Raw genomic sequence first — 111,690 nt, 5'->3', positions numbered from 1 at the left:
GTATAACTAATAAATTATTATTGTTGTTGTTGTTGATGTTGTTGTCATTATTACTAACCTGCTGGATCAGGCCGGGGGGGGGGCCCTATCCTGCCCTCGCCTGGCCAATGCCCATGACGGGGCACCCACAAACCTGCCTAGAAGAGCAAAACTCTCCTTTCCTGTGGCTTCCAGAAACTGGATTTTGGGTGGACGAGGGAGGATGGAGAGAGAGAGATCAGAGGCTCTTGCTCCCTGCCAGGCTGATGCAATTGCCCTGGAGGGATCGGGGCCCTCTTGTCTGCCCTGCCTGGCTTGGCCTGTCTCTGTCTTTTCTGCAGTACCAGGCGCCCTCGGCTTCCACAATTTCCACACCCTCCCTGCTATAGAGGGAGCTGCTGCTGCTGCTGCTGACATCATTGAGGATGACAGAGCTGTTCAGAAAGCGAGGGGGGAGCAGCAGCAGCAGCCTGGTCCAGCCTCCCTCTCCCCCCTCCCCACCTCTGAGCTGGATTCTCCCAGGTCCCCCCCCTCCCTCTACGGCGCAGGCTCCATCCCACCTCATCCTCCCTCCAGCCTGCAGAGCGCATCAGAAGCGCCTGGTCCCTTCTCCGCATCTCTCTCCATCTCTCTCCATCCAGCCGCCTTGCCTGTCAACTCTAAACAACCCCCCCCTCAAGACCACTTCACGCCCCCCCAAACCCCGCTGGATGCCACACCATGCCCGGAGAAGCCCTCAAGAGCCAGGAGGCCACGCGGGCCAAGGACCCAGGCGTCCTGAGGACACCTGAGACAGGTGAGTGCTGAGGTTTCTCTTCCCTTCTCCATCTCCAAAGGCGCACTGCTGAGTTGGCCAAAGGCGGCGGCGTGGGGCGGGGGAGGAGGGAAGGAGGGTTTTTGTGTGGGGGGGGCAATGTAAGCAAGGCACAAAGAGGGGGGCGGGGGTGGGGAAATGGAAGCAGGAATGGCAGGTTGGGAAACGTAGGGCAGTTTTGGGGGGCGGGAGGGGCGGAGAATGTCTTCTCTGATCGGATGGTGGCTGGTTAGGCTGCCTGGATGTGGGGCAGAGCAGTTTTTTTTGGGGGGGCAGGTTTGATGAGGGGCAGAGCATGGAGAACGCCTGGGTTATTTCTCGGAAGGTGTGTGCGGCTGGATGTAGAGAAAGCAAGGAGACTCTCCCCCTCCCATTCTTAACGCGCCCCCTCCCTCACTCAAGGCCCCTCTCCCTTATCCCCAAGCCCCAAAAGATATGGGGTTTAGAAGGGTCTCCCAAGGACCTGGCTATCTGAGGAAACCCCCCTTCCCTAAGGCTGACCTCTCTTTTCTTTGGGGGGGGGCAAAGCAAAGGACTTTCCCCCCATGCACAGATTGTGGGTCGCTCTGAAAAGTTTTCCCCTTCTTTGTTTTGGGCGACCTAGTGATAGCTCCATGGGGGCAGAGACCCTTGGGCGGGGACTTGATCTGTGTTTGCATTTTGGGGGGGCATAGTAACTTTCCCAAGCTCGGCTGAGAGGTAGGGAAGCGAGGCAGCCGCCCTGTCCATCTCTCTCTGGGTGGGTGGGAAGGAGACCCTGCTGCTCTACCCACTGCGCATCACTGCCCTGCCTAATCCTAAGCGGCCCCGCAGTCAGACATCACATCCCTTACGCTGCCCCACAGAGTAGCTGTTAAAAGCCCTTCATGGCAATGATATTCTCTGGGTGGCATCCTTGTTTGCACAGACGAACCCCCCCAAAAGAAGGGGAGGTAATTCCCAGGTGTGCCAGCACCTTTTCGACACCCCTGGGTGCCATTTAGGGGGGGCAAGAGACCCCACCCCCCTGCTCAGGCTGCTGCTAATCCATCCCTTTGGAGCCACGAGTATTTTCAGCCGACTCACTCGTTCCGCCCATCGGGGCTTATTGTTCCGAACTGTAAAATGGGCCCATGAAGTCGACGTGCAGGTCGAAAGCGCAAATCTTTCTACGGGTGGTTGGCTAGCTTGACCCGTGTCGGTTATGTGGGGCAGAACCTGCGGGTTGCCTGCTGGATGCGGGAGAAAAAACGAACCACAACAAATGCTTTTTTTAAAATGCAGAGCTTTGTTACTTGCAATATAATGTGTGATGCGTCCGAGGAAGGGCTTTCGCAGCTTGTCAGCCTCTGCCCCCAAATCTACTCCCCCCCTTAAAAAAAACCCCATGCAATGATGCCTCTGCTAAACTTAAATATATATATTTTAATCCATGCAAATTAAGGGCGATTGGTTTTCTCTTTCCCCTAACCTCTGGGATGATTGGCAGAGTCGCCTAAGGGTTATGGCGCCCCTTCGTCCCCATAACCCAGAATCTGGATAAGAGTTTAAGGGCTGCAGGGATTGTGGGGGGGAATATCAGGTTAGGCCAGACACAGAGGACATTGCCTCTTTTTCTGCTGCGTAATACTATGACTTGCCCCAAGACCTCGCCATACGGCGGGACATTGTCCTTCTAAATAACTCGGTGTAACAAGAGCAAAGGCAAGACACTGACCCCCCCCCCAATCGTCTCTGCATCCTTACTCAGCAATAAATCCCACTTTAATACGATAGAACTGGAGAAGCTATGAAGGGGATAGAAAGCTTATGCGATAAGCAGGTTTCTATGCAAGTAAGTCTTTCTGGGTTCATCTGCGCTGGGTCACACCTGCAGGAAAACGCCGGTTTTAGCAACTTTAATGTGAATGAGCTGCACTTTTTTTTAACCATCTCCTCCCACCCGCCTCTGATCTTCCTCCTTGCAATGTTTCTGTATGCAGAGATAGGAACATTCATTGGCAGCGGCCATAAACTGAGTCAGAATCGCCGGTTGATCTAGCTCAGAATTGTCAACACTGTCCGGCAGAGTTTGGTGCAGGGGAAATTTCCCATATCTACCCAGAGATGCCACTGGAGGTTGAACAAATGGATTTTATTATTACGGTCACAGACCAGTTCCGGGTCACTTACAATATCGGGAAAATCAGAAAACACAACAGGAATACATTGAATTGCAACTGGGTATAACAGAGACAATTCAGGTATAGGTAAAGGTAAAGGGACCCCTGACCATTAGGTCCAGTTGCGGCTGACTCTGGGGTTGTGGCGCTCATCTCGCTTTATTGGCCGAGGGAGCCGGCGTACAGCTTCCGGGTCATGTGGCCAGCATGACTAAGCCGCTTCTGGTGAACCAGAGCAGCGCACAGAAACGCCGTTTACCTTCCCGCCGGAGCAATACCTATTTATCTACTTGCACTAGTGTGCTTTCGAACTGCTAGGTTGGCAGGAGCAGGGACCGAGCAACGGGAGCTCACCCCATCGCGGGGATTCGAACCGCCGACCTTCTGATCGGCAAGTCCTAGGCTCTGTGGTTTAACCCACAGCGCCACCCGCGTCACATACAATACAGATATAGTGGCAGTTAAATCTGGATCACTAAAATATAACCTAAAATTATCATTTAAAACCTGAATCATTTTGATAGCACAGCTTGTTCCCTAAGTTTTATGGCAGCTGCACAGAACTGGAGGCTGAACTTTCCGTGTTCAAAAGAGACGCTGTGCCCCATTTTGTTGCAGCCCTTCCCTGAGTCAAATAACTGGGATTCAGATAACCACGTTCGGTCGTCTTCCTGGTACCGAGCTCTCTCAGGAAGTGGATGAGTGGATCCTGAAATGTGTGCCTACAGGAAAAAGAAAGGGGTGTGGCTATGCGGCCAGAAACTTGCTAAATTCTTGGGGGCTCGTCTTTACAATTTTTTCGGGCAGCAGGCAGGAGGAGAAACAGAAGTGTGTATTTGGGTTTGGCACATTTTTACTTAAAAAGCATCTTCGCCTGGTCTGAGTGATGCTTCCTGTATTCGTTTGTAACTGTGTACCTGGCTTGCGGAAGGAAGTGCCTCTATCCCTGCCCACAGCTCCTTAAAGCTGTCCCCCATCATTCTGCCCGGACGCTGAGGTCCAGCGCTGAAGGCCTTCTGGCAGTTCCCTCATTGTGAGAAGCAAAGCTACAGGGAACCAGGCAGAGGGCCTTCTTGGTGGTGGTGCCCGCCCTGTGGAATGCCCTCCCACCAGATGTCAAAGTGATAAACAACTACCTGACATTCAGAAGACATCTTAAGGCAGCCCTGTTCAGGGAAGTTTTTAATGGGTGACATTTTAGTGTATTTTTGGTCTCTGTGGAAGCCGCCCAGAGTGGCTGGGGAAACCCAGCCAGATGGGCAGGGTACAAATAAATTATTATTATTATTATTATTATTATTATTATTAGTATCCACGGCCGGCAAAGTTTGGGCAGGGACCGGAGGCTTTGCATTGGGAATGTCAGGGTTCTGGTTCCTGGTCTCTCCAAATCAAAGCATTTCAGGTACCAGGTGATGACGATGACGACGACAACAACAACAACAACAATTTATTATTTATACCCTGCCCATCTGGCTGAGTCTCCCCAGCCATTCTGGGCGGCTCCCAATCGAGTGTTAAAGACAATACAGCATTAAATATTAAAAACTTCCCTAAACAGGGCTGTCTTCAGATGTCTTTTAAAGAGAAGATAGCTACTTATTTCCTTCACATCTGAAGGGAGGGTGTTCCACAGGGTGGGGGCCACCACTGAGAAGGCCCTCTGTCTGGTTCCCTATAACCTCACTTCTCGCAATGAGGGAACCGCCAGAAGGCCCTCGCAGCTGGACCTCAGTGTCTGGGCTGAACGATGAGGGTGGAGACGTTCCTTCAGGTCTACTGGGCCTTTGAGGCCATTTAGGGCTTGAAAGGTCAGCACCAACACTTTGAATTGTGCTCGGAAACGTACTGGGAGCCAATGCAGATCTCTCAGGACCGATGTTATGTGGTCCTGGCGGCCGCCCCCAGTCACCAGCCAGCTGCCACATTCTGGATTAATTGCAGTTTCTGGGTCACCTTCAAAGGTAGCCCCACATAGAGAGCATTGCAGTAGTCCAAGCGGGAGATAACCAGAGCATGCACCACTCTGGAGAGACAGTCCGCAGGTAGGGAGGGTCTCATCCTGTGTACCAGATGGAGCTGGTAGACAGCTGCCCTGGACACAGAATTGGCCTGCGCCTCCATGGATAGCTGTGAGTCCAGAATGACTCCCAGGCTGTGCACTTAGTCCTTCAGGGGCACAGTCACCCCATTCAGGACCAGGGAGTCCTCCACACCTGCCCGCCTCCTGTCACCCCAAAACAGTACTTCTGTCTTGTCAGGATTCAACCTCAATGTGTTGGCCGCCATCCATCCTCCAACTGTCTCCAGGCACTCACACAGGACCTTCACTGATGGGAAAGTCCTCTCTCTGGGGAGCCCCTGGTGGCCTCTGGGACTACTCAGGACTGGGACCCAAACATGACTCTTCAGGCCCCTTTTACTGACCCTTGGGGCTCCCCCACACACCACCAGCCCCTCTCCCCAGGCCACGCCTCTCACCTGCCCTGCTCTGTGCCCTCCTTGAACAATTTTACCTGTCTGGAATGGGTTCTTGAAATCTGAGAATTCCTCTTGCCTTCCTGTGTGGAGAGATGTCAGAGGGGTGCGCATGTGGGTGTCGAAACCTCTGATTTCTGTATGGCTGAAATAAACAAAGGATAGCTCAGTTGGTTAGGGCTTGGTGCTGATAAGGCCAAGGTTGCAGGTTCGATTCCTGGATGGGACAGTTGCATATTCCTGCATTGCAAGAAGTTGGATTAGACCAGGGGTCAGCAAGCTTTTTCAGCCATGGGCTGGTACACCGTCCCTCAGACCTTGTGGGGGGGCCGGACTATATTTTTTTGGGGGGGAATGAACGAATTCCTATGCCCTACAAATAACCCAGAGATGCGTTTTTTTTTTAAAAAGGACACATTCTACTCATGTAAAAACATGCTGATTCCTGGAGGCCAGATTGAGAAGGCGATTGGGCTGCATCCGGCCCACTGGCCTTGGGTTGCCACCCCTGGATTAGACGATCCGTAGGGTCCCTTCCAATTCTGAAATTCTATGATTTTATGAAATGCAACACCCATTGCTTTGCCTACTTTTGTTTCAGGACACACCCACTTCTGCCACTGACCCCACCCACTTTTCGTCTCTGTACACACCCACGTCTGCCTCTGGACACACCCACGTCTGCCTCTGGACACACCCACTTCTGCCACTGGACAGACTCACTCCTGCCACTGACCACACCCACATTTTGTCTCTGGACACACCCACTTCTGCCTCTGGACACACCCACTTCTGCCGCTGACCACACCCACTTTTGCCACTGTCCACGCCCACTTTTGCCACTGTCCACACCCACTTCTGCCACTGTCCACGCCCACTTTTGCCTCTGGACACACCCACTTCTGCCACTGACCACACCCACTTTCCCTCTCTGGACACACCCACTTCTGCCGCTGACCACACCCACTTTTTGCCTCTGGACACACCCACTTCTGCCACTGACCACACCCACTTTTGCCTCTGGACACACCCACTTCTGCCACTGACCACACCCACTTCTGCCTCTGGACACACCCACCACAGGCAAGTCTGAGTTCTCGTTTTAAATCTCAAGGGAGACCTGGGAAAGACTCCCCCTTGGGGAGCTGCTGCGGACAATATTGAGCTCGATGTTGTGTAAGGCAGCCCCCTTGGCATGGCAAAAGGCCATAGGTCAGCGATAGGACATCTGTTTTGCATGGTAAAGGTAAAGGGACCCCTGACCATTAGGACCAGTCGTGGCTGACTCTGGGGTTGCGGCGCTCATCTCGCTTTATTGGCTGAGGGATCCGGCGTACAGCTTCAGGGTCATGTGGCCAGCAGGACTAAGCCGCTTCTGGCGAACCAGATCAGCTCACAGAAACGCCGTTTACCTTCCCACCGGAGCGGTACCTATTTATCTACTTGCACTTTGATGTGCTTTTGAACTGCTAGGTTGGCAGGAGCAGAGACCGAGCAACGGGAGCTCACCCTGTCGTGGGGATTTGAACCGCTGACCTTCTGATTGGCAAATCCTAGGCTCTACTGTTTAACCCACAGCGCCACCCACGTCCCTGTTTTGCATGGAGAAGGTACAGTCTCTGGCATTTCAATTGAGGGCTGCCTGAAACCCTGCAGAGAGGCTGCCGGCCTGTGCATGGACTTCACTGAGCTAGCTGAACCAATAGTCCGAGTCTGCATAAGGCAGCGTCCGACATTCGTATGAAACCGTTCTTTTCTGCCAGGCTGGTTTTTCTCTTTCAGAGATAAAGCTTCTCTTTCTCCCCAAATCTTCACCGATGTCCAAGGAGGGTTGCCAACATTATCAATTTTTTTCCTGGCAAGGCTCCTATGCTTTATGAGAAGTACATAGAAGGTGTCTAGACATCTAACAGCAGGTCATTTTCCTGGCTTGGAGATGCAGTGCAGTCTTCACAGACTAAAAATTCTACCTGTTTTGGGGGGGAGGGGGAGAAGATGGAGAAGCAGAAGCTCTCCTCTTACACACACAAACACATACGTTGGCAACTTTACTCCTGAGCCGCTACAGCTGAACCTCTGCTCCCCCTATTTCGGCGTTCTGTATCTCCCTCCTTTCCCTCAGTTCTTATGGGGGTTACCAGACAATGTTGTTGTTTAGTTGTTTAGTCGTGTCCGACTCTTCGTGACCCCCTGGACCAGAGCACGCCAGGCCCTCCTGTCTTCCACTGCCTCCCGCAGTTTGGTCAAACTCATGCTGGTAGCTTCGAGAACACTGTCCAACCATCTTGTCCTCCGTCGTCCCCTTCTCCTTGTGCCCTCCATCTTTCCCAACATCAGGGTCTTTTCCGGGGAGTTTTCTCTTCTCGTGAGGTGGCCAAAGTCTTGGAGCCTCAGCTTCAGGATCTGTCCTTCCAGTGAGCACTCAGGGCTGATTTCCCTAAGAATGGAGAGGTTGGATCTTCTTGCAGTCCATGGGACTCTCAAGAGTCTCCTCCAGCACCAGAATTCAAAAGCATCCATTCTTCGCCAAACAGCCTTCTTTATGGTCCAGCTCTCACTTCCAAAATAACTGACCAAAATAACACCATCCCATCAGGCCATTGCAAAGGGCTGTCTGAAAAGATCCGCAACACCTGAAAAAACAGCCAGGTATTGCTTCTCTCTTGATCAACGCTCCTGCTTCCTTTTTCTCTTCTTATTTCCGCTGTGTTGAGCTTTTTAGATTGTAAGGTCCTCGGGGCAGGGACCTTATCCTCTGGGCAGATCCACAGCACGACCAACGCGCATTTACAGCACTTTGCTTCCCCCCCAGAGAACTGTAGTTTGTTAGCGGTACAGTCATACCTCGGATTGAAGTAGCTTCGGGATAAGTATTTTCGGGTTGCGCGCTGCGGCGACCCAGAAGTAACGGAGCGCGTTACTTCTGGGTTTCTCCGCTCGCACATGTGCAGATGGTCAAAATGACGTCACGCGCATGTGCAGAAGCGGCAAATCGCGACCCGCGCAGACACACGGACGCGGGTTGCGTTCGCTTCTGGATGCGAACAGGGCTCTCGTTCGCATCCAGAGGTACCACTGTACTGCAAAGTGTAGCTCTGTGAGTGGGAAACTACAATTCCCAGGATTCCTTGGGGGGGGCAAGCCAAGGGGTTTAAAAGTATGTTTAGATGTGTTTTAGGTGCACAGTGTGGGTCACCCATTTGCAAGCATGAGGATGGTGCTAGCTGCAGAGACATAATAATAATAATAATATAATAACAATAATATATCTGAAGGAGCGTCTCCACCCCCATCGTTCTGCCCAGACACTGAGGTCCATCTCCGAGGGCCTTTTGATGGTTCCCTCCCTACGAGAAGCCAAGTTACAGGGAAGCAGGCAGAGGGCCTTCTCGGTGGTGGCACCCTCCCTGTGGAACGCCCTCCCACCAGATGTCAAAGAGAACAACAACTACCAAACTTTTAGAAGACATCTGAAGGCAGCCCTGTTTAGGGAAGCTTTTAATGTTTGATGTATTACAGTATTTTAATATTTTTTGGAAGCCACCCAGAGTGGCTGGGGAAGCCCAGCCAGATGGGCGGGGTATAAATAAATTATTATTATTATTATTATTATTATTATTATTATTATTATTATTGATAAATAAAAAAGGGGTGGAACGTCTCATTCAGGAAACTAACAGTGCGAACCCAAAAGCATCTACTCTGAAATAAGTCCCATTCAGTTCAAAGGGTGGGGGGTCACTTCCAGGTAAATGAATATCTTAAGGGTACATAGAGCAATAACTTTAACAATAAAATACACCCCATAATTTTCTCCCCACCCTTCCTCCTTTCAGGGCTCCACCCTCCCAGATCTCCCTCCACCCCTTTTGCAATGATCTTGACATCAGCAAAACCGAAAGCAGACTGAGTCATTCTATTGTTCGCCTCCCCTCCCTGCCATGTGTCAAACGAGCTGTCTGCCTCAAAACGTCTTTTGCAAAATTAAATTAAACTCCACTTGGAAGTTAGATTTAATTTAATGTCTGCTGGGTGCCTCGTTTGAAACGCACGGCAAAAAAAACACACAAATGTGCTCCCGGAATGGAGGGGAAAGGGAGGGAGTCCGTGATGTCACAGGACCTGGCCAATTAGTGCTGTGCACAGTTGGCGTCTGCCTTGGGCATACAAAACCTCGGCTGAATCCTGCAGGGACGATTGTTAGATATGAATGAAATGCAAGAAGGTGGAGGTCGTCAGTGTTACCTGCCTCTTGTCTATTCATGGAAACAGTGCGGCGCTGTGCCGGATTTACGTATAAGCTAAACAAGCTATAGCAGCGCACGGAAACGCCATTTACCTTCCCGCCAGAGCGGTACCTATTTATCTACTTGCACTTTGACGTGCTTTTGAACTGCTAGATGGGCAGGAGCAGGGACCGAGCAACGGGAGCACAGTGCCAGTCCCTGTCAATTACTTAGTAAAGGTAAAGGGACCCCTGACCATTAGGTCCAGTTGTGGCCGACTCTGGGGTTGTGGCGCTCATCTCGCTTTATTGGCCAAGGGAGCCGGCATGCAGCTTCTGGGTCATGTGGCCAGCATGACTAAGCCGCTTCTGGCGAACCAGAGCAGCACACGGAAATGCCGTTTACCTTCCCGCCGGAGCGGTACCTATTTATCTACTTGCACTGATGTGCTTTTGAACTGCTAAGTGGGCAGGAGCAGGTGGGCAGGAGCATCTCGCTTTATTGGCCGAGGGAGCTGGTGTACAGCTTCCGGCTCATGTGGCCAGCATGACTAAGCCGCTTCTGGTGAACCAGAGCAGCGCACGGAAACACCGTTTACCTTCCCGCTGGAGTGGTACCTATTTATCTACTTGCACTGATGTGCTTTCGAACTGCTAGGTGGGCAGGAGCAGGGACCGAGCAACGGGAGCTCACCCCATCGCAGGGATTCGAACCGCCGACCTTCTGATCGGCAAGTCCTAGCTTATGTCCCATAAGCTATAGCTTAGCCCCCCCCAAAAAAAAAATTAAAGGGGAAAAAAAGGGATGTACATTTCCAAAATAAAAAGATAAAAAACAAATAAAATAAAACCTATAAACAGAAACTGGGTTTTGTGTTCTGTAGGCTCCTGTGATGTAAGTCATGGGCCCCGCCTGCTAGCCTGCTCCCTAAAATATCACGGGTTTGCTCCTTTCTATATATAGGGTGCCTAAATTCTGCATGGACTGATTGCAAGGCAACACGTGCAAATGGCTTGAGATACCTATGAGGTCCGTAAATTACCATATAGCATTTATTCAACACAAAAAACAGTGACAATTTGTTGTTGACAAAGGACAGCCGGACATCGAAAGGGCCCCATTACATTCAGTAGCTAATGGCCTCATCAAACCTAAATCCGGCCCTGAGTGTGGGGTTAGAGTGGTTAGAGTGTTGGACTAGGACTAGGACCTGGGAGACCTGTACCACTGTATATATTTGAAGAAGATGAATAAACGAGTAAATTAAATGAATTTGGATATGCAGAAGATATTAAAAATTAATTTAAGGAACCGCAGGAAGAGGGGGAAGGAAGTCAAGTTTTGAAACATTAAAATGGCTGCAAAATTATTGAAATGTATAAACCTGAAAAGCATAAATAATTTTTTTAAAACAAAAAACAAAAGTGCTCTCGGCACCCTTAACGAACTACATTCCTGCACTGCAGGGGGTTGGTCTGGATGACCCCCAGGGTCCCATTCCAGCTCTTCAATCCCATGATTCTTTGGGGGAAGTGTGGCTGTTTAAAGTGGCGTAAGAAAATGCACGTTACAGATGTGGCCTTGGCCTGCTTTTGTTTTTCACCTGGGCAAAAGGGCACATTGCCAAGCAGCCGAGGCCTTGTCCGCCCAGCCGCCTCCCCTCCTTGCATTAAATCCTTTGCCAAGAAGCAGCCTCTGAATAATGAACGAAACGCTCTCCAAGCAGAGAGGCTTCAGCCTTGCACTCATGCGCCGCACGCATGTGCAGCCCCCGGCCTTGGAGTCGGGAGAGACCGAAATAACCAAAGTCGCAAGCGTCAGGAGCTGGCGGTGGGGAGAGGAGAGGAGCGCTCACCCCTTGCGGAGGTTCAAGGCCCTTTTGCTGAACGCTAAGCTCGTGGCGCCGAGATGAAATGAAATAAAAGCCTGCCGCTGTTTCCTTCACAGAGCTGCGATGCAGAACTTGCTGTCTCCCAGCCAATTAGCAAAATGCTAGTACTGTAATATCCAAAAGGCAACACGATGGCCAAGTACAACAAAGCGATGTCAATATAAACTCTTTATATAATCTGCACGGAACATTGAACAATATGAAATAGGTGTATGAAATATGCACTCTCTGCAAAATCAAATAAACAGAAATCTTCTAAATCTCTGAAAGTCACAAAATGTGCACTATTGATGGATTCTCTTGAAAACATAGAACCAAATAAACGTAAGTCTTATAGGTCTCTGAAAGTCTTTGTAGACTATGCAAGTCTCTGAAAGAAGCAATGGGTCAGATTCTTATCTGGTGAAAATAAGCCGTAAAGCTTTGTTTTATGACGTCCAGCGCTGCCGAAGTGGTCCGCAAACAGACGTGGTGAACAGCGATTCCGGATATACCCACTGTTTCGTGGAATTCTTCTTCAGCACAGCAGAAGGATACAGAAATGCGTCAAAAACCCATCTACATGGTGAATGGAATTGTATGAACTACAATTGCTAAGGAAGTGGTTCAATGTTCTGTATAGATTATATAAAGAGTTTATATTGACATCGCATTGTTGTACTTGGTCGTTGTGTTGCCTTTGGGATATTACTGACACAGGGGTTTAATTGTTTAATTAGGAAAACACGGCTGCGCCTGCACACATTTCACTTGCATGATTCCACTTACACGTGGTTCGTAGAATCATGGGAAAGAGTCCATCAACAGTGTCTCCGAAAATTTTTACACATCACTTGGGAAGACGGGCAAACTCTAGTACCAGTGTACTGGAAGAAGCAAAGATCACCGGTGTCAAAGCGATGATTCTTCAACATCAATTTCGTTGAACTGGTCATGTTGTGTGGATGCCTGATGATCGTCTTCCAAAGCAACTGCTCTATTCCCAACTTAAAAATGGAAAGCGTAATGCTGGTGGTCAACAAAAGAGGTTTAAAGACTGTCTCAAGGCCAATCTAAAAAAATGTAGTATAAACACCAACAATTGGGAAACACTGGCCTGTGAGCGCTCCAGTTGGAGAACAGCCTTTGCCAAAGGTGTCATGAGTTTTGAAGACACTCGAACTCAGGACGCAAGGGAGAAACGTGCTAAGAGGAAGGCACGCTTGGCAAATGCACACCGTGATCAACTCCCGCCCAGAAACCAATGTCCCCACTGTGGAAGGACGTGTGGAACCAGAATTGGCCTCCACAGTCACTTACGGACTCATTGTTAAAACCGTGTTTATGGAAGACCATCTTACTCGGCTACGAGGGATTGCCGAAGAAGAATTGTAGGTTTGGAAGGAACCCCAAGGTCATCAAGTCCAACCCACTGCAATTCAGGAACTTCAACTGGAGCATCCATGGCAAATGAACATCGAACTTCAGCCTGCGTCTCTCCGCTCTGCTTTCATGTATGTGAATGCGGCAATATTTTTAAAGTCCCCAACTTTGAATGCGGCTTTGAAAGAGGACTGGAGAAGTCTGCCTGCATAGCTCAGCTGGTTAGAGCATGGTGCTGAAAATGCCAAGGTTGCAGGTTCGATCCCCGCTGGGACAACTGCATATTCCTGCGTTAATAGGGGGTTGGACTAGATGACCCCAACTTTACCTTTCTATGATTCTGGAGTTCCTGGAGGAGAGACAGCTATCAATGACTACCAGGCGGAGGGCCTTCTCGGTGGTGGCACCTGCCCTGTGGAACGCCCTCCCACCAGATGTCAAGGAAAATACAGGTGACTTTTAGAAGACATCTGAAGGCAGCCCTGTATAGAGAAGTTTTAGAATGTGGCTTTTTTGGGGGGGGTTATTGGGTTATTGCTTTTGATTTGATTTTATATAATAAAGAATAATTTTTTATTTATACCCCACCCTTCCCGGTTCAGAAAACTGGGCTCAGGGCAACTAACAACAAATTTAAAACAATTGATGCAATAAAAAACAGCATAAAATACAGTATAAAATGTTAATAACTGCCCCTAAGCTGCCCCTTAGGGTAGGAGAGAAGGGGAGGACAGAGGACGAGATGGTGGGACAGTGTTCTCGAAGCTACAAACATGAGTCTGACCAAACTGCGGGAGGTAGTGGAGGACAGAGGTGCCTGGCGTGCTCTGGTCCAGGGGGTCACGAAGAGGAGGACACGACTAAACGATTAAGCAACAAAAAGCTGCCCCTATTTTCATCAGAGAAATGTTGGAGGGTGTGGAGTTATGCGACCCCTGAGCCAAGGAGATAAATACCTATACAATCTTAGAAGACACCTGAAGGCAGCCCTGTGTAGGCAAGCTGTTTAATGTTTTATTATGCTTTTATATATGTTGGAAGCTGCTCAGAGTAGCTGGGGCAACCCAGTCAGACGAGTGGGGTATAAATAATATTATTATTATTATTGAATGTTGTTGTTGTTTAGTCATTTAGTCGTGTCCGACTCTTCGTGACCCTCTGGACCAGAGCAGGCCAGGCCCTCCTGCCTTCCACTGCCTCCTGCAGTTTGGTCAAACTCATGCTGGTAGCTTCCAGAACACTGTCCCACCATCTCGTCCTCTGTCGTCCCCTTCTCCTTGTGCCCTCCATCTTTCCCAACATCAGGGTCTTTTCCAAGGAGTTTTCTCTTCTCACGAGGTGGCCAAAGTCTTGGAGCCTCAGCTTCAGGATCTGTCCTTCCAGTGAGCACTCAGGGCTGATTTCCTTCAGAATGGAGAGGTTTGATCTTCTTGCAGTCCATGGGACTCTCCAGAGTCTCCTCCAGCACCAGAATTCAAAAGCATCTATTCTTCGGCGATCAGCCTTCTTTATGGTCCAGCTCTCACTTCCATACATCACTACTGGGAAAACCATAGCCTTAACTATGTGGACCTTTGTCGGCAAGGTAATGTCTCTGCTTTTTAAGATGCTGTCTAGGTTTGTCATTGCTTTTCCCCCAAGAAGCAGGCATCTTTTAATTTCGTGGCTGCTGTCACCATTAGCAGGGATCATGGAGCCCAGGAAAGTATTGAATAGGACGTCCCTATTTTCATCGGAGAAATGTTTTTGGAGGGTATGTGATTATTTTATCCAGTAGCTGGAAGGGATCGGGTATCTCTGCGCATTGCATCCTAAACACAACAACGACGCGCCCAATGTTCAGATATTCACGTTCATTCGCTGGCTGAATGCTTTTAAAACAATATGCCAGAGCCCCTTTGTCGAAGGCTCGGCGGGTGTGTGGGGTGGGAATAATGGGAGGCATCACTTTTGTAATGCCCTCTCTAGCTAAAGCCTCGCAGAGCCAGGCTATGTGCCCCCCCAGCGCCAGCCAGGCTGCCAAAGGTCGAAGTCAGCAAGTCTCCGTTTGTGCAGGGACAGGAGGGAACCGGAGGACCAGGAGAACTTGCTGGGGTTGCAGTTCCCGGGCAGAAGGTACGGGAAGGTCTGCCTGCCAAAGCCCCCACAACATCCCTGCTCAGTCCAAAGTCAGAAATGGAACCAGAGTTTCCAAAGAGTTATGTGGAAACAAGCTGTATTTTGTGGGTGGGATTTGACCATCATCTGGCACATTTAGGGTAAGGTTCATGGGACGCAGGTGGTGCTGTGGGATAAACTGCAGAGCCTAGGGCTTGCCGATCAGAAGGTCGGCGGTTCGAATCCCCGCGACGGGGTGAGCTGCCGTTGCTCAGTCCCTGCTCCTGCCAACCTAGCAGCTCGAAACCACGTCAAAGTGCAAGTAGATAAATAGGTACCGCTCCGGCGGGAAGGTAAACGGCATTTCCGTGCGCTGCTCTGGTTCGCCAGAAGTGGCTTAGTCATGCTGGCCACATGACCCGGAAGCTGTACGCCGGCTCCCTCGGCCAATAAAGCGAGATGAGTGCCGCAACCCCAGAGTCGGCCACGACTGGACCTAATGGTCAGGGGTCCCTTTTGTTGTTTTTTAGTCGTTTAGTCGTGTCTGACTCTTCGCGACCCCCTGGACCAGAGCACACCAGGCACTTCTGTCTTCCACTGCCTCCCACAGTTTGGTCAAACTCATGCTGGTAGCTTCGAAGACACTATCCAACCATCTCGTCCTCTGTCGTCCCCTTCTCCTTGCGTCCTCCATCTTTCCCAACATCAAGGTCTTTTCCAGGGAGTCTTCTCTTCTCACGAGGTGGCCAAAGTATTGGAGCCTCAGCTTCACGATCTGTCCTTCCAGTGAGCACTCAGGGCTGATTTCCTTCAGAATGGAGAGGTTTGATCTTCTTGCAGTCCATGGGACTCTCAAGAGTCTCCTCCAGCACCATAATTCAAAAGCATCCATTCTCCGGCGATCAGCCTTCTTTATGGTCCAGCTCTCACTTCCATACATCACTACAGTGGTACTTCGGGTTAAGTACTTACTTTGTTCCGGAGGTCCGTACTTAACCTGAAACTGTTCTTAACCTGAAGCACCACTTTAGCTAATGGGGCCTCCTGCTGCTGCTGCGCCGCCGGAGCACGATTTCTGTTCTCATCCTGAAGCAAAGTTCTTAACCTGAAGCACTATTTCTGGGTTAGCAGAGTATGTAACCTGAAGCGTATGTAACCCGAGGTACCACTGTACTCGGAAAACCATAGCTTTAACTATACGGACCTTTGTTGGCAAGGTGATGTCTCTGCTTTTTAAGATGCTGTCTAGGTTTGACCTTGGAGCAATAAATGTATCTTGCTGGGGGCATAAGTAAATATTCAACGGATCATAGCATTGTACCTCTAACAGGGCTGCTGGAAGTTGTAGTCCGGAACATCTAGGCTAGCATTCAAGGCTGCTTTAATAATTTTTTAAAATTATTATTTCTCGTTCCTTAATTGGGTGCTTTTGAGGTTTGGTGACCCTGGTTAACATAACTTTAGCCTTCATTATCTCTGTTCTTTCATTCCCATTCAGCCCGAAATCACTGCGATGAGTTTTCTGCGCTTTGCTCTGATATGTGAGATTTCGGCTCTGGGAGCCAGACACAAAGCGATCTCTTTTTCCAAACCAAATTGCGATGTCATGGATGCTGACTTAAGAGTCGTGAACAAAGATCTTTTGAAGTGAAAAAGACCTGCTATGGTCCCAGGCGCCGGGCTTGAAAGCCTTATAGTTTTTAATTTGCATTTTTATGACAGCGATATCTCCCCCCTCGTTTGTTTTGCTTTCCATTATAAAAATAAATGCACACATGCACAAAGATAAACACACAAAAAGAATATATCTATAACAACTACTAACATGCGCACGTACATTTTCTCCCGCCCTCATAACATTAAAAGTTGTGGGTGTCCGATGAAACTGAAGGTTGGAAAATTTCAGGACAGAAAGTCCATAGCGGCTGCTTTCATAGTTGTTAATATTATTACCGTATTTTTCGCCCTATAGGGCGCACTTCCCCCCTCCAAAAATGAAGGGGAAATGTGTGTGCGTCCTATGGGGTGAATGCAGGCTTTCGCTGAAGCCTGGAGAGCGAGAGGGGTCGCTGCGCACCGACGCCTCTCGCTCTCCAGGCTTCAGGAAGCTATCCGCAAGCCATGGGAGCTCAGCACGAAGTCACGCAGCTCTCCCACGGCTTGCAGAGAGCTGCCTGCATCCCTAAGCCTGGGGTGCGCTGAGCCGTGGGAGAGCTGTGCGACTTCAGGCAGATATCCGCAAGCCTGGGGAGACCGGCGTGACTTCCCACTGGGCTCCCTAGGCTTGCGCATAGCAGCCTGTTGTGTGGGCTGGGGTCGGGGGAAGCTTATTCCCCCCCCCCCAAATCTAGGTGCGCCCTATGGGGCGAAAAATACGGTATATATTTATTTACTTATACCCTGTGTTTCCCCCCAACGAGACTCAAGAAACAACCACAGTCTTTCTTTTTTTTTAAATCATTTTTATTTGAGTCTACAAATAAAAATTTATAACCATCCAAATACATATCCATATGTAGAGATTACTCAAAATCTCGATACTTCCCATCATCCTCTCCAGTGGTCAACCTTTACAACTGCATATTATTCCATATTCTGTATTTTATATCCTTCCATCTTATCCTTAGTATTTGTTACATTACAAGTGAGTTTAAAATCCTGCTAATGTTTTCATCTGCTTGCAGTGGTCTCATAAATCAATTATGAATTGTCCCCATTCTTTTTTAAAGTTTTTGTCCTCTTGGTTCCTGAGCTTTCCAGTCACTTTTGCCATTTCGGCGTAGTCCATCGGCTTAGGGACTATTTCTTATTTCCATCTCGGGGCTGGTAGCATCTCTGCTGCGGTTGTCGCCAACATAAAGAGTCTTTTCTGTTCCTTTGGAGTGTCGGTACCTACAATTCCTAATAAAAAAGCTCCTGGTTCTTTTTAAACAAAAGTTATTCTAAACATTTTCTTCATTTAATTAGATATCATCTCCCAGAATGCTTTTATTACCTTACGCGGCCACTACATATGATAAAAGGTACCTTCTTTTTCTTTACATTTCCAGCAGGTATTTGTACTTGTTCTACACATTTTGGCTAACGTAAAGGTAAAGGGACCCCTGACCATTAGGTCCAGTCGTGGACGACTCTGGGGTTGCGGCGCTCATCTCGCTTTATTGGCCGAGGGAGCTGGCATACAGCTTCCAGGTCATGTGGCCAGCATGACTAAGCCGCTTCTGGTGAACCAGAGCAGCGCACGGAAACGCCGTTTACCTTCCCGCCAGAGTGGTACCTATTTATCTACTTGCACTTTTGACATGCTTTCGAACTGCTAGGTTGGCAGGAGCAGGGACCGAGCAACGGGAGCTCACCCCGTCGCAGGGATTCGAATCACCGACCTTCTGATTGGCAAGCCCTAGGCTCTGTGGTTTAACACACAGCACCACCTGCGTCCCTTACCTTCAAAGGTAGCCCCACATAAAACTATTTGAGAACCAAGGTACTACTGTATCTGATTCAGTCTTACAAATCTTAGCATGCCTACTCGGAGTCAAGTACCACCTGTCAATCATCGTTCTACCCGGACACTGAGGTCCAGCAGCGAGGGCCTTCTGGCGGTTCCCTCACTGCGAGAAGCCAAGTTACAGGGAACCAGGCAGAGGGCCTTCTCGGTGGTGGCGCCCGCCCTGTGGAACACCCTCACACCAGATATCAAAGAGAACAACAACTATCAGACTTTTAGAAGACATCTGAAGGCAGCCCTGTTTAGGGAAGCTTTTAATGTTTGATGTATTACAGTATTTTAATATTTTTTTGGAAGCCGCCCAGAGTGGCTGGGGAAGCCCAGCCAGATGGTCGGGGTATAAATAATAAATTGTTGTTGTTGTTGTTGTTGTTGTTGTTGTTGTTGAAGGAATAACATGCTGTAAACTTCCGATCACGTCATTGCCTATATTTCGTAGGTAGCCCACTACTGTCATACCTGGGGTTACAGACGCTTCGGGTTGCACGATTTCGGGTTGCGCACTGCGCTGAACCCAGAAGTGCCGGAACAGGTTACTTCTGGGCTTCGGCGCTTGCGCATGCACAGAAGCGCTGAATCGCAACCCATACATGCACAGAAGCACTAAATTGCACTTTGCGCGTGCGCAGAAGCGCTGAATCGCAACCGCGCAGGCGCAGGCGCGGCGCTGCGGGTTGCGGACGCTGCGGGTTGCGAACGTGCTTCCCACATGGATCACGTTCGCAACCCGGGCGTCCACTGTAATGCATTTTGCCCTGGCCAGCTGAATTATCCATGTCATCCGACCCAAAGGGAGGTCCGGACCCATTGCTGCTGGGATGAGCTGGGATGAAGAGTTCAGTAGGTGACACACCTTCTCCTTAATCCTGCGTAATGCGCACAGCCGCGATTTCCCCATTCTGATCCGAGGCTCCTGGGGTGTGTTCAGAATACGTCGCTATTTTTAGAGTCCGTGGGACAAATCTTCTGGCAGGCCTGCATTTGGCTGGCATAACATCAGCAGCGTTGGAGAAACGGCTCCTGCAACTTTTCCCGGCAGCTTGCGGTAAATCCAGAACGGTTTAGTAGTGCTTGGATAAGGAAATGAGTAAGGCAGCCCAGCTCAAACGGAGACAAAGGATGGGTGTGGGCGTCAGATCACATATTGTTATAGATTCAGGGTAAACCCTAGAAACCACCGTATTTTTTGCTCCGTAAGATGCACCTGACCATAAGACGCACCTAGCTTTTGGAGGAGGATCTGATGGTGAATTTGGGGTGACCCAATGCAAAAACGCGGGTGGCGCTGTGGGTAAAAGCCTCAGCGCCTAGGGCTTGCCGATCGAAAGGTCGGCGGTTCGAATCCCTGCGGCGGGGTGCGCTCCCGTTGCTCGGTCCCAGCGCCTGCCAACCTAGCAGTTCGAAAGCACTCCCGGGTGCAAGTAGATAAATAGGGACCGCTTACTAGCGGGAAGGTAAACGGCGTTTCCGTGTGCGGCTCTGGCTCGCCAGAGCAGCGATGTCACGCTGGCCACGTGACCCGGAAGTGTCTCCGGACAGCGCTGGCCCCCGGCCTCTAGAGTGAGATGGGCGCACAACCCTAGAGTCTGTCAAGACTGGCCCGTACGGGCAGGGGTACCTTTACCTTTTACCTTTAATGCAAAAATCCTGAGGAACCATGTGGATCCATGCTTTGTAACCACATTTTTGCACCATTGCAGCCCCAGGAAACAGTGGGTGCATGATTTTTTTGGTGCAGGCTGCAGCCATGGACATGCTATGTGATCTGATGGTGAATTTGGGGTGACCCAGTGTAAAAATCCTGCGGATCCATGTGCTTTTACCTCCCCCTCCCAGGCAGCCTCCTTTATCTCTAGCATCCCTTATCTCTCTCCCGATCCCACCGATCAGCTGCTTCCTTTCCACACTCCCTTCCCTCTTATTTGCCTCAGTGTCTTTTCCTTAGCTGGAGCAGTTTTTTGCTCCTCCTTTTCTTCTAATTTCTCTCCTTATTGCTTTAGTCCTCCTGTTTCCCTCCCTTTGCAAGTTTGCTGTCTTTGCCTCCCCACTCCAGGCAGCCTCCTTTAGCACTAGAGTCCCTTATCTCCTTCCAATCACTTGCTGATCAGCGGCTCAGCGGCTTTGTTTCAACATCCCCTTCCCTCTTTCAAAAATAAAAAAGAGCATGATCTGCTTTTTGCCCCTGGGCAATTCGGCTCCAGGGACCATGCACTCACTCCATAAGACGCACAGACATTTCCCCTTACTTTTTAGGAAGAAAAAAGTGCGACTTACAGAGCGAAAAATACGGTAATAAATGCTTGTGTTTGGGTGATTTTTGATATGAAAGGAGAATGCAAGCGGCAAAGGAATTCGTGTGGCTGAGCTACGGCCATCAAGGAATAATAGAAGGACATTAACAATACAAGGGAACTTCTTTTTTCAAAAAAAAAATAATAATTGTAATTTTCATTTATATACATTACAACAATTATTCAAACATAACTCTAACATTTGATACTTTGACTCCCCGCTCTTTCTGCAGTTTCTTTTACATTTATTTCCATCCTTTCCTGCATACTCCAAATTATCTTAATTTATTTTTTTATTCGTCTATTCTCATATATATCTCATACAGCGGGACCCTCTAACCAGTGCACGGCCACTGGCTCTCAGTGCAGAATACGGTCTCAGACTTTTGTTCCGATTCTTCCTTCCTTGTTTGCAACTGTCCGACCTATTCCATGGGCTTTCCCCGCCCCCCGATTTGGCACTGGGGGGCATGTTGACTTTTGCACTGCATCCTGGGGAACAGAACACATTCCACCCACAGAGTGCGCACGAGAGGGAGACTGAATTCTCTCGCCAAAAAAGCGATGGAGACCCAAACTGACAAGAGTGGAATCGTGCAAAGGCCTCCGAGACAGAAACTGGCCGAGTGGAATTTAGCAACGCTTTATTTGCAAAGAGTGGGTTGAGAGAGAGGCGGTTGTGTTCCCCAGCGGCACTTTTTTGGGGGTGACGTCTGACGGATCTCTAACTGGTTCTGACTGCTTCGTTTCTCAAATGTTATGCGGGCTTGAGAGCCGGCAGCAAATCTTCAGCAGGAGTGGGGAAACCCAGCAAGACGTATATTGCAGTAGGAACCTTCCCGAAACCCAATTAAAAAAAAAAAATCAAACAGGACACAGTTGGGTCGACTCTTATGGAAGCTGCTTGACGCAGAATCAGACCATTAGGCCCTCTGACCCAACATTGCCTAGTGAGTGTTAGAATCACGTTGTTGTTGTTTAGTCGTTTAGTCGTGTCAGCCTCTTCGTGACCCCCTGGACCAGAGCACGCCAGGCACTCCTGTCTTCCACTGCCCCCCGCAGTTTGGTCAAACTCATGCTGGTAGCTTCGAGAACACTGTCCAACCATCTCGTCCTCTGTCGTCCCCTTCTCCTTGTGCCCTCCATCTTTCCCAACATCAGGGTATTTTCCAGGGAGTCTTCTCTTCTCATGAGGTGGCCAAAGTCTTGGAGCCTCAGCTTCACGATCTGTCCTTCCAGTGAGCACTCAGGGCTGATTTCCTTCAGAATGGAGAGGTTTGATCTTCTTGCAGTCCATGGGACTCTCTAGAGTCTCCTCCAGCACCAGAATTCAAAAGCATCCATTCTTCGGCGATCAGCCTTCTTTATGGTCAAACTCATATTGGTCATTTCGAGAACACTGTCCAACCATCTCGTCCTCTGTCGTCCCCTTCTCCTTGTGCCCTCCATCTTTCCCAACATCAGGGTCTTTTCCAGGGAGTCTTCTCTTCTCATGAGGTGGCCAAAGTCTTCGAGCCTCAGCTTCACGATCTGTCCTTCCAGTGAGCACTCTTTAAGAATGGATAGGTTTGTTCTTCTTGCAGTCCATGGGACTCTCAAGAGTCTCCTCCAGCACCAGAATTCAAAAGCATCCCTTCTTCAGCGATCAGCCTTCTTTATGTTCCAGCTCTCACTTCCATACATCATTACTGGGAAAACCAGAGCTTGAACTATATGGACCTTTGTTGGCACTGCTTAAAAACCTCCAAGGAAGGAGAGTTCCACTGTCAAATGGCTCTCACGGTCATAAAGTTCTTCCTGATGTTTAGTCCCTTTCTTGTAACTTGAACCCTCCAGAGCAAGAGAAAGCAAGCTTGCTCCATCTTCCAAGTGACAGCCCTTTAACTTCAACTTGGGGGCGCCAGATGTTCCTGGTTTATTATAGCCAGCATTAGGACAGATAAAATAAAGTCCCTCTCCATGCAGCACATGTTTAAACTGTGGAACTCACTGCCACTGGAGGCAGGGATGGGCCTCAAATTAGATTGTTTTAGAATACGGTCAGACAAATTAATGCAGGAGAGGGCTATCGGTGGCTGCTAGCCAGGATGTCTAGATAAATTATAAACAGATAAAAACATTGGCAGGATTATTGTAACAACCTGCTGTTTCATAAGGGTATATACCGTATTTAAAGAAGATGAATAAATGAGCACATGAAGTTAATCTGGATATGCAGAAGATATTAAAGACAAACCTAAGGAACCGCAGAAAGAGAGGGGGAAGGAAGTCAAGTTTTGAAATGTCAAAATGATTGTAAAACTGGTGAAATGTATAAACTTGAAAAGTATAAATAAATAAATGAACTACACTGCCAACTTGGGTTGCCATACGTCCAGATTTCCCTGGACATTTCCTCTCAGACACTGCTTCCGACTCCAGTATTCTGGGTATGCCCAGAAAATTCCTTTTTTATTTTAAAATGCTTTATTGAAATTAATTATATACAAAAGAAAACAACATGTAATGAAATATATAATAAAGAAAAAAGGAATTTTTAAAATACTTATTACATTGTATCATATTTTTCTCAAGGATCCAACGACTTCCGGTCAACCCCTCATGCTTCTAAACATTTTTTATCCTATCGCACATTTTATTTCAGTCTTGTTATTCATTATATTCGTATATATTCTCTTTCCTGGCACTCATCCAATGTATCACGGAAGTTATTCTAGAGCTGCCACAGATTTCATACTGTTAGAATAGTCCTTAAGATAGTTTTTATACATACTCCATTTTTTTAATTTAAAAGTTTGTTCCGTGCGGTGCCGTCTTTCAATCTTTCTGTTAGTTTAGCCAGTTCTGCATACCCCAACAATTTATTTTGCCAATCCAATTTTGTCGGTACTTTGTCTCCCTTCCAGTTCGTAGCTATCAATATTCTTGCGGTCGCAGTAGCGTACAAAAACAATTCCCTCATATTTTTTTGAATGCCGTGACCTAAATTAAAAGACGTCTGCTTCTTGGGAGAAAAGCAATGACAAACCTAGACAGCATCTTAAAAAGCAGAGACATCAACTTGCCGAAAAAGCTCCGTATAGTTAAAGCTCTGGTTTTCCCAGTAGTGATGTATGGAAGTGAGAGCTGGACCACAAAGAAGGCTGATCGCCAAAGAATTGATGCTTTTGAATTCTGGTGCTGGAGGAGACTCTTGAGAGTCCCATGCACTGCAAGAAGATCAAACCTCTCCATTCTTAAGGAAATCAGCCCTGAGTGCTCACTGGAAGGACAGATCCTGAAGCTGAGGCTTCAAGACTTTGGCCACCTCATGAGAAGAGAAGACTCCCTGGAAAAGACCCTGATGTTGGGAAAGATGGAGGGCACAAGGAGAAGGGGGCGACAGAGGACGAGATGGTTGGACAGTGTCCTCGAATCTACCAGCATGAGTTTGACCAAACTGCGGGAGGCAGCGGAAGACAGGAGTGCCTGGTGTGCTCTGGTCCAGGGGGTCATGAAGGGTCGGACACGACTAAACAACAACAACAATATCCAGAAAATCCCTGATGTATGGCAACCCTGGAACAGGGATGGAAGGATGGGGGAGCCCATAGTATAAGGTTACCAGATGTTCCCGTTTCCTGGGGACAGTCCCTGGATTTACACATCAGTCCCCTGACAAAATCCTATCATTTGTATTGAAGTTGAAAAGTGTCCCCGGATTCCTTGAAACAAGGCGTGTCCAACAGGTAGATCACTGGATGTTTGGGGTAGATCACTGGATATTTGTGGGAGATTGCGGTAAATCTCCCCTGAAAAAACTCCCCCCCTCTCCAACAACTTTGCCTGTCAATAACAATGGATAGATCACAACCAGTATTTTTATAATGTGAGTAGATCACAGTCTCTTGGGTGTTGGGCATACCTGGTATACCAAAACCTCTTTCTCTTTAAGGGCTCCAGGTGAGCAGCTTCTCTCCCTGGGCCACACCCAATTCCCCCAAAAGCCATTGCAAACCTCTAGGACCAGCGAGATAAAAGGAGGGATCTCCCAAGAGTCTTGCATTTTCAATTCTAGTTGGGCTTCTTGTCTCTGCTCTGTTGCTATGAAGGCCCTAAGATGTTGAGAAAACCCTTTTAAATGTACTGGGCTGCTTTGGGAATCCTTTCCTAAATGGAGTCCCTGCTGAATATTCGGCGGCTTGCAGAAGACGAAGGCAGATGTGAGTTGTTAGCAAAGGGGCTGATTAGGGTCTACACTTGAGTAGAGACCTGGGGTGTAAAGGATGGGTGGAAGGGCGGGTCTGCTATACTCCCACTGCTGCCCAAAGTTTTGCAGATATTTTTCTGTGCGAAGAAGGGCTTGCTTGGATTTAAGGCTTAATTCTGGCAACTATTCCTCTCCTCTGTCCCAAGATAAGTGTTGCTTTATGACATGGAAAATAACAAGGGCACCTCTAAGCATGTACAGAGTGTGTTTGCATTCCAGTGAGTAATTTCTGCTAACCTGAACCCATCTGGGGTAGGAATTTTTGAGGCCTGGGGACAGAACCTACAGCTGTGTTTTTGGCGATCTTAGGCTGCAATTTTAACCCCGCTTACCTGAGTGTAAGACCCATTGAATTCAAGAGGACTTACTTTTGAGTAGACATAGATAGGCTTGCACTGTTAACCTTAAAACTCCTGAGTTTATTCTGCCAGCTGTGGATTAGAAACCTTCTCTGAGTTACTCCCAACTTTTTTTATCCTTTGGTTTCAAAGCGGTTTGCAATTCTGATATTTTATATTTTATTTTTTCCAGAGGAATCCTGGGAATAGTCTTTTGCAAAGCCCCCTTCCCCCAGTTAAAGGACATTAAGTTTGCAGTCCTACATATATGCTTACCTAGGAGTAAGAGCCAATGAACATAACAGGGCTTACTTTTAATTAAACCTGTGTGGGTGTTGTACTTACATGGCTGTGATGCCTTGACTGTGTTGCTTTAAAAACACTGTATAGGGGAACCTACCCAGGCACGTCTGTTTCAACACATCCTTCCCCAACTTGGCACCCTCCAAATGTTTTGAACTACAACTCCCATCAGCCCCAGGCCGATGGGACTTGTAGTCCAAAACATCTGGAAGTTTCAAGAAGGCTGGTTCTAACATGTAATATTGTTCTGTAGAATTGCTTTAAAAACTGGTGATTCTATATACATTATGTTTTCAATACAGTGGTACCTCGGGTTAAGTACTTAATTCGTTCCGGAGGTCCGTTCTTAACCTGAAACTGTACTTAACCTGAAGTGCCACTTTACCTAATGGGACCTCCTGCTGCTGCCGCACCACCGGAGCACGATTTCTGTTCTCATCCTGAAGCAAAGTTCTTAACCTGAAGCACTATTTCTGGGTTAGCGGAGTCTGTAACCTGAAGCGTATGTAACCTGAGGTACCATTGTACTACATTTTTCTCTGTATTTTGCTTTTTAACATCTACATGCAGCTGCTGGGAGAGATAATCACAGGGTTTGGGTTGGCTGTTCATCAATATGCGGATGATACCCAGCTTCTACCTCTTTTAAATCAGAACCAGTGAAGGCAGTGAAGGTCCTGTGTGAGTGCCTGGAGGCAGTTGGAGGATGGATGGCAGATAATGGATTGAGGTTGAACCCTGAAAAGACAGAAGTACTGTTTTTGGGGAACAGGAGGTGGGCAGGTGTGGAGGACTCCCTGGTCCTGAATGGGGTAACTGTGCCCCTGAAGGACCAGGTGCGCAGCCTGGGAGTCATTTTGGACTCACAGCTGTCCATGGAGGCGCAGGTCAATTCTGTGTCCTGGGCAGCTGTCTACTAGCTCCATCTGGTACGCAGGATGAGACCTTATCTGCCCACAGACTGTCTTGCCAGAGTGGTGCATATTCTAGTTATCTCCTGCTTGGACTACTGCAATGCGCTCTATGTGGGGCTACATTTGAAGGTGACCCGGAAACTACAACTAATCCAGAATGCGGCAGCTGGACTGGTGACTGGGAGCGGCTGCCGGGACCACATAACATTGGTCCTGAGAGATCTTCATTGGCTCCCAGTATGTTTCCGAACACAATTCAAAGTGTTGGTGCTGACCTTGAAAGCCCTAAACGACCTCGATCCAGTATACCTGAAGGAGCGTCTCCACCCCCATCATTCTACCTGGACACTGAGGTCCAGCACCGAGGGCCTTCTGGTGGTTCCCTCACTGCGAGTAGTGAGGTTACAGGGAACCAGGCAGAGGGCCTTCTCGGTGGTGGCGCCCACCCTGTGGAACACCCTCCCTTCAGATGTGAAGGAAATAAGCAGCTATCCTATCTTTAAAAGACATCTGAAGGCAGCCCTCTTTAGGGAAGCTTTTAATGATTAATAGGGTATTGTATTTTGGTGTTCTGTTGGAGGCCGCCCAGAGTGGCTGGGGAAACCCAGCCAGATGGGCGGGGTATAAATAAATTATTATTATTATCATCTTGTTGTTCAGGTATTTTATCAGTGGGGCTGACTTCTGAGTAAGCCTACCTAGGAGCCATTGGGATTTTTGCAAGCAGAAGGGGACCCCAGTTTGCAATCTGGACTGGGATCTGGAGTTCACATAAGAGTGTGCCGGATTGGGCCAATGACCCATTTAGTCTTGCACCCTGTTCTCACTGTGACCAACCAGGGTGCCATTATGGGAAACCCCCAAACAGGATCCGAGCCCAAGAGCCATCAGCAGTGGAATTCGGAAGCCTAGAACAGAGTTCTGCTTCTGTCTCAGCTAATAATGTGCTTTTCAGATTCCTCCTTAACCTCCTGGCTCTGAGTGGTCAGCGAAAAGGAGCTAGACATCTGTTGTTGTTGTTGTTGTTTAGTCGATTAGTCGTGTCCGACTCTTTGTGAGCCCATGGAGACAATATACAGCCTTGTCGTACTCCTTTCCCAATTTTGAACCAATCAGTTGTTCCATGTCCAGTTCTAACTGTAGCTTCTTGTCCCACATAGAGATTTCTCAGGAGACAGATGAGGTGATCAGGTACTCCCATTTCTTTAAGAACTTGCCATAGTTTGCTGTGGTCGACACAGTCAAAGGCTTTTGCATAGTCAATGAAGCAGAAGTAGATGTCTTTCTGGAACTCTCTAGCTTTCTCCATAATCCAGCGCATGTTTGCAATTTGGTCTCTGGTTCCTCTGCCCCTTCGAAATCCAGCTTGCACTTCTGGGAGTTCTCGGTCCACATACTGCTTAAGCCTGCCTTGTGGACTTTTAAGTATAACCTTGCTAGCGTGTGAAATGAGTGCAATTGTGCGGTAGTTGGAGCATTCTTTGGCACTGCCCTTCTTTGGGATTGGGACGTAGACTGATCTTCTCCAATCTTCTGGCCACTGCTGAGTTTTCCATACTTGCTGGCATATTGAGTGTAGCACCTTAACAGCATCATCTTTTAAAATTTTAAATAGTTCAGCTGGACATCTGTGGCTCCTTAAATAGGCTTGCAGCCCCCTCTGCCACAACCCAGCATCTATCATCTTGATGCCCCCAGCTTTCCCTCCCTCCAGTCCCTCTGCCCATGTCTTAAAAGCTCATTGGCCGTGTTGCCTTTCGGTCTTAAGAGAGCATCTGTTCCTGGTGTGCTTATCCTCTTCTTAATCCTTGTCTGACCTTAAGAAAGTTGCTGCAGCAGGGCAATTAGATCTCTCTTTTCTCTCTCTCTTTTTTTAAATATATTTATTAAAGTTTTCAATTTTTATACAAACGAAAAGAAAAAAGCAAAAGTAAAAAGTATTAAAAACACATAAATTTCACAACTTATTTTTCAATGACATATTTCCCTGACCTCCTCATACCTCCCCTTCTTGTATCTCCAGTTCAAATTATTTGTTCAGCAAATCCTTATCTCAAAGCATTACAGCTTACAAAAAACGCCTTATTTTCTATCCAACATCTTAGGTTATTATAACCTTAAAATTTTACTTATAAAAAACCATTTTTTCATATTCCTTTATACCATTACAGCTAGAAACCACTTAATTACAATCCAACACCATCCAACATTCCTTAATTTTGCAATATTTCTGTAAATAGTCCTTGAATTTTTTCCAATCTTCTTCTGCCGACTCTTCTCCCTGGTCACGGATTCTGCCAGTCATTTCTGCCAATCCCATACAGTCAATCAACTTCATCTGCAATTCTTCCAAAGTGGGTAATTCTTGCATCTTCCAATACTTTGCAATAAGTACTCTTGCTGCTGTTGTAGCATACATAAAGAAAGTTCTATCCTTTTTTAACACCAACTGGCTGACCATGCCCAAGAGAAAAGCCTCTGGTTTCTTCAAGAAGGTATATTTAAATACCTTTTTCAATTCATTATAAATCATTTCCCAGAAAGCCTTAATCTTAGGGCACGTCCACCAAAGGTGAAAAAATGTACCTTCATTTTCTTTACATTTCCAACATTTATTATCGGGCAAATGATAGATTTTTGCAAGCTTGACTGGGGTCATGTACCACCTGTATATCATTTTCATAATATTTTCTCTTAAGGCATTACATGCCGTAAATTTCATCCCAGTGGTCCACAACTGTTCCCAGTCAGCAAACATAATGTTATGTCCAACATCTTGTGCCCATTTAATCATAGCAGATTTAACCGTCTCATCCTGAGTGTTCCATTTCAACAGCAAGTTATACATTTTTGACAAAGTCTTAGTTTTGGGTTCTAACAGTTCTGTTTCCAATTTAGATTTTTCCACCTGGAAGCCAACTTTCTTATCCGAATTGTAAGCCTCCATTATCTGAAAATAATGAAGCCAGTCTTGCACTTTGTTTTTTAGTTTCTCAAAACTCTGCAGTTTCAGTCTATCTCCTTCTTGTTCCAAAATTTCCCAATATTTCGGCCATTTGGCCTCCATATTGAGCTTTTTCTGAGCTTTCGCTTCCATTGGTGACAACCACCTTGGGGTTTTGTTTTCCAATAAATCCTTATATCTGATCCAAACATTAAACAATGCCTTCCTAACAATATGGTTTTTAAATGCTTTATGTGCTTTAACCTTGTCGTACCACAAATAGGCATGCCACCCAAAAACGTTGTTAAAACCTTCTAAATCCAAAATGTCTGTGTTCTCAAGAAGTAGCCAGTCTTTCAGCCAGCAGAACGCTGCTGATTCATAATAAAGTTTAAAGTCTGGCAGGGCAAATCCACCCCTTTCCTTTGCATCAGTTATTGGTTACTTAGTGGCTTAGTTGTTATTGCAACATGGTCTCCTCTAGGGGGACACACTTCCAACTTCACTTTGCAACTTTTAAAACAAATATGGTCCTTATAAGTCCCCAGTATCCCTCAAAAGCCACAATTTCAGTGTCCTTAAAAGTTACTTTTTAGTCAGAAGCAGATCTAGAAACACTGTATCTTTCACAGAGTATCAGTATTCTTTACCCTTAATGTGCTGACAGTTCTTCCCACTGATCGGCTTTCCCTGTCATAGGCAGTCCGTTCCCAGATTTTAGAGGCAGCAGAAATATCTTTACTTCCCTCTTTTCTTGCAGGAAAATAATGCTCAGTTTTCTCCCCTCCACTCCTGCAAACAGGAGGGGAATCGCTTTTTTGGTGCTGGATTTTAAGTCTTTAAAGAACGTCTTTCAAAGTTACAGCTTTACAGTCTCTTTGCTTTGATCTATTTACAAGCCGGAAAGGCAGACTTCCTGTTTATGCCTTTCCCGTTTCGGCCGAATTTACTGAAAATTTTCTCAAATTAATTGCTTGATCCTACTCACGGGTAGTTGCTTTAGCTTCCAATTGTCCAGAAAGAAATCAGCGCTCTCCGACTATGGCTTGCGGCTTCACTCCGCGAAGAGAGTAGACGACTCTCAGCCCCCGCGCCACACCCCCCCGTTCCATTCCGGAGCCTTTAAAAAGGCTCCTTCGCAGCGGGGGGGCGCGCAAATGGAGCCCGTCGAGTCTCCAAGTTCACAGGCTTCACCGCCTGTGATTTCTTCGGGTCCCCGCTTCGCCGCAGCGGCCAGACCCAGTCTCCGCGGAGCCGATTCCCTCTGGAGCTCAGAGGGAATCCGCCATTCGTCGCTGGCACTGACCGGAAGTCGTCTAGCTCTCTCTTTTCTCTAGGGCATCGTGGCTTTCAAAGGGCTGATTCAAACATTGGGGGCAGGGTAGCGTATGTGACCCTCTTAATCACCTGTCCATCAGATTCCCTTCTTGTGGAAAGCTAGCAGCTCAGGGAGAATTATATTCAGTCACTTACTATTGAGGGGAAGTGCATGGAACAGGCCTCGGTGTTTCGGGTTCTGGGAATGGAGTTGAGAGATGACCTAACCTGGGGTAAATGTAAAGGGACCCCTGACCATTAGGTCCAGTCATGACCGACTCTGGGGTTGCGGCACTCATCTCGCTTTACTGGCCGAGGGAGCCGGCGTACAGCTTCCGGGTCATGTGGCCACCATGACTAAGCCGCTTCTGGTGAATCAGAGCAGTGCATGGAAACGCTGTTTACCTTCCCGCCGGAGCGGTACCTCTTTATCTACTTGCACTTTGACGTGCTTTTGAACTGATAGGTTGGCAGGAGCAGGGACCGAGCAACGGGAGCTCACCCCGTCGAGGGGATTCGAACCACCGACCTTCTGATCGGCAAGCCCTAGGCTCTGTGGTTTAACCCACAGCGAAAACAGCAAAGACCTGATGAAGAGAGCACAGCAGAGGTTATATTTTCTGAGAATCCTCTGGAAAAACAATCTCTCAAAGGACCTGTTGATGGCATTTTACCATTGTACTGCTGAGAATGTATTAACTTATGGTCTGTGTGTGTGGTTTGGGAGCTGCACGGTCAGGGAAAAAATAATGTTGTCCAGGGTTGTAAAAACTGCGGAGAGAATAATTGGGTGCACTCTTCCCACCTTGGATCAAATCTACGCTTCCAGGTGCCATAAGAAAGCTGCAGAGATAGCGCAGGACAGTGCGCACCCCGGAAATGATCTCTTTCAGCTTCTGCCTTCTGGAAGAAGGTCCAGGGTTATAAAGACTAGGACTAGCCGCCTGAGAAACAGTTTCTATCCAAATGCGATTTTGGTTTTAAACGCAGTGTAAGGTAGTCTTTAATGGGATGCAGGTGGCACTGTGGGTTAAACCACAGAGCCTAGGACTTGCCAATCAGAAGGTTGGCGGTTCGAATCCCCACGACGGGGTGAGCTCCTGTTGTTCGGTCCCAGCTCCTGCCAACCTAGCAGTTCGAAAGCACCTCAGTGCAAGTAGATAAATAGGTACCACTCCAGCGGGAAGGTAAACGGAATTTCCGTGTGATTCTCTGGTTTCGCCAGAAGCGGCTTAGTCATGCTGGCCACATGACCCGGAAGCTGTACGCCCAATGGTCAGGGGTTCCTTTATCTTTACCTTTATTCAGACCACACCTGGAATACTGTGTCCAGTTCTGGGCACCACAATCTAAGAAGGATATTGATAAACTGGAAGGTGGGCAGATGAGGGCGGCCAAGATGATCAAGGATCTGGAAACCAAGCCTGATGAGGAATGGTTGAAGGAGCTGGGCATGTTTAGTTTGGAAAAGAGGAGACCGAGAGGAGATATGTGAGCCATCTTCAAATAACTGAAGGATGGAGCAAGCTTGGTTTCTTCAGCTCCCTAGGGCAGGACTTCAAGTTACAAGAAATGAGATTCCAACTAAATGTTGGGACGAATTTTCTGGTGGTAAGAACTGCTCAACTCCTTTCTTGGTAGGTTCTCCTTCCTTGCGAGTTTTTAAGCAGAGCTTGGATGGCCACCTGTCATGGACGACAGCTGCGATTCCTACATTGAGCCAGTGTGGTGTAGTGGTTAAGAGCAGTGGACTCATAATCTGGTGAACCGGGTTCGCATCTCCGCTCCTCCACATGCAGCTGCCGGGTGACCTTGGGCCAGTCACACTTCTCTGAAGTCTCTCAGCCCCACTCACCTCACAGAGTGTTTGTTGGGGGGGAGGAAGGGAAAGGAGAATGTTAGCCTCTTTGAGACTCCTTCGGGTAGTGATAAAGCGGGATATCAAATCCAAACTCTTATTTTACATTGCTTTGGGTGGACTAGATAGAGGTACCTTCCAACTCTGCAATTCTGTGATGGGAATCATAGTGCAAAAATCAGGAGGGACCCCTGATTTGGGCGAGGCCAATTCTGCAGGGTGGCATTGCCAGGCACCCCCCCCCGCACTCCATGCAAGATTAGCCTTTTTACTGTGCTGCAAGTGATCTCTGAAAAGTAGCCAGGTTAATCCTCCCTTGGCAAGGATCCCAAAGGTCTTAATGGGAAGGAGCGGAGCTTGCAACTGTCTGAGCTGGGGAGAGAAAGATAGCATTTCCCGTAAGCTGCATTCCGTTCCCCGGAGAGTTGAGATGGATCAATAGGAGCTACAGCAGAGCCCATTAGCTAGACCTTCACCCCAGAAGTGGACAGTCCCGATTCTCAAAGGCATCATATCTGGGCAAGCACACAGCTGGCAACTTTCCCCTGTTCCCAATGAGGGTAATAATCAAAGTAGGTAGTACTTATTTTAGTGCTTTGCTGTTCAGAGCGCTCCACGTTCCATCTCTCGGCCATTTGCAAAGCAGGCTTCTCTATTAAGTGGATCAGTAAATGTTGGGGTATCCATGCCCCGTGGCTCCCGGGCAGAGAATTTGCCCTGCATGCAGGAGGGTTCGGGTTCACTTCCCAGTGGCAAGTCCCAAGGGGGCTCGTAGAGTTGCAGAACTCCTGCCAACCTAGCAGTTCGAAAGAACGTCAAAAGTGCAAGTAGATAAATAGGTACCGCTCCAGCGGGAAGGTAAACGGCATTTCTGTGCACTGCTCTGGTTTGCCAGAAGTGGCTTAGTCATGCTGGCCACATGACCAAACAACAGGAGCTCACCCCGTCATGGGGATTCGAACCGCCAACCTTCTGATTGGCAAGTCCTAGGCTCTGTGGTTTAGACCACAGCGCCACCCGTGTCCCTTGTAGGGTGATGCAATTTTTCTTTTCTATTTTTCATTCTCATTCACTTTTCCCCCTTCTTTCTCCCCCCCTCTACCTTTTTATAAATGAAATTTCCTTAATAAAACATGAATACTTATGTGTGTAAGAGAGAGAGATGGATGAGGCCAATGGCAATCTAGTCCAGCCTTCTGTTCTCACAGTGGCCAACCAGTTGCCTCTGTGGGACAAACTGACAAGCAGGACTCAAGCACAAGCGCTTAGAATTATAGAGTTGAAAGGGACCGCGGGGGTCATTTAGTCGAACCCGCTGCAACGCAGGACACTTTAGCCCAACATGGACCTCGAACCCAGGACCATGAGATTAAGAGTCTCATACTCTACTGTTTGAGCTTCATTGCATATCTTTAGGCGCCAGGCAAAAACATTTCTCCTCAACCAGGTGTTTGGCTGGTTAACATTCTATGCCACGCATACGCAAACTCGGCCCTCCGGATGTTTTGGGACTACAACTCCCATCATCCCTGACCACTGGTCCTGTTAGCTAGGGATCATGGGAGTTGTAGTCCTAAAACATCTGGAGGGCCATTTGCCTATGCCTGTTCTATGCCTTTTAAAATGTGTTTCTGGGGCAGAGGATTTATCGGTTTGCTTTTGTTTTATTACGCATCCTTGTGTTCTCCTTTTGTGGTTTTTCCCCCCTGTTGCGAACTTCCCTGGGATCTTCGGATGAAGGGTGGTCTGCAAATTAAATAAATACGGATAAAACAATAATAGCCAGAGCCCTCTCCCTGCCTGTGGTTTCCAGCGTGAGTGTGAAAATGCGAGCATAGTTTGTGTGATGAAATACACACACACACACACAAACCAAACACACGCACGCAAATTGTGAGAGTGCCACCATTATTTATTTCTAAAAGACAACAGTGGCAACGCGCAAGATCAGCAATTAGCAGCCAGCTGGGAGAAAATAGCCGCCTCCGTCCGAAACTGGACACCAGTCCCATTTTTCTTTCCACAGTGCTCAGCGGCGCCCTAGATTTTTCATCCAGTGCGCTGAGCTCAGTGCAGAGTCATTCCCTGCCTGCTCCCTCTGGAAGAGACCTGGAGGAACGCCAACTTGAAAAGGCCATTTGTCAGCGCGCATAAGAGGTCACACGGCAAGCCAGGTGGCCGGGCTCAGAGCCTCCGTCATCCCCACCTACACCCATCCCTGATGAGCCCTTCACGCCCACCCCTGGGAGATGCCCCACTTAATGGCCAAGGCTCACGCACACCTTGCTTGCGGCGGATTTCACAGTGACGTGAACCAGCCCTTAAGCCCCCTCCAATCCCGTCACAGCCAGCACACAGAGAGAAAAGCAAACACCGCAACTAGACAAGTCTGTGTTATTTTGCAATGCCTCCGGGAGCTGGAATATTATAATAATAATAATAATAATAATAATAATAATAATAATAATAATGTATTATTTGTACCCCACCCATCTGGCTCGGTTTCCCCAGCCACTCTGGCCGGCTTCCAACAAAGATTAAAAATACATCAAAATGTCACACACTAAAAACTTCCCTGAACATGCCTTCAGATGTCTTCTAAATGTCAGGTAGTTGTTTATCGCTTTGACATCTGCTGGAAGGGCGTTCCACAGGGCGGGCGCCAATACCGAGAAGGCCCTCTGCCTGGTTCCCTGTAGCTTTGCTTCTCACAGTGAGGGAACCACCAGAAGGCCCTCGGAGCTGGACCTCAGTGTCCGGGCAGAACAATAGGGGTGGAGACGCTCCTTCAGGTCTACTGGGCCGAGGCCGTTTTGGGCTTTAAAGGTCAACACCAACATTTTGAACTGTGCTCGGAAATGTACTAGCAGTTTGAAAGCACACCAGTGCAAGTAGATAAATAGGTACCACTACAGCAGGAAGGTAAACGACGTTTCCGTGCACTTTGGTTTCCGTCACGGTGTTCCGTTGCTCCAGAAACAGTTTATTCCTGCTGGCCACATGACCCGGAAAGCTGTCTGTGGACAAACACTAGCTCCCTCGGCCAATAAAGATGAGTGCTGCAACCCCACCTTTGCTAAAGTCGCCTTTGCCTGGACCGTCTGATCGGCAAGTCCTAGGCTCTGTGGTTTAACCCACAGCGCCACCTGTGTCCCCTTACATTAATATAGAAATCTGTATATTCTTATTATCCCAATACATGTATAATTGTCAGTAACCGAATATATTCTGTGTGAACTCATTCCGAATATCATTCTATTTATCCAAAGAAAGTCTGCATCTATAAGCTGTCCGTTTGTATGTTGCCAATGTTGTGAAGCCATTGATTAAAGGGAATCGTATCTCTATTCTCCCAATTCATCAATATGGCCAAGTTTAGGGTGCGTAGAATCCATTTTCGCCGTCCTGTTATCAACTTCCATACAAGGGGTATATAGTTCAAGAGCATATTCACCTCTGAAAAAAATGTATTTTCCCCCCAGGCACACTTGTATATTACAGTCTCAAACACAGAAAACTTAGACCAGGGCTGGATTTAGGTTTGATGAGGCCCTAAGCTACTGAAGGTAATGGGGCCCTTTATATGTCCAGCTGTCCTTTGTCAACAACAAATGGTCGCTTTCTGTGTGTGTTGAATATATGCTATATGTGGGGCTCATTACGTACATCATAGGAGCCTACACAAAAACACTGTTGCTATATGTAGGTTAAATTTAATTTAATTTATTTTTTATCTTATATTTTGGAAATGTACATCCAGGTGTTGTTTTTCCTTTAATTTTTTTGGGGACCCCCAAGAGTGGGGCCCTAAGCTATAGCTTGTTGAGCTTATACGTAAATCTGGCACTGACTTAGACTTTAAGTAAAATGTTGGGCTTTGTGAATTTGCCTCTGTCGTCCAAAACTTGGCAAAGGTAGGGGAATCACCTGGAAAAGCGTGAGCTCTGGCTTCCCATATGTTGCACACCTGAACGCATGAAGCACCATTGATGGACTTACCTGCCGTGACTTGGTCCAGCCCCTTTTAAGTGTCCTCTCCTGCCATTGGCTCAGCCTCCAAGGCGTGTCACGGAATGCTGCGAACACTCTAATTGATTCAGAAACTTGCATCACACAAAGCCCAGGAGCCCAGATAGGGCTGAGGGTGGGATATCTCACTAGTGATGAGCACAGCAAGGGAGAGGAAGGGCATCGCAGGATGGGCCAACTCTTAGACCGTACGTATGTGTTAGAGAGAGAGTATTGCACACAAGAATTTGTCCATAAGCTTATTCGGATCATATTTTGGTCATGATTTTTTTTTTTGGGGGGGTACCCCATCTCTTCTCCAATAAGCCAGCAAACCTGTAAACGGCATGAGAAAAGACAACTGGTATTTCCCTGCTGGAAAAGCCAAGCATTAGTTGGTGCCAAGATGGCCTCTTTGGGGAGAAAATTCCACAGTCAGGGAGCCACCACAAAAAAGGCCCTTCCTTGTCCTGTAGTGTAGCAATATCTGGAGGGCCACTGCCACCACATCACAGAATGGTGACGATGATAATTATTTTTGTTTCTTTTTTCATACATGAAAACCAAGAGGAAAAAAATACAGTAGAAATGTCCCACCCATAGATAGTTAAAAGCCAGAGGCCTAGTAAAGAAGGAATGTTTTTGCCTGATGCCTTAAAGATATACAATAATAGTGCCAGGTGTCTCCACCCACATCGTTCAGCCCAGACACTGAGGTCCAGCTCCGGGGCCTTCTGGGGGTTCCCTCACTGAGAGAAGCGAAGTTAAAGGGAACCAGGCAGAGGGCCTTCTTGGTGGTGGCGCCTGCCCTGTGGAACACCCTCCCATCAGATGTCAAGGAAATAAACAACTACCTGACTTTTAGAAGACATCTGAAGGCAGCGCTGTTTAGTGCGGTTTTTAATGTTTGATGTTTTATTCTATTTTTAATACTTTGTTGGAAAGATAATATTATTATTATTATCCCTGGAGAGAGAATTCCACAAACTGGCAGCCACTACTGGAAAGGCCTGTTCTTGTGCTGCTGCCCTCTGGGCCAAGTACAGTGGTACCTCGGGTTACATACGCTTCAGGTTACAGACTCTGCTAACCCAGAAATATTACCTCAGGTTAAGAACCAAAGGATGAGAACAAAAATTGTGCTCCGGCGGCGTGGCAGCAGCAGGAGTCCACATTAGCTAAAGTGGTGCTTCAGGTTAAGAACAGTTTCAGGTTAAGAACGGACCTCCGGAATGAATTAAGTACTTAACCCGAGGTACCACTGTACTGAAATGTTGATACTAGTTTGTTGTGGAGCGATTTGGATTAATGCTTCTCCCCCAATCTTTCTCTTCTCAATCCCCCATCCCCAGATGTATCCCGGACCACCTCCACGTCCTCCACACCGAGTAGCGAGGCCCTGACACCACTGCAGATGTCCCCGGCGGTGACACCCGACTGCCAGACCGGCCTCCCCATGGACCCCACCCTCTGTGGCAAAGTCGTCCCGGCTTTCCTGCCGGCGAAGAAAGAAGACCGCCCGCAGCCCGAAGGAGCCAGCTGCGACACGGCCGTGGGCAACGCCGCGACCGGCCTGGTGGCCCTCAGCGAGTGCGGGCAGGTTGTGATGGAGCAGGCCCCGAAAGCCGCCAAGGTGGCGCCCAAAGGTCAGGGGGAACCTACGTCGGGCGTGGACATGCTGGACACCCGGATAGTGATGGGCGAGGAGACTCAATGCCTCAGTGTGGATGAGGAAGATGGGGAAGGGGCTGCCTCTGCGCCGCTCAAACGGGGCACCTCGGAGGCCAGCTCTGAGGAGGAGGAAACGAGCGACGTGGAGGATCAGGACCTGCTTGACCTCCAGGCGAGGCCTCCCCACCAGACCCCAAAAGACTTGGCCAGCCGGCAAGCAGGCATGACCCTCCCCGGCCTCCGGAATCCGCAGGAGGCCGAGAGGGCAGCCATGACATCTCCACTCTCTCAGGGCGAACATTCAGCGGACCTGCCTTCTCCGCCTCCTGCGCTCACCAAAGACCTCTCCGTTGAGCCTGCCGAGGCCCAGCCCCTGCCTGGCAAGCACACCTGTGGCCTGGACCCAGAACTATACTTCACGGCGCCCTCGACCCCCATCAAGACTGTGTTTTCCCACCTCAGGCATCAGCCCTTCTCCAAAGAGAGCCTCAGCGAGGAGCAGAATGACACGGACAACGAAGGCCTCTGCTCCCCACCCACCTCCCCCTCGGGGTCCTATATCACGGCCGAGGGAGGCAGCTGGGCGTCTTCGGGCACCGGCAGCACTTCCCCGTCTTGCTCCCCCAACCTGATCGCAGAGTCGGAAGCCATGGAGGCCCCGTCGGCAGACGGCAAGGAGTTTCTCTTGGAGTACGCAGACGGCCGCCCGAGGCTGCCACGGGGACCCAGCCTGTCTCCCGACTTGGAGGGAGAGTTTGCTTTCCAGACCCTCTCCTCCAGCACTTTAGTCCACTCGTCGTTCCCCGAGGACGACGACGACGGGCAGACGACCCCGGAGGAAGATGGCGGCGACTGGGGCGCCGAAGTCGCTCCCTCGAGGCCGGGCCCTCAGAGGTTTGAGCAAGCGGCTCCATCTTGGCCCGAGAGCAGAGAGGACTCTGGAGACGAAGTGGATCTGAGCCGCGAGCTTTCCAAGGCAGAGGCCCTGCCGGCCTACGAAACGGGAGCCGGAGACTCTGCCGAGTTTGCAGGATCGAAACCCTGCCTCTTGCCCGGTTCACTCGCTGCCTTCCCTTCTGGGACGGACACCTCCGAGGCTGATGCGCCCGGCCGGCCGCAGGCCGAGACGGCGGCTTCCGCCCCAGACGACGGCGTGGACGGCGCCGACAGTGACCAGATGATTTCTGCTTTGCTCCTTCCTTTCTGTGGGAGTCTCATATTCGAGGCGGAGTCCATGGAGATCACGCTGTTCCCCCAAGGGGAGTCGGTGGGGAACGACGCCCTCTATGGCGTGGAGGACAACGACAGCACTTCGGCCTCCTTCCTGCAGTCTCTCTCGGAAACCTCCATCAACGAAGGCGTGGACGAGTCCTTTGCTTACCAGGACGACACCTCCCAGTCCTCAGACTCGGCCTCCTACAACGGGGAGGACGACGAACGGCTCTACAGCGTCGAGCAGTACGCCGTGGTCGCGGAAGCTGCCGTCGCCCCTGCTCAGGAAGTGGCCGGGCCTCCAAAGGAAGACATGGAACCCGCGCTGTCCCGATCAGGCAGCGAGAGCGAGATGGAGACCTCATCCGATGCTTACAACACAGATGAGGAAGAGACGGCTTCTGCCGGGGACAATGGGCACCTGAGGGCCGAAAAGGAGGAGCGGGAGGAGAGAGGCTCCTCCCTGGAGAAGGCTGAAGATGAAGAGATACCCCAGGAGGACCAAATCAAAGTTTCGCTCCCCACTGAAGAAGAAGCGGCCTCCAGGTTGCAGGTTGTGCCTGAAGCTCCCGGCAATTCCTCCGAATGTTCTGGAAGCAGCAGCAGTTCCCCTACCGGTCAAGGATGGGGGTCTCCTATGGAGCAGGGCCCCACAGCTCTTTTCGGAGGCGTGGGTCGTGGAACTGGATGTGAAGAGGGAGAAGAGCCTTCAAGGGAAAGGGGCTCCCCCTGCGACTCCCCAGAGCACCAGTCGCTCTCAGACGGGCGAGAGGCTGCTGAGGAAAACATCCCTGATCCCGGAGAATGCCTCATTGCTTGCTTTGATACGGATGAGGAAGCAGACGCTTTGCCGCCTCTGGACAACTCCTTGGAAGGGCCTCGGCCTGTGGGACAAACGGCAGCAGAGTGGGTCGACCAGGTGTATGCGGGCCCTGCCATAGCCCTGGGATGGACCCCGAAGCCGTATCCTGTGGCGTTTGCAGAGCTGGCGACTCCAGACGTCAACGACTCGTCTTCCTTTGACATCAGCGCCAGGCTGAAGGAGTCGGAGGAGCGGCTTCTGGAGCTCCTTGACCAAGATGGCGCCTCTGGGGGAGGCTTGACTGAAGCAGAGAGGCCTAACGGAGGAGTGTTCAACGTGGAGCCAGAGAAGGAGGAGCCTCCATTCGTGTCCCTCCTTGGCTCCTGTGAGGCGGCCATCTTGGACCAGCCTGAAGCGACTCGAGCCGACAACGAGCCGACAGCGGAGTGCCTTATTGCCTGCTTTGAATCGGAGGACGAGCTTGAGGAGGCCTCGTCCCTCGACCAGATGAACAACAACGAGGACCACGTGGTGGCCATCTTTTCTGAGGCGAAACCTGATTCTCGGCCCCTGCTGGGACCAAACGGCACACAGCAGAACACCGCCGCCGTGGACAGTGAGGTCACCTTGTTGGCGGCAGCCACAACTCTGCCCCCCACAGATGTTGAAGAGCGTGCTGAAGTCTGTGGGATGCCAAGAGACTCATCTGGGCTGGAGATGGAGGCCTCCACAGGCCCTCTTGGGAGTGTGGTTATAGGAGACGGCGCAGCCCATCTCAAGCTGTGCTTGGAGACTGGCGAGGCCAAAGACCTGAGCGTGAGGGACCCTCAGCCTGGTGACAGCCGCCATGAGCCCACGCTGGTAGAAACAGGCGGCCATCTTGAGGAAGCTGGAGAGGACGCCAAGGGCAAAGATCAGCTAGGGGAAGAGGCTTCAGTTGTAGAGGAAGCCACCAGGGCAATGGAGGAGCAAGCGCTATCGGACGAAGTTGATGCTGGCCAGGACTGGGAAAGTCCGTCCGAGGGAGAAGAGGATGCTATTTCTGAACTTGAAAGTGATGAAAACAGCAGAGCAGACTCTGTCGCTGAGATCCCGCCAGGAGAAGGTTGTGTTTGGCCAGGAGACGGGCTTCAAGCCCAGCGCTTAACCACGCTTCCTGTGGGACTGTGTGGATCAGAAGCCGCCTCATTCCAGGATCCTGGTGCTCAGCCTAGCCTGAGAGACAGCAACATGAATCTGGTTCAGATTCAGAGTAAGGGGGCAGCTCCTGCTCCCGCCAGCAGGGAGACCACAGATGGTCCAGTGTTGGTGGGAAGCTCAGACAAGAAGCCAGGACAGAAAGATGAGAACAAGCTCGTGGTTCCTGCAGCCTTTGAGCAGGTTGTTCACCAGGCAAGCCTTCCTGAGCCAGCGGGTCGTAAAGAAGGCACTGAACGGCCGCAGCTTCGTGGGGTACAGATTCTGGAGCCCCAGGCAGCAACCAAAGACACCAAGCTGGCTGTCCAACAGGGGCCTGAGGCTCAGAGGAACAGGGGATGTATGGAGGCGGCTGCATCTCTGCCTCCTTTGAATGATCAGCATCCTTTGGACGTCAAAGCTCAGGAGGAAAAAACTGCCCCAGGAACTTCTAAGGCAGGAGATGCAGTTGCAACGCCTTCCACTGGCAGGGCTGAGGGTCTACCAAGACAACCCTTGCAGGTGCCAAAGAAGACCTTTGCTCAAGCTCTGCTTCAGGGTCTCCAACCACCTGCTTTGGGCGCTGAACCTTCTGTGCAGGAAAAGGATCTGGATTCCAGTCTCTCTTCCCCGGAGTTGGCGGAGGTCTCCATGCCCAACTCGCAGACAGACAGCAGCTTCTTCACAGCAGCTGAGGACATCTCTGATGGGACCCTTGTGCTGACCTCATCCCCTGGCTCTGAGAGGGAAGGGCTCAGCACCCCTGAGCAGGCATGGGGCAGCCCAGCCGAGGATGTGGAGAAGAGCCCTTCTCCTCTTCCACAAGAACAGCCGGCAGCCGTTTCTGAGCTGGAACACCGAGTGGTCGAGACTGAAGATGCTACGGTTGAACCCTTGGCGGAGCCGTCGAAGATCCCACCAGCAGAGGGACCTTCCCAGCAGAGCATGGCGTTGTGTCTGCATTCCTCTGCTCTTAACCAGCCGCCTTCTCCAGCCAACGCCCGGCCAAGGGATGCGTCACCCGTGCTTTGCAAAAGCCAACACCTCTTCTTTGCTTCTGAAGAGGAGATCTATTTGCCGGAGCCTGAAGATGCCCAGCACAGTTTGGCCAGTGGAAATGCAGAAACAGAACGTGTTGGTGCTGCAGAATCGTTGGGGACCAGGAGGACTGGTGCAGCCCCAGATGATTCTGAAGCCGTTGCTGCAGCGAGGCCGTCTCCCGCCCCCGGCCAACCTGAGCTTCCTGGTGCCTTGTGGCAGAACGCCTCATTGGTTGCAGAGCCTCCAGAAGTCACTGCAGACCAGCAAATCACCGACATGTTGCGAGGCTCCTTCGGCAACCTCAGGGAGCCGGGCTTGGGTGCTGCCCGCCTGGTGAGCAGTCTGCTGGTGGCCGAAGCACAAAGCCTTCTCGGCAGCCTTAAGGAAGACGTCTTGGAGTTCTCCTCCGAAGGCGTCATGCCAGACTTGTCGGAATCGAAGCATTCCGAAGATGAGTTGGAGCCTCAAACCACTTGCAATGTCGCTGGAGGCAGCAGCAGTCGAGACCAAGTCGCCAGGCAACCTTGCGAGGAGCTGGAGCTGGAGAGGGTTGCAGTTCCACCACATGTGGAGGTTGTTCCCCTTCGTTCAGAGGCGGTGGAGACGGCGGCTGGGCCGCTGCCGAGTTCTGGGTTGGAAGGAGTGGACCAGCCTGCCGAGGAGGTCGTCTTCGCGTCCGGTGAAGCCGAAGGGAAGACGTCTGAGAGTGTCAACAGATCTCCACCTCGGAGCTTGCAGGCCGAGCCGACGATCCAGAGCCCAGAAGCTGATGGGTCAACTGAAGAGATTCCAGAAGAGACAAGACTAGAAGGTGCCGCAGCAGAGGCGGTTGGCCACCCAAGAGAGGAAAAAGGACCAGTTCCTTCAAGTGCTTTCGCTGGAAGCACAAAACTCGTGGTCCCGGAAGCTGGTTTGATGAGTGTGGAGACCACCTCTCCTCTATCGCAGGCCCTGCCAGCCTCTGAAGGACCAGCTCAAGAGTCCCTGGCTGTTTCTTCGCAGGCAGAGCAGCCCCCATCGCTCACCTGTGAGGAGGGAACTCCTCTGTCTCCTCCTCCATCTCCACCTTCTGAACCTCAAGAAGTGCCTCCTGTTTCTCCCTTGCCTCCCTCTGATGGCCTCTTCCACGGCCCCTCGGCTGCTTCGTGGCTTCCTGCTTCGACAACCAGGCCTGACGAGGAACGAGCTCCTTCCAGAGAGGACCTGATCCTCCTCCGGGACTCGAGGAAGCCTCCCGCGGAAGGTGAGCTTTCATTTCCCCGTCTCTCCCACCCAGATAATGGGAGGATGAGGATGAGGGTTGATTTTATTTATTTATTTATTTTATTATTAATTAAAAATAAATACATTTATGAGAAAACAGACGTACATACAAGTAAACAAGCATGCAATCAAACAAACAAATAACAGGAAAATCAAACAAACCAGATACAGGAAGATTAATATAATTATCATAATATATACTCCTGATACTGAACACAATTATAAAACTTATAGAGAAGAAATTAAAAACTGACATTATTATTATTATTATTATTATTATTATTATTATTATTATTAATGCCCAATGTGCTGCAATTTTTGGGCTCCAAATCTGCTTTCCCCAACCTGGTGCCCCCCCCCAGATGTTCTGGACTATGACTCCCATCAGCAACGCTGGCTGGAGCTGTCAGGCAAAACATTTGTTTTGGTGCCAGGTTTTGGTGCCAGGCTGGGTGAAGCTGTTTGGAGTTCCTGGCTTCCAACTGCAAAGGAAAGGTAAAAGGTAAAGGGACCCCCAACCATTAGGTCCAGTCGTGACCAACTCTGGGGTTGTGGTGCTCATCTCGCTTTACTGGCTGAGGGAGCCAGCGCACAGCTTCCGGGTCATGTGGCCAGCAGGACTAAGCCGCTTCTGGTGAACCAGAGCAGCGCACGGAAACGCCGTTTACCTTCCCGCCGGAGCGGTACCTATTTATCTACTTGCACTTTGAGGTGCTTTCGAACTGCTAGGTTGGCAGGAGCAGGGACCGAGCAACGGGAGCTCACCCCATCGCGGGGATTTGAACCTCCGACCTTCTGATTGGCAAGTCCTAGGCTCTGTGGTTTAACCCACAGCGCCACCCGCGTCCCCGCAAAGGAAAGGACAACCCCCATTAAACCCTGCCCTAACCTACTTCTCTCTCCAGCCGTGGGGAGCGCTAGGCCTGCCAAGCCCTGCCGAGAGGACCAGCCTTCCATCAGCAAAGATTCCAGGGGCCGGAACCGGTTGCCTGGCAACAAGGACGCCCGAGAAAAGGACTCCGTCTCTGCCGGGGAGAAGCGTGGGGATCGGGGGCCAGCCCAGCTGGAGTCGAGCTCCTCCAGCGATCGGGAGCTGCTGTACCGCTGCCCGGAGATCGAGAGCCTGAGGGAAGCGACTGGCATGATGCTCCTGGAGGAAAAGAAGGCCTTGACGGGGAAAAGGACCCATGAGGCCAACCACAAAGGTGAGCCACCTCTTTTGGCCTTCCAGGGTTTGGTCCCGAGGTGTCTGGTTGTGCCGGCTTGTGGGCGGAGGTGGCGGCAAACTCCCTGGCACTGACCCTGGAGCTCTGCCCCAACAGGGGGTTTTGTCCCACCTGCGATAGGATACATTTCATAGAATCATAGAGTTGGAATAGACCACAAGGGCCATCGAGTCCAACCCCCTGCCAAGCAGGAAACACCATCAGAGCACTCCTGACATATGGCTGTCAAGCCTCTGCTTAAAGACCTCCAAAGAAGGAGACTCCACCACACTCCTTGGCAGCAAATTCCACTGTCGAACAGCTCTTACTGTCAGGAAGTTCTTCCTAATGTTTAGGTGGAATCTTCTTTCTTGTAGTTTGGATCCATTGCTCCGTGTCCGCTTCTCTGGAGCAGCAGAAAACAACCTTTCTCCCTCCTCTATATGACATCCTTTTATATATTTGAACATGGCTATCATATCACCCCTTAACCTCCTCTTCTCCAGGCTAAACATGCCCAGCTCCCTTAGCCGTTCCTCATAAGGTATCGTTTCCAGGCCTTTGACCATTTTGGTTGCCCTCCTCTGGACACGTTCCAGGTTGTCAGTGTCCTTCTTGAACTGTGGTGCCCAGAACTGGACACAGTACTCCAGGTGAGGTCTGACCAGAGCAGAATACAGTGGCACTATTACTTCCCTTGATCTAGATGCTATACTCCTATTGAGGCAGCCCAGAATTGCATTGGCTTTTTTAGCTGCCGCGTCACACTGTTGGCTCATGTCAAGTTTGTGGTCAACCAAGACTCCTAGATCCTTTTCACATGTAGTGCTCTCAAGCCAGGTGTCACCCATCTTGTATTTGTGCCTCTCATTTTTTTTGCCCAAGTGCAATACTTTACATTTCTCCCTGTTAAAGTTCATCTTGTTTGTTTTGGCCCGTACGATAATCTTTATTGTCATTGTCCCATACAGAACAACGAAATTGAAAAAATCTACAGCAGACATTCAGAAACCCACAAGCCTGCTACCCCAACTATCCCAGCCTGGTTAGCCCCCTAAAAACTCTGATACCCCATAATTAAATACAATATACAGTGGTACCTCGGGTTACAGACACTTCAGGTTACATACGCTTCGGGTTACAGACTCCGCTAACTCAGAAATAGTACCTCAGGTTAAGAACTTTGCTTCAGGATGGGAACAGAGACTACTTTAAAGTTAAAGGGACCCCTGACCATTAGGTCCAGTTGTGGCCGACTCTGGGGTTGCGGCGCTCATCTCGCTTTATTGGCCGAGGGAGCCGGCGTACAGCTTCCGGGTCATGTGGCCAGCAGGACTAAGCCGCTTCTGGCGAACCAGTGCACGGAAATGCCGTTAACTTCCCGCCGGAGTGGTACCTATTTATCTACTTGCACTTGAGGCACCACTGTATTATTATTATTATTATTATTATTATTATTATTATTATTATTATTATTATTTTAGATGTCTCCAGGCTCACAGAGGCAAACATCTTGGTGCAAAGGAAACACAGTTTTATAAATGGTCTCTTATCTTGGACACAGAAAGGCTCCTTTCACTCTCTGCTTCCTCTCTCTTTCTTCCAGGGTCCTCGAATGACTCAGAAAGCAACGAAGGGTCCTTACCTGAGTTGGAAGAAGCAGAGGTTTCAGAACCAAGGACAGCTCAGACGCAGGTGATTTGTTTGAGGCGAAGACGGCTAGATTTGTGCGAAGCAGAGATTGCAGACTCCTGAAAAACCTCTGGCTCCAGGGAGTTGTGCGGGGCACATCTTAATCCAGGGGTCAGCAACCTTTTTCAGCCGTGGGCCGGTCCACTGTCCTTCAGACCTTGTGGGGGGCCGGACTATATTTTGAAAAAAAATAATGAACGAATTCCTATGCCCCACAAATAACCCAGAGATGCATTTTAAATAAAAGCACACGTTCTACTCATGTGAAAACACCAGGCAGGCCCCACAAATAACCCAGAGATGCATTTTAAATAAAAGCACACGTTCTACTCATGTGAAAACACCAGGCAGGCCCCACAAATAACCCAGAGATGCATTTTAAATAAAAGCACACGTTCTACTCATGTGAAAACACCAGGCAGGCCCCACAAATAACCCAGAGATGCATTTTAAATAAAAGCACACATTCTACTCATGTAAAAACACGCTGATTCCTGGAGCGTTCGCGGGCCAGATTTAGAAGGCGATTTGGCCGGATCCGGCCCCTGGGCCTTAGGTTGCCTACCCCGTCTTAATCCTTCCCCCCTCAATGAGTGGGCTGAGCTTTCAGCAGATCACCTAGAGATCTCAGCAGTAGATCTTTCCCTATACCTTCTGGCCACCTCTGGGCTAAAGGATGTTTCTTGAAGCTGTCTCAGCCTGGGGACTGTGCAGCAGTGAGGCTCCTCTGAGCATGTGCAAACTACGCCGCAATGAGGAAGCAACTAGCGGCAGATCTGTTTCGTGAAAAGGGAATCGCCTAACGAGGGAGATGGGGAGATTTTTCTGGATGTTTGTGAGGCTTGTAAAACTGGAGCGCTGGTGAATTATAATGATGCGAACGCATAAGTTGTATTGAACGCTGATTAAGTTGTATTGGAGGAAATACAATTTAAAATGCTGATTAATGATAATGGAAGATTAATGCCATTTGATTAATTAGGAAAATGGGTAAATGTCTAAGCAAGGATTGAACATTCACAGGCGGTGGAAACAGGAAATGGATGGGGAGGTATTAGAAATTAAGAAAAAGTATTTTACTGTGTGCCGGAAAGAAGGGAGGGAAAAGAAATATATTTAAAGGGGGGGTGGAAAGTCAGCTTTTAAATTAGTGTTAAATTTGAATGACTTCGTTTAAAATTTGGAAAACTAATGGAACTTAATTGGCAAAGTACACTGCAATGTGTTGACTTAAAGCCAGCCGCTGTAAACCATGTTTAGAACTGAAACCATGTTTACTGCTATGTAAACCATGTTTAGAACTGAAACCAGGTTTGCTGCTATGTAAACCATGCTTAGAACTGAAACCAGGTTTTCTGCTATGCAAACCATGTTTAGAACTGAAACCAGGTTTGCTGCTATGTAAACCATGTTTAGAACTGAAACCAGGTTTACTGCTATGTAAACCATGTTAAGAACTGAAACCAGGTTTGCTGCTATGTAAACCATGCTTAGAACTGAAACCAGGTTTTCTGCTATGCAAACCACGTTTAGAACTGAAACCAGGTTTGCTGCTATGTAAACCATGTTTAGAACTGAAAGCAGGTTTACTGCTATGTAAACCATGTTTAGAACTGAAACCAGGTTTGCTGCTATGTAAACCATGTTAAGAACTGAAACCGTGTTTACTGCTATGTAAACCACGTTTAGAACTGAAACCAGGTTTACTGCTATGTAGAAGGGACGCGGGTGGCGCTGTGGGTAAAAGCCTCAGCGCCTAGGGCTTGCCGATCGAAAGGTCAGCGGTTCGAATCCCCACGGCGGGGTGCGCTCCCATTGCTCGGTCCCAGCGCCTGCCAACCTAGCAGTTCGAAAGCACCCCCGGGTGCAAGTAGATAAATAGGGACCGCTTACCAGCTTACCTGCTCGCCAGATGCAGCTTTGTCACGCTGGCCACATGACCCGGAAGTGTCTCCGGACAGCGCTGGCCCTCGGCCTCTTGAGTGAGATGGGCGCACAACCCCAGAGTCTGTCAAGACTGGCCCGTACAGGCAGGGGTACCTTTACCTTTACCTTTTTAAACCACGTTTAGAACTGAAACCAGGTTTACTGCTATGTAAACCTTGTTTAGAACTGAAACCAGGTTTACTGCTATGTAAACCATGTTTAGAACTAAAACCAGGTTTGCTGCTATGTAAACCATGTTTAGAACTGAAACCATGTTTACTGCTATGTAAACCATGTTTAGAATTGTAGAGATTGAAGGGACCCAAAGCATCATTTAGCCCAACTCCCTGCAGTATAGGAGCCACAACTAAAGAATCTGTTTGGATGTTTTAACCGTCCCACTTGCATCTTCCAGGCACAACTAACGCACTCCTTGGGAACTGGCGAAGAATCCATTAGCAGAGCAAAACAGAGCAGGAGCGAGAAAAAAGCACGAAAGGTCAGTAGAGAATCGGGCAGGGAGGGTCTGGGGTGCAGGAAGAGTGGACAAGCAGAAATATTTCTCAACTCTGTAATTCCCAGAATGGTCTGCTGAGGTATGTGGCATTCCGTGAGAGATAACTGGTGTCTACAGTACAGTGGATGGGATGCGGGTGGCGCTGTGGTTTAAGCCACTGAGCCTCTAGGGCTTGCTGATCGGAAGGTCAGCCGTTCAAATCCCCGTGACGGGGATTCGAACAAAACAACCCCTAGAACTGCAATTTCACATGAATTTTGCTATCTAACTATACCATTGAGCCGTAAAATGAAAGCAATAAACAATGTACTGCAGTCACACAATCAATCCGTCAGTTGCTGAACTGGGTTCCACACAGTCACAAAAACAAAACGAAAAAGAGCCGCAAAAGCAAAAATGCAAAGTAAATAGCAAAAACAGACAGACCTCAGTGTAACACTCAAAGCGGAGCACGTTCAGCTTCTGAAAAAAGTCTGGAAAGTCTGACTTTTAGAAGACATCTGAAGGCACATGGATCACGTTCGCAACCTGAGCGTCCACTGTATTATTATTATTATTATTATTATTATTATTATTATTATTATTATTAATTCAACTTATACACTGCCCTATACCCGGAGGTCTCAGGGCATTTCACAACAAGACACAACATATAAAATCAAACCAAACGCAATAACTCAATAACCCTCCCTCCAAAAGCCACATTCTAAAAGGGTGTTGGGTGTCAATAAGATCAGCCGAAGGCCTGGTTAAAAAGGAACGTTTTTGCCTAGCGCCTAAAGGTGTATAAAGAAGGTGCCAGGCGAACTTCCCTGGGGAGCGCATTCCACAGATGGGGAGCCATTGCAGAGAAGGCCCTGTTCTCATGTTGCCACCTTCCGAACTTCTCACAGAGGCGGCACATGAAGAAGGGCCTCCGAAGATGATCTCAGGGTCCGGGTAGGTTCATATGGGAAGAGGCAGTCTTGAGGTATCGCGGTCTGAAAGTTTCTGAGCACTTTTCAAAGGCAGTCCCATGCACAGCCCATTATAGCGAGTCCTTGGGACCACCTGAACCCTGCAGGAGTTTTTTCTATCTGTCTCAAGCAAGCGCTAATTAGTTGAGGCAAGGTGCTTCCTGTGTTTGGAACATAGCTGTCAACTTACAGATTTGAAAATAAGGGACCAGCAGCCTTGAAAATAAGGGACCAGCAGCCTTGAAAATAAGGGACCTGCAGCCTCACCAGTTCAGGCACTCCAGTCTTCCTGTCCTCCTGCAGTCTGGTCAAACTCATGCTGGTAGCTTCGAGAACACTGTCCAGCCAACTTTGTAACCAGAGGTTCAGCTGAATAGAATCTGAATCACATGCACCACAAGGCCTATGCAGCCTCAACTTAAGATGGCTCCCCAGCCTGGCTTTGCACTGCAAAGTTTGCAGCAGCACGTGCAACAAAATGGCGTCCAGCGTTCAAAAAACCCCTCAGCTTGCATTAACTAGCTACACACAAGGCATGCAAGCTCCACCCCCAGTCGTTCTTAGGCTTCTTATTGGGTGAGCAACGCAGCCAAGCAACACAGTTGGAGCCTCCCTCCTCCCTGGCCGGCAGGGAGGGAGGGAGAGGAGCTGCTTCCTTTGAAATTTAAGGGACATCATTTAAGGGACATTTAAGGGACATCCATCAGTAAGGGACAGCAGCGGGACATGGCACTGGAGTAAGGGACTGTCCCTTCAAATAAGGGACACTTGACAGCTATGGTTTGGAATGGGTTAAGTCCGGAGCCTGCTGAGATTCTTCTTAACGAGCAGCCGAGAATCCCTATTAATTCTTTCCAAAGCCTCTAAGCAAACAGAGTTCTTAATTTTATTTTTAAAGGGAACTTGACTCGGTCAGTGCTGCTCTGGACTCCTGACAACATTGGGTGGGCCAGAGGAGAACCAGACATCTAATCTCTCTGCCTGGAGGCAAACTTCCAGGAAAATCTTGACCTCGCAACAATCCCCATGTGCGTGACCCCCTTTCTGAAGCGGGGCATACAGTGGCCAAGCCCCATAGCCTCCCTGCGCCCTTCCTGGCCATCTTTGGAGAGCAAGGGGCTGTCAGAAGCAAGGATAATCCCCCGAGCCAGTGACGAACATAGACAGCCTTATCCAAGCCCTAATCCAGCCCCCCTTGGTCTCAGGACAGCCTCAGCTAGGGCTTCAAGGACTGACGTCAGGTGGGGGGCCCTCTTATTCCCCCCCACCCCAGAATATTCATCTGGGTCACAACCACGTTGAACAACACTGGTCAGCAACTGGCAGTGCCTTGGTCAAATCCCTGAAGGACCAGGTGTGTAGCCTGGGAGATGGTGGCTAATGGATTGAGGTTGAATCCTGACAAGACAGAAGTACTGTTCTTAGGAGGTGGGCGACTCCCTGGTCCTGAATGGGGTCACTGTGCCCCTGAAGGATCAGGTGCGCAGCCTGGGAGTCATTCTGCACTCACAGCTGTCCATGGAGGCGCAGGTCAATTCTGTGTCCAGGGTGGCCGTTTACCAGCTCCATCTGGTACACAGGATGAGACCCTATCTGCCCGCTGACTGCCTTGCCAGAGGGGTGCACGCTCTAGTTATCTCCCACTTGGACTACTGCAATGCGTTCTACGTGGGGCTACCTTTGAAGGTGACCCAGAAACTGCAACTAATCCAGAATGCGGCAGCTAGACTGGTGACTGGGAGCAGCCGCCGAGACCACATAACACCAGTCTTGAAAAACCTACATTGGCTCCCAGTACGTTTCCGGGCACAAAAGTGTTGGTGCTGACCTTTCAAGCCCTAAATGGCCTCGGCCCAGTGTACCTGAAGGAGTGTCTCCACCTCCATCGTTCTGCCCGGACACTGAGGTCCAGTGCTGAGGGGCCTTCTGGCGGTTCCCTCCCTGCGAGAAGTGAGGTTACAGGGAACCAGGCAGAGGGTCTTCTCAGTGGTGGCACCTGCCCTGTGGAACGCCCTCCCACCAGATGTCAAAGAGAAAAACAACTACCAGACTTTTAGAAGACATCTGAAGGCAGCCCTGTTTAGGGAAGCTTTTAATGTTTAATAGGTTATTGTATTTTAATATTTTGTTGGAAGCCGCCCAGAGTGGCTGGGGAAACCCAGCCAGATGGGCGGGGTATAAATAATAAATTACTATTATTATCATACGAACCTGCCTGGGCTGTGAGATCTTCAGTAGAGGCCCTTCTCTCAGTCCCACCACCCTCAAAGGCACTTGGGGACGGATGGGACCCAGGACGGGGCCTTCTTGGTGGTGGCTCCTCCAAGACTCTGGAACTCCCTCCCTGGAGAAGCCAGACTTGACAGGTGAAGACAACCTTTGTTCCCACAGGCTTTGGGGAACTGACTGTTTAAGGAAAGGGCTGGTGCTGCGATGCTTCTGTTGTTATGATCTGTATGTTCTAATAGATCTCGTATAAAAATTTCCCTGCGTGGAAATGGCTAGGCCGGAAAATGGGCGGCAAGGCCTGCAGCTCGTTGGCTAACTCGGCTGGGGTTGATGGGTATTGTAGTCCAAAACATCTGGATAGCATCAGTTCAGCGAAGGCTGGGCTAACTAAGAACTACTGTATTTTTCACTCCATAAGGCACACCTAGTTTTAAGAGGGGGAATTCAAGAAAAGAAATATTATTTAAAGGGAGCGCTGAGCAGAGCCTGTATGCATCCCAGGCTCTGCTCAGCGCTCCCTTTCACGAGCCGCGTGGAGCGTGTGTGCGGCACTTGCAGGCTTTTCCCCAGGAGGGAGAACGGCAGCCCATCACTGACGGTCTGCCCTTCTCCCTCCTCGGGGAAAAGCCCCCAAGAGCCACACACACGGTCTGCGCTTCTCTTTAAAGGAGTGCGGCTCTTGGGGGATTTTGCGGGAGGTGGGGGAAGTAAGGGAGCCTCGCTCTGTCACTTCCCCACCTCCCGCAAAAGCCAGGGATAGCCGCGCGAAGCCTTTGCAGGGCAATGGGATGAAGGCTCCCCGCTAAGGCAGAAGCTAAAACAGCTAGAGGGATCGCTGTGCAGCGCTCTCTAGCTGTTCTGGCTTCTGGGGTATTCCGCAAAGCCTCTGCAGGGCAGCTGGGAGCCTTCATCCCGCTGCCCCGCGGAGGCTTCACTGGCTACCCCAGAGCTGCTCAGGAGCTTGTCAGGGCTGGCGGGGGAAGCCCAGGTACTCCCCCAGCAGCCCCAAAGAGCAGCGGACAGCCCCGCCAGCGCTGACAAGCTCTGGGAGTATTCCCCACCGCCCACAAAAGCCCACAGGAGCCGTGCACCCTTTAAGGAGTGTGCGGCTCCTGCAGGCTTTTCTATGAGGAGGGAGAAGGGACTGAGGCGCCCAGTCAGTCCCTTCTCCCTCCTCGCAGAAAAGCCCGCAGGAGCCGCGCAGAGCTTGTGTGCGGCTCTTGGGGGCTTTCCCCGCCTGCCTCCCTCCTGCATTCGCTCCATAAGACGCACACACATTTCCCCTTACTTTTTAGGAGGGGAAAAGTGTGTCTTATGGAGCGAAAAATACGGTGGTAAAACTAAATAAATTTAGGCGCCAGAAAGAGTGCAGTGACATCAATAGGCAGGGAGTTCCAAAGTGTTGGTGGGGCCACACGAAAAGATCAAGTTCTTACAAATGCCAAGATAATATTATGAGCATCTGTAACAGTGCCAGTTCCACAGATGGAGGCGGCCCCAAACTTTTCAGATCTTTAAGCTTTGGGGCTCCCCTGCGTTGATCGCATTCCTCTTGTACTGGGGGTTCTTTTTTGGCTAAGGAATGGCACTCTTCTCTCTAATGATTTATCCCCTTATGATTTATCAGCTACTTTAAAATGAGGCTGAATTTTAAATTGTATTTTAACCTGTATTTTAAATTGGTTTCCACCCCCTCTATTATGTTTTTACTGTGATTTTATTGGTGTTAGCCGCCCTGAGCCCGGCTCTGGCCGGGGAGGGCGGGGTATAAATAAAATTTATTATTATTATTATTATTATTATTATTATTATTATTATTATTATTAAATTGGAAATGGTGGGAATGACTTCACTTGACGCAGGAAAGATCTTTTGAACCAGATTATCCCTCTTTAGGACTCTGCTTATCAGCCAGAGTCCTGTCTTTCAGTCTTCTGAGCATGGCTCTAGTCCAACCTTTCTGCTCGGCGGTTCTAACAGGCTGTCATCCCCTTGTCTCCCGCCAGGCCATGTCGAAGCTGGGTCTGCGGCAAATCCACGGCGTCACCAGGATCACGATCCGCAAGTCCAAGAACATCTTGTTTGTGATCACCAAGCCGGACGTCTTCAAAAGCCCTGCCTCGGACATCTACATTGTCTTTGGAGAGGCCAAGGTGAGGGGTGAACAGCTCCAACCCTAGCGTGAGGTGCAGTGAGGCAGCTGCCTCAGGCGGCTGAAGCTGAGGGTGTGGAAAGGTGTTGGAGGACAGAGTTCTCTCTCTCTCTCTCTCTCTCTCTCTCTCTCTCTCTCTCTCTCTCTGTGTGTGTGTGTGTGTGTGTCTTGTCTTCCACCCTCCAGTGGCGTAATGTGGGTTGCTTGTGCCCGGGGCGGATAAGAGCTTTTGAATCCAGTTAGGGGAGCCCACTTGGCTCACTTGCTGTCCGATAGCATAGGAGAAGGATTTGCTTTGAAGAATCGTAGGGATCCCCAAGGGTCATCTAGTCCAACCCCTGTAATGCCAGAATAACGATCCGAGGATCCTCCATTGGGGGGCTGCTGCTGCCTAGGCACATCCTGTGGGCTGTGTCCCTGGCTCACTGTCCTTCCTTGCCTACCTACCACTGGGGCTTCTGGGCTCTGGCCCCCAGCGCCAGCAGAGGCTCTGTCTGCCTTTCTCGCACCTCCCAGGCTGGACCGCCCTTCAGTCTCCAGGCTGTTGAAGGGGTCGTATTGTTGGTTTGCCTGCCCCGGGCACTAGCAACCCACGTTATGCCACTGGAGGGTGGAAGACAGACAGACAGACACACACACGCACAGAGAGAGAGAGAGAGAGAGAGAGAGAGGGAGAGGGAGGGAGGGAGAGAACTCTGTCCTCCAACACCTTTCCACACCTTCACCTTCATCCGCCCAAGGCAGCTGCCTCACTGTGCCTCATGCTAGGGCCATAGCTGTCAACCGTCCCTTATTTGGCGGGAAAGTCCCTTATCCCAGCGCCGCATCCCGCTGCTGTCCCTTATTGATGATGTCCCTTAAATTTCCCGGGTTTCAAAGGAAGCAGCTCCTCTCCCTCCCTCCCTGCCGGCCAGGGAGGAGGGAGGCTCCAACTGTGGTGCTTGGCTGCGTTGCTCACCCAATAAGGAGTCTAAGAACGACTGAGGGGTGGAGCTTGCATGCCTTGTGCCAATCAAATTGGCCGCGTTGCCTGGGGACTCGCCTTTGCTCAGCGCTTCCCAGCGGAGAGGTGACGGTGGTTTTCCTTGCTGTGTCCCCTTTGCCGGGTTGCTACGCTGTGGGAACCACCGCTTGAGGCTTTGTTTGGCTGCTGGCTGGGCTTTCAGCCTTTGCCTCGGAGGGGCTCAGAAGTTGAACCTACCTGTGGCCCTTGGAAAATCCCTTATTTTGGCTGCTGATCCCTTATTTTTGAGGCTGCTGGTCCGTTACTTTCAAATCTTTAAGTTGACAGCTATGGCTAGGGCCAGAGTTGTTTGGGGAATCCTTTCGCCCCTCGGGGTAACCAAACGGGCGTCGTGAGCTAGGCAGGAAACCCAGAGTCTGCGTGAGGCCTTTTTGCCAGGTCTCTTGTGCACGTCCAGAGCGGCGAAAGGACTCGGGGTGTGTGTGCCCTCATCGTATTTATTGCCATGCCCTCTTGTCTTCCACAGATCGAAGACCTCTCTCAGCAGGTACACAAAGCGGCCGCAGAGAAGTTCAAGGTCCCCATGGAGCACTCGCCGTTGATCACCGAAGCGGCTCCCACCCTCACGATCAAGGAGGAGAGCGAGGAGGAAGAGGAGGTACGGTGGTTTGGTGCGGGTGGGCCAGGAACGAGATCTTGGGGTCATAAAATAGGGCTGGATAAGCTGCCGATGGCAAACCTAGACAGCATCTTAAAAAGCAGAGACATCACCTTGCCAACAAAGGTCCGTATAGTTCAAGCTCTGGTTTTCCCAGTAGTGATGTATGGAAGTTAGAGCTGGACCATATAGAAGGCTGATCACCAAAGAATGGATGCTTTTGAATTATGGTGCTGGAGGAGACTCTTGAGAGTCCCATGGACTGCAAGAAGATCAAACCTCTCCATTCTGAAGGAAATCAGCCCTGAGTGCTCACTGGAAGGACAGATCCTGAAGCTGAGGCTCCAAGACTTTGGCCACCTCATGAGAAGAGAAGACTCCCTGGAAAAGACCCTGATGTTGGGAAAGATGGAGGGCACAAGGAGAAGGGGACGACGGAGGATGAGATGATTGGACAGTGTTCTCGAAGCGACCAGCATGAGTTTGACCAAACTGCAGGAGGCAGTGGAGGACAGGGGTGCCTGGCGTGCTCTGGTCCAGGGGGTCATGAAGAGGCGGACACGACTAAACGACTAAGCAACAACAAGCTGCCGTTTAAAATGGCAGATTCCACACTAGTAGGGATCACGAGGAACGGAATAAGAAATAATACTGTCAATATAATACTGATACACAAAACCACGGTGCGGCCACATTTGGGATCCTGTCTACAGTTCTGTTCGCTTCACTGCAAAAAGGCAGTGTTCAAAATTAGCCAGAAACGTTTAGCATTTGGCTCTCAGCAACTTGCGACCGAGTGAAGATGCCTGGGTGCCTGGATACTGCCCGAAATCACCATCTGGGGATCCCTGGATCTGGACTGTTTTCACACACACCCCATCGTGTAGAATTCTGTCAGTTCTATTTTATCTGCACAATTTGAATGAATTTCAGGATCCAGAGTGCTTTTTCCTGTGCAGTCCAAGCATCGTTAAGAAATGCAATAGCTCAGTGAGAGACGATGGGCTTTGCGTGCAGAAAGTCCCAGGTTCATTCCCCAACATCATTTCCAGGGAGGGCCGGGAGATTATTTATTTATTATTATTATTATTTGTTACTCATATTATTGTTTATTTAATGTATTTATATCTTGCCTTTCTCCCAAGCTGGGATTCAAGGCAGCTTCCAGCATTAAAAATTAGTGCTATACAGTGGTACCTCAGGTTACATACGCTTCAGGTTACAGACTCCGCTAACCCAGAAATAGTGCTTCAGCTTAAGAACTTTGCTTCAGGATGAGAACAGAAATCGTGCTCCGGCGGCGCAGCAGCAGCAGGAGGCCCCAATAGCTAAAGTGGTGCTTCAGGTTAAGAACAGTTTCAGGTTAAGTACAGACCTCCAGAACGAATTAAGTACTTAACCCGAGGTACCACTGTAAAAGACAAAGGGATACAAACCGAACAAGCCAAGAACAATAATTAAAATACAGAACGCCTTAAACCAGAACCAGAACGCCTTAAAATCCAGTTTGCCCTGACAGCAGCATCCTCTGCACCAAAGGCCTGCGTGAACAGGAGGGTGTTAACCGGTTGGCGGAAGGATAACCGGGAGGGAGCCAGTCTGACCTCTCTTGGGCGGGAATTCCACAATATGGGAGCCACCACAAAAAAGGCTCTCTTTCTCTCGGGTCAACCCCAGCCTAGCCTCTGATGCTGGTGGGACCGAGAGAAGGTGGGATTTGGGCACCCAGGCCGGTTCATGTAATAATAATAATAATAATAATAATAATAATAATAATAATAATAATATTTTATTTATACCCCGCCCTCCCCAGCCAAGGCCGGGCTCAGAGCAGCTTACAAGCAATAATAAAAACAAGATGAATGATTACAACTTAAAAACAAAAATAAAATACAACATTAAAATAATGGAACATTAAAATATTAAAATGTAGCCTCATTGCAGGAGGAGAAGGAAAAGAAAAAAGAAAGAGAGGGAGGGAGGGAATCAAATTGGCTCCAAGCCAAAGGCCAGGCGGAACAACTCTGTCTTACAGGCCCTGTGGAAAGAAATCAGATCCTGCAGGGCCCTGGTCTCATGAGATAGAGCGTTCCACAGGCCGGAGCCAGAGTTGAAAATGTAGGGAGATGCTCTCTATCCCAAACCCTGGAGAGCTGCTGCCGGTCCGTGTAGTCTGCACTGAGTAAGATGGACCAGTGTTCTGACTCGGTCCTCTGTTAGGGAGGTAGATAAACACAGGAGCGGATCTGCTAGCAGCTGGATGGGATCTTCTAAGTCCTCCTCCTTGTATCTCCCGGCAGGTTGACGAAACGGGTCTGGAGGTGAGGGATATCGAGCTGGTCATGGCTCAAGCCAACGTGTCTCACCCCAAAGCGGTGCGCGCCTTGCGTCACAACAACAACGACATTGTGAACGCCATCATGGTGAGTCTCGTATGTGCGGGGAAGTGGGGTGCGTGTGCGAAATCTGAACGATGAACCCCTTGGGTTTTCGGTCCCCGGATGGAGCATGGCGACAGTTCTCTCTGCCTTAGCTGCTTCTCCTTCGATAGTTTGGACCCCCTTGATTCAAAACATGTGCTTAGGTCAGGAATAGTGAGACGGATTCTTTAGTTGCACTTCCTGCGTTGCACGGGGTTGGACTAGATGACCGCCAGGGTCCCTTCCAACTCTGTAATTCTTACCTCCAGGGTGGGCATCTATAGTGGAGAAAGGCCTCACCTCTGGGCGAAAGGGTCTCTGGATCGTGCCAGCTGGATCCTCACCTCCCTTCATCCCCTGCGGGGATGACCTGACTGTCAGTCAGGTAGTATCACAATCACCTGGCCATCAGCTGGTTGCTAGGGCCTGCAAAGCACCACCAGCTGGTTGCTAGGGCTTGCAAAGCACCACCAGCTGGTTGCTAGGGCCTGCAAAGCACCACCAGCTGGTTGCTAGGGCCTGCAAAGCACCACCAGCTGCTTGCTAGGGCTTGCAAAGCACCACCAGCTGGTTGCTAGGGCTTGCAAAGCACCATGCGTGGCGCCATGCAAACTCCCCAATGAGGCGTTGCTGAAATTTGAGAGACCAGAGTCTGCCGCTGCAGTGAACAGGAGGCACTGCTGTCGTCACCCACCCATAGAGAGGAAATGGCGAGGGCTGCACTGTGGGGTCTCATGGGCTCTGCACCAACCCAGCGTCAGAGCAGGCCCCATGGCCTTCAGGTTGATTTGATTCTACCCCTACCCATCTGACTGTTTCTGGGAATATAATTTATTACTTATACCCCATCCATCTGGCTGGGCCTCCTAAACAGGGCTGCCTTCAGATGCCTTCTAAAAGTCAGATAGTTATTTCCTTGGCATCTGATGGAGGGCGCCACCACCAAGAAGGCCCTCTGCCTGGTTTCCTGTGACCTCACTTCTCGCAGAGAGGGAACCGCCAGAAGGCCCTCGGAGCTGGACCTCAGTGTCCGGCTGAACGATGGGGGTGGAGATGCTCCTTCAGGTATACTGGGCCGAGGCTGTTTAGGGCTTGAAAGGTCAGCACCAACACTTTGAATAGTGCTTGGAAATGTACTGGGAGCCAATGTAGGTCTTTCAGGACCGGTGTTATAGGTCTTGGCAGCCATTCCCAGTCACCAGTCTGGCTGCCGTATTCTGGATTAGTTATAGTTTCCGGGTCACCTTCAAAGGTAGCCCCACGTAGAATGCATTGCAGTAGTTCAAGCGGGAGATAACCAGAGCATGCACCACTCTGGCGAGCCAGTCTGCAGGCAGGGACGGTCTTATCCTGCGTACCAGATGGAGCTGGTAGACAGCTGCCCTGGACACAGAATTGACCTGTGCCTCCATGGACAGCTGCGAGCACAAAATGACTCCCAGGCTGTGCACCTGGTCCTTCAGAGGCACAGTTACCCCATTCAGGACCAGGGAGTCCTCCACACCCACCCACCCCGTCCCCCCAAAACAGTACTTCTGTCTTGTCAGGATTCAACCTCAATCTCCTCCTTGCTCCTTATGTAGATCTTCACTCACCCCTTCTCCCCAGGGTCAGAGGCATTCGTGCCAACATGTCTTGGGCCAGACCTGTCTCTGTGTTCTGCCAAGGCCAGATTAGATGGGGGAAATAAATGTGGATGGATATTTAGATGCGGATAACCTTGTATGCCGGGACGTGGGTGGTGCTGTGGGTTAAACCAGAGCCTAGGACTTGCCGATCAGAAGGTCGGCGGTTCAAATCCCAGCGACTCTGGGGTTGCGGCGCTCATCTCGCTTTACTGGCAGAGGGAGCCGGCGTGCAGCTTCCGGGTCATGCGGCCAGCATGACTAAGCCCTTCTGGCAAAACCAGAGCAGAGCATAGAAACGCCATTTACCTTCCCGCCGGAGTGGTACCTATTGATCTACTTGCACTTTGACGTGCTTTTGAACTGCTAGGTTGGCAGTAGCAGGGAGCAACGGGAGCTCACCCCGTCGCAGGGATTCGAACCGCCGACCTTCTGATCGGCAAGTCCTAGGCTCTGTGGTTTAACCCACAGCACCACCCGCGAGGTATGCTTGGTTGAGGGGCAGTTAAATGTTTGTGCGTCAGCCAAGCCACCTGGAAAGTATTGTGTGCAACAGAGCTGTTTAAGGTATGTGGCGCTCAATCTAGGACGATCCTATGAACATGCGGAGCTGGCCCAACTCAACCCTGCAAAGGGGCGACACGGAGGAAATAGGCTTTGTCACTTTTGTATTTGCAACATCTCTCTCTCCTTTTTCTTCCTGTGCAGGAGCTGACGATGTAGCGACCGGTTTTGGCAAGCCCACCCAAGCCTCTGCTGCCCACCCCTTCTGTATAGATGCACAGTTAACTCATATCCAATACAGCTGTTGTTTGTTAGGACTGCAAATAATTAGTCCCGACTATTCTGCATTGAAAATGCTGCTCAATAAACGGTATATTCACTTGAACTGCACACGGGTTTCAAGAGTGTCTTCCTTCCGAAGGGCTCAAAGCTGCTTTGGGAACTGCGGTCTGTCTGTTTGTGGCTGTTTTTACATTGTGTTCAGCCTTGCTGGCATTCTCTTCGGAAGAATGAGCAGACTTACCGTATTTTTCGCTCTGTAAGATGCACCAGACCGTAAGATGCACCTAGTTTTTGGAGGAGGAAAACAAGAAAAAAATATATTCTGAATCCCAGAAGCCAGAACAACAAGAGGGATCGCTGCGCAGCGAAAGCAGCGATCCCTCTTGCTGTTCTGGCTTCTGGGATAGCTGCGCAGCCTGCATTCGCTCCATAAGACGCACACACAGTAGTTTGGTATTTGTGGGTATACTGTTAGCCATTAGAGCTAAACCTTTGTCTCCGCAGTTGGAAGCAGCGATGCTTTTGAATACCAGTTGCTCTTGTGCTTGAATCCTGATTAGCCATCTGGCTGGGGGCTGAGCATCCAGCCGCCTTTCTCCAGTCATTGTAGAGAACGGGCCGTAAAGTAGGCACAATCCCGATTTATAGGAAGGGGCGCTGGCCAACCCTAGTTCACTCAGCTCTGGGAATAAGCTGAATTGCCCTGTTGTTTCTTTGCCACCCTTTTGGACTCTAGCAGGTAGGAACCTCCTGTCTCCTGAACTAGGCAAGCTGGTCGTTCTAGGAACAACTGCTTAAGAACTGGTGCCAGAGCTTGATTTTTTCCTCTGCCCTCCCCATACCTTTCTCCTTTTATGCCATGGCTACAATCTAGCAGAAGTTGGATCTCTTGTGGATGCTTTGAGATTCCTGCAAGGCCAAGGGGGTTGGACTAGATCTCCCTTCCAACTCTGCAATCTTATTGCTCTATTAAAAAAGTAGGATTTGGGGACATCTTGTAGCAAGAGCGATCCACAACTGTAAAGCAGAAGAAAGGGAGCCTCTCTTACAAAATGAAGAGTTTAAGAGGTGGCCAGGGAGGGAGAAGGAGGAGAGGAGAACATCTCTGGGGATTAAGGAGTGCTGGTTACAGCTTTGCTGATGTAATACGAAGCAAGAGCAACTCAATTTGCTGAGTGGCTGTTTCAGCAGAGAACTGCAACGCGCAAGGGGAGGAAAAGGAAGAAAATGTTTTCCATTGTGGCTGTACCCCCCAACCCCCCCCCAACACAGTCAGGATCCCCATTCAAAGAGCTAAAATAGTATACAGGTCAGTTTATAGTAGCCAGCAGAGTTCTTGTGGCATGAAATACATATACAAAAATAACTGTGCATTTATATGTATAATATATACAACACATATACATTATGTATATATTTCTTCCACTTCTGGTTCCTTTTAAAAAAAACAAAACACACACAAACCCCAAAAAATCAAGAAATCTGCCCCACACTTTAGGCTTGCTGTCAAACTCTCGCACTTGAAGAACCACCAGACTCCCGTCTGTGAGAATCTTGAATGCCCAAGTTACTGTTGTCTCAAAAAAAATGGAAGAATCTACTATAGGTTGGCACTGGACCAAACCCCATGTCCAGCTGCAGGGGTCCAAGACCACTGCTTTGCCAGCCAAGACTGGCCTGTGCCCAGAAAACTATCCTCCCTGCGCAATCTACGCATCCCAGGTAGAAATGATAGCACCAAATTTGTGGCACCATTTCGAGGGTGGGGGTTCGTGTATCCGTGTCCGTCGACCAGGGTAAGGAAATGTCACAACCTGGTGCAGTCAGAAGTCAGGATGGGAGCTGTTTGCTCAGATGTGGGCAGCCTGACTCGGCTGATGGCTTTGCTCGAGGGCCAGACGAGCTAGAAGACCTGCGGGCGCTGCTCTTGACTGGAGTTACCACGTTCAAGTTAAGCTCGCCCGGCCCAGTGGCGAGTGCCTAGGCGACAGCCCATTTCAGCCAGGCTGCTATAATACACAAATTAAATACCGTGAAAATCCCTGAAACGAGAAGTAATCGACTAGAAATATTATCTTAGAGAATTAAACTAAATAATAAAAAATCAAAAAGGTGAAGGAAAAAATCAGAAAAAGCTAGAATTGAACAAAGCCTTAACAGGATGCCGGCTACAAAGCTCGTGTCACTGAACTATTCAGTTTCCTCAGAAGGAAGTAGAGAAATCATAAACCTTAAATGACCAAATTCAAAGGAAGGGGGTAAAACTCCCCAAAATTCTGAAGTATTATAATTAAGAAATTTAATTGAGACCAAAGGAACTATGACACGGGTAGAGTTTATAATTGGTGGTTGGATTCTGGTAATAATAGGTTTTTCTAATTTTTTCCTCAAACTCTTTGATTTTTATTATTTAGTTTAATTCTGTAAGATAATATTTCCAGTCGATTACTTCTCGTTTCAGGGATTTTCACGGTATTTCATTTGTTTTGTGCAATTTCTCGGTTCCGTGACTGTCTCTTTTCTACAGGCTGCTATAATACGGCCGAGCTGAGGTTGCCAACGTTCTGGTTTCGGAGAAGGAGGCAAGGCAGCTGGCCAAGGCTTAGGAGCAAGGGAAGATCATCTCTTGCCGATGCCTTTGCCCGCAACCAAGCAGGCAAAGGGCTTGGCTTGGCGCAACCAAGGCCACCTTCTGGTCTGGAACAGAAATGTTAGGACGAAACACCTGGGGTGTTCAGTTAATTCACATTGCAATGAACTTCATCGGAAAGTAACAAACAAACACACACGCACTCGCCCCCCGGGAAAAAACAAAAAGGTTAGAAATGTCATGTGCAAAAAACCGTAAACCGGCTTGTCGAGTTCTTGCGGACGGGCCGTCCTGGGCAAAAGCCAGCGCTGCTTTCGCGTCGGATTCATGGCTCTCCAATGATTCCCAACCTGCAAACGCTCTCCATCCCGCGAGGGGCCGATCCTGCCAAGCCCCCTCTCCATGGCTTGCTCCTTCACAGAAGAGGAACACGAGGTCAAGGGCCCCGGAAGGAAAGAAGGTAGGAAGGGGAGTCGTAAGGGAAATCTCCCCTTTCTGCTTTGCCCAGAACCAAAAACATTCCTATTATTCCCAGGAGGGAAGAGGAGAGTGTGTGCACGACTGAGCGAGCAACAGGGCCTGGGTATTCCTGGCAGGGGGGCAAATGCCTCTTCTTTTCCTCTTTCTCCCTCCAACCCTTTCAGGAAGAATCGTGGTCCATGCTGCACCCGAGAGCCTCGATGTCGTTGCTGATGTCCGAGATCATGCGGTCCCACTCGTCTCCCTCCGAGGGGGCGGACTGGTCGTCCGAGCTCCCCGCGGCGCCGTTGCCGTTGGTGGTGGAGTTGGAGGTCGTGCTGACCGTCCGCCGGTACCTCCCAAAGCTGTCGGTGATGATGCCTCGCCCGTCCTTCACGCCAATCGTCTCCAGGAAGTTCTCAAAGTATTGGCTGTCCTTCTCCGGGATGAATGGTCTAAGGCCTTTTTGGGGGGGGGAGAAGGGAATGGAACAAGGAATATTAATAATAATAATAAATTTTATTTACCGTATTTTTCGCACCATAGGACGCACCGGACAATAGGACGCACCTTGTTTTAGAGGGGGGAGAACAAGGGAAAAAAATTCTTCCGCTCTCTGCCCAGCGCCCCTTCAGCGAAGTGGCAGGAGGCGCTGCGCAGAGAGGGGGAGAATTTTCCCCCTCTTGTTTTCCCGCTCTAAAACAAGGTGCCGTTTAAGGTGCGTTCAGACGGCTACCTTGGAAGCCTGGAGAGCGAGAGGGGTCGGTGCACACCGACCCCTCTCGCTCTCCAGGCTTCAGGTTCCTTTCGACCTGCTCTTTGGGGCTGGCAGGGGAAGCCCACCACCAGCCCCAAAGAGCAGGTCAGGGAGCAGTGGAAAGGCGCAGCGGAGAGGCTGCTGCCATAGCCGCGCGTCGCCTCTCCAGCCGGGAGAGGGTCGCGGGGCTATGGCGTCTTCGCTCCATAGGACGCACACACATTTCCCCTTCATTTTTGAAGGGGAAAAAGTGCGTCCTATAAAGCGAAAAATACGGTATACACCGCCCTCCCCGGCCAGAGCTCAGGGCAGCTAACACCAGTAAAATTACAATAAAAACATAATGGGAGGGGGGACCCTATTTAAAATACAGGTTAAAATGCAATTTAAAATGCAGCCTCATTTTAAAAGTCAAAACCCTAAGGGGAGGGAAACATAAGGGTCAGACTGAGTCCAAGCCAAAGGCCAGGCGGAACAGCTCTGTCTTGCAGGCCCTGCGGAAAGATGTCAAGTCCCGCAGGGCCCTAATCTCTTGGGACAGAGCGTTCCACCAAGTTGGGGCCAGTACTGAAAAGGCCCTGGGCCCAGTTGAGACTAACCACCTTGCGACTTGGGACCTCCAAAATCTTGTCATTTGTGGACCTTAAGGTCCTCTGTGGGGCATACCAGGAGAGGCGGTCCCGGAGGAAGAGACGGTGGTACAGTGGCTTTCAACAAAATATTAAAATACCGTAATGCATCAAACATTAAAAGCTTCCCTAAAGAGGGCTGCCTTCAGATGTCTTCTAAAAGTCTGGTAGTTGTTGTTCTCTTTGACATCTGATGAGAGGGCGTTCCACAGGGCGGGCGCCACTACCGAGAAGGCCCTCTGCCTGCTTCCCTGTAACGTGGCTTCTCACAGTAAGGGAACCGCCAGAAGGCCCTCAGAGCTGGATCTCAGTGTCCGGGCAGAACGATGGGGGTGGAGACACTCCTTCAAGTATACTGGACTGAGGCCGTTTAGGGCTTTCAAGGTCAGCACCAACACTTTGAACTGTGCTCGGAAACGTACTGGGAGCCAATGTAGATCTTTCAAGACCGGTGTTATGTGGTTTGGGCAGCCGTTCCCAGTCACCAGTCTAGCTGCCCCATTCTGGATTAGTTGTAGTTTCCGGGTCACCTTCAAAAGTAGCCCCACATAGAGCGCATGGCTGTAGTCCAAGTGGGAGATAACCTGAACATGCACCACTCTGGCGAGACAGTCTGTGGGCAGGAAGGGTCTCATCCTGTGTACCAGATGGAGCTGGTAGACAGCTGCCCTGGACACAGAGACGGGCCTTCTCAGTGGTGGCGCCCACCCTGTGGAACACCCTCCCTTCAGATGTGAAGGAAATAAGCAGCTATCCTATCTTTAAAAGACATCTGAAGGCAGCCCTGTTCAGGGAAGTTTTTAATATCTAACGCTGTACTATTTTTAACACTTGATTGGGAGCAGCCCAGAGTGGCTGGGGAAACTCAGCCAGATGGGCTGGGTATAAATAATAAAGTATTATTATTATTATTATTATTATTATTATTATTATTATTATTATTAACCTGCGCCTCCATGGATAGCTGTGAGTCCAAAATGACTCCCAGGCTGCGCACCTGGTCCTTCAGGGGCACAGTGACCCCATTCAGGACCAGGGAGTCCTCCACACCAGCCCGCCTCCTGTCCCCACAAAACAGTACTTCTGTCTTGTCAGGATTCAACCTCAATCTGTTAGCTGCATCCAACCGCCTTGGGGACTCCGCTTTGGATTTGTGTAGAGTTTTCTCCATAGGCTTTTCTTCAATCAAAAGATATCCTGCCAAGTTTAGTATCAGCGTCTTTCTTCTCCTAGATCAGGCACGGGCAAACTGGGTCCTCCAGATGTTTTGAGACTACAGTTCCCATCATCCCTGACCACTGGTCCTGCTAGGGATGATGGGAGTTGTAGTCCCAAAACATCTGGAGGGCCGTGTTTGCCTAGGCCTGTCTTAGATGGGCTCCCTTTCTAGGCTGACAAGCCCCACCTGCCCCTCAACTTGCCCTCAACAAATGGGATATACGGACACCAGCAACTTCCATTCATTCAATCTTGGGGGGGGGGTCAGGTGGGGACACTCACCTAGCAGAAGGAACTTCCGGCTATCGCCATAGAGCTGTCGCAGGCTGACGCAGAACTCATGTATGGATGCTCCGTTGCGGTATTCGCGCAAAAGCATGGCAAACTGCTGGATCTCATGAGAGGAGAGTTTTGTTCGTAGCTAGGAAAGAAAGGGGTGGGGAGAATAAAAGCTGAGTCAGCGTAGGTTCCAGCGTTGCAAGAAAAGGGTGTTGAAAGGGAAGCCGCAGTTTCTTTTGTTCGGTTTTCCACGTGACGTTAGGAAAGATCTGCAACGAAGGTTTATGTCCCAGGAGGTGAGGCAGCGGTTAAGCTCACAGCCGGCTAAAAACTAGGAAGAACTTTCTGATGGCAAGAGCTATCAGACGGTGTAACAAATTGAGTTGAGAATTCCGTTCCACCTTACGGAACAGGCATGTGGAATTGTTGCATGTCACATGTCTGTTTACATTCCAGCACAGCTTGCTGGTAACTTCCATTTTGTGTAGAGCTTTTGCTGTTTTGCTTTGGACACGAAGGAGATCAGACATGTTTCCTTTTGTCCTGATCTACGCTGTAAAAAAAAGGTAAAGGGACCCCTGACCATTAGGTCCAATCGTGGCCGACTCTGGGGTTGCGGGGCCTATCTCGCTTTATTGGCCGAGGGAGCCGGCATACAGCTTCCGGGCCATGTGGCCAGCATGACTAAGCCGCTTCTGGCGAACCAGAGCAGCGCACAGAAACGCCGTTTACCTTCCCGCCAGAGCGGTACCTATTTATCTACTTGCACTTTGACGTGCTTTTGAACTGATAGGTTGGCAGGAGCAGGGACTGAGCAACGGGAGCTCACCCCGTCGCAGGGATTCAAACCGTTGACCTTCTGATCGGCAAGCCCTAGGCTCTGTGGTTTAACCCACAGCGCCACCCGCGCCCCTGCTTGTAAATATGCTCACACAGCCTCTCGTGCCACTTCTGTTGTGCAGCATGCTCTCTGCTGAATAGCGTGCACAGTCTTCTAAAGCTTGTGTCGCAGATTTATGCTGCACCAAGGACCGGAGTTCGCCTGGCACACCAGCCGGTGGGCTGAGCCAGCTGGGGGCCTGCCAATTGCCCCCGTTTCCTTGGCTGCATGCCAACAGGAAGACGGTGGTTCCGTTAATGTCAAAGTTGCAGGTTTGATCCCTGTGTGCATATTCCTGCACTGCCGGGAGGGGGGACTGGATGATCCTTAGGGTCCCCTCCAACACTACTGTCAGCGCTGCCCAAGGTCCCAGCTCACACAAGACCAACGCTGCTTCTTTCTCTAGTATAAAAGTCTTTATTGAAGTTCAGTTTCACTTCCACACGCGCAGCGTGCAACGCTACGTCTGTACCTTAGACCGCCGAAGCTCCATCTGAATCTCCTCCCCCTTGACACCAGTTTAAGACTCTAGCCTTACTCCACCTCTTCCTCTGTTCCTTCCTTCTCTGGGTCCGCCTGCTAGTCGGAGTCTCAGCCCTCCTAGACTCCTCTGACGCTGAGTCCCCTGACTCTTCCCCCTCCCTCCTTCGGGCTTTTGGACCTGGCTCCCAATCCGGGTTTTCTCCTGTCCCGCGCTCCTGCACATTTGAACTTGGCGCGCGCGCGCACCCTCCCACTTTCCTTCTGACCGTTACACTTGTGTCACTGCTCCCTCTTTCGGGGAGGCTAGCTGGACCTGGCCTTCCCTCCGTTTCCCCACTTCCCGATGGGGGCGTGGTTATCCCTGACTCATCTTCTCTCCCCGCTGGAGGAGAGGCTGGTCCTGACTCATGTGACTCTTCCCCCCCACTGTGCTCTGGTGGGGGAACTGGTCCTGATCCTCCGCTGCTCCCTTGGGAGTCCCCGCTGCCCCCTTGTTTCTGGAGCGTCCCCCCTGGGACCCCCCTTGTCCTTACCATAGGCTCCCCCTTCTGGGAATCTTCTGATTCGCTGGAGAAGCTCATGGAATCTCTCGGGTCACTGTCATATTCCCCTACGCTCCCCTCGGATTCCTCTCCTCCGCTCTCTATTTGCTCTCTGCCCTGCGCTTCTGCTCCTGAGCCTCTGACAACTACAATTCTATGATACTATGCACCCACCACGTGACAGCCCTTTAGATAATTGAAGACAGCTATTGCAGATATGCAGATGACACAACCTTGATGGCAGAAAGTGAGGAGGAATTAAAGAACCTTTTAATGAGGGTGAAAGAGGAGAGCGCAAAATATGGTATGAAGCTCAACATCAAAAAAACTAAGATCATGGCCACTGGGCCCATCACCTCCTGGCAAATAGAAGGGGAAGAAATGGAGGCAGTGAGAGATTTTACTTTCTTGGGCTCCATGATCACTGCAGATGGTGATAGCAGTCACGAAATTAAAAGACGCCTGCTCCTTGGGAGAAAGGCGATGGCAAACCTAGACAGCGTCTTAAAAAGCAGAGACATCATCTTGCCAACAAAGGTCCATTTAGTTAAAGCTATGGTTTCCCCAGTAGTGATGTATGGAAGTGAGAGCTGGACCATAAAGAAGGCTGATCGCCGAAGAATGGATGCTTTTGAATTCTGGTGCTGGAGGAGACTCTGGAGAGTCCCATGGACAGCAAGAAGATCAAACCTTAAGTAAATCAGCCCTGAGTGCTCACTGGAAGGACAGATCCTGAAGCAGAGGCTCCAAGACTTTGGCCACCTCATGAGAAGAGAAGACTCCCTGGAAAAGACCCTGATGTTGGGAAAGATGGAGGGCGCAAGGAGAAGGGGACGACAGAGGACGAGATGTTTGGACAGTGTTCTCGAAGCTACCACCATGAGTTTGACCAAGCTGCGGGAGGCAGTGGAAGACAGGAGTGCCTGGAGTGCTCTGGTCCAGGGGGTCACGAAGAGTCGGACACGACTAAATGATTAAACAACAACAACAACAACAACAACATTGAATCATCTCTCGGCCTCCAGCATTTCTGACGCTCCAGCAAAGCTCTCCCCACCCGGCTGTTTTCCAGCTGTTTCAGATGCCACGTCCTAGTGTGTGATGGAGCAACGCAGAACAAGAATGAAGGCTGACGAATCTGGCAAGAGGCCAAACTTGAGAAAAGACTTTGTTTTTAACTGTGTGCCGAGGAAGAACTCCAGAGTGGAATTTTAATGGGGGAGACTGGACATGTACTCTGTCAACTATTTATGGCCGCAGCCCGTACGCAAGTTGGTGGACAGCAGAAGGAGTGGAATGTGACCTTGAACCATCCAGATAAACACTGCAAAGAACTGGACAATGGAAGATAGTAACTAATTCTCCCAGCACACCGGGTCTGAAACAACAATGTGTATGAAATTGATTTTATACAGTGAGGGGGGAAAGTATTTGATCCCCTGCTAAATTTGCCCGTTTGCCCTCTGGCAAAGAAATGACCAGTCCATAATTTTAATGGTAGGTTTATCGTAGCTGTGAGAGACAGAATAACAACAGGAAACACCCCCCCCCCAGAAACCCAGAAGACAAAAGTCAGAGACTGATGTGCATTATAATGAGCGAAATAAGTACTTGACCCCTTTGCAAAAGATGACTTAGTACTCGGTGGCAAAACCCTCGTTGGCAATTACAGAGGTCAGATGTTTCTTGTAGGTGGCCACCAGGTTTGCACGCATCTCAGTAAACCTACCATTAAAATTATGGACTGGTCATTTCTTTGTCAGAGGGCAAACGGGCAAATTTAGCAGGGGATCAAATACTTCCCCCCACCCTCACTGTACTTATAAGAGGCAACAGTGGTGCTGTTTGTAAGGTGGAAAATGCGTCCAGCTGCAAGAATGACCTAACGAAGACTGATGGATGACAACTGTGTTGGCTGTTTGCAGTATGGTAGCGCTGCAGAGAGCTTGCTGGGGAGACCATGCATTAAAAAGGGACTCAAAAATAACTTAAACAAGGTTTTAATTACAAAAACAAAAACTCCTTTTACACTAAATACATTAACAACCAAACCAGACCCAACCACCAACCCATCCCCCAGGGTAATGGGAGAGCGAGGTGCTACTCCTTATATACTACACCCAGATGCTGACACACCTTAATCAAATACAACTCATTTAAAGAAACCATTCAACAAACTGAACACTAAATAAGGAACGATGCAGCTGTGGAAGGAAATGGCTGACATATGTATGCAACAGAAGCGGGAAACCCGATTTTTAAAAATTGCATTAAAGTAATGTGGTTGGATTTGTAGTAATTTGGAAAATGAATAAAATAATAATAATAATTGCAGACTCCACTTCCTGGCTGGCTGGGGAGGGTCCCAGGGAGGACAGGGGAGGCCTGGCCCAGGCCACCCCCAAAATGTCTTTGGACTCCCATCAGCCTCAGCCAGTGGACTGGAGGATGATGGGAGTTGTAGTCCCAGCACCAACCGGAGGCCACAGCATTCCCACCACTTCTCTAAAGGAAGAGAAAGGGACTTGCAGCCAGAGCTGTCAACCGTCCCTTATTTGGCGGGCAACTCCCTTATCCCAGCGCCGTGTCCCACTGCTGTCCCTTATTGATGATGTCCCTTAAATTTCCTGGGTTTCATGCTCGCCCGGCTAGGGAGGGAAGCAGTGGCTCGGGGTCCTCCACCACGAGAGCGCGCGCTGGCGCCATCCTGGAGCGAGGAGTTCCATCAGCCCTTCCCCGCCCGAGAGAGGGGGGGAGGGAGAAAGACTCTTGCCCACGCCGCCCGGAAGCGGTGGTGACAGCTGAGGAGGCGGCCTGAGGGAGGAGGAAGAGGGGATGGGGAGGGACGCAGAAGGGCAGCGCTTCAGCGGCCATGGCAGCGGTGCAACCGCCTCATGTCGGATTGACAGCATCTGTCAATCCTACCAATGCACCGTATTTTTTGCTCTGTAAGACGCACCAGACCACAAGACGCACCTAGTTTTTGGAGGAGGAAAACAAGAAAAAAAATATTCTGAATCTCAGAAGCCAGAACAGCAAGAGGGACTGCTGCGCAGTGAAAGCAGCAATCTCTCTTGCTGTTCTGGCTTCTGTGATAGCTGCGCAGCCTGCATTCGCTCCATAAGATGCACACACATTTCCCCTTACTTTTTTAGGAAGGAAAAAGTGAGTCTTATAGAGCACAAAATACGGTATGCAACTCTTCACAATAGCAAATTCCCTTATTTTGGCTGCTGATCCCTTATTTTCGAGGCTCCTGGTCCCTTATTTTCAAATCTGTAAGTTGACAGCTATGCTTGCAGCTTCCAATGACCTCCCAGCTAAGTGTGTGACAAGACCCTCGGTCCCACCCCTTCCCCCCCCCAAAGGGGGATCAAGATTTCCCCAGGGAAAGGAAAGCCTTCCTCCCTGCCCTTACCGTCATCATGTAGTCCTGGAGCAGCTCCGTTGCCGTGGTGCTCAGCTCGCTCTCGCTGGCCGCCTTGGCATGGGGAGATGGCTGTGCCGAGAAGGAAGAAGGGGAGTTGCCACCGGTCTCCAAGGACTCGGGGAAAGAACTGGAAATGCACAACAGGTCCATGCGTCACCCTCACTGAGCCAAGGGGCCTTCCATCTCCTCCTCCCTCCCCGTCAGTTCTCCTTTCGTGCTGCGTCCGTTGGGTTGTAAGCCTGAGGGTTCGGGACTGAACTGATACCTGCCCCCTTTTTGACTGTTCTGGGAGCCTTTTTTGGGCTGAAGATTTGGGAGGAGGGGAAACTGTTTGATAAAGAATGGGGGCACTGTTGGTACTAAAGGGTTAAGAGGTAACAAGTCGCTCTAATCACTGAGCAGCTGGAAGTCATTAAGCATCCAGTTAGTTTGTATAAATAGTCAGTTCACTCAGTTTGTGGCAGGTGGGCTGATATGAGTTAGGTTTAGAGTAAAGTTTTCTTTATGCCGGAGATAAAAGCATGTGTGCTTTATCGCCAGGGTTTTTTCTTTTGTAAATAAAGTTTTTTTCCTGAGTTCCAAAGTGCTTGCTCCAGGATTCTTCATTGAAAGGTACTGACTCTCCTGCCTTCTTAAACCGCTGCACGAAGTTCTCTGCTGAGATAAGATTTATGGCGTTGGAAGCGCACTGGACGTTTACTTAACATTAAACTAATTAAAGTTTAATGAACAGGCACGCTCCATTGTCTCATACCACATGGGACGGCACCGACTGCTTTGGGAACCCAGCAGACGTTTTACTTACAATTAAGCAGTATACAGATTTTGTGAAATACCGTATTTTTTGCTCTATAGGGCACACCAGACCATAGGGCGCGGCTAGTTTTTTTTATTCCCGCCCCCCCCCCAGCCCCAAAGAGCAAAGAAGCCAAGACAGTGAGCAGGATCCATCCCACTGGCTGTCTTGGCTTCCTCTTTAGCCACACACAACCTCTCCAGCCGGGAGAGGCTGCGCACGGCTTTGGCAGAAGCCAAGACAGCCAGCGGATGGATCCCGCTCACTGTCTTGGCTTCGTTTTTAGCCGCGGGGCTGGGGCGGGCGAAGCTTCCCCCGACCCCAGACCGAGTCTGGGAGCGGGGGCGAGGTTGCACACAACCTCGCCTTCGCTCCTGGAGCTTGCTGCTATCCGCCAGCCTTCTGAGCCCAGCAGGAACTCCTGCCGGGCTCCGAAGGCTTGCGGATAGCTGCCCAAAGCCCGGGGTGTGCAACACTGCGCTCCCCGTGCTTCGGGCTGCAGGCTGCTATCCGCAAGCCTTCGGAGCCCGGCAGGCACTCCCGCCGCGCTCCGAAGGCTTGTGGATAGCTGCTTGATGCCTGGAGAGCGAGAGGGGTCAGTGCGCACCGACGCCTCTCGCTCTCCAGGCTTCAGCGAAAGCCTGCATTCGCTCCATAGGACGCAGACACATTTCCCCTTCATTTTTGGAGGGGAAAAAGTGTGTCCTATAGAGCAAAAAATACGGTAAATACACACACACACGCTCACTGCTATTTTTCTAGAAAAAGAGGTGCCGGAACTCACCAGGAACGCCTGCCTTGTTCTGTTATAATAGCAATGGTGCCTACCTGGGAGGCGTCAGAACTGAGTTCCAGCTGAAAAAAAGCCCTGCAGGTGCCCCATTCTTCACTGCTGCCCGAAGTATACTCACAAAGTGCTTGCTTCCGTTTCGTAGGAATCTTTAACGTCCACTTTTGTAGAAGAGTCATCTGCAAGGAAGTAGCCAGAGAAAGGCGGTATGCAAAATAAAAGGGAAATGAAAAAATGAATTGAAATATCTGGGCTAGGTAGACACTACATGGAAGCCTCCTCTCTTCAAGCTAGATGAGATGAGGGAAGCCACTTCAGCCCAGTTTGCCGCCGGTGGATATTATTGTTATTATTAATTTTAATTATTTTTCCCCTTTCCCTATATATATTACTTTACATTACGGTCTTCAAACAAAAACATCTTGGAGGTCCCAGGCCACAGGGAGGTTAGGCTGGCCTCAACCAGAGCCAGGGCTTTTTCGGCCGTGGCCCCAATCTGGTGGAACGCTCTGTCCCAAGAGACTAGGGCCCTGCGGGACTTGACATCTTTCCGCAGGGCCTGCAAGGCAGAGCTGTTCCACCAGGCCTTTGGCCAGGGCACAGCCTGACTCCCTCCTTTGGCAATCTTCACAGGACTCTAGCCCAATGGTTGCCATCAATTTGATTTGAATTAATTTTATAATTAAATGATTTTAAAATGCTGTATTATTTTATTGTTGTTAGCCGCCCTGAGCCCGGCTTCGGCTGGGGAGGGCGGGATATAAATAAAATTATTATTATTATTATTATTATTATTATTACATGATGAAACAAGAAAAAAGGCCCCATGAACCAATTACCCCCCCCGTCGCCCACCCCAAGAGTGAGTTTAGAGCCGCCTTTGCCACCCTGGCGCCCTCCGCATGCATTGGACTACAACTCCCATCATCTCTTGGAGGATGCCAGGTAGGCAAAGGAGAGATCACATGACCGCTGAGTCGTGCAGGTGGAACTGGAGCAGTATGGGTCCGCTCGCTTCCCCTCTGCAGCAGCCGCTTGCAAGAGGAACCCAAACCGCGGCTGTTTCTCCTACCGCTGTGCAGGGAGAGGTGTCGTGTTGGCGTGGAGGCCCCGTCAAATATTGCTCTGTCGAGGAAGTCTATGGTGGACTCCGTGTAAACAATGTGGAAGACTTGGCTGAGAAGCGAGCAGAGTTCCTCCGCAGTTACCTGGAGAAGGATGGAAGAGGGCGGGATATAAATTAAAAAATATTATTATAAATTATTATTATTATTATTATTACTACTACTACTACTACAGGTCAGATGGGCTTTGGGGGAGAAGTGAAGAACTGTTCTTACGGTGGGTCGGCAAATTGTCATGAGATGCGCATAATTCATAAAGTAATGATAACACTTGAGATAATAATAGTACTTCAGAGGAACGATTCAGGCAGCAGCAAAATTTCCTGGTGTTCTATGAAAAGGAAAAAAAATACTGGAAAATTTCTATCTACAGTGCAAGTTTTTGACAGAGTTACCATCTCCAGTAGCCACTGACAAATGATTTCTGGTGGACAGAATTATTTCTGGGCAGAGGTCTCAAATAAAACAAAATGCTCTGTGCCTGTAAGTTGCACATCTGCAGGCAGGAAGATGACCGTTTAAACATCCATTCCACAGACACAATTTTCTCCTAGCTGGAAAAATCCTGCTTTGCTGTATCTGGGAGAGAAGGCTTCCTTGTTAGACCACAAGAGAGCGTAATATGACCCAGAGTCGATGCCTCTTCGCAGTCCGAGAGCATCTCTTTCACCTGCGTAGGTGCACCAGTCCAAGATGAAGGCAAGATCTTTCCTGGCAAAGGGAAGTCTTGTTGTCAAAAATGGACCTGCCTGAGGAAGGGGAGGGGAGGGGAGGAGAGGCAGAGACACCTTACTTTATTCTCCGTAGCCAGGACCACGAGGCAGCAAGCTTCGACAGGAACCGCTCCGCTCTCCGAGAGAGACCCTGACGTAAGAGCTTTCAAGCTTTCGGCACAAAGACTCTGGTTGGGGGAAATCCCGGGGTCCTGAGCTGAGAAAAACCAGAGGCCATTAGTGGAACCAGGCCTACGTGATTCTGCATAAGCCCATCCCACCCCCTTGGGAGGAAAAGGGTATTTCTTTTGTAATGTTCTGGAACAACGAGCTCAGTGGTAATGCCCAACTTTATGCTGCTTTCAACCTGCTGTAACAGTATTTATTTATGCACTTTTTTCTTTTACCTACGGGACCGCCTCTCCTGGTATGCCCCGCGGAGGACCTTAAGGTCCACAAATGACAACATTTTGGAGGTCCCAGGTCTCAAGGTAGTTAAGTTGGTCTCAACTAGGGCCAGGGCCTTTTCAGCACTGGCCCCGACTTGGTGGAACGCTCTGTCTCATGAGACCAGGGCCCTGCGGGACTTGACATCTTTCCGCAGGGCCTGCAAGACAGAGCTGTTCCACCTGGCCTTTGGCTTGGACTTGACCCTTATGTTTCCCTCCCCTTATGGTTTTGATCTATGGGCTACTTTTAAAATGAGGCTGCGCTTTAAATTGCATTTTAACCTGTATTTTAAATTGGTTTGTTTTCTCCATTATGGTTTTTACTGTGATTTTACTGGTGTTAACCACCCTGAGCCCGGCTCTGGCCGGGGAGAGCGGGGTATAAATAAAATTTATTATTATTATATTATTTATATATATTATTTAACCACTGTACTTGCTTGGTTATTTTACTTATTTCTCGTACGGTGGTTGTTTCAAAATGGTTGGATTTTGTCCGTTCTTGGCAGCCTGCTGTGAGCGTGACAGAATCGGCCTTTCTCAGACGCAACAGATGGGACACCCCCCACTTAGCTGCCCCCCAGGAGAGACGCACGAGAGCTGATGGACGCAGCAGGCTCTCGTGGCTACCAAGACACCCCCCCCAAAAGACAACTAGAAGGCAACCCCTTCGCCAGCCTACCTGTTTTCAACACCACCAGGTGCGAGGAGTCGTCGCGGATGTAGGAAACCGACGCAATGTCATGGATTGGGACCCTGAGTATGATATCTTCGCCATCCCGCCACACCAGTTTGACGTTGTAGGCGGAGAGGCTGATCACAGCGTCGTGTTCCTGCGTCAGCTGCCCTGGAAGTTTATGAGCCCTCTAGGACGAAGGCGGGAGGGGAAGAAGAGGCAGGGTATTAAACGACCATGTGGAGGGATAGCTCAGCTGCTAAAGCACGGGACTCTCGGGGTCTTGGGTTCTAATCCCAAGATTTCCGAGCACAATTCACAGTGTTGGTGCTGACCTTTAAAGCCCTAAACGGCCTCAGTCCAGCATACCTGAAGGAGCGTCTCCACCCTCATGGTTCAGCCCAGACACTGAGGTCCAGCTCCGAGGGCCTTCTGGCGGTTCCCTCCCTGCAAGAAGCCAAGTTACAGGGAACCAGGCAGAGGGCCTTCTCGGTGGTGGCACCCGCCCTGTGGAACGCCCTCCCACCAGATGTCAAAGAGAAGAACAACTACCAGACTTTTATAATAATAACAACAATAAATTTTATTTATACCCCACCCTCCCCAGCCAAGGCCGGGCTCAGGGTGGCTAACAAGCAATAATAAAAACAAGAAGAATGATTACAACTTAAAAACAAAAATAAAATACATTAAAATAATGGAACATTAAAATATTAAAATGTAGCCTCATCGCAGGAGGCGAAGGAAAAGAAAAAAGAAAGAGAGGGAGGGAGGGAATCAAATTGGCTCCAAGCCAAAGGCCAGGCGGAACAACTCTGTCTTACAGGCCCTGCGGAAAGAAATCAGATCCTGCAGGGCCCTGGTCTCATGAGACAGAGCGTTCCACCAGGCCGGGGCCAGTGTTGAAAAGGCCCTGGCTCTGGTTGAGGCTAATCTGCCTTCCTTAGGGCCCGGGACCTCTAGGGTGTTGCTATTTATGGACCTTAAGGTCCTCCGCAGGGCATAGCAGGAGAGGCGGTCCCGTAGATACAAGGGTCCTAGGCTGTGAAGACATCTGAAGGCAGCCCTCTTTAGGGAAGCTTTTAATGTTTAACAGACCACTGTATTTTAATACTCTGTTGGAGGACACCCAGAGTGGCTGGGGAGGCCCGGCCAGATGGACAGGGTATAAATAATAAATTCTATTCTAAATCCCACGATTCCCACATTGCAGGGGTTGGATCAGATGATCTTCATGGTCCCTCTGCATTTCTATGATTCTATGAAATCTTCTCCCCAGGTGGGAATGCTTCTCAGAGAAGGGTAACACGCCAGAACTGGGGGAAGAGAGAAACTCGAAACAAGCTGGTACGCACCTTTGCATTGTCTATCAAATGCAGTACTTCTGTTCGGCTGGAGGGGTTCAGGTACCCTGGGACAGAGGCTAATTGACCTAAATACTGGAAAGCAATGAAGAATTGTCAGGGGGAATGGTTAAGTAAACTTTGTGAGTACCTGGAGTTAGCAAATTTGACGGATTTAATAAGGCATAAGTCAAAAATTTTGATTGTAATTCAGAAACAATGGAAATGTTTAAATGATTATTTACACAAGCAGGGCTCAAATACGAAAGTTTGGTTGTGTCTAGACTGACCTTGTGAAGAATACAGAGAACATAAAGATTTGATTGGTTATGAAAGAACCTAAGGAAAGGAAATGATTGAAGAACAGATGTAAATGCGAGCAAGAAAACTAAGAGACGTGTGGTGAATGCAGTGGAAGTCTTTTATAATATTTTAACTAGGATTTATATATTGCAGCATTTGAAGCAAGAACTTGGTAAAATTTCAGGTTATGAAAAGTATTTTTTTTCTTTCGTCTTTTTTATTATCTTCTATTTTTCCTTTTTTATTAGTTTTCATTTTGGAAAATATGTACATAAGTGTGTTTACAGTGTTCTTTGTTTTTCTTTGTTTAATTTCTATTTCTTGAAAAAATTAATAAAAATTAAAGAAAAAAGAAAAGAAGAATTGTCAGAGTGAGATGAAAGCAGGCACCAACTGCCCCTCGGCCCTCTGGAGGCCAGTGCGATTCTCAACATGCCCCGGGGAGAAATAAGGCCTCTCCGCAGAACCCCGCTAATGCATCTCGCACGAATGCGAAAAGCCCTGCTCTTAAAACAGGAGACCACCTTTGAAGGGAGTATGACAGAGGAAGGAGCACGTGTGACACACTCCATCCAGAAAGCTCCACCTAAACCAGTGTATCTCCCCAGCTGTTGTGGAACGACAACTCCCATCACCCCTAGCTAGCAAGGCCAGTAAAATGGAAGCAATATGCTTGGCCTTCATGTTTAAGCAGTATTATCCGTATGCACACAAAATCTCCTACCAATAACAAACTTAGTTGGTCTCTAAGGTGCCACTGGAAGGAATTTTTTTATTGTGTTTCGACTAGGGCAGACCAACACGGCTACCTACCTGTAACCAGTATTTTAATGTAATCAGTGTATCAAATAAGCTTTTATTATTTGCAGAATGCTTTCCCCAGGGAGCTTTGCCTGGGGCCTTTAGGCACCAGGCGAAAACGTTTCTCTCCCTCCGGGCGTTTGGCTGATTATCATTCTGTGACTTTTAAAATGTGTTTGTGGGAAGGAGGTTATTGGTTTGTTTTTGTTTTATTAGGCATTTTGCATTCTCGTTTTTTATTTTTCTGTTGCAAACTGCCCTGGGATCTTCAGATGAAAAGGTAAAGGTAAAGGGACCCCGACCATTAGGTCCAGTCGCGGATGACTATGGGGTTGCGGCACTCATCTTGCTTTATTGGCCGAGGGAGCCGGTGTGCAGCTTCCGGGTCATGTGGCCAGCATGACCAAGCCACTTCTGGCGAACCAGAGCAGTGCACAGAAACGCCGTTTACCTTCCTGCCGGAGCAGTACCTATTTATCTACTTGCATTTGACGTGCTTTCGAACTGCTAGGTTGGCAGGAGCAGGGACTGAGCAACGGGAGCTCACCCCGTCACCGGGATTCGAACCGCCGACCTTCTGATCAGCAAGTCCTAGGCTCTGTGGCTTAGACCACAGCGCCACCCGGTTGATGGGTTAAAAAAGATAAAGGGACCCCTGACCATTAGGTCCAGTCGTGGCCAATTCTGGGGTTGCGGCACTCATCTCGCTTTATTGGCCGGGGGAGCTGGCGTGCAGCTTCCGGGTCATGTGGCCAGCATGAGTAAGCCGCTTCTGGCGAACCAGAGCAGCGTACGGAAACGCCGTTTACCTTCCCGCCAGAGCGGTACCTATTTATCTACTTGCACTTTGATGTGCTTTTGAACTGCTAGGTGGGCAGGAGCAGGGACTGAGCAACGGGAGCTCACCCCGTTGCTTGGATTTCAACTGCCGACCTTCTGATTGGCAAGCCCTAGGCTCTGTGGTTTAACCCATAGCGCCACCTGCGTCCCTTGGATGAAAAGAGAGGTATGCAAATTTAATTAACGACGACAACCCCGGTGACTCTTTGGTGGGGCGGCTACACCTCCGGGCCACCCCTGCAGATGGGAAAGACGCTAAGCGGCCGAAGCCAGGAGCAGGCTGCGGTTACCTTCACTTCCTTTTCGATGTAGTCGTTCAAGAGGATGTCGGGATCCACCCGGTCAGGCAAAGGGACGGAGACCGTGTGCAGCGGCCGCCTCTCTGTCACCTTCTCCTGGGTCTTCTTGTCCCGACCCACCTTTTCGCCCTTCAGGAAGACGCGCTTGAAAGGGGACACTATGCCAGGCTGCGGGGCAGAAAGGGGTGAGGGAGAAGAGAGAGAACTTTAGGCATAGCTGTCAAGTGTCCCTTATTTGAAGGGACAGTCCCTTATTCCAGCGCCATGTCCCGCTGCTGTCCCTTATTGATGGATGTCCCTTAAATGCCCCTTAAAGGATGTCCCTTAAATTTCAAAGGAAGCAGCTCCTCTCCCTCCCTCCCTGCCGGCCAGGGAGGAGGGAGGCTCCAACTGTGTTGCTTGGCTGTTTTGCTCACCCAATAAGAAGTCTAAGAACGACTGGGGGGTGGAGCTTGCATGCCTTGTGTGTGGCTAGTTAATGCAAGCTGATGGGGTTTTGAATGCTGGACGCCATTTTGTTGCACATGCTGCTGCAAACTTTGCAGTGCAAAGCCAGGCCAGGGAGCCATCTTAAGTTAAGGCTGCATAGGCCTTGTGGTGCATGTGATTCAGATTCTATTCAGTTGAACCTCTGGTTACAAAGTTGGTTGAACAGTGTTCTCGAAGCTACCCAGCATGAGTTTGACCAGACTGCAGGAGGACAGGAAGACTGGAGTGCCTGGAAGAGGTGAGGCTGCAGGTCCCTTATTTTGGTTGCTGGTCCCTTATTTTCAAGTCTGCTGGTCCCTTATTTTCAAATCTGTAAGTTGACAGCTATGACTTTAGGACCAGCACTTGGCGGACCTGACTGCTATGCCCACAGAGCTACCTTGTTCGTGCCAAAGCGCAGCACTGTCTGTCAGATATGAATCAATTAAGGTAGCTATTTTTCGACGGAGGAGGAACAAAAAAGAGACGGAACGGAGCACAGTGTTCCCAGCTTCAATGAGCTGAGCAGCCATTATATTAATTGCAGGCTGCTTCGCCCTGCTTTTTGAAAGGGCTCATTATTCACCTGCTCCTATATAACTTTCCCCCCCAAATGAATAGCTGGTTCTCCGCCAGGTGCGGAGCTTTATTAGCTGAAAAAAGAATTCTAGGCAGCAGGGCATTTTCCTTTAACAACCCTCACCCCAACCAACCCCAGCTGGAAACCACACTGGTCCAGGTCTCCTGCTGCTCTACCTTGCAAGATCGAAGGAGAAGGGAGAATAGATCTTTTGAAACATCAGAGATCATTGGCTGTGACACTACAAGGGATTCTGGGGCAAAAGGATACTGCTGCTGGGACCCCAAGCAACAGCATGGGCTTCTGGTGCGGCCGGGCCGGGCCTCCCCACCACTAAAAAGGCAAATTGACCCTGAACTAATTCCATGCCTTTCCAATGGTGGTATTTTTGTTAAGTTCCCTACGTACAAGCAATTACAGTCATACCTCGGGTTACAGATGCTTCAGGTTGTGCTTTTTCAGGTTACGGACCACCGAAACCTGGAAGTACCAGAACATGTTACTTCTGGCGGTCGCGCATGCGCAGAAGCACTAAATCGTGCTTTGCGCATGCACCGAATTGCAACCCGCGCATGTGCAGAGGCACTGCTGCGGGTTGCGGACGCTGCAGGTTGCGAACGTGCATCCTGCACGGATCACATTCGCAACCCAAGCATCCATTGTATAGGGTTTCATTGGGCAGCTGCAAAGACCACCTCGTGCACATTACAGGAGCAGGCAGACTTGGCACGCACAGTCATTTCCACTCTTCCTCAGTAATCAGACTTTTGCTGGTTTATTGGTAAGACTTCAGTAAGTTTCAGAAGAAACCAATCGACAGAACAGGCACAAGCAGACTGTGCTCTAGTCCCCTGCCACAACCCTGAAAAAGATGGACCACCTCGCACTCCCAATGTCACAGCTGTATTTTGGATTAGCTGCAGTTTCTGAGCAGTCTTCAAAGGCAGCCCCATGTATAATGCACAGCAGTAGTCTAATCTGAAGGTTTAGCTCTCCTAGTCAAAATGCTGAAAGGCACTCTGCACCGTGGCAGCAACCACAGAGAGCCGAGGTTCAAGGATCAGGAAGCAATAAGCCAAACACAGCAAGGCAGGAAGCGTGTTGCTCTGGCAAACAGCCAAAGGGAAATGCTGACCTTATATCCCTTCCCGGCTCTTGCCACCAGGTGCTGGGAGTTACCAATCGGCCTCACCTGTGCGGCCGCGCCTTGCCTCTCCAGAACAAACTTAGGAAGGTCCCAGTCCTGCAAAGTCCTATTGGTCACAGGGCCTGGCTCCTGAACGCACACCTGACATTCTAGCTCTCAGGAACATTGGCAGCAGGGCAGGAAGTTATGGCAGCAGATTCGAGTCTTGTTATAGCTAGAAGGAGGCTGCAGAGTGGAGACCTTCCCCTGCAGGGAACTTGAAGCAGATGGACCAAAGAGGTCTGCCAGCAGCCCCAGGTAGCTACTGCTTCTGCCTCCCGCAACCCGGCGCTCTTCGGACTGCAATCTAGGCATGGTGGCTGCGCTGTGGTTGTGATTCAAAAGTGGCTGAAGAAAGCCAGGAGATAAGATTCTACCTATGATAAGGGACGCGGGTGGTGCTGTGGGTTAAACCACAGAGCCTAGGACTTGCCGATCAGAAGGTCGGTGGTTCGAATCCCCGCGACAGGGTGAGCTGCCGTTGCTCAGTCCCTGCTCCTGCCCACCTAGCAGTTCAAAATCACAACAGTGCAAGTAGATAAATAGGTACCGCTCCGGCGGGAAGGTAAACGGCGTTTCCGTGCGCTGCTCTGGTTCGCCAGAAGCGGCTTAGTCCTGCTGGCCACATGACCCGGAAGCTGTACGCCGGCTCCCTCGGCCAATAAAGCGAGATGAGCGCCGCAACCCCAGAGTCGGCCACGACTGGACCTAATGGTCAGGGATCCCTTTACCTTTTTATGATGGGGCCGGAAGCCGTTTGAGTGAGTCTGGGAAGCGATGCAGGGGTAGCGGAACCTCCAGAGGTTGCTGAACTACAACTCCCATCATCTCCCAGCAAGCATGGCCAATGGCCAGGAATGATGGGAGGTGCAGTTTGGCAAGCCTCCAGAGGGCCACAGGTCGGCCACGCCTGCAAGAAAGCAAATACAGGCTTGCAAAGCAGCTCCACGTTTCCGTAAAGAAATGCAGAAGTAGGCAGCCCCACGTTCTCAAGGGGAAGCCATCCACATCTGGCCTGATAATAAATAAATAATTTTTTATTTATACCCCGCCCTTCCCGGTTCAGAAAACCGGGCTCAGGGCGGCTAACAACAAATTTAAAACACTTCATTAATGCAACAAAAAACAGCATAAAATACATTATAAAATGTGAATAACAATAAATTCAGAATTCAAAAATCAATTTAAGGGGGAAATCCATCCAATAAATATCAGATGATCACCAGTGCTAGCTGGCTAAATTAGTCCTATTTGGGCCAGCGAGGAGACCAAGGGAGAATTAGCTGTGGGATCCCAGAGCGGGTAATCTTCATAAAAGGGGAGGGGGAGGCAGGGAAGGGAATAAGAGATCAGGCTAAGTTCAAATTGAAAGCCAGGCGGAATAGCTCTGTTTTACAGGCCCTGCAGAAGGAGGTTAAATCCTGCAGGGCCCTGGTCTCCTGGGACAGAGCATTCCACCAGGTCGGGGCCACCACTGAGAAGGCCCTGGCCCTGGCGGAGGATAATCTGACTTCCTTGGGGCCCGGGACCTCTAAACTATGATTATTCATGGACCTTAAGGTCCTCCGTGGGGCAGACCAGGAGAGGCGGTCCCGTAAATACGAGGGCCCTAAGCCACAAAGTGCTGATGGGACCAGCTTGGTGTCCTGGGCAAGGCTTGCTGGCCAAAGTGGTTGGGGCTGTAGCCATGCCACCCCAGCGCTGCAAGGGGTTGGGCTCAGCTTGCCATTCTTTGCAGATCCCGGTGCCTAGCCACAACAATCACCAAGGGAGCTTTTCAAATCGGACAACAAGGATGCCTTTGTGGCTGCTATGCGACCCGTGAAGACAAGCTTGCTATTATCGGGCAATATGGAGTGAAGCGGGTTGGAGGGGCGAGGAGGGGAGATGGGAGGAGCACAGCTGCTCGCAAAACGGGTACAGAGCTGGAACAAAATGGGTACAAAACTGGAAAAAGCTACCCACAAAAGGTACACCTGCCTTGTTGGCAAACAGCTCAAAAAGAGACTCTGGAATCTCTAGATGCTCCACTGAATTACTCAAGAGATATATAGCAGATGTTGAGAACAGAAACTTGTTCTTTGTTTAAGTTTGTACACCATGCTATACCCATAGATCCCAGAACGGCTCGTAAGATAAACCTGCAGTATTAAAAAACACCAAATACATAATAAAAAGAAGAAGAGAAGCAAACCAATAATCTCCTCTTCTACGACACATTTTAAAGGGCATCGGATGTCAATCGGCTAAAGGCCTGGTGGAAGAGGAACATTTTCGCTTGGTGCCTAAAAACGTATAATGGGAGAACACTCCAAATGGGGAGCCACTGCAGAAAAGGCCTTGTTCTTCTTTTGCCCGCCTCTGGACCTCTTGTGGGGAGGACGCACGAGAAAGGGCCTTGCAGGAGGATGGCAGGGGCCGGGTCAGTTCATCTGGAGAGAGGCGGTCCCTGAGGTATTGGGGTCCCAAGCCCTTTAAGGCTTTACAGGTCAAAACCAGCACTTTGATTTGGGCCTGGAAACTAACTGGCAGCCGTCAGGGCAGGATTGGCGTTATATGAACAAACATTCCTTCCAAGACACAGAGAAGACGTTGGGTTGGGAATGTTTCTCAGCTGACCCACCAATTCGCAAGCTCAGGAAACGTTTCCACACATCTGTCCCCTTGGCTGCTTCCGCGCACCTTTTCTCCTGCGCACAGAGATGGGGGGAAAACCCACAGGCAAGCTCTGGAGATCCAAAATAAAGTGGGAGCGTCTTCTTTTTTTATTTGCCAAGTAGCTCATGGTGCAAAGTCCCCCCCCCCCACCAAAAAAAGAGGTAGTAGAGAGAGATGGTTTGACGGACACTGGAAGGGGATAAAACCACTGGGCAGACAAGACAGAAGACGGACAGGTAGGGCTGAGAGCCTGGGTGCCCCTGAGCATGTGCAGAGGTGAAAGAGAGGTGTTTTAGGGATAAAGAGAGAGAGGGGAGCTTTGCTTACTGGAAGAGCTTTACAGTGGTACCTCGGGTTAAGTACTTCCGGAGGTCCGTTCTTAACCTGAAACTGTTCTTAACCTGAAGCACCACATTAGCTAATGGGGCCTCCTGCTGCTGCCGCATCGCTGGAGCACGATTTCTGTTCTCATCCTGAAGCAAAGTTCTTAACCTGAAGCACTATTTCTGCGTTAGCGGAGTCTGTAACCTGAAGCGTATGTAACCTGAAGCACCACTGTATTAGAACTATTGGGATCTATCAGGACACGGAACCGCAGATTCCTACCTCATTCTCCATGAAGCATCCGGTTACCCAGAGGGAGGGTTTGAGAAGGCCGCTTCCAACACAACAGGGTCCCACTCCACTCCACCCACCCTACTGGGCTCCTCCGGGTTGCCGGCTAATGGCTGCCGTTGCCGAAGGGCGAGGCACAACTGTCAGCTTCTGCTCTTGAGCAAGAAGGCGAACAGGACGCAGGGAGACCACAGCTTCCTCCTGCTTGGCTCGCTCAGGGCTGAGAGGCGGCTGTGGGCGAAAAAATAGAAAGTCCCACGGGGGGTGGGGGGGTGGACTAGCAACCGAAAGAGAGGCAAAGAGGCTCACCTGCTGTGGGGCTCTCCAACCCATCAAGGCAGGCTTCCCTAGAATCACAGAATTGTAGAGTTCGAAGGGAACCCAAAGGTCATCCAGTCCAACCCTCTGCAATGCACCTGCTTCTCTCGCTCTTCAGGTGGCCCAAGATTTCCTTAACATGCTATGCACCTGCATATTTTGAGGTCCGGGTGCCATTGCTCCCCCGCTTTTGTTACAACCTCCTGACAAGATCTCACCGGTGTAACGTAAGAGTTCAGATTTGATCGGCGCCAACTCTCTGCAATGACAAACCTAGACAGCATCTTAAAAATCAGAGACATCGCCTTGCCGACAAAGGCCCGTATAGTTAAAGCTATAGTTTTCCCAGTAGTGATGTATGAAAGAAGAAGAAGAAGAAGAAGAAGAAGAAGAAGAAGAAGAAGAAGAGGAGGAGTTTGGATTTGATATCCCGCTTTATCCCTACCCGAAGGAGTCTCAAAGCGGCTAACATTCGCCTTTTCCCTTCCTCCCCCACAACAAACGCTCTGTGAGGTGAGTGGGGCTGAGAGACTTCAGAGAAGTGTGACTGGCCTAAGGTCACCCAGCAGCTGCATGTGGAGGAGCGGGGAAGCGAACCCGGTTCACCAGATTACGAGTCCACCGCTCTTAACCACTACACCACACTAGATGTGAGAGCTGGACCATAAAGAAGGCTGATCGTCAAAGAATTGATGAATTATGGTGCTGGAGGAGACTCTTGAGAGTCGCATGGACTGAAAGAAGATCAAACCTCTCCATTCTGAAGGAAATCAGCCCTGAGTGCTCACGGGAAGGACAGATCCTGAAGCTGAGGCTCCAAGACTTTGGCCACCTCATGAGAAGAGAAGACTCCCTGGAAAAGACCCTGATGTTGGGGAAGATGGAGGGCACAAGGAGAAGGGGACGACAGAGGACGAGATGGTGGGACAGTGTTCTCGAAGAGACCAGCATGAGTTTGACCAAACTGCAGGAGGCAGTGGAAGACAGGAGTGCCTGGCGTGCTCTAGTCCAGGGGGTCACGAAAAGTCGGACACGACTAAACAACAACAACAATTTTCTGCCACTTAAAATAACAACAACTTAAATTGTCATAGGTATTAAATAATTCGCTTGCAGAAATTCGAAACACAAACTGTTACAGTGAGACTAAGAAGATGCAAGGAGCTTCTTGAAAAACGTTTTCCTCCAATGTCCAGCTTTTCAAACTCAGTTTCTCCCCTCCAAAACAAACATGCCAGAAGGGTGGGGAAAGCTTCCTTCGGGATTCTGAATAAAGCTGTCTTTTTTGCTTCAGGCTTTTGCTTCCTGGAAAGCCAGGGCAGAGCCTGTTGAGGTTTTGATGCCCCTGCTGGTCATGTCGTGCCTCTTTTGTTCCACTCGTGCAAGGTCCCTGAATCTGGGAGGGAGGTGTGTTTTTTTTCTTAAACCGCACACAGCCAGGCCCAGAGGCTCCAGATGCAAACAGCAGTCTCTCCTCCTTCCTCTCCCTGACATTTTAAAAAAACATTAAAACAGGGTTGGCTCTCGGGCTTGTAAGTGGGTGCAGTTGCAGGTGTGCTACTTATTTATCCCAAAATACCTGGAAGCGCTTTCGCTGCAAAAACCTCAACAACAGGAAACAATCCCGTATGTAAAACAGTTTCAAATCCAGTACAGATGAAGACGGTATTTGAGTTTGAACAGACGTCTTATAGACAGTGTTGCAAACTGTGTATGTATAAGGTAGGTGCCAAATGGCACCTTAATCCTAGCTTACGGTCGCCACAACGGAATGTCTATTGGCCAGAGGGTTGCACGAGAGGACCCTCTTCCAATGCTACAATTCTACAATCTCAACTACTACATTGCTTGACAGAAGGTCGGCTGTTCGAATCCCCGCGACGGGGTGAGCTCCCGTTGCTCGGTCCCTGCTCCTGCCAACCTAGCAGTGCAAAAGCACATCAAAGTGCAAGTAGATAAATAGGTACCACTCCGGCGGGAAGGTAAACAGCGTTTCTGTGCGCTGCTCTGGTTCGCCAGAAGCGGCTTACTCATGCTGGCCACATGACCCGGAAGCTGTACGCCGGCTCCCTTGGCCTGTAAAGCGAGATGAGCGCTGCAACCCCAGAGTCGTCTGCAACTGGACTTAACTGTCAGCAGTTCTTTATGAATGAATTGATTTTAGAATGCATTTCAATTGATTGATTGTGATTTTATGTGATTTATTGCTTTTGCAGTGGTACCTCGGGTTAAGAACTTAATTCGTTCTGGAGGTCCGTTCTTAACCTGAAACTGTTCTTAACCTGAAGCACCACTTTAGCTAATGGGGCCTCCCGCTGCTGCCGGAGCACGATTTCTGTTCTCATCCTGAAGCAAAGTTCTTAACCCGAGGTACTATTTCTGGGTTAGCGGAGTCTGTAACCTGAAGCGTCTGTAACCCAAGGTACCACTGTATTGCTGCTAGCCGCTCTGAGCCCGGCTTCAGCTGGGGAGGGCGGGATATAAATAAAATATTATTATTATTAACCTTTACCTTTTTACCACAAGGCTTGTGGAGATTCGCATACGCACCAAACCCACTAGCTGACTCCCAGCCTGCGGGGAAATGCCAGTTTCAGGAGTTGGGTCAGTTTTGCTTGAACATGGGGGGGGGGGCAACTCCTTCCTGGCGTACATCAAAAGGAGTCTACCCCCTTCTTTCAAGTCCAGATGGCTGCAAGCTTTCATTTTTATGTTTACATCAGCTTTGTCGGCTTACATTCAAGGGAAAAGGAAAGGAATTTTCCTCGAGTGCTATTTTTAGATCTGCCTCGCTTGTTCCAGTCACCGGGGGGGGGGGGCAGGAATCCCTGAACCCTGACTTAGTCCTGCAAGGAGAGCTTTGCCCCACCTCCAGATTTATTAGGCCTTTCAGAGGGAAACTGAACCGTTCTGCGGATGAGGCAGAAGGTGGAATCTCTGCCACAGATATTGCTGCTTGAAACGTAATGCAGAACAAACTTTGAAAATTTTGCCAACTCCATCAGCCGTCCAAGACAAGGGTTGTGTGTGAGTGTGAATGCACACAAGCATTTGCACCAGGACTGTGCACCGGCTCTGCTTTAATGCTAATGGGCTTTGGCACACACAAGAAGAGCTTGTTATGAAAATTATAAGTTCTAAGATACAAAATAAATGTACCGAGCAAAAACATACATAAATATATAAACCGCATGTCTGAAACACTACAGGAAAAAGTCCTGAAACCATTTTGTCTCCTCCAAACTGACCTCAAATGTTTCTCTGCAAGGAGGGAGGAAATGAGAAAAACCTCCCCATTGTCTCTTTGTTCACAAATCCTGCCTTAAGGGCACATTTAAGATATGAATAGGGCGAGCCTGTGACCTGGACTCGGGAATTAAATATTTCTCATCACAAAAGAATAGCCAGGCTGTCGAGGTAAACCCATTAACAGACAGATAAACCCATCAACTGGGTGGCGCTGTGGTCTAAACCACAGAACCTAGGGCTTGCCGATCAGAAGGTCCGCAGTTCGAGTCCCCGCGACGAGGTGAGCTCCCGTTGCTCAGTCCCAGCTCCTGCCAACCTAGCAGATTGAAAGCACGTCAAAGTGCAAGTAGATAAATAGGTACCGCTCCGGCGGGAAGGTAAACGGTGTTTCCGTGCGCTGCTCTGGTTTGCCAGAAGCGGCTTAGTCACGCTGGCCACATGACCCAGAAGCTGTACGCCAGCTCCCTCGGCCAATAAAGCGAGATGAGCGCCGCAACCCCAGAGTTGGCTACGACTTGACCTAATGGTCAGGGGTCCCTTTACCGTTTAAGCCCATCAACAGGTTTTGTGCCAGACAGGATTCTGTTGTAGACCGCCTCTTCTCTACGTATGATGTATGGGAGGGGTAGTCTTGGGCTCCAGGGTGGGCAATTCCAGAGGTCTATACAGTGGTACCTCAGGTTACAGATGCTTCAGGTTATGAGATTTCGGACTGTGCACTGCGCCGAACCCAGAAGTACCGGAACAGGTTACTTCTGGGTTTCAGCGCTCGTGCAGAAGCACTAAATCGCGCCTTGCGCATGAGCGCTGAATCGCGCCCTGCGTGTGCGCAGACGCGGCACTGCAGGTTGCGAACGTGCCTTCCGCACGGATCATGTTCGCAACATGAGGTTCCACTGTATAAGGGTTTGCGCACCATTGTTTGGGGTCTCTCCTGTGTGTGGTTGTGAGCACCCTGTTGCAACCGTTAATAAAGATCAGGCTTACTAGCAACTTTGCTTCTCAATATTCTCTGGTTGGCCTCTGTCATTTTCTTCTACCGATAAGGAACCTACAAAAGAACTCTATATGGGCTCTTGGGTACCCTGTAAGGGAAAAGGAGCAGTTTTTTCTTATAACAAGCGCAAAGCTTGCACTCCTGCTAATTGGCTCGCAAACAGATTAACTTCCTCCCTAACCACAGTAAAGGCTAGGAAAAAGTCTTCCCATGCGTTACCAGCCAGTTTTGTCTCTTCAAATAGTTTTACCTGCTGCCGTCTTGTTCTGTCTCTTATCTATTTGCTTTGTGCTGCACAGCAAGCAGCCTTTGCCGCCTTGGCAGCTCTCCCAAGGCTTTGGACTGAGACTCCCATCTGCCCCAGCCAGTGCTGGGATCAGGGCCCTGGGTCAGGTTTCCAGGGGCGAGGCTTGCACAACCTTAGAAACCAACAAATTACATTATCCATTTATAAACCTCACTATTCTTTAGAGCTTGGGAGAAAAGAAATGACAAACCTAGACAGCATCTTAAAAAGCAGAGACATCACCTTGCCAACAAAGGTCCGTATAGTTAAAGCCATGGTTTTCCCAGTAGTGATGTATGGAAGTGAGAGCTGGACCATAAAGAAGGCTGATCGCCAAAGAATGGATGCTTTTGAATTCTGGTGCTGGAAGAGACTCTTGAGAGTCCCATGGACTGCAAGAAGATCAAACCTCTCCATTCTGAAGGAAATCAGCCCTGAGTGCTCACTGGAAGGACAGATCCTGAAGCTGAGGCTCCAATACTTTGGCCACCTCATGAGAAAACAAGACTCCCCGGAAAAGACCCTGATGTTGGGAAAGATGGAGGGCACAAGGAGAAGGGGACGACAGAGGACGTGAGTTTGACCAAACTGCGGGAGGCAGTGGAAGACAGGAGTGCCTGGTGTGCTCTGGTCCAGGGGGTCATGAAGAGGCGGACACAACTAAACAACAGCATTCTTTGGAGGTTTTTTTAAAAGAAACAAAACGCAAAGCTCTCTCTGCTAGTCTACCAAATTTTGGAAAGTTGTTTGCCTGTTCTCTAAGCACTTGGACACCTCGTAAATTAGCTGAACCAAGTTTTGCACGGTGTTTCTCAAGTTCCAGGTTTTCGTCAATGTTTGGAGACCGTTTTGAATCAAGAGGGCGGGCTGAGCCTTTCAAAACTGCTCTGATTTAAAGCCCCGATTTCAAAACGGCACAGAATTTTTTGGATTCTTGGAACTCCCAAGCAGTGCTGGGTCCGAGGCTGCTGGCTTCGCTGCCTCCCGCTCTTCAGAGTGACATTCACGGATAATGTGGTACCTCACAATGATCCTTGCAAGGTAGGACAGCCTGTGTGTGAGAGACTAAGGGCCCAAAGTCATCCACTGAGCCTCACGGTCCAAGAGAAGATTCAAACACAGACCTTCCACAATTCCCCACACAGATGAACCACGCCGACAATTTTTACCCTGGAATTCTGCACCGATGCTCAGTGTACTCTCGTTTCCGACTGATGCATAATGTCCACAGACATTTCTACAAGGTAGGGAATTTTCCACGCGTTTCAGAACGTGCTGGTCTTTGAAAACGGCAAGGCAGCTGGTGTGCAAGAAACCAGGCTTGCTTTGCTATGTTTTTTTTTTTTTTTAATTTTGGCCTTCTGTTCTTCCCCCATTTATCTGCTCCATCCATCTGCTGCGAGTTGTCAAAGAAGCAGGTGTCAGCCATCTGGGTTAAGGCGCTGTTTATAATTATATATATAATTATATATATCTCTGGCGACAAGCAATGGAAAAGGAGCCCGGAATCTTTGGGGGGGGGGAGAGGTCTGGGAGCACACAGCATGGAATAGAGATATTACAGTCTATGGATGAACTATGTTGCGTGGCTCCAAGAAGACTTCCGGAGCAAATTTCAGTTAAAATTCTGAGAGATTTGCATTGCAAGCCAATACCACGCTATTGTTCTGAAGAGGCGGGGTAGCGTCCAAATTTTTCACTGCTCCCCTTGCATTGCAACCCAGGTGGGTGGGGCTTGCTACCAGGCCCCGCCTACTTTTGGAAAGAGCCCCGCCCACTCTGGCAGGAGGCTCAGGGAACGCCACCCCGCACTCTCACTCAACAGGCCTCAATTACCCATCGACTGCCGCAGAGCAGATTTCCGCGCTTAAGCCAAGGGCGCTTGGGGAATTGCTAAATTAATTTTAAGACCCATGCAGGGCTATTGAGAAGCTACATGTCATCAGGCTCAGCTGTAAGCTTGTCCCCAGAGGATTTCTTTACGGTTTGGGTAACGGCTTGGAAGTACAAAGGCATGGCTTTTAAGCCATCTCTGCAGTGGTCCACTCAGAGGGAATATGGAACAGGGATACTCAGCGGATACAAAGCTGTTTCTACTTCCCAGGCCTGCACCTCATGCCTTCTCTTCAAGACCTACTGCATGATCCCCTAAGCAAATCTACAGAGACATCACCTTGCCAACAAAGGTCCGTATAGTGAAAGCTATGGTTTCCCCAGTACAGTAGTGATGTATGGAAGTGAGAGCTGGACCATAAAGAAGGCTGATCGCCAAAGAATGGATGCTTTTGAATTCTGGTGCTGGAGGAGACTCTTGAGAGTCCCATGGACTGCAAGAAGATCAAACCTCTCCATTCTGAAGGAAATCAGCCCTGAGTGCTCACTGGAAGGACAGATCCTGAAGCTGAGGCTCCAAGACTTTGGCCACCTCATGAGAAGAGAAAAGACCCTGGTGTTGGGAAAGATGGAGGGCACAAGGAGAAGGGGACAACAGAGGACGAGATGGTGGGACAGTGTTCTTGAAGCTACCAGCATGAGTTTGACCAAACTGCGGGAGGCAGTGGAAGACAGGAGTGCCTGGTGTGCTCTGGTCCAGGGGGCCACGAAGAGTTGGACATGACCAAACGACTAAACAACAACAAAGGGAGCTTGCTCCCTGTTAAGAATTCATGGATGATAAATCGAGTAACTGGGTGATCCAGGAAGTTCTCCCAAATCAGCTTTCTGTCCCCACCTGCAGGTATTCTGCATTATAACCCCCAGTGTCTTACAGCCAAGCTTGCTAGGCCTGATGGGAGTTGTAGTCCAAAAAAACACAGAGCAGGGTTTCCCAAACTTGGCCCTCCAGCTGTTGTTGGACTACAACTCCCATCATCTCTACCTAGCAAGACCTAGAGCAGGCATCCCCAACCTTCGGCTCTCCAGATGTTTTCAACTACAATGCCAATCATCCCTGACCACTGGTCCTGTTAGCTAGGGATGATGGGAATTATAGGCCAAAATATTTGGAGGGCCGCAGGTTGGGGGTGCCTGACTTAGAGGGAGCCAGGCCGAAGAAGGCCATCCTATGTCCTTTGACTGTTTTATTGGAAAAGAAAATCTCAAGTTGCCCAGTTTAAGCCATAAAGTGGACGGCCAAGGAGCCAGAACAAGATGGCGGCCTTTTAAATTGTCCTTCCTGCTGTGCCATTCAGACATGCCCAATTCATTCTCGTTTGACCCAGGGTTCTCATGCTATCCCACGCATCTTGGCACCAGAGCTTGAGAGATAATAATAATAATAATAATAATAATAATAATAATAATAATAAATTTTATGTATACCCCGCCCTCCACAGCCAAGACCGGACCCAGGGCAGCGAACACCAAATATAAAAACAATTTATTAGAATACAGCTTAGAAAACAAATTTAAAATACAACATTAAAACATTAAAATGCAGCATCATTTCAGTGGAACTCAATCAAAAACTTTTGGGGGGATGAAAACGTCCAGTCTTCACTAATAATAATAATAATAATTTATTATTTATACCCCGCCCATCTGGCTGGGTTTCCCCAGCCACTCTGGGCGGCTTCCAACTGAATATTAAAAACAATACAGCATTAGACATTAAAAACTTCCCTAAAGAGGGCTGCCTTCAGTTGTCTTTTAAAAGTAAAATAGTTGTTTATTGCCTTGACATCTGCTGGGAGGGCGTTCCACAGGGCAGGTGCCACTACCGAGAAGGCCCTCTGCCTGGTTCCCTGTAACCTCACTTCTCACAATGAGGGAACCGCGACCAAGGCTAACTATCCAGACTGGTCCTACGTGGGCCAGAAAAAAGCCAGGGAAGTCCCCAAATAGGAGTTCCAACACAGAAGGAGAAGGGAAAAAGGAAAGAGGGGGAAGGAATCAAGTTGATTCCAAGCCAAAGGCCACTCTGTCTTACAGGCCCTGCGGAAAGAAATCAGATCCTACAGGGCCCTGGTCTCATGAGACAGAGCGTTCCACCAGGCTGGAGCCAATGTTGAAAAGGCCCTGGCTCTGGTTGAGGCTAATCTGACTTCCTTAGGGTGTTGCTATTTATGGACCTTAAGATGCTCTGGTTGTGCCACTCCACAAACCTTCTTAACGTTAAAAAGGAAAGCAACAGGCCGCCTGTTTTGAGGATGAAGAAGATCAGCACAGCAAGGCCCGTCACATCATCCGGGTGCTGCACCACGCAACAATTGTGTTTGTGGGATGGCAAAGCGGGGGGGGGGGGGGAGCTGTGTCGGCCAACAACAGTCACGCCCCATTGCAGCCGTTCTGGATTAAGTGGCTGGTTACGGGTATATTTTTATCCGCCTATTTCTGTGCGTTTTGGAGCAAAAATAAAACCGAGGCAGCTGCAACTGGATACTGCAAACGGCCATTTAAAGCCATGCGCTGCCCTTTGCCGTTTCATCAAATCCAGCTGTTGCCCAGGCAAGACTCATCCGGAAGGGAGCATCACTTTTTGGACTGGAGAAAGAAAAAAAGTTCCAGAATTCCAGGAACATGGCCCAGCTGCCCAATTTTCCGCCAGAACTGCCTCCGAGTCAAAGCCAGAACGGTGGAGGTTCTTCGGGAAACAAACCGTGTTGCCTGGAGCCTTCGCCAACCGTGTGGTGCCCAGCTGCTCTGGGCGATCTGTGGGCTGATGGGAATTTTAATACAGAACAGCTAGATGGCACCAGGCTGACGACGGCTGGCCGAGAGGTTAACAATACAATTTGCGTTTAGGCAGCAAACATCTGAAAGGAGTAATAATAATAATAATAATAATAATAATAATAATAATAATTTATTTATACCCCACCCATCTGGCTGGGCTTCCCCAGCCACTTTGGGTGGCTTCCAAAAAAATATTAAAATACCGTAATACGTCATACATTAAATGCTTCCCTACACAGGGCTGCCTTCAGATGTCTTCTCAAAGTCTGGGAGTTGTTTTTCTCTTTGACATCTGGTGGGAGGGCGTTCCACAGGGCAGGTGCCACCACCGAGAAGGCCCTCTGCCTGGTTCCCTGTAACTTGGCTTCTCGCAGTGAGGGAACCGCCAGAAGGCCCTCGGAGCTGGACCTCAGTGTCCGGGTAGAACGATGGAGGTTATTACCTTATTACCTTGTTCTGACAGTTGGTGTCCAACTGTCCTGTGGGTCCCCAGGTGTTGTTGAACTACAACTCCCATCACCCCTAGCTAGCAAGTCCAGAGCTCAGGGATGATGGGAGTTGTAGTCCCACAACATCTGGCGACCCACAGGTTGAGAACCGCTGGAATAAAGCAATCTCCCTATTGTTCCACACTCAAAACATACCAACTTGCTTGTCTCTGCTTTCCATGTGACTTCTACAAGGGCAGCTGCATCACCTACAGCAAAGTACCGTATTGGCCTGAATATAAGCTTCACTTCCCTCCCCCCCCCCAAAAATTCTGACCATGAAAAGTTAAAGTGCAGCTTAAATTTGCAACCTTACAAAAATCGGCTTTTGTGATATTGCTGCTGAAACAGACATACGGCAAAACGGAATGGGTGCGAGGGCCTGAGGAATTTTAAGAGAGCGGCTTATGTTCCATATGGCCTTTTTTCCTGCCCCACCCCTATGAATTTTAAAGGTGTGGCTTATATTTGGGTGTGGCTTATATTCGGGCCAATACGGTAATTTGGAAGGACAAGGTTTGGTGGCCTGCAAGATGCTACAGGACATACAGAAAACAAAGAACTGGAATAAAGCGCCTGCGGGGCCACAAAACTCAGCCGAACACAGAAGATTAAAAACATGTCCAAAGCGTGACTTAAAAGGTCCTGGAACTGAACTGTGCCTAGGGCCCGAATGACTGTTGTCCGATGAGAAAAGCTGCCAGCCTGTTTAGAATTACTTTGTCTGCACCATCACTAAGCGAAGTGTCTGGGGCGGATCTGCTGCCACCTTCTGAAATCCTGGTGGTTGCAGATTTCTGCGGTGGAAAAGGCTCCACTAAAAATAGCTTGTTTCCCACAGTTATGTCCCAGGCGGGAGGGTGGGGAGCGAACGGGATGCCAAGCTTTCATGTGCAGTTAAATGGGGATGAGCTCAGAGGCTGCCGCTTCTTGCAATGAGGATCCTGGAAGGAAGCGAGTGAGTGTATACACACAGAAACACACGTTTCGGTTCTCAATCTCGCCCTGTGTGCTGTTAACACGATCCAAGAGAACGTTGCTTTTTAAATCAAGGAGCAGAGAGCAGTGATTTCATGTATACTTGGAAGGAGGCTCTCCCGAGAAGGTGAGACTTGAAGCGTTTTGGGATCCGTGTCATTGGCAGTTCAGTTCTATTTATTTACATTTCCGAGCACAATTCAAAGTGTTGGTGCTGACCTTTAAAGCCCTAAATGGCCTCGGTCCAGTATACCTGAAGGAGCGTCTCCACCCCCATCGTTCAGCCCGGACACTGAGATCCAGCGCCGAGGGCCTTCTGGCGGTTCCCTCATTGCGAGAAGTAAGGTTACAGGGAACCAGGCAGAGGGCCTTCTCAGTGCTGGCACCCGCCTTGTGGAACGCCCTCCTATCAGATGTCAACGAAATAAACAACTATCTGACTTTTAGAAGACATCTGAAGGCAGCCCTGTTTAGGGAAGCTTTTAATGTTTGATGTTTTATTGTTTTTAATATTCTGATGGGAGCCACCCAGAGCAGCTGGGGAAACCCAGCCAGATGGGGCGGCATATAAATAATAAATTTCTTATTATTATTATGGACGCGGGTGGCGCTATGGATTAAACCACAGAGCCTAGGACTTGCCGATCAGAAGGCTGGCAGTTCGAATCCCCGCAATGACGGGGTGAGCTCCCGTTGCTCGGTCCCTGCTCTTGCCAACCCAGCAGTTCAAAAGCACGTCAAAGTGCAAGTAGATAAATAGGTACCACTCCGGCGGGAAGGTAGACAGCATTTCCGTGCGCTGCTGTGGTTCGCCAGAAGCGGCTTAGTCCTGCTGGCCACATGACCCGGAAGCTGTACGCCGGCTCCCTCGGCCAATAAAGCGAGATGAGCGCTGCAACCCCAGAGTCGGCCACGACTGGACCTAATGGTCAGGGGTCCCTTCACCTTTACCTGTTGTTGCTGTCATTATGCCGCCTTTCTGACACAGAGCTCAAGGCAGCCTACCAGAGTTCTCTCCTGCTCCCTTACAAAAATCCTGAAAGGTAGGCTAGGCTGAGAGACGGAGACAAGCCAAGGTCATCAGGAATTCTGTGGCAGAACCTGGCTCTCCCTACATCTGGCTTGATGCTCTAACCACGACTGGAACTCACAGTGTTTTATCAAGGTGGATAAAGGGGGATGAAGAATCAGGGGGATGAAGAATCATCATTTGATGCAGAGGCAAAGGCCCTCAAAGCATGGGCAGATATTCTGCTGGAGGAAATGAGATAAGGTCACCACTACTGTCTCTTTCACCGAGCAGCTCAAGGTGGAGTATGTGGTTCTCCCCTTCTTCATTAATAATAATAATAATAATAATAATAATAATAATAATAATAATAATAATTTATTATTTATACCCCGCCCATCTGGCTGGGCCTCCCCAGCCACTCTGGGCGGCTTCCATAAAAACCAAAAATACAGTAAAATATCACACGTTAAAAACTTCCCTGAACAGGGCTGCCTTAAGATGTCTTCTGAATGTCAGGTAGTTGTTTATCGCTTTGACATCTGCTGGAAGGGCGTTCCACAGGGCGGGCGCCACTACCGAGAAGGCCCTCTGCCTGCTTCCCTGTAGCTTTGCTTCTCGCAATGAGGGAACTGCCAGAAGGCCCTCGGCGCTGGACCTCAGTGTCCGGGCTGGATGATGGGGGTGGAGACGCTCCTTCAGGTATACTGGACCGAGGCCGTTTAGGGCTTTCAAGGTCAGCACCAACGCTTGGAATTGTGCTCGGAAACGTACTGGGAGCCAATGCAGATCTCTCAGAACCGGTGTTATGTGGTCCCGGCGGCTACTCCCAGTCACCAGTCTAGCTGCCGCATTCTGGATTAGTTGTAGTTTCCGAGTCACCTTCAAAGGTAGCCCCACGTAGAGTGCATTGCAGTAGTCCAAGCGGGAGATAACCAGAGCGTACCTCCAACAACCCTGTGAGGGAGGTTAAGCTGAGAGGCAGTGGCCCGTCACACTCTAACCACTATTCTATTTATTGTGCTTGTGAAATACAGCAGCCTAGCATTGGGGTGGGGGTGATGTTGTTGTTGTTTAGTCGTTTAGTCGCGTCCAACTCTTCGTGACCCCCTGGACCAGAGCACGCCAGGCCCTCCTGTCTTCCACTGCCTCCCGCAGTTTGGTCAAACTCATGCTGGTAGCTTCGAGAACCCTGTCCAACCATCTCGTCCTCTGTCGTCCCCTTCTCCTTGTGCCCTCCATCTTTCCCAACATCAGGGTCTTTTCCAGGGAGTCTTCTCTTCTCATGAGGTGGCCAGAGTCTTGGAGCCTCAGCTTCAGGATCTGTCCTTCCAGTGAGCACTCAGGGCTGATTTCCTTCAGAATGGAGAGGTTTGATCTTCTTGCAGTCCATGGGACTCTCCAGAGTCTCCTCCAGCACCAGAATTCAAAAGCATTCCTTTTTCGGCGATCAGCCTTCTTTATGGTCCAGCTCTCTCTTCCATACATCACTACTGGGGGGTGATAAAGGACTTTAAACATTCAGAGTCAGTAATTAGTTCTACAGCCATCTCCGCATGAGATGTTATATAAGCAAGCTGTTCTTTTCCACCCACTAAAAAAAAGATTCAGGGCCCAATTTCTCTTCCAGAATTAAAACTGAACTAAAATTAGCTTCAAATATTAATTAGAACACGACTCTTGGGAAGGGGCCCAAAGAACATTTGTCAGCAAGTCAGGCTGAAACGAAGGCTATTGCCATCCTTTCATGGCGTTTCATTCATGTGTAATAACTTCCCTCTAAACAATTTCCATTTAACATTATACAGCATTCTTTCTGAGAAAATCCTGGGTCAGATAAACCGCTCCCATGCCAGTTTCTTTGCGAATCAGTTTGGTTGTGCACTCACAAACACGAACCCCAGAAATACACAGAGTCACAGCCGGCCAGCCTCCCCAAGAAAATTTTTTTTCAGGACGACAGGAAAATTGCAACCACCTTCTGGAGGAAAATGCGCCAATTCCCTCCATAAAGTCCCTATCTAACCACAGCGCACTTGAACAGGAAGCACAGAGGAAGGGCGGAAAGCCAAAAGCTTCTATCAACTCGACCCAGCCCTGGAAGGAGTGACTTTAGGAGATCTGAAAGCACCAGTCTTGCGGCCACACTGGAACATCACTTGAATACCCAGGGGCAGGAATCAGGGGGTTTTCCAGTCCAGGAATCACATGCCAAGAGAAGAGTGCCCGGCCTTACATCAGGCTGACGACACAAATTGCTCAGCCAGTCTCATACTTTGACATCCAAGAAAGGTTTATCTCCTTTCTATCTTGTCTATCAGGTCTTTGGCTAATTGAACAATCTGTAGCCTTTTAAACTGTACATGGCGGTGGTGGGTAATTGTTTTTGTTCGTTCCTATGTTATATATTGGAGATGCGGGTGGCGCTGTGGGTTAAACCACAAAGCCTAGGGCTTGCTGATCAGAAGGTCAGCGGTTCAAATCCCTGCGAGGGGGTGATTTCAAAAAGCACGTCAAAGTGCAGTTCAAAAGCATGCCAAAGTGCAAGTAGATAAACAGGTACCACTCCAGCGGGAAGGTAAACGGCGTTTCCGTGCGCTGCTCTGGTTCGCCAGAAGCGGCTTAGTCATGCTGGCCACATGACCCGGAAGCTGTACGCCGGCTCCCTCGGCCAAGAAAGCGAGATGAGCGCTGCAACCCCAGAGTCGGCCACAACTGGACCTAATGGTCAGGGGTCCCTTTACCTTTGCGTTATATATTTTGAAGTTTTTTTCTATTGTAAACAGTCCTGTAGTCCTCAAATGAAGGGTAGTATAGACATTTTTAATAACAACAATAATATCATCAACTTGTGGGTTTCAATCCTATAGAAATAAAGAGCTCGGGCCATCAAAACACTCGTTTGTAAGATTCCAGCTGATGCCCCTATGTGGTTTCTTCCAAATTGTTCAAACCTTTACATGTACTCTGCCAGGAACCCGTTCCCCCACCCCAGCTCCCTCTGTCAAAGCCCACCAAACCAGCCATGACGTTTGCCATTCAATTGCGCACATCACACCAGGAGAGCATGGCCCATCCAGGCCAGCGTCCTGTTCCACAGTGGCCAACCAGACGCCTGTGGAACAAACTGACAAAGAAGACCTGAGCACAAGAGCATCATTCTCCCCTCCTGAGGTTTCCAGCAACTGGGATCCAAAAGCATTGATGCTTCCAGCCGTAGGGGCAGAGCAGAGCCTCAATTGCCCTCTCCCAGCTAAGGCCCGGGGGTTGGATCCGACCCAATCACCTTCTAAATCCTGCCATGGACAGTCTGGGAATCGGCGTGTTTTTACATGAGTAGAATGTGTCCTTTTATTTAAAATGCATCTCTGGGTTATTTGTGGGGCACAGGAATTCGTTCACCCCCCAAAATATAGTCCGGCCCCCCACAAGGTCTGAGGGATGGTGGACAGGCCCCTTGCTGAAAAAGTTTGCTTACCCCTGAGATAGGGGCTCAGCTGGGCTACGGAAATTAGAAGAGCCAGGATGGTATTCCTCCAGATTCTTAAGGATTATGGGGGCTTCCCTCATGGAGGGGAAGTGGGCAGGAAAGTCTCTCGCTCAGGGCTACAGATTTAGCACACTCAATTGAATAAACCAACAACTGCTGCGACTAGAGGGGCTGCGCTCATTTCAAGCCCTCCCAAAAGCCAGGCTGAATTTTCTGCATTCTGCTGGCCCAGGGTTCTCATTTCCTTCACTTCATTCTGGCTCCCTCGCTATTTCAGCTTGCTTTTGCATGTACTGTAGATTTCCACCCACCTATTCCATTTCCGTCAAGTGCCCGAGGTGAGCTGTCAGAGCTGCCTCCTTCATCCCCATGTAATCAACCAGACAAAAAAATAAAATGCCTTGGTGCTTTGTAGGATTTTTATTTTTTTGGAGCAGGGCGGGTATGCTTGCTTTGTTTGAAACTAAAACTGCTAACTGCCTGAAATCCGCCCCCAGAGGCCTTTTAAAAAGCTAGGTAGTTCAACACCTCTGATGTCCAAATAGCCTCACTATGGGGTTCACCTGGGAAGGTAGGAGAAGGAAAACTGTGATCCTAAACCACCACTGCCTCGCGGATATACTCATTTGTCAGAAAGGCCGCCAAGACCACATAACACCGGTCCTGAAAGACCTACATTGGGTCCCAGGACGTTTTCGGGCACAATTCCAAGTGTTGGTGCTGACCTTTCAAGCCCTAAAGGGCCTCAGTCCTGTTACCTGAAGGAACGTCTCCACCCCCATCGTTCAGCCCAGACACTGAGGTCCAGCTCCGAGGGCCTTCTGGCGGTTCCCTCCCTGCGAGAAGTGAGGTTACAGGGAACCAGGCAGAGGGCCTTCTCGGTGGTGGCGCCCGCCCTGCAGAACACCCTCCCACCAGATGTCAAAGAGGACAACAACTACCAGACTTTTAGAAGACATCTGTTCCCTGTTTAGGGAAGCGTTTAATGTTGATGTATTATGGTATTTTAATCTTTTGTTGGAAGCCGCCCAGAGTGACTGGGGAAGCCCAGCCAGATGGGCAGGGTATAAATAATAAATTATTATTATTATTATTACCATCAATATATTATAAAGGCTTTGGGAGGAAACCTTGAGAAGCAATCTGTACCTGCTGCCTTGCGGGACACATTCGAATGTGTCCTTTTATTCAAAATGCATCTCTGGGTTATTTGTGGGGCATAGGAATTCGTTCATTTGCAACCCCCCAAAAAATATAGCCCAGCCCCCCACCAGGTCTGAGGGACAGTGGACCGGCCCCCTGCTGAAAAAGTTTGCTGACCTCTGTCTAGCCCCATGTGCACATCCCTCTCCATATAAGCAAGCAAAAGGCTTTGTCAAGGACACATTCCAGCTGGGCGAACACACTCAAGGATGGTGCAAGACAGGTTGTGGGGCTGGATAAAATGGGTCATGGGTTTGGGAAAGGCCCACCAACTGGACAGAGGAGCTTGGAGTGTGTGCTCTCTTCCCTCGCCCCCCCCCCGGTCTTCACAAGTCAAAAAGTAAAAATTAATCCTAATGCACACCCAGAGCGAGAGCCACTAAATTCAGAAATATGCTGAGGACCTCTCAGAAAGCAGGAGCCTCTCTCAACCATAGTGCACATAAATGGGACACACAGACGTATCTCATGCACCTATACTTGCCAGGCCAGAGCAAGAATGTTGCTGAATCCCCAGAAGTCAGCCTGATCCGAGTACCAGATAGAATTTACTCCAAGGCAGATAGAGCGATAGAGGCACAGAACACGGCCCAAACACAACCAGTACCGTATTTTTCGCTCTATAAGAAGCACCGGACCATAAGACGCACCTAGTTTTTGGAGGAGGAAAACAAGAAAAAAAATATTCTGAATCTCAGAAGCCAGAACAGCAAGAGGGATGGCTGCTTTCGCTGCTTTCAAAAGCAGCAATCCCTCTTGCTGTTCGGGCTTCTGGGATAGCTGTGCAGCCTGCATCCGTTCCATAAGACGCACACACATTTCCCCTTTTAAGGAGGGAAAAAGTGAGTCTTACAGAGCAAAAAATACGGTAATTCTATTCCGAGACTACGCTTCCTATTAAGTTTTCCAGAGGAGGCTTCTTTAAGAAAATGAAAAGTTGCTTGACTAACACAACTTGTTCTTAAGTGAGCTAGGGTTCAGGGGTCAGGTGGCCAAGTTTGCTGAAGGCACAGGATTATCTGGCATCGAAAAAAACAAAATAATGTGATGGAGAGCTCTAAAAAATCTTTCTGAAAGTGAGTGGCTAAGCAATAAAATAGCAAATGTGGTTCTCTGCAAGCAGGTGCAGACTGATGCACATTAGGACAAATAGATACATAGATCCTCACTTCTGGTGGGGTCTAAGCTGGCAGTGGCTGATTTCTGGGGACAGCGCAATGAAAACGTCATCTAGCTGTGAAAAAGGGTCAACTTTGAGCCAGGGATGATTAGGAAAGGGGCTGAAAGCCAAAGCGTCAAAATCTTTGGGCTTTTATATAACTCTGTGATGCAATTGCACCAGAAATACTGTGTACACTTCAGGACACCAGCCTTCAAAATAAAAATATATCGCCGAGTTGAAAAGGATAACGAAAGAGATCTGAGGGTTAGATCGACACATCTGTGAGGAATATAATTCTAGAAACTGAGGGTTGGGAGACACTGGAAAGATTACAGTAAAGACTTCTTCGCAATCACATACCTTCGGCTGTGGAATTTGCTTCCATAAGGAGTGGTGAAAGCCACCGGGCTGAACAGCTTTTAAATGGGGTTAGATAAATTCACGGAGAACAGTACCAGTCACAACGGCAGTGTCCTAAATATATATTCAGAGGCGACAGGTCTCTAGAGAACAGTCACTGGGGAACAACAAAAAGAGAGCTACAGCGCTTATGTCCTGATTATGAGCTTCCTACAGCGAACTGATTCAGCCTTGTGGGACTAAGCCATGGGTAGGCAAACTAAGGCCCGGGGGCCGGATCCGGCCCATTTGCCTTCTCAATCCGGCCCGTGGACGGTCCGGGAATCGGCGTGTTTTTACATGAGTAGAATGTGTCCTTTTATTTAAAATGCATCTCTGGGTTATTTGGGGGGCACAGGAATTCATTCATTCCCCCCCAAAAAAATATAGTCCAGCCCCCCACAAGGTCGGAGGGAAAGTGGACCGGCCCCCTGCTGAAAAAGTTTGCTGACCCCAGACTAGGCAGACCTTCAGTCTGATCCAGAAACTAGGAACTCTCTCCTTAAGTCCTTAACTCATTGAATACGTTAGTACAGAGCAGGCTGCTGAGGAGCAAAGGAATTCATCACACAGCAAGCAAAAGCAAAATACTGTATTTTTCGCTCTATAGGACACACTTTTTCCCCCCTCCAAAAATGAAGGGGAAATGTGTGTGCGTCCTGTGGCGCGAAAGCAGGCTTTCGCTGAAGCCTGGAGAGTGAGAGGGGTCAGTGCGCACTGACTCCTCTCACTCTCCAGGCATCAGGCAGCTATCCGCAAGCCTTTGGAGCGCTCCGAAGGCTTGCGGATAACAGCCTGCAGTCTGGGGAGTGCAGTGCCTGCCGGGCTCCGAAGGCTTGCGGATAGCAGCCTGTTCTGGGGGCTGGGGTCGGGCGAAGCTCGGGCTTCCCCCACCCCAGCCCTGTGGCTAAAAACGAAGCCAAGACAGCAGATTTTTTTTTCTTTATCCCCCCCCCAAAAAAAACTAGGTGTGCCCTATGGTCTGGTGCGCCCTATGGAGCGAAAAATACTGTATTCAACAACGGATGAGGCTGGTCTGGCACAGTATCTTCTTCCCCTCCACTGCCAAATATTACCTTGTGACAGCAGAATCACAAGACCTCCCCAAAGCAAAGATTTCACAAGGTGCCTTTTGATTTTGACAATACTCCCTGCACCCCAGTACTTGCCACCTATGAAATACTGAGAGAGAGTGGGATAGAAAGGAAGACTGCAAATGTAAAACTCTCTGGCAACTGGGGAGAGAGGACAAGGAGCAGAAGGATATCACGATTCATATCACCTAAATATTTCGAACATAATATCCTCCCCCATCCAATTATTGCCAGCTATGAAATATTTGATGTGGGTGGGGTGGAAAGGAGTCCTGCAAATGTAGAACTATTTAGAAATTGGGAGGGGAAACAGGGAGTAGAAAAACATTAAACTTGATATGATGTAAACGTTTTAAAGATACCAATCAAGACCTTCTTTATTACTGGCATATGTGAAATGCGAGGTGTGGAGAGAGGAAGAGGAAAATCCTGAGGATCTACCACTGATAAAATTGAGGAGAGAGAAAAAACAATAGCAGGACTGCAAATTGATCATGTTTTATTTCATTAAAAAATTTAAAATCTCTCCCCCCCACACACACACCTGGCAAGTTCTTACGAGTTGTGCAACAACACTCCCAACTCCAATTGTTATTTGGGGTGATCTGGTTTAACAACAACAAAAAGGTGGGGGCAGCAGGACTTCAATTTGGTCTTGTTTTATTTAATGAAAACATCTGCACCCTGTAATTTTTATGGGTTGTGTGAAGACCATCCTCAACTCCAATTCTTATGGGGAGCATTCTGGTAAAAAGGGGGGGGCAGGACTTCAATTTGATCTTGTTTTATTTAATTAAATCATCTCCACACACACCCAATCCCTATGGGTTGTGTGAACACCCCCCACTCCAATTCTTATTTGGGGTGATCTGGTTTTAAAAAGAAAAAGTGGGGATAACAGGACTTCAATTTAATCTTGCATTATTTAATGGAAACATCTGCACCCCGCAATTCTTATGGGTTGTGTGAAGACCCCCAACTCCAATTCTTATGGGGGGTTATTCTGGTAAAAATGGGGGGGCAGGACTTCAATTTGATCTTGTTTTATTTAATTAAAGCATCTCCAAGCACCCCCAACTCCAATTCTTGTTTTATTTAATTAAAGCATCTCCAAGCACCCCCAACTCCAATTCTTGTTTTATTTAATTAAAGCATCTCCAAGCACCCCCAACTCCAATTCTTGTTTTATTTAATTAAAGCATCTCCAAGCACCCCCAACTCCACCTCTAATTTGGGGTGACCTGCTTTTAAAAAGTGGGGATAACAGGACTTCCAATTGATCTTGTTCTATTTAATGAAAACATCCGCACCCCGCAATTCTTATGGGTTGTGTGAAGACCCCCAACTCCAATTCTTATTCTGGTAAAAAAGGGGGGCAGCAGGACTTCAAGTTGATCTTGTTCTATTTAATTAAAGCCCCCCCCCACCCCCAATTTTTATAGGTTGCGTGAATATTCCCAACTCCGATTCTCAAGGGGGGAATCAGCCCTCCAACTCCCCCCCCGCCCCCCAGTGCACCTGCCCCTCCCCCACCTGCCCCCCCAGTGCATCTGCCCCTCCCCCACAGGCCCCGCCCTCCTCCAGGCCCCGCCCCCCTCTCCCCCCGTGGCGCCCCCGCCCTCCCCGCCTCACCTTTTTGCCCCTCTTGCCTTCCTCCTCCATGTCTCAGGCGGGGCCCGGAGGCATTTCCCCGCCCGGGCCGCGCGCTCCCTTCACTGCGCCGCCATCCCGGAAGAGCAGGAGCCTCAAGCCGAGCCAAAAGAGCCGCCGCCACGGCCGCCGCGGCAACAACTTTTCAATCCTGCCGCCATCTTGGGCGTCGGCGTTCCCGGCGTGCCCCGCGCCAGCGCTCGCCTTCATTCAGGCCTCGCCGAGAGGCGCCCAACGGCCCGGCGCGGGAGGACTGACGTCAGTCCTCCGGGAAGGAGGAGCGGAGAGGGAGAGGCGGGAGAGAGAGGGACTCAGTTGCCCAAAGAGGTAGGGGGAAATGTATGAGTTCCGGTCCGCCCTCAGTTCCGGTTCTGATGGGGTGGTCAAAGAGGGTGGAAGAGTGGGTGTTGCACCTGAAAACAGAAGCGCCTTAAAGACATTATTATATTATTATATTTTATATTTTATTATTATATTATTATATTATATTATATTATATTATATTATATTATATTATATTATATTATATTATATTATATTATATTATATATTATATTATATTATATTATATTATATTATATTATTATAATTCCTGAGTAATCTCTACGTGGGACAAGAAGCTACAGTTAGAACTGGATATGGAACAACTGTTTGGTTCAAAATTGGGAAAGGAGTACGACAAGGCTGTATATTGTCTCCCTGCTTATTTAACTTATATGCAGAATTCATCATGCAAAAGGCTGGGCTGGATGAATCCCTAGCCGGAATTAAGATTGCTGGAAGAAATATCAACAACCTCAGATATGCAGACACAACCTGGATGGCAGAAAGTGAGGAGGAATTAAATAACCTTTTATTGAGGGTGAAAGAGGAGAGCGCAAAATATGGTCTGAAGCTCAACAAAAAAGAAAACCAAGATCATGGCCACTGGTCCCATCACCTCCTGGCAAATAGAAGGGGAAGAAATGGAGGCAGTGAGAGATTTTACTTTCTTGGGCTCCATGATCACTGCAGACGGTGACAGCAGCCACGAAATTAAAAGACGCCTGCTTCTTGGGAGAAAAGCAATGACAAACCTAGACAGCATCTTAAAAAGCAGAGACATCACCTTGCCAACAAAGGTCCGTATAGTTCAAGCTCTGGTTTTCCCAGTAGTGATGTATGGAAGTGAGAGCTGGACCATAAAGAAGGCTGATCGCCGAAAAATTGATGCTTTTGAATTCTGGTGCTGGAGGAGACTCTTGAGAGTCCCATGGACTGCAAGAAGATCAAACCTCTCCATTCGGAAGGAAATCAGCCCTGAGTGCTCACTGGAGGGACAGATCCTGAAGCTGAGGCTCTAAGACTTTGGCCACCTCATGAGAAGAGAAGACTCCCTGGAAAAGCCCCTGATGTTGGGGAAGATGGAGAGCACAAGGAGAAGGGGACGACAGAGGACGAGATGGTGGGACAGTGTTCTGGAAGCTACCAGCATGAGTTTGACCAAACTGCGGGAGGCAGTGGAAGACAGGAGTGCCTGGCGTGCTCTGGTCCAGGGGGTCATGAAGAGGCGGACACAACTAAATGACTAAACAACAACAAAAGAGCCCAGCGACCCCTTACTGCAGAACATGGCGGTGGCAACACAGGAATCATATTGTGCTGTAATAAAATCTGCCATCCTTTGAGGTGCCACAAGGCTTTTCCACTCTATATGAATTTCTCTATATTTCCACTCTTCTTCAGTGGCGTAGCGTGGGGGGTGCAGGGGGGGCCGGCCGCACCGGGCGCAACATCGGGGGGGGGGTGCGCTCGCACTCGCAGCGCTAAAATCCACAGGTTAGGGGGCGCAAATTACTTGCCTTGCCCCGGGTGCTGACAACCCACGCTACGCCACTGCTCTTCTTAATCCGGATTCCCACCAACTACAATTGACGGCCGAAAGTCGCTGTAGAGAACCAGTTACAGATAGGTAGCCGTGTTGGTCTGCCATAGTCAAAACAAAAATTTTTTTTTCCTTCCAGTAGCACCTTAAAGACCAACTAAGTTAGTTCTTGGTATGAGCTTTCGTGTGCATGCACACTTCTTCAGATACACTGAAACAGAAGTTGCCAGATCCTTCTATATAGTGAGAAGGTGGGGAGGGGTATTACTCAGAAGGGTGGTGGGAATGGGTGATTGGCAGATAGCTGTGATGATCCTGTTGACGACTCTTAACGACTGCCATAGGTCTTACAGGAAAAAGCAAGGGGTGAGAAGGTGAAAAATGGCTTTGCCATGTATAATGAGATAAGAATCCAATGTCTTTGTTCAGACCAGGTCTCTCCATGGTTTTAAGTTTGGTAATGAGTTGCAATTCAGCAGCTTCTCTTTCCAGTCTATTTCTGAAATTCCTTTGTAGTAAAACAGCTATTTTGAGATCTTGTATAGAATGTCCTGGGAGATTCTCTATATATTCTATATATTCTATATATTCTATATATTCTCACTATATAGAAGGATCTGGCAACTTCTGTTTCAGTGTATCTGAAGAAGTGTGCATGCACACGAAAGCTCATACCAAGAACTAACTTAGTTGGTCTTTAAGGTGCTACTGGAAGGAAAAAAATTTTTTTGTAGAGCACCAGTTAGACTGCATCCCCTTTGCTCCTCTGCCCCGCCCACTCCGCGCGAGGCGAGACCCATTGCCGCCACCTGCTGGCGAGCGGCGCGATTGCAGTTCTATTGAAGCCATCCCTATAGAGAGGCTCGTAAGCCGTAAGGACTGTGAGCCGCTAGGGGGCGAAGGAGAGACTTCGGGGAAGGAGGAGGCGGGGTTTTGACGCGGTGGCGTCACACGCACGGAGGAGGCGGGTCTTACGAAGCAGAGCGAAGCAGATGGCGGTTTCTGGGCCACCAGGAAAATGGATCTGTCGCCATCCGCGGCGACCGAGTCCAGTCCGCGGCCTGGAGGGGTGCAGGTAGGTACTTTAGTCTCTGGTGTCTTGTGGGGATGCGGCCTTTAACCCGGGTTTGTTGAGTCTCGGCGCTCAACGGGCAGCTGTGTTGGGCCTTATTTTCTGGGTGGACTACAGTTCCCAGAAGGCAGCGCGGCCCTTTCTCCCTAGTCTACATATAAGAGGAGGAATGGGGGATGCTGGGAGTTGTAGTTTAGCTGTTTCTTTATTTTCTGGTTTTTCCATTTACAATCCTCTGCTGCATTTTCCATTTACAATCCTCTGCTGCATTTCCTCTGCTGTTTTCCTTTTGGGATAGATCTGGCGTTAGGAAAACGCATGCTTTCTCAGCTGTAGGCTGGAATGCACGTGGTGTGGACTAGAAACTTGACTCTTTTGGAAAAATGAGGGCCAGGGGTGCTTAGAAACAGCGTTTTCGTTTTGTAAAAAAGTCATTTTTATTGATTTTCCAATCAAAAACATCCAATTAATATATCCAATCATAATACTCCAATTAAAATAAAAAAACTAAAATTAAAAAAGACCAAATTATATTTATTAATTTTTTAGGAGCTCCCCACGGTTCTGGATCTCTAAAGCTTCTCCTTGTGGTTTCAGAAACAGCCTTTTCGAATCTGCTTTTACTTTTATTTTTCTTTGCATTCTCCCAATGCCCTGGAAGGAAGATTGTGGTTAGTCACAAAGTTCTCCTTCCATTTTGCACCTGTGGTCTTGGACCCAAAGCCTTGCGCTGCATTCACCGCTGATCTTTCCAACTCCTCTCCTCCTTTGCTTTTATTTGTTAGGAACAGCCGTGCTTGTGTCCTGCTTGCTGGAGGCGTCCGATTGGCTCCTGCGACGACAAAATGGTGGACCGGAGGAGCCTTTGGGAGCTGGGGGAATTAACGCTGCCTTGCAGAGGTAACAAAGAGTTTCTCTGAAAAGATGTAGAAACAACAATCCGTGCAGCGCATCTCAGGATAGCGGATAGAAAAAGTTGTAGTTCAAGAACATCGTATGAGCTTCGAAGCGATTCTGTTACTTAGTTTATTCTTTGCTATATCACCACAACACATTGGTCTTTGGCTGCGGCAGCACCATATGTTTAAAGCACATGACTCCCCCCAGAGAATCCTGGGAACTGTAGTTCTGTGATGGGGTGAACTATAGTTCCCACGGTTCTTTTTTTTTGCGGGGAAGCCATATGCTTTAAATGCAGGCGTGTATGTAGTCTTACATGCTGTGGGTTTTGCTACCCTAGTTTAACACCATTAGCGGCACTGTTAGAAACTCGGATATTCACCAGATGGCTCCTGAAACCTAGGTTACGAGCCCCACAACAGAAAGTCTAGTAGCGCTTTTTTACAGTTGCGCTTTCTATTTGTGTTTCCCCCCCGAAACGCAAGAACTAATAGACAATTCGCATCAGGGACACGTTGTTAATATCACATTTCTAATAGCAATGCTTTTTATTTTATTTAAATTTTATTAACATATAAAACATACATATACATTTACACAATACACATACACAACACACTACCTTATTTTCATAACATGAAACATACCTGCATTACTCCATATAATACCTACCTATACTGTGCATATCAACATACCTGCACACCTGCCCCACATGGACACCCACCAAGTGACTTGACTTCCAGCCGTTCTTGTTACGCTACTTTATTTTCCCAACTAGCTTAAACGCATTTCATTATTTCTTTAATCTCCTATCTTGACTTTACTCTCCTTTCACCCTAATCATTTTCTGGATTCACTCAATATCTAATAGCAGTTCTTCATTGGATACCGCAGACAAAAGGGGCTCAGCCCCTGCGCTAGTGGCCAAAACCATAA

General features: G+C 49.3%; 2 protein-coding genes and 1 non-coding gene across 3 annotated transcripts; 2 read left to right on the top strand and 1 right to left on the bottom strand.

The window, feature by feature from the left end:
- Positions 1–491: 491 nt before the first annotated feature.
- Positions 492–61,121, top strand: LOC128423849 (NAC-alpha domain-containing protein 1-like). The gene is made up of 9 exons (XM_053409385.1): positions 492–775; positions 38,071–43,863; positions 44,789–45,088; positions 46,695–46,783; positions 49,122–49,205; positions 54,415–54,561; positions 56,051–56,182; positions 58,483–58,605; positions 60,936–61,121. The coding sequence occupies exons 1-9, from the start codon at positions 700–702 to the stop codon at positions 60,948–60,950; spliced, it is 6,759 nt and encodes a 2,252-aa protein (XP_053265360.1). The 5' UTR covers positions 492–699; the 3' UTR covers positions 60,951–61,121.
- TRNAF-GAA (transfer RNA phenylalanine (anticodon GAA)) lies at positions 13,095–13,167 on the top strand. The gene has a single exon. It is a non-coding gene; the product is annotated as a tRNA-Phe (tRNA).
- Positions 61,122–64,090: 2,969 nt separating the features above from the next.
- On the bottom strand, positions 64,091–107,123 carry CCM2 (CCM2 scaffold protein). The gene is made up of 10 exons (XM_053409418.1): positions 106,901–107,123; positions 80,406–80,582; positions 78,184–78,267; positions 76,835–77,018; positions 75,784–75,920; positions 74,939–75,074; positions 73,988–74,045; positions 72,269–72,407; positions 66,949–67,087; positions 64,091–64,524 (listed from the first exon to the last, which is right to left on the bottom strand). Exons 1-10 carry the CDS (start codon positions 106,928–106,930, stop codon positions 64,244–64,246), a joined length of 1,365 nt encoding a protein of 454 aa, XP_053265393.1. The 5' UTR covers positions 106,931–107,123; the 3' UTR covers positions 64,091–64,243.
- Between the last annotated feature and the right edge of the window lie 4,567 nt (positions 107,124–111,690).

The sequence above is a fragment of the Podarcis raffonei genome, chromosome 12 (genome assembly GCF_027172205.1).
Source record: "Podarcis raffonei isolate rPodRaf1 chromosome 12, rPodRaf1.pri, whole genome shotgun sequence".
Lineage (NCBI taxonomy): Eukaryota > Metazoa > Chordata > Lepidosauria > Squamata > Lacertidae > Podarcis > Podarcis raffonei.
Note: the sequence above shows the minus strand (reverse complement) of the source record. Positions and strands in the feature narration are given on the sequence as shown.

Coding starts and splice junctions, on each gene's coding strand:
- LOC128423849 (XM_053409385.1), top strand. CDS start 700: ATGCCCGGAGAAGCCCTCAAGAGCCAGGAGGCCACGCGGGCCAAGGAC. Junction 776..38,070: donor CCTGAGGACACCTGAGACAG/GTGAGTGCTGAG, acceptor CCCCATCCCCAG/ATGTATCCCGGACCACCTCC. Junction 46,784..49,121: donor CAAGGACAGCTCAGACGCAG/GTGATTTGTTTG, acceptor TGCATCTTCCAG/GCACAACTAACGCACTCCTT.
- CCM2 (XM_053409418.1), bottom strand. CDS start 106,930: ATGGAGGAGGAAGGCAAGAGGGGCAAAAAG. Junction 77,019..78,183: donor ATTTGATAGACAATGCAAAG/GTGCGTACCAGC, acceptor CCTTCGTCCTAG/AGGGCTCATAAACTTCCAGG. Junction 64,525..66,948: donor CCGGAAGTTCCTTCTGCTAG/GTGAGTGTCCCC, acceptor CCCCCCAAAAAG/GCCTTAGACCATTCATCCCG.